Source organism: Electrona antarctica (assembly GCF_951216825.1).
Source record: "Electrona antarctica genome assembly, chromosome: 14".
NCBI lineage: Eukaryota > Metazoa > Chordata > Actinopteri > Myctophiformes > Myctophidae > Electrona > Electrona antarctica.
Window position 1 is genome coordinate 23,616,759 of NC_136795.1, and position 121,896 is coordinate 23,738,654.

The 121,896-nt window shown below is 43.7% G+C and overlaps 6 protein-coding genes, 1 long non-coding RNA gene and 1 pseudogene across 9 annotated transcripts; 7 read left to right on the forward strand and 1 right to left on the reverse strand.

Annotated features, from left to right (window-relative positions):
* Positions 1 to 19,233: 19,233 nt before the first annotated feature.
* LOC306936061 (mitofusin-2-like) lies at positions 19,234 to 21,477 on the forward strand (the record flags this gene model as incomplete). Its single annotated transcript, XM_079519487.1, has 1 exon — positions 19,234 to 21,477. One exon carries the CDS (start codon positions 19,234 to 19,236, stop codon positions 21,475 to 21,477), a length of 2,244 nt encoding a protein of 747 aa, XP_079375613.1.
* Positions 21,478 to 26,924: 5,447 nt separating this feature from the next.
* LOC306937092 (E3 ubiquitin-protein ligase arih1-like) lies at positions 26,925 to 28,502 on the forward strand (the record flags this gene model as incomplete). Its single annotated transcript, XM_079520762.1, has 1 exon — positions 26,925 to 28,502. The coding sequence occupies one exon, from the start codon at positions 26,925 to 26,927 to the stop codon at positions 28,500 to 28,502; it is 1,578 nt and encodes a 525-aa protein (XP_079376888.1).
* An 8,513-nt stretch (positions 28,503 to 37,015) lies between these two features.
* Positions 37,016 to 40,351, forward strand: LOC306937094 (RNA polymerase-associated protein CTR9 homolog; the record flags this gene model as incomplete). The annotated part of the gene is made up of 1 exon (XM_079520763.1): positions 37,016 to 40,351. The coding sequence occupies one exon, from the start codon at positions 37,016 to 37,018 to the stop codon at positions 40,349 to 40,351; it is 3,336 nt and encodes a 1,111-aa protein (XP_079376889.1).
* Positions 40,352 to 47,509: 7,158 nt separating this feature from the next.
* sh2b1 (SH2B adaptor protein 1) lies at positions 47,510 to 72,505 on the forward strand. Of its 2 annotated transcripts, XM_079520972.1 has the most exons (10): positions 47,510 to 47,728; positions 48,951 to 51,132; positions 55,240 to 55,341; positions 58,877 to 58,968; positions 59,347 to 59,429; positions 60,289 to 60,444; positions 61,320 to 61,531; positions 65,242 to 65,416; positions 67,636 to 67,726; positions 70,013 to 70,180. In XM_079520972.1, the coding sequence occupies exons 2-10, from the start codon at positions 49,387 to 49,389 to the stop codon at positions 70,032 to 70,034; spliced, it is 2,679 nt and encodes an 892-aa protein (XP_079377098.1). In that variant the 5' UTR covers positions 47,510 to 47,728; positions 48,951 to 49,386; the 3' UTR covers positions 70,035 to 70,180. The 2 variants fall into 2 exon arrangements, with proteins under 2 accessions (XP_079377098.1, XP_079377099.1); XM_079520973.1 differs by lacking the exon at positions 67,636 to 67,726 and having other exon boundaries at positions 70,013 to 72,505.
* Positions 72,506 to 81,056: 8,551 nt separating this feature from the next.
* LOC306937095 (cysteine-rich venom protein-like) lies at positions 81,057 to 87,865 on the reverse strand (the record flags this gene model as incomplete). The annotated part of the gene is made up of 8 exons (XM_079520764.1): positions 81,057 to 81,479; positions 81,689 to 81,771; positions 81,902 to 81,996; positions 83,011 to 83,153; positions 84,212 to 84,302; positions 84,856 to 84,935; positions 86,234 to 86,299; positions 87,742 to 87,865. The coding sequence occupies 8 exons, from the start codon at positions 87,863 to 87,865 to the stop codon at positions 81,364 to 81,366; spliced, it is 798 nt and encodes a 265-aa protein (XP_079376890.1). The 3' UTR covers positions 81,057 to 81,363.
* A 357-nt stretch (positions 87,866 to 88,222) lies between these two features.
* LOC306937096 (zinc-binding protein A33-like) lies at positions 88,223 to 90,188 on the forward strand (annotated as a pseudogene). The gene is made up of 2 exons: positions 88,223 to 88,231; positions 89,696 to 90,188. The product of its transcript is annotated as a zinc-binding protein A33-like (transcript).
* A 4,489-nt stretch (positions 90,189 to 94,677) lies between these two features.
* On the forward strand, positions 94,678 to 97,521 carry LOC306936816. Its single transcript, XR_013791542.1, has 3 exons — positions 94,678 to 95,082; positions 96,318 to 96,437; positions 97,431 to 97,521. It is a non-coding gene; the product is annotated as an uncharacterized lncRNA (long non-coding RNA).
* Positions 97,522 to 97,597: 76 nt separating this feature from the next.
* Positions 97,598 to 121,210, forward strand: LOC306936179 (coiled-coil domain-containing protein 171-like). The gene is made up of 24 exons (XM_079519668.1): positions 97,598 to 97,854; positions 98,792 to 98,942; positions 100,847 to 101,016; positions 101,105 to 101,251; positions 101,763 to 101,855; positions 104,241 to 104,380; positions 105,879 to 106,017; positions 106,110 to 106,212; positions 107,248 to 107,348; positions 107,739 to 107,828; positions 108,304 to 108,645; positions 110,046 to 110,213; positions 110,879 to 111,067; positions 112,016 to 112,328; positions 112,756 to 113,037; positions 113,578 to 113,706; positions 114,485 to 114,666; positions 115,379 to 115,537; positions 117,040 to 117,219; positions 117,502 to 117,626; positions 119,093 to 119,147; positions 119,484 to 119,615; positions 119,846 to 119,998; positions 120,346 to 121,210. The coding sequence occupies exons 1-24, from the start codon at positions 97,612 to 97,614 to the stop codon at positions 120,469 to 120,471; spliced, it is 3,912 nt and encodes a 1,303-aa protein (XP_079375794.1). The 5' UTR covers positions 97,598 to 97,611; the 3' UTR covers positions 120,472 to 121,210.
* The last annotated feature ends 686 nt before the right edge of the window (positions 121,211 to 121,896 follow it).

Genomic DNA, 121,896 nt, shown 5'->3' on the forward strand with positions numbered 1-121,896 from the left:
TTTTTGTAATAGAAATATAGTAATAGGTGGTAAATCTAAAACTATGTCATTCTCAATTACAGTAATTTTAAAAGTGCATTGAATATCCATCAATAAAACTCCCTGTTTGATGTTTTAGTCAAGTCGTGTCCCAGCGGATGGGTGAAGGTTGCAGACAGCTGTTATTACACATCCACTAAAAAGAAAACTTGGGAGGAAAGTAGACAACAATGTCTGAAGACAGGAGCTGATCTGGTGATCATTAACAGCAAAAAAGAACAGGTTAGTGCATGTGTGTGTGTGTGTGTGTGTGTGTGTGTGGGCGTGCGTGCGTCATGGTGCGTGCGTGCGTGCGTGCGTGCGTGCGTGCGTGTGTGTGTGTGTGCATGCGTGCGTGTTTGCATGTGTGCGTGCGTGTGTGTGCATGTGTGCGTGTGAGGGGGGGGGGGGGCTGTCTATCCTTCTTTATCTTCCACATAGATGCATGCATGGAATGTAATTTTGTGATAATATTAAAAATGTAATTTCGGTTCAATTATTGACAATTAATTAATTCATCAGGAATTAATCAGAGGATTGAATGGTTGGAATGGAGCATCACACACATGGGTTGGTCTTAAAAGGACAGCGGGAGAATGGACGTGGGTGGATGGAACACCACTGACAGTGACAACACAGTGAGACATTTTTGATTTTTCTATTTTCTATTGCAGGGCTTCTCAAAGTGGGGAAGGGTGCTGTGACGCAAGTCCAGGGGTAGCCTGGTTAATAAACCAGACCGAATCAGCCGTTGGCAAAACAAATTTTGCCTGCCAGCGGATTAGGGTCTGGCGAGGCTCAGTAGCACGCCTCTTTCCTACAACCGAGAACAGGTCGGGCCAATCGGGACACGGTATGCAATATGGGCGGGCTTTGGTACAGTGACGTTCAATGCTTGAGACCTTTGACTGACAGTAGCTCTGACCAATTGCGTCGAAGAGAAAATGTTTGAACCCGCCCCCCGGGAAATGAAATCCAAGTGGAGCCAGCCCAGACTAATATACCGCGACAGTGTTGTGTGATATTAGTCTGGCTTATTAGCCAGGCTAGTCCAGGGGTGCCTCAGAATCATGCTTTGATAATATTTGGAATTGATCAATGACACGTCAGTTTAACCACTTCTTAGACCCATACCGTACTTAACCTGTGTAAACTCAGCCGTTTCGAATGCCATCAATGCATTGATAAAATGTTCTCAGTGTCCGTCTAGTAGACGGCGTCTACTGACCTTACCAGCTGCATTCTCAACTGACTTACGTGGCCGGTTAAGACTGAGGTTAGGGTTAGGGTTAGAGGTAGGGTTAGATTTAGTGTTAGAACAACGTGCGTCAGGGGCACGGTGGCACAGTTGGTAGTGCTGTCGCCTCACAGCTACCTCCCCCTGGCCAGCCGGGGCGCCTGATGGAGGGGAATAACGTGTTCCTTCCACGCGCTAGGTCCAACCAGGGAAACTCCCCCCTGTCAGGTGTAAAGGAGCAACTTGTCTTGGACACTCAGGCATGAAGGAAGCATGAGTTCAAGTCCGTTGCTCTCCCCATGTCCCCCATATATGGGGACTAGGTTGGCGGAGGGTGTGTAGAGCCGTGGTGCAGTGGTGGAAAAAGCACACAAGTTTTACTTAAGTAAAAGTATACTGCCATATAGAAATACTCTGTGACTTAAGTATCAGGAAGTCCGGAAGTAAAAATGTACTTGAGTAAAAAAGTACAAAAGTATTGGTGTAAAAATGTACTTAAAGTACCAAAAGTAAAAGCATTCATTATGCAGAATGTCCCATTTCACACGTTTTCAAATGTATACAAATCATTTGAAAATAGCAGATCTACAAGCTCGCACCGCAAGTCATTGTGAGCTTGTAGATCAGTGTTATATGTTTTGTAATAATAATCCAAATCTACAAAGTAACTAGTAGTACCTAATGTTTTAATAATAATATTTGCCTCTGAGAAGCAGTGAAGTAAAAGTAAAAAAAAAAAGGAAATACTCCAGTAAAACAAAAGTACCTACACTTTTTACTTAAGTATAGGCTATACAGTTAAGTAAATGTAGCCTGGCCTACTTAGTTACTTACGAGTGCATGTGGTAAAAATGTATTATGGTGTTCATTGTGCAGGTACTGGGGCAGCTGGGGCGACAGGAGGTGGCCTCGTGACCATGAAGACTGGAACTGCGCATACGTCTGGCACAACGATGGAGGATGGTATAACAATGCATTGTGTTCAAATCATTACCAATACAACTGGATTTGTGAGAAGTGAGGTTGATGAACCCTATACTTTGTTGACCGGGTCTTGGACCCCTCTGTTTCTCCATTTATGTACTCTACGTACCAAACATTTTTGGGGATTATAGTTTTTATTTTTTTATTATTATTATTATTATTATTATGGTTCAACATACCAGGGTAAATGCTGTTAATATTCTTCTTCAAGTCAAACAGTAGTAATTAGTCGGGGCACGGTGGCACAGTTGGTAGTGCTGTCGCCTCACAGCTAGAAGGTCCTGGGTTCGATTCCTGTTAGGGACGCTGTGGGTGCTGGCTGGCGTGTCTCCTCCTCCGCGTCATCAATGCCCATACCCGAGGCGGGGTTGGCGAAAGGGCCTTTCTGTGTGGAGTTTGCATGTTCTCCCCGTGTCCCCTAGGGTAGGTACCCTCACAAAAAACATGCAGTAATCCTGGTCTCTAAACTGCCTCCCCCTGGCCAGCCGGGGCGCCTGATGGAGGGGAAAGGAACTGGTCGGAATAACGTGTTCCTTCCACGCGCTACGTCCAACCAGGGAAACTCCCCCCTGTCAGGTGTAAAGGAGCAACTTGGACACTCAGGCATGAAGGAAGCATGAGTTCAAGTCCGTTGCTCTCCCCATGTCCCCCATATATGGGGACTAGGTTGGCGGAGGGTGTGTAGAGCCCAGGATCACATTAGATAATTGACACAGGGGTGAAAATGGGTTACAAAATCGTGGGATGAAAATTAATAGAGAAATTAGTAATTAGTAATGGAAATGGGAAAGCTTTTGTGTTGGGCCTGAAGTATAAACTGTTGTTTACCATAATTACCTGAATTCATTAATATGGAATGGGGCAGGGAGATTTATTTCCTAAAGTATCCAGATCCCTCTGTTAAAAACAACACATAATACATAAGTTTGTGACCACATCTACCCATGTTGTTATTGTGATGCCAGTCAACATCATGGTCCTTATCATTGTGTCACCACTTTTATCTATTTTGTGATAATTGTTTTCTAGATAATAGACTGACTGTCTTTCTAACCAAGGCAGATTATTTATTCCTCTGCTATTATTTAATGTGTTTACTTGACTGTGAATGTTTGTGGCACGCCACTAGCCCTTTTGGCCTGCATTGATGTGTTCTATGATTTGCACTGTGCAAATCATAGAACAATCAAGATTTGCTCACAATGGACCATTATCAGCACTGTGACCATACTGTATTTATACTGTTATTTATACGGCATATCATCATAATGTGTTCTTACTCAAGATTTGAAATACAGGACCTACTGTATTACTTGTAACTACTTCTACACAGTGTTAATTCTTTCAGAATATTTTGATTTAGTCTTAGTCTTATATTAGTCTTTTGAATAACACAACATTTAGTCTTTGTCATATTTAGTCTTCTGAAAAACCTTAGTCTTTTAGTCTTAGTATTAATGCAATGTTTTTGCCAGATAAGATTTAGTCTTAGTCTTTTGAATCATTTAGTCTTAGTCCTATATAGTCTTCTGAAAAACCTTAGTCTTATAGTCAACTCAGTTAACACTGCTTCTACATTGTGCCATTGCTGTTTTCACTTCAGTAGCGAATCTGACTATATACTTACTGTTCTACACCACTGCTATCTATCTATAAATGCACCAAGTCTCTGTACGTGTGTGTGTGTGTGTGTGTGTGTGTGTGTGTGTGTGTGTGTGTGTGTGTGTGTGTGTGTGTGTGTGTGTGTGTGTGTGTGTGTGTGTGTGTGTGTACGTCTGTAATCCACCTAACTCGAGAACCGTTCGCCCCACAGTGAATGTGCAACAGGGGTCAAATCTAGTCGAAAATAGCAGGTCTACAAGTGTGCCTGCTGCTATTTTCAAAATCACAATAACATATAAATAGAAATATATGTTAAAATCAGACCTGTCTGAAGTGAGTGGTTCTGTTGGGGTGTCGGACTATTGGTTGTCGGACTATTTATGTAGTCTGTACTGTACTGTACTGTACTGTACTGTACTGTACTGTACTGTACTGTACTGTACTGTACTGTACTGCCTCTCATCATGCACCTGTGCATGTGCTACACTGTAGTCTGCACTGTGCTCACAACACTAAAACTCAGCTTCCCATCATGCACCTGTGCACAGTGTGAAGCTCAACACCGCCACTTTGTCACCTGTTGGTACCCTAAACAGACAGACAACCATAGGGACCCTAAACAGACACTTGGAGTGGCTGCACCCATAGATATTAAGAAATAGATGCCTCATTTGCCGCTGCAGTTCATTGGAGCGACGTGTATCCCAATGAAGGCGGAAGTGCAGTGCTGAAGGCTTTTTTTTTTTTTTTAACAAATCTTTATAACAGTCATGACCGTATACATTACAATACAAAACAAGACAAACAAACACAAACAACAAAGTTATTAACAATACAACATCAGAGCCAGGGGGATTAGATTACTAACAGAAAACATTAAAGAGTGAACACAAAGCAACAGTTCTCCGCAGCTTTATCATTTAGAAGTGCTGAAGGCATTTGCTGAAGGCGACTGCGTCGCTCCCCAAGTGACGTCACTCATGTGACTCCTCCATGTCTCTCGCTGTCACTCAAGTGACTACTGGCCAATCACAGCGCGTCTTTTCCGGGACTTATGTTACGCACGCGGAAGCTTGACAAGCTTCCGCTTTGCTTCCGCTATTCTTCGCAAGGAATGTCGGGAAAATAGTGCCTTCAATTTTGACACACGCCTCAGAGCCGGAAGGGGCGTCTATGTATATATGTCTATGGCTGCACCACTCAAAAAGACAATCAACTAAAACAAATCTGTGTCGATGAAAACAAAATGTATCAATGAATCAACATTTCAAATCATCAGGTTTTCCATAATTATGCACAGAGCCTATCTATAATTTCTATGCATATAAGGCATTCTGAACTAATTGGACAAACAAGGGACACTAGAGGGAGCCAGAGCTCCATGAATAAATAACACATTTACGACATTTGCGGCTATTGTAGTTTGGGAATGGCATTCTTTTAACTAGGGGTGTAGGCCTACATTTTATAAGATGATAGGTTTGTGTGAAGAAACTGCTTTAGTAAAATATTGGCATTTCAAATAGGAAGCTACATTTTATTCATTGTTTAAATATTCTCACCACAATGTGTGATGCAGCTGGGTGTTCTGTAGCCTAAAGTTCAGAATCAATAAATACTAAAATGGGGTAATGCTTATAAGGGGGTGGGTCATGAATTCCCAAATGTCATTGTTGCATCGTTCCCATTGGACAACTAGGTAAATACAGTTACATTTATGTAACAGTTACATAAATGTAACATTTATGTAACAGTTACATACATGTAACTGTGTTACTCTATGTAACAGTATGTACCAGCAGGGTTGGGATTCCCAAACCTGCTGGTACGGCAGGTTCCTATAACGGCAGTGGGTGCCCCCGCCCCGCCTCCCTGCCCCCCCCCCCCCCCCCCCCCCCCCCCCCGGCCGCAGCGGGGGGAAAAAACATTTTTTTTGGTACTTTATAATTTACAGTTTGCTAATAAATACAGTGGTGCGCGCTTTCAGTTCACAACAATTAACGAACACATTAAATTGTTTCAGCATCTTGTTTCAACATTTCAGCATGATCAACAGTAAATAATTAAATTGTTTCAGCCATAAGCGGCGGGTGGATTTTACCTTTAGCTAGGTGGGACGACGACGACGCAGATTTATTTATTTATTTCCCCCAGATGGTCTACCAATCTCGTAGGCCTACACCATTGCTCACGAAAGCAAGATCCTTGACCCAATTACAGCCACTGCATCTTACCTTTTAATTAAAGTAAAAGTAGTCTGAGGAAAAGGAACAGTTCTGTTCCCCGGACATTGTTTTGGGATATTTTGGCTGAGATGGCTCTGTTTGTCAAGTCTCAAGTCATGGCTCTTTACAGACGGGCCGACGGTACACAGACAGCAGCCTCTCCGCTGACTGTGTTAGTGTTAGTGTTGCTGCAGGAGACGGAGTGTGAATGAACCGTGCGGTCACTGGACAAAGCCACCGTATTAGCATTTGAATACCTGTTCTGTGAACACCGTAAAGGTGTGTGCCTACGTGACAAAATGACCAGGGGGAGGGGATCTTCAGCCTTAATCTCAGTGGGTACTTTTTGGCTTATTATTTTTTCAGTGGGTGCCCAAGCCCTCAGGCACTCCCAAAGTTGACGCCGCTGGTTGGGAAGGTTACTTTTAAAAAGTAATCCCCTACAGTTACAAGTTACTTGCTAAAAATTGTAGTCAGTAACGTAATCCGTTACTTACGTTACTGACTTACTTACGTTTCTTTTGGATTACTTTTAAGCAAAACTCAATTTAATTAGATAAAACACGTTTTACCATTGATAACCAGACAAGAATGTTGAGCTTATGAAATTAAGAAAAGGACAACAGAAATATGGTTAAATCAGTGGTTCTCAACCTTTTTACAACAAGCAGAACCTCCTCAGAAAATATTTGGCTCTCAAGTTCCAACCTTATTATGATTCATGTTAAAATACAGTCCTATTCGGCTAGGCAATTAAGGCACGTGTTCACACAAAAGGCTAATTCATTCCAAATCATAATTTGTATATATACAAATATAAAGAATATAGGCCCTAGCCAAAGTCATGCTGTAGGGCACTGCAGACTACACACTTTAACACTAAGTTGTCACAGACACAGACAGACAGGCAGGCAGGCAGGCAGGCAGGCAGGCAGACGGACGGACGGACGGCCGGACGGACGTGGTGCGCGCACACACAGACGCACACGCACGCACGCACACACACACACACACACACACACACACACACACACACAGCTTTCTAGTGCAACGTTACGGAGCTGATGAGTTTCAGACTGTTTCACTTTGCAAGGCATCTCGATCTATTGGTCACAGCTGAAACTAGAAAAAGTGCCCTTCCGGGCACAGGTCTCCACCAGGAGGATAGGAGTGTGTGTGATGTTTGGCAAAATGTTTAGGAGAATGTTTTTCTTTTCTTCATTTTGTTGAGGAAATGCAGAGCCAGATCACTCATAGCATCTCTGAGGATAGAATTCTGGATGAGCAGCATTTTGTACAAAACGGGCCACTCCTGAAAACTTTGGAAGGCAATTTTAGCCAATCAGTGTACAATCTGAGAAATCCAACAGACTCGTCTTGATCACATGACTACAGAGATCATGTGTAGCGATTTGAGGCATTTTGTTCCAAAAATGTGTTGTGCAAAAATCAACCTGTTGGTGGCGCTATAACAGGCCAATGTGAAAAGGGTGGGATATATTCCTCAGCCTAGTAAGAAAATGTGTGAAAGATTTCACGTAAATTGCATGCTGCGTTCATGATTTGAGGCTATTGTTCAAAACGGGGCAATCTTGCAAACTGTGAAAGCCAATTATAGCCAATTAGGATGGAATATGAAATATCAGACAGATCCGACTTGAGCACATGACCATAGAGATATTGTGTAACGATTTGTGAGATTTTTGGACAGAATCTGGAGGAGTAATATCAAAAAATGTGTTTTACAAAAGTCGGCCTCCTGGTGGCGCTATAAAAGGCAGATGCGGAAAATGCAGGTAAAAGGTTTGTCCTTGGCCTCTAGGGAGTGTGCATGCAACGTTTCACGCAGATCGGTACAGTTTTAGGTATAAATGTGAAAAGCTGCCTCATGGTGGCGCTATAACAGGCCGTTCTGGAAAATGTGGGGCAGAGGTTCATCGTTGGCATCCAGGGAGTGTGTGTGCAAAGTTTGGCATCGACCGGGTTAACGGTGCCGGAGATTAGCTGTACACAGACGGACGGAAGGAAGGACGGACACACACACACACGGACGGACGGACACACACACGGACGGAGTGCAAAACATACTCTCTCCCCATGCCTTCGGCCTGGTGGAGACAATTAATCGCAGATTTAATTACAACTGATTCAACTGAAACTCTTTGGATTTGTATCCCGTTTGAACATATACCACCACCACACTGTGAAGCTGTTGAGGAGGGCTGATTACACCCCGCTGCATGTTATTATGTCCATAGAGTTATGGTTTTTAGCGAGCCTACTACTACAGTGTTAAAGTGTCATTTGAACGGTGTCTTTTATATCATTTTTCCACTCCCCGTCAAAATCTAACCCAGAGAGCTCCAGTCAGTCCACCCCGACGCGGCGCCTCCTCTCACTGTCCCAGTGTCCCCCCTCTGTCCCCGGGTACAGTAGCCTACAGATCATTGTCCGCTGGTTACAGATCACAGCACTAATGAAATATAATACACCGTATGTCGGGACTGGGGAGTCTGACGGCGGGGGAAACCACTGCCTGTGACCGATGTGGCTCGTGTTGGAGCCGAGCCGCGCGAGCCTGTGTTCACTGCGCAGTGAGCAGCAGCAGCAACACACACACAGCGCATCGTGTGCCATGCATGCGTATGCGTACTAGTATTAAGACTTGATTATTTTATTGTTTGGTGTTTTAACTTATTTGTAGCCCTAAAATTGATGAGGGGAAGGGGAGATTGTAATCAAGCCTGTAACCCCCGTTACTATACGGCCGTTACTGTAATCCAGATTACACATTTTAAAATGCACCCTAAAACGTTACAAATACAGTTACCGTTTTTTTGTACTCTGATTGTAACGGTGTTACATGTAATCCGTTACTTCCCAACCCTGTGTTACATAACTGTAACTGTATTACTCTATGTAACAGTATGTAACATACATGTAACTGTGTAACCTAGTTGTCCAATGGGAACGATGCAACAATGACAGGAACTTGTAGAAGGGAGTTCCAACCGCGCATCTAGCCTATAGCAGGCCAGTCTGGTGCATCTCAGAAGCAGGACAGATAACATGCGAAGAAGAAGGCACTGGAGCAACTCAGACGATTTAGGCCCTTGGTTTATTATAACAGGGTGCAAATAAAAGTGACAACGTTTCGATGTGTAAATTACATCTTCGTCAGGTCATGATGACATGAACTTGTTCCTGTTCGCAGATGACTCAGCACTGCTGGACATGCAAATCCCTTGACTCCTTCAAAACCGCTTTCAAAGGGCACCTACGGGCGGCAATTCGAAAACTGGCCTCCGTAAAATCTGAATCCCCCCCACCCACTCGCCTTTTACCCTCAGCCTATGTTTTTTTCCCTTTTTGCCTCTATGATTTCCTGTTTTTGGCTATATAGAAGTGTATATTTGTACATCTCAAATGTTTCGATGAATTGGAAACGGTGGGCCCTATTGTAAACAAGTGTAATGCTTTATGGTCGTCCACTCACAGTTAACAGTTTTTGTATTGAGTTGTGCTTGAAATGTACTGTAATTCTGCAATGGAAATGTAATGTTTGTGTAGGAACGGAAATAGCCGATTTGCTCAGACACGTGACGGAAATTCTCCATTCATTGTCAATGGCATTTAATGTTTGTGTATGACGAAAATCTACACTAATAGCTGAATATAGGAGGGGCCCCTCAAAAAAAGTAGCCTAATGGAAGAATCAACACCCCCCCTCGCCCTTTAGAACATTCTAATCTGTGAGGGGGCCATGAATTTTTCCATTACTTTTTTTGTTTTGTTTTATTTGAAACTGTATATCCCTTACTGACTGATTGTTCCAGAATCCATCGTTCTGCATAGCTTGATTGAATGCTTGATTCTGATTGGTCAGTCGCTGAATTCAGCACCGTGTTATTTCTTGATAATGAAAACAGGTCAAAGCCTCAGAGCACCTGGCTGCTTGCTGCTACTTGGATTTGATGCTGTATCCAACATGAGTGTTGGGCAATATTACTTAGGAGACTAAAGGAGAGTAATATGTTACTTATTACTCCTTAAAGAAAAAGTAATAATATTACATTACTTATTACTTGGAATCAAGACTAATATATTACATATTATATTACTGTTACGGACTGTTCTGAAGTCTAGGGGTTTACTGTCCGTAACATGCATGAAAGAACAACACGGCTCATAAAAGAGTATCGGTTTTAATACTCAAGGTCAAATAATTTACAAAGTGGCTTTAGTGCATAAGGACAATGGCACAGTGGCTCTGTGAGCCCAGAATGAATATGGAATGACTTACATTACAAAAGGTTCAGGCATCTGTCTAACAAAAGAAAAAGGGTGATGCCAGAAAACACCAACCTGACCTAACATACAGACAAAATAGAACTACAACTGAAACCTATAACACAGAGAACAAAACACTCCTTCCGGGAGTGAACTTCCCGAAGTCCTGGCAGAGAATGTCTTTTATGGCAGACGCACTGAGGCCTCCAGTGTGTCCCATGACCGGCTTGTAAGTGTTCTGATTATTATTATGGGTTTGTTTTTTAACATACCCATAGCCGATCTACAAGCTCACAACGCGTTGCACTGCGAGTATGGGCTGCTGAGAGTGAGCCGCGCATGCTAGAAATATCCTAATAAATTAATAAAAAGGTGTCGGGCTTCGGCCGCGGCGGCAGTTTCTTGTCTATAGGCTAACTTGACCAATGCCTCGTCTAGAATGCATGCATATAGGCATAGGCTACAAGCGCAAGCATGCGTGATACTTTTATATATCATTTTTTTATGTGCTGACCAATATTGGGGACACACCCTACATATTTTATTTGAGGAAGAGAGTGGAGTGGTAGGCCCTTGGATTGACCAGTGGATGCAATGTACCCCACTTTGAGGTGTCACGTCTTAGGCCTAGATTTAGGGTAGGATTGAACCAGTCGCACTGTAGCCATACAAAGGCCTATAGGGTTCCCAGATTATAAAATGTTGTTCCTCCATCTTGGGAGAGTATGTAGGCCGTTCACTGGACCTCCTAGCCACTAAGATGACCACAGGCCCACCACTTAAAGACCACATGTTAGGGTGCCCAAATCTGAAGTTAGGTGGTCAAATGAACTGGAACTGAAGCAATTCAGTAAAGGATAACGCTTCCTCATGGGGTCATTTTAGGGCCTAGGACCTCCAGTAAAGGGTAAAATACTCTTCTTGGTTGTGGGAACAACATATCCAACGATGAGGACCCCAGGCCCAAAGATGTCCCCCTTGCAACTGTTTCAACTTTGGGTCAGCCTACATGTAAAAGTGCCCAAAGTTGAAGGGCAGAGCTTCAACTTCAGCTACCCAGTACCCAAGGTTGAAGCCCTTCAACTTTGGGCAGATCTACAAGCTCGTAGTTGGAGCTTGTAGATCTGCTATTTTTCAGTGGGGTACATTTAATCACTGGTCCTGGGTCAATCCAAGGGCCTACCACTCCACTCTCTGGATATGTTGTTCCCCAACTCGTGGAGAGTATTTAGGCCTTTTACTGGATGTCCCAGCCCCTAAAATGACCCCAGGAGGAAGTGTTGACCTTTACTGAATTGCTTCAGTTTGAGTTCATTTGAGCACCTAAATTCAGATTTGGGCACGGTAGCATGTGGTTTTTAAGTGGTGGGCCCACACATTTATGACGTGAGATCTACTTTCAAAATGACCAGCTCAACAAGATCTACCCACTGAAAAAATAAGTGTACCATTGCTGAAAATAGTTTAAATATATAATGTACCTGGGGGGGCTTTGGAATAGGGAGAAAATATGACAGGCAGTTTGCTGTCATATTTCCTCCCCGTATTTAACTTAAACGCCCAATGCATTCTCAATGGCAATAGCACAAACTTTGGCATGCTACTAGTCCTACATACTTACACCTAGAAACCCCATTCAAACCTATTTAGGTTCATCTTACGGTGGACATGTTTGCCTGAAAAGAAATCTTTGAAATGTTTCATAGTTTTAGAAATATAGTGCTTTCAAATTTGAGAAATTTATAATGGGGCTCAATGGCAGCTCTATGGCACGTCAAAAAATTACTTTCACCTAGAAACTCTATTCACACATTTTATAATTCAGCTTACTGTGGAGACGCATGCTGGAACTTTTTACTTTGAAATGATTTGTAGTTTCTGAGTTATTTAACTTAAACGCCCAATGCATTCTCAATGGCAATAGCACAAACTTTGGCATGCTACTAGTCCTACATACTTACACCTATAGAAACCCCATTCAAACCTATTTAGGTTCATCTTACGGTGGACATGTTTGCCTGAAATGGAATCTTTGAAATGTTTCATAGTTTTAGAAATATAGTGCTTTCAAATTTGATAAATTTATAATGGGGCTCAATGGCACGTAAACAATCACTTTCACCTAGAAACTCCATTCACACATTTTATAATTCAGCTTACTGTGGAGACACATGCTGGAACTTTTTACTTTGAAATGATTTGTAGTTTCTGAGTTATTTAACTTAAACGCCCAATGCATTCTCAATGGCAATAGCACAAACTTTGGCATGCTACTAGTCCTACAATGTAGGACTTTCCCTGGACCTTCTAGCCGCTAGAAGGTCCAGGGAAAGGCCTACATACTCTCCAAGAGTTGGGAAAGAACATATCAAGAGAGTGGAGTGGTAGGCCCTTGGATTGACCACTGGATGCAATGTACCCCACTTTGAGGTGTCACGTCTTAGGCCTAGATTTAGGGTAGGATTGAACCAGTCGTAACTGTAGCCATACAAAGGCCTAGGGTTCCCAGATTGTAAAATGTTGTTCCTCCATCTTGGGAGAGTATGTAGGCCTTTCACTGGACCTCCTAGCCACTAAGATGACCACAGGCCCACCACTTAAAGACCACATGTTAGGGTGCCCAAATCTGAAGTTAGGTGGTCAAATTACCTGAAACTGAAGCAATTCAGTAAAGGTCAAGGCTTCCTCATGGGGTCATTTTAGGGCCTAGGACCTCCAGTAAAGGGTAAAATACTCTTCTCGGTTGTGGGAACAACATATCCAATGATGAGGACCCCAGGCCCAAAGATGTCCCCCTGGCAACTGTTTCAACTTTGGGTCAGCCTACATGTAAAAGTGCCCAAAGTTGAAAGAAGGTTGTCAAATGAACTGAAACTGAAGCAATGGTGTAATTATGCCCAAATCTGAAGTTAGGTGGTGAAATGAACTGAAACTGAAGCAATTCAGTAAAGGTCAACGCTTCCTCATGGGGTCATTTTAGGGCCTAGGACCTCCAGTAAAGGGTAAAATACTCTTCTTGGTTGTGGGAACAACATATCCAACGATGAGGACCCCATGCCCAAAGATGTCCCCCTTGCAACTGTTTCAACTTTGGGTCAGCCTACATGTAAAAGTGCCCAAAGTTGAAGGGCAGAGCTTCAACTTCAGCTACCCAGTACCCAAGGTTGAAGCCCTTCAACTTTGGGCAGATCTACAAGCTCGTAGTGCGGCACCGAGTGCCACGCTACGAGCTTGTAGATCTGCTATTTTTCAGTGGGGTACATTTAATCACTGGTCCTGGGTCAATCCAAGGGCCTACCACTCCACTCTCTTGATATGTTGTTCCCCAACTCTTGGAGAGTATTTAGGCCTTTTACTGGAGGTCCCAGCCCCTAAAATTACCCCAGGAGGAAGTGTTGACCTTTACTGAATTGCTTCAGTTTGAGTTCATTTGAGCACCTAAATTCAGATTTGGGCACCGTAGCATGTGGTTTTTAAGTGGTGGGCCTCGGGTCATCCTAGGGGCTAGAACAGGGGTGCCCACACATTTATGACGTGAGATCTACTTTCAAAATGACCAGCTCAACAAGATCTACCCACTGAAAAAATAAGTGTACCATTGCTGAAAATAGTTTAAATATATAATGTACCTGGGGGGGCTTTGGAATAGGGAGAAAATATGACAGGCAGTTTGCTGTCATATTTCCTCCCCGTATTTAACTTAAACGCCCAATGTATTCTCAATGGCAATAGCACAAACTTTGGCATGCTACTAGTCCTACATACTTACACCTAGAAACCCCATTCAAACCTATTTAGGTTCATCTTATGGTGGACATGTTTGCCTGAAAAGAAATCTTTGAAATGTTTCATAGTTTTAGAAATATAGTGCTTTCAAATTTGAGAAATGTATAATGGGGCTCAATGGCAGCTCTATGGCACGTCAAAAAATTACTTTCACCTAGAAACTCTATTCACACATTTTATAATTCAGCTTACTGTGGAGACACATGCTGGAACTTTTTACTTTGAAATGATTTGTAGTTTCTGAGTTATTTAACTTAAACGCCCAATGCATTCTCAATGGCAATAGCACAAACTTTGGCATGCTACTAGTCCTACATACTTACACCTATAGAAACCCCATTCAAACCTATTTAGGTTCATCTTACGGTGGACATGTTTGCCTGAAATGGAATCTTTGAAATGTTTCATAGTTTTAGAAATATAGTGCTTTCAAATTTGATAAATTTATAATGGGGCTCAATGGCACGTAAACAATCACTTTCACCTAGAAACTCCATTCACACATTTTATAATTCAGCTTACTGTGAAGACAAATGCTGGAACCTTTTACTTTGAAATGATTTGTAGTTTCTGAGTTATTTAACTTAAACGCCCAATGCATTCTCAATGGCAATAGCACAAACTTTGGCATGCTACTAGTCCTACATACTTACACCTAGAAACCCCATTCAAACCTATTTAGGTTCATCTTACGGTGGACATGTTTGCCTGAAAAGAAATCTTTGAAATGTTTCATAGTTTTAGAAATATAGTGCTTTCAAATTTGAGAAATGTATAATGGGGCTCAATGGCAGCTCTATGGCATGTCAAAAAATTACTTTCACCTAGAAACTCTATTCACACATTTTATAATTCAGCTTACTGTGGAGACACATGCTGGAACTTTTTACTTTGAAATGATTTGTAGTTTCTGAGTTATTTAACTTAAACGCCCAATGCATTCTCAATGGCAATAGCACAAACTTTGGCATGCTACTAGTCCTACATACTTACACCTATAGAAACCCCATTCAAACCTATTTAGGTTCATCTTACGGTGGACATGTTTGCCTGAAATGGAATCTTTGAAATGTTTCATAGTTTTAGAAATATAGTGCTTTCAAATTTGATAAATTTATAATGGGGCTCAATGGCACGTAAACAATCACTTTCACCTAGAAACTCCATTCACACATTTTATAATTCAGCTTACTGTGAAGACAAATGCTGGAACTTTTTACTTTGAAATGATTTGTAGTTTCTGAGTTATTTAACTTAAACGCCCAATGCATTCTCAATGGCAATAGCACAAACTTTGGCATGCTACTAGTCCTACATACTTACACCTAGAAACCCCATTCAAACCTATTTAGGTTCATCTTACGGTGGACATGTTTGCCTGAAAAGAAATCTTTGAAATGTTTCATAGTTTTAGAAATATAGTGCTTTCAAATTTGAGAAATGTATAATGGGGCTCAATGGCAGCTCTATGGCATGTCAAAAAATTACTTTCACCTAGAAACTCTATTCACACATTTTATAATTCAGCTTACTGTGGAGACACATGCTGGAACTTTTTACTTTGAAATGATTTGTAGTTTCTGAGTTATTTAACTTAAACGCCCAATGCATTCTCAATGGCACAAACTTTGGCATGCTACTAGTCCTACAATGTAGGACTTTCCCTGGACCTTGTCCAGGGAAAGGCCTACATACTCTCCAAGAGCTGGGAAAGAACACGCACTGTAGCCATACAAACTGGCGACTATTAATTGCGAGCACAAGAGCTGACGCGGAACTGAGCGGAGTGGGAATCCTCGTAAATGCCCGTACGCTCACGCTCCGCTAAACCCCGTTGTGAATGAGGTCCCATATCTCAGCTAACTGAATCCAGTTGTTTTGAATAATAATGTTAAGAGTCACCAATCAGCCAAAAAGGCTATAAAATAAAGCAGCAATCTCTCTAGACCTTTTAAATGAAATGTTTTCAACCCAACAGCCAACAAACCAAAAACAATAAAGTCATATGTAATATGTGCTATTTTTTACAAAGTAAATAGGTATAATATTACTGTTTTGGCAGAGTAATACTTTACTTTACTCGTTACTGGGAAAAGTAATAATATTACAGTAATATATTACTAGTAATTTGCCCAACACTGAACATGATGATGTGAAACACACAATGTCATTTACAACTAAACATTGCTCTCGTCGAGTGTTTTTGAAAACATTTGAAGCGAGAAATAGACAGTACAGTTATTGCAGTAACCGAAACTAACTCACTTCCTTGTTTTCTATAAACAAGTAAACACAGTGATTCTCTGGCAAATAGATGGACATTGTATTTTAACACATTACACAATACACACATTTATCGATAGACCAAGTGTAGCTATATGGAATGGAAAAGTAATCAACCCCATCTTTTCTTTTTTTTTCTTAAAATTGCTAAATACAATGCACAAGTACGTGTGCATTGATTAAACTTGTATTGATTAAATTGATTATTTCCATTGCAAAACGATTTGATACCGATTATTTCCATTGCAAAACGATAACGATACGATACGATATTTGCTGTTTACATCGCACTGGTCACATATCTGACCGATATGCGCATATTTGGAGATCACTTTATATGTCAGTGCTTGTGCTTTTTATGCCCATATTGAGAACCCTGCTGCATGTCCATGTGTGACCGGTGTCAAACGGGTTTCTTTTTTTTATTTTATTTTTGCATTAATACCCTGTATTATATATCCGTTCAGTGAATAAATACTTACCGCTGTCGCTTGGATGTATGATCCGGGATGTGTGCAGTTTCCGCTGGACTTTGGGTGACGACGTCACCGTCATCAACTGACGCCTTTCAGGTGTGTGACTGTGAGAGGCGGAGCTTTCCTCTTTGTGACAGGTGACAGAGAGAGAGTACCACCAAAGATGGTTTATGTATGAAGATGGGCCAACTTCATTGGAGCCACTAGAGGCGAAATGGTACACAAAGCCTACAAATGGTCTCCTAAATATAGTAGGCGTGGTTGGCTTCTCCCCGACCTCCACCCTCCCCCCCTGACAACAACACTGTTTCCACACTCAGTCTAGTAGGTGGCGGTAATGCACCATTTAGGTTTGCCGACCGCCATGAAACCCAATAGAAGAAGAAGACAACACTGTAATTTAACACAAGTCATTTAACAAAGTACATTGAAAACAACTGACAAGGTGTACTTTTGAAATAGTCGTTTTAGTTTCTCGAAGTCCTCCAACCATATAAATTCATGATTTGGATCTATCTCATTAAAAAGTATCTCCCTAATAGAGCTGTAGAATGGACAATAACAATTTCCTTTAGATCACACAGACTACATAATCTATCCTCCTCAACCGTGCCTACATATCTGCCTGTTTCAATATGCAGACCAAGTATGCCAGCTCTAATTTGGGCACATAAGGATAATTTCTAATCGTTTTAAATATGTCCATTCATTTCACATTATAATATTCACATATTATCATCTTAAATATGGGGTCAGAGCCCCCTATGTGTTGTCCGTGAAATTGCAGATGGACAGAGAGAGGCTTCCGGACTCATCTCAAATCTCGCGAGAGTTTGTTGCTGGGATAAAGAAATGTCATTAACAAAGTAGATTTTCTCCACCTCACGCAGATTCAGGAAATAAGCAAAGTTAGCCTCTCTTGCTAATTCTCCTCTTGGGTACCACACCACTGTTCGAGCCAGGAAGAACTGTTGACTAAGAGAGAACGAGAGAACCTGTATCCTGTGACGAGAAGCTGTTGCTTCGACGGGCCAGGAGTCGGAGATGCAGAGGGTGTCCTCAGAGCGCTGATACCTTCCAACCTCGACGGGCAGTTAATAAATATAGTTTTTATGGCATTTTAGTGGCCGCTGTACAAGGGAAATAAAACTTTGTTATACCTTTTGATCCATGGTTCAGCGTCAGTCTCTCTCCTGAATTTAAAAGGTTATTGCTAATGGAAGAGCTGTCATGAGTATACCATAAAGCGGAAGTGGAGCCTCCTCGCCACTTCCGTTTCGTCTTTACAGTCGCGCACATTTATCCTAATATAAATAGAAAACATCTAAGCATATAGGTTGTTGCTTAGCAGAAAAGGAAATAAAAAAATAAGCTCTAAAGATATTTTAAAATATATTTTCGTGAACGGAAATGGCAGCTTCCGTTACTCAGCTCATGGGGGCTATAGGTCCAGAGTCAGACTCTATAGCATTCGGAGATTGTGGAATAGTTGTCTGGCTACGCAAGACTAATAACTTAGGAAATGAACATCCGTTTCCGTATCCGCTCTATACCGGATTTTCAACCTGCAAAGTGAACTGGTAGTCTGGTATTCCCTGCACATCGACGCAATTTATGCGAGCCAAAGGGAGAGAAACACTTCTCGTCTCTCCAGTCTGTGCGTATGTGGATTAATAACAAATTAACAATGGATCGCATCGCTGACTGACATAACCACACCGTTACAATTCAGAAGCACATCATTAAGAAAACTCAACTAATAACACGTGTGTTAATCTGCCTGATTCTGACGTTAGTATATAATGTTTTGATTGTTTTCCTCTTGGACATGCGTTTGTGGGCACAGTGGCAGGTTATTTTAATATAGTATTTTGATAGCTCCAGTGCTCCCACTTTCACCCCTGCTTATAAGGTGGTAATAACACAAACATTTTGTTAACAAGGTAATTGATTAAGTACTGTGTAACTGATTCGGCCCTGTCACACATGCATGCCCACTTTTTGTGCCCATATATGGAGCCGACTGATTTGTTTGCACCTAATGCCATGAAGACACATTGAGGTTGGCACATTCCATATTTGGGCGTAGCTGCATTGGGAACTCCTGTTGCCTTTTATGGTTATTGCTGAGTGATGGGGAGATGAGCTTGATGACACTACCAGCCGGCCAGTCCTCCCATTGGCCAATTCTAATATAGGATAACTGTCTGACAACACTTACATCATTAGGCAAAAAAATATGTAACAGTGACGTTATATTAGCTTTGAGAACTGTATTGTGAGGAAACAAGTTTCAAGCAGACTCAATAATTCAGTCCTCTATCCATGTGCCATGTCTCTGGATTTACTACGACCCATCTCCAACGTGATTCACAGCGCAAATGAAAAGAGTCTGATGAGTGATGTGAATGCATCACCGCTCAAGCATTTTGCCGCAGCCAAGAAGCAGATCAATTTAATCTTCCAGGAGCTGGCTGCCTTCACAAAGGAGAGCTCTTCCTTTTTAGACACACTTATGAACGATGAGTTAGACCCAGTTGCGACAGAAGCGCAGGTTCGGGAGGCACGTGGCTACCTGTTCAAGGTGACTGGGATCGGAGAGGTTCTGGCCCGCGGACACATGAAGGTGGCCTTCTTTGGAAGGACAAGTAATGGGAAGAGTTCTGTGATCAACGCCATGCTACGTGACAAGGTGCTGCCGACAGGCATTGGCCACACCACCAACTGTTTCCTGCAGGTGGAGGGTACAGATGGAAACAAGGCCTTCCTGCTCACTGAGGGCTCAGAAGAGAGGAAGAACATCAAGACGGTGAACCATTTGGCCCACGCTCTCCACCAGGATGAGGACCTGGATGCGGGCAGCCTGGTGTGTGTCATGTGGCCCAAAGACAAGTGTGCCCTGCTTAGGGACCACCTGGTCCTTGTGGATAGCCCCGGCATTGATGTCGACACTGAGCTGGACACTTGGATTGACAAGTTCTGCCTGGATGCAGACGTGTTTGTTCTGGTGGCCAACTCTGAGTCGACACTAATGCAGGTGGAGAAGTCGTTTTTTCACAAAGTCAACAAGCGTCTCTCCAGCCCCAACATCTTCATCCTGAACAATCGCTGGGACGCCTCAGCCTCTGAGCCTGAATACATGGAGGATGTCCGCAGACAGCACATGGATCGCTGCAGCAGCTTCTTGGTGGATGAGCTGGGTGTGGTGGACAGAGCTCAGGCCAGTGACCGTATCTTCTTTGTCTCCGCCAAGGAGGTCCTACAGGCCAGGGTGCAGAAAGCCCAGGGAATGCCAGAAGAAGCCAGTGCCTTTTCAAAAGGATTCCAGGCCAGAATGTTTGAGTTTGAGAACTTCGAGAGGCGCTTTGAGGAGTGCATATCGCAATCTGCGGTGAAGACCAAATTTGAGCAGCACACGATGAGGGCCAAGCAGATCTCAGAAGCCCTGCGCCACATGATGGACGATGTACACAATGCTTCTCAGAAGCAAAGGGTCCACTGCCTAGAGACCTGCGAGGACTGTCGGGATCGCTTAAAGTTTATAGAAAAACAGCTTGACCTGCTGACCATGAACTATAAGATCAAGATCAAGAACATCACTGAAAAGGTGGAGGGTCAGGTGTCCAACAGCATGGCTGAGGAGATAAAGAGGCTATACATGCTTGTAGACGACTTCCATATGGAATTCCACCCCTCGCAGGTGGTGCTCAAGTTCTACAAGAATGAGCTTCACAGGCACATTGAGGAAGGCCTGGGCAGGAACATGTCAGGGAGGTGCTCCACAACCATCAGTGATGAACTGCAGACCACACAGACGGAGTTGATGGAGAGTTTGAAGCCTCTGCTTCCAGCTCAGGTCAGAGAGCAGATGGACACGCTGGTTCCTCGGAAATGCTTCAGCCTGAATTACGACCTGGCCTGTAACAAGCTGTGCAGCGACTTCCAGGAAGACATTGGCTTCCGTTTCACCCTGGGATGGACCATGCTGGTCAACCGCTTCCTGGGACCCAGGGACGCCCGGCGGGCGCTCATGGGCTGCAATGACCAGGTTCTTCAACCCATGGCCCTAACACGGGTGAGCGCCAGCTCCCCTCAGAGCTCGCTAACCATGGTAACTGGCATTGCTTCGCTCAATTCCCATACCTCTATGGGCATCATTGCCGCTGGAGGCATTGTCTGGAAGGCGATGGGCTGGCGACTAATCGCCCTGTCAGTGGGTATGTATGGCCTGGTGTACATCTATGAGAGGCTAATGTGGACCACGAAAGCCAAGGAGAGGGCTTTCAAGAGGCAGTTTGTGGAGTACGCCAGCGAGAAGCTGCAGCTCGTGGTCAGCTACACCGTCTCCAACTGCAGCCACCAGGTCCAACAGGAGCTTTCGGGCACCTTGGCCCAGCTGTGTCAACAGGTCGACGTGACTCTGCAGAACCTGAAAGACGAGATCAAAGGTGCCGACCGGAAGGTTGAGCTGCTGGACGCGCTGCAGTTAAAAGCCACGCTGCTGAGTAACAAGGCGAGTTGGCTGGAGTGTAAACTCAACTTGTTCACACAGACGTATCTCCAGCAGGGCCGCTAAAAACACTGCTTCACAACGTCAGGTACAAGGCGGTCCAAGCGGGCCCTTGTGGATCTGTAACTCTGAGGATTTTACAGTGTGGTAAAGAAAGAAAAACAGGTGCGCTTTCCTCTGGAAACTGCAGTTGGTTAAGGCAGTGCTCAGATTTAAATATAACATAACTCATAAACCAACAAAGTGGAAAGAGCGGCACTCCAAAATAAAAGATGCAAGACTGGCTCAGAAGCAATGTCTCATTTTATTGAAATGCTGACGCGTTTCTGAAGAATGTTGCCGAAACGCGCCAGCGTTCTCAATAAAATATTTAGTGCCACTTTTTTAATATATAGTGGCACTTTTTCCACTTTGTTGGTTTATGAGTTCGATTTTACAGTGTGGATTGGGGTCCCGGTATTGACGATATTCAGACCGCTTCCATCTTGCCAGCAAGGTGCCAGCAAGGTGCTAACTAGGTGCAACTTCCCATAGACAGCCCATTCATCCAAACAGAAAAGTCCTAACTAATTGTATTAAACTATGCCAAACTCACCAACATTGCAGCTGTGCAGAAAGCTTGAATTATCCTCTTCGATCTGTACATTTTTTGTTTCATAAAAATCTACCAAAGACATGTTATGAGCTACTTCCTGTGCAGGTTATTATTTCCAAAGTGTCAGAGTTTGGGAGTGCTCGTTGGATATCACTCAACAGCCCTGCGTACCACCTGTTTTGAATTTGCACATAATGCAGGAGGCAGCAGGAGGTTGCTTTACTAAAAACGAGTGCTTCCAAACTCCAATACTTAGAAAAAAACGAAGGAAGGAAGTAGCTCATAACAAGTCTACAGTGGATTTTTATGAAACAAACACTTTGCAGATAGAAAGAGGATAATTCAAGCTTTTTACACAGCTGCAATGTTGGTGAGTTTGACGTTGTTTAATACAATCAGATAGCTACTTTTCTGTTTGGATGAATGGGCTGTCTATGGGAAGTTGAACCTAGTTAGCACCTTGCTGGCAAGATGGCAGCGGTCTGAATATCGTCAGTAGTTGAGCTCAGTGATTCTCAACCGCTTTTATTTCAACGATCCCTCATTTGGATAAGCATGAGGCTGACCCGCATTTGCAATACCATCTGGGACATCAATCTACTCTGAGACTGTACAGAACAGATGGTAGGCCTACCGTTTAGTTCCATTTGTACACTGTCAGAGTTACAGGCCACTTTTAGACGGAAACGGTCTCCAGAGAAAACGGCAAAATCCTGTTGCGTTCTCATTTTTTATTCAGCTTTTACATGAGGACGCTGCACTGTAATGTGCATGCCAGGTCGCTAGGTGGCGGCGACAGACTGGCAGATAGACCAGTCACCCATGTACAAGAACCACCGTTCTGTTCGACTTCCTATCACAAGGCTTTTAAAAAAAATCATGGTTACAGCATTCACCATCGGCAGAGCCATCTAATAGAAGAGTTGCGATATTGAGGGGGCAGAAAACAGCACGGTCACGTGGTTCATGTACTCGCTCGAGCCCATAGACTCCAATGCATTCCGTAAACTTCTGGTTGTCCCCATTCAATACTTCCGGTTGCCCCCATTCAATAGAAGTCTATGTAGAAGAGCCGCCATTGGACTGGCCCCATGAAGTGAACTGAGTTTGCGTAACTCTGTCTTACTCTGACCATCGGTAGTCACTACATTTGTATAAGATGAGCAGGGCGAGAGAGCACAAGTTGCTTATTCTAGGAACTCCAAATATCACCTACGGCTCTGCATCAATGTAATAAACATATGCTTGTGAGCCCATGTGAGCCATGTTTTACAGTTTTGTAGAGTGTAACCGACTGTTAAAGCCACGTTCACCGTTTTGTCTGTTTACATGGAGACGGGAGGAAACAGCGTTTTCAAAGATTTCTACTCTGGAAGGTGTTTTCACTTTATGGGTTTTCATCCCCCGAAAACACAGTTCTCGTCTAAAAGTCCCCAGCAAATGATACTTTATTTTGCCGTTTTCTATGAACACTGTTTTCATGTAAAAGGGGCCACAGGGTGCAAAAGGGTGCATTCGGAACCAACGTTGAGAAAGACCACATACTGTAGAGTCGGCAGAAACGGTCTTGAGAAATAATCTGTCTGAAAATAAATGTGCAATATGCAATAATTTCATGCAACACTGCACCAACATTTGTGTGTATACATGTACCCACGTCTGTACTCCACGTAACTAAAGAACCGTTCCCCACCGATTTCGAATTCGACACACGCGTTCCACACCACCACAGGGAGTGCAGTATCGGCCTTGAGTCGGTCGGACTCACACTTGGTCACACCTGATCACCCCTAGATCTCAATATTTGGAGCTGGCCTGTTCTGACGTCGCAATGCCGCTCTGACATCTGCATAGACTCCATATTTGGGCATGCCTGCATGACAAAGAACTCCATATATGGGCATAAAAGGGACACAGACATAACTAGAAGTGCACTCTGTCGAGTGCCTACTTGCTTGTTGCACACAAGTAGGCCATAAATGGCCTACTAGTGCGCAAGCAGAGCGTGCAAGTGCTGTAGACCGCTATAAACTTTCAAATCTTAGTCTCACATATTGAATTATTAGATTTACCTATTTGCTACGTACCTTGCTTCTGAAGGGAAAAAAAGTAGTATTTTTAAGTATGGTAAAATCATCGTTACGTCACCGTCAACTATACCCTGGCATTGTTACATTATATTCATCACGTCATATGCTCATATGTCCATATATGTGTACATGTCTATATGTATGTATATGTAGTTTTCTGAGTGGTTGGTGGTATAATGTGATCGGCTGGGTGGTTTGATGCGTATGTACTTGACACTGAAACGTATCATCATTACGTCACCATCGTCAACCAATTATACCCTGGCATTGGTAAATAATCTTCATCACGATTCACGGAAAACATACCTGCACGGTCAGCTTCCGTATGTCCGTATGACATCATATCACGTGCATTCTAAGGGACATTGGTACATATCTTCATTACGTCATGGGACATATGCTTCGTAGCATGACAAAAACACACCTGCACGGTCAGCTTGGGGCCAGCATATGACGTCATAACATGTGCTGGCCCCAAACACGCGCATCGTAGCACCTGACTGAAAACATGACTTGCACGCTAATAACTGGGTGGGGCCTGCATTACCAACTTGCATCGTTCCAAGTAGACCAGTGCCCAACAGGCACCTCTCTATATGAATTAATTCTAGCCTACAAATTTCTGATTTCAGACACACTGACAGTATAGACTTTATTGACTAGCAATGGAAACACGGGGCAGATACAGAAGTAAAACGTATACTGATATAGCAATGCTAATAGTAATGACAGTAATGATACAGATTGCAAAGGGGGAAAAAAGGTCAGCTCTCTCTCTCTGTAATTAGCAGGCGACAGTGCAACACTATCTTTCTCTCTCTGTTTCTGGCACAACAGCGCCACTTTTGCCCCTACTGGTACTCTAAACATTGGGACATAGTCCCATATGGGTCTCATAGTCCCATATGGGACATTGCTGTTCCTTGGAGTGGTTGCACCACTCAAAAACTAAACAAAGACCTTGTCTGGCCCTATGATTGGACTATAAGTTTATATATTATTATTATTATTATTATTATTATTATTATTAAACTTATAGTCCAATCATAGGGCCAGACAAGGTCTTTGTTTAGTTTTTGAGTGGTGCAACCACTCCAAGGAACAGCAATGTCCCATATGGGACTATGGGACTTTATTATTATTTTTTATTTTTTGTATTAATAATAATAATTAGATGGGAAAGCTACCACCAGTAGTGCAGTGCATTTGACTGCTGTTTTCACATTTTGCCTCCTCATTCAAATTTAATGGAAATGCTGGATTCTAATAAGGTGCCAGGGAAAATATGGAGGTGTATGGTCCTTCCCGGTTCTTTCTCTTTTTTTATTGCTAGCACATGTTTATATTTGCAATAAAGCTGCACTTACAGCTAAACTACTTTTGACTTGACTACCAAAGATATCTGTAAAATTACAGCCGTGTGAAGTGAGGGGCGCTCTTATCGTCATACATCATCTCATTCCAGCCAATTAGAATTTGCGTCCTCACCTTCGTCTTCAATGTTTGTATTTACACAAACACTCAAAACTGGCCATTCATTGTCAATGGTATTTAATGTTTGTGTTGGGATAATTACGTACAACTAGCCATTCATTATCAATGGCATTTAATGTTTGTGTTGGGATAATTACGTACAACTGGCCATTCATTATCAATGGCATTTAATGTTTGTGTTGGGATAATTACGTACAACTGGCCATTCATTATCAATGGCATTTAATGTTTGTGTTGGGATAATTACATACAACTGGCCATTCATTATCAATGGCATTTAATGTTTGTGTTGGGATAATTACGTACAACTGGCCATTCATTATCAATGGCATTTAATGTTTGTGTTAGGACAAAGTTTGTGTCCTAACACAAACTCAAAGCTGGACATAGGAGGGGCTAGCGCCCCTCAAAATTGCAGGCAATCAAAGTTTAGCTTTTTGCAAATTCAAGCAGGTAATGCATTGCATGCAAAGTGCAAACACATCAGCCAGGGCAGGGCACGGTGGCACAGTCGGTAGTGCTGTCGCCTCACAGCTAAAAGGTCCTGGGTTCGATTCCCGCTCGGGATGCTGTGGGTGCTGGGGGTGTGTTCTCTCCTCCGCGTCATCAGTGCCCATACCTGAGGCGGGGTTGGCATTTCTGTGTGGAGTTTGCATGTTCTCCCCGTGTCCCCTAGGGTAGGTACCCTCACAAAAAAACATGCAGTAATCCTGGTCTCTATAAACTGCCTCCCAACTGGAACTGGTTGGAATAACGTGTTCCTTCCACGCGCTACGTCCAACCAGGGACCCTGGTCAGGTTCCTGTCAAGGAGCGACTTGGACACTCATGCATGAAGGAAGCATGAGTTCAAGTCTGTTGCTCCGTTGCTCTCCCCAGGTTGGCGGAGGGTGTGTAGAGCCAAGGATCACATTAGATAATTGACACAGGGGTGAAAAATGGGTTACAAAATCGTGGGATAAAATATTAGAAAAAAAAACACATCAGTCATGCATAGAAGGCAATTGATATGTTTACACACAAACGCATACATACAAAGGTTAAATGCACAAACCGATAGATAGATCCACTCAGTGGAGCTTGTATCTCTGCCAGAGAATCTATGACGTCATGAATGAGGAACACCATATATGGGCGTCACAATTACATAATCATCACACTGACGTCCCCAGAATTCTGTCCAATCACTGCCCAGGCACCATCTTGCGAGAGTTCTAGGGTATAAATGCCCGGGTGAGCACTGCTTAAAGGGAGAGCTCCTTTTGAAACGCAACAGCATTTAAGAGGTACTTGAAGTAAGAGAGGAAGTCCAGAGAGTGGATCAGTACCCTGAGGATGGAAAGACCGGAGGAGTTGCAAGTAGAAAAGAGAAGCAAGTACGAAAAGGAGGTTTTGTCAGACCACTTCCTCTACACCGAAGACTCTGATGAAGGAGACATGACCTCAGAGCTTGATGTGGATCCTGTGCTGGACGGAAGGCAATGGTGCGAAGACGAGAGTGGCGATATGGACGGAGGTGGCTGCGGACCGGGACACGAGGAGGAGGACTACCGCCATGAAGTGTTGACCACTGAGCAGCTTGTCCAGCACATGGTCGAGTGTATCCAGGAGGTCAACGAGGTCATCCAGAACCCTGTGACAATCACGCGCATTTTTCTCAGTCACTTCAACTGGGATAAAGAGAAGCTGATGGAAAGGTACTTTGATGGAAACCTGGACAAGCTGTTCTCCGAGTGTCATGTGGTCGATCCCAGTAAGAACTTGCAGACCCGTCCTCCGATCAACATAACATCAAATGCACAGGATGTCCCATGTCAGATCTGCTACCTGGACTACCCCAAAACTTACTTCACAGGCCTGGAGTGTGGACACAACTTCTGTATGGAGTGCTGGGGATATTACTTGACCGACAAAATCATGAAAGAAGGAAAGGGACAGACCATTTCTTGCCCTGCTCATCGTTGTGACATATTGGTCGATGACAACACGGTCATGCGTCTCATAACAGAGTCAAAGGTGAAGTTGAAGTACCAGCATTTAATCACAAATAGTTTTGTAGAGTGTAACCGACTGTTAAAGTGGTGTCCTGCCCCTGGCTGCCATCATGTCATCAAAGTCCAGTATCCAAATGACAAGTCTGTAAGGTGCAAGTGTGGCCGTGAGTTCTGCTTCAGCTGTGGGGAAGACTGTCACGAGCCTTTGAAGTGTGCTAAGCTGAAGAAATGGGTCAAGAAGTGTAATGATGACAGCGAAACTGCAAACTGGTTTGAAGCAAATACCAAGGACTGTCCAAAATGCCACGTCACTATAGAGAAGAACGGCGGCTGCAATCACATGATTTGTTGGAAGCACAGCTGCAAAGCTGAGTTCTGTTGGATCTGCCTGGGTCCACGGACACACTATGGTGCCCATGTCTGCAATACGTATGCTGAAGAAGAAGAGAAAAGACGAGCAGATCAATCCAGGTTAGCCTTGCAGAGGTACCTGTTCTATTTCAACCGCTACATGAACCACATGCAGGGCCTGCGCTTTGAGCACAAACTCTATGATCAGGTCAAACAGAAGATGGAGGAGGTGAGCCAGAACATGTCCTGGGTCGAGGTGAAGTTCCTGAAGACGGCCGTAGATTATCTGGGAAAGTGCCGCTCCACACTCATGTACACCTACGCCTTTGCCTTCTACCTCAGGAATAACAACCAGTCCATTATATTCGAGAACAACCAGGCGGATCTGGAAAACGCCACAGACGTGCTGTCTGGCTACCTGGAGCGGAAAATCTCTGAGGATTCCCTGCAGGACATCAGGCAGAAAGTACAGGATAAGTTCAGATACTGTGAGGGCAGGCGAAGAGCACTGCTACAGCATGTACACGAAGGCTATGAGAATGACCTCTGGGAGTACATAGAGGATTGAGGACATTCCCCCCATGCAACAGATTCTTTAGTAGCTGATGAACGAAAATACATCGCATGGATGCACCTGGGATGTATTCTCAGTGATGTATCCCGAGGTCATCAGGTTTTGGGTCTCACGAACATCATACCCCTCACTCGGGTGACCCAGCCGTGGTGATCAAGTCCCGACTTAACGTCCCAGTAGCTACCCTCGATCAGAACCACTAGGACACTCCGGAACTACTCTGCGGGGACTGGGAGGCACAATTCTGGCATGTGGAGGGACTAGGCTCTGTGGGTTGACTCCTGTCCGGGCCCCTCCTACGTCTCACCAGGTCCACTCCTGCTCTCACCAGGAGAACAGCCAGGACCTGTGCGTTGCACCAGACACTTAATTCAGGAGTGGTGGAATCTTGAGCCGCAATGGTTCTGCAGGCTCTACCTGGGCAATGGTGGTACTGCAGGCTCCACTTGCGGCTCGAATGGCCCGTCCTATATCCCTCACCGAAGGTTTTTTGGGCTTCCTCCTCATGGAGGATGCAGGCTGGGGCGCCAACCCATACTGCTCCCGGGGTGCCGTCTACATTCCGGCTGTCACTCGTCTCTCCGGTGGTCACCAGACAGTCATACCTGGTTGTCTATTCCTATGAGTCACTATAAATAGAATACCTCAGAACTCAGTAATTGTATAGGACAGCACAGACCTCTGTGACCTCTCACCCTTCAAACCTCTCTTCTGCATTTATTTTCTCTGTGATTTCTTTCATCAAATATTATGTAAATTGCCCCACCACAGTTATGTCTGTGTCCCTTTTATGTCCATATATGGAATTCTTTATCAGGCATGCCCAAATACGGAGTCTATGCAGATGTCAGAACAGGCCAGCTCCATATATGGAGATCTAGGGGTGATCAGGTGTGATCAATAGGCTGTCCAGAGCCTCTAGAGTGCCCATTGGGCACTGACCTACTTGGAACGATGCAAGTTGGAAATGCATGCCCCACCCAGTTATTATGTCAGTGTCCCTTTTATGCTCATATGGAGTTCTTTGTCAGGCATGCCCAAATATGGAATCTATGCAGATGTCAGAATGATGTCAGAACAGGACAGCTCCAGAGGCCTTTTGTGGCAGTTCTGGACAACCGTGGGTCCGACCGACTCGACACCGGGCACTCCTTGCGGGGTTGTGGAATGTGTGTGTCGGATTTTAAGTCAGTGGGCAAGGCAAGGAGGTTAATCACAGAATATTTTCAACATTGTGTGATTTAATTACTTTGGAGATTTGATAATCTCATAAAGACGTTGGTGACTTCGACAGAGCAGGACCTTAGTAAGGAGAGTGCTGTATAGCAGCCACGAGATTGAGGCTGCTATACAGCAAGCAGCATACCTTCCCATGTAAAGATGAAACAACAAAGTGCCTTAAAGGACTACTCTGTGAGTGCTGGTATTCTCCTTCTTCTAAAAGTGTTTCCTGGCCGTGCACCCGGTAAAATGTTCCAAGAGACTGAGATAGCTGGAGTTGTACGTGCTTCTTCCTTTCGATACTTTTGAGATCTCCAGTATTCAAGATGATGTGTTCAACCAGTGGTCTAAATGAAGGAAGAGTTGGTAACTAAATGGAACCTAAACTCTTGGTAACCAAATGGACCCTTACCTTTACCTGAGAGTGTAAAATGAAACCAAATGGACCCTTACAGGTCTATTTGGTTTAATTTATGCTCTCAAGAGCTCAACTATTGTTAAGCCATCTGCATTACTTAATTTGTAGACAGAGAATGTAGAATAATTGTTATTTTGATCAACGTTTTCCTGTTGTCTCTTCTATGGTACCACATCAATACAGCATGGAATTGTGGCCAAAATCCATTAGATCCATTCGTTTTGGATCTAAATTTTGAATCTCATAAAATCTCAGCAAACCGGTCACATCTGATCCCTGTGATGAGTTCCTGCATGATTCCTGGACTTCATAGATCTAATGAATCAGATAATCAGGTTGCGCAGTCAACATCACCAGCTCCCTCAACCTCAACACGGATGCATGCATGCACGCACGCACGCACGCACTCATATGCGCGCACACACACACACACACACACACACACACACACACACTCTCATCCAATCATCGCTATGGGGTACACACAGACACACAATGCTGGGAGGGATAGCCTCAAGATGTACATAACGGTTTGCAAGATTAGCTCCGGACAGCCACAGTTTAAACGGTTCTGTTGCCATGGTTTAAAATAATAATAATATTAAATTATAAAACATTAATTTCCAATTCATAACATTATTGTGACAGTTAAACCACATTCAACCTGGTGTGCCTTATCTTGGGCATGTTCCTGTCGTCAAAACGTTTAAAACCTTTTCAATAATAGCAGAAATCACTGATCTACAGGCAAAAATAAAAACATATAATAATGGCTAATAATAATAATAACTATAACTGCACTCTGTCGAGTGCCTACTTGCTTGTTGCACACAAGTATACTAGTACTACTAAGTACTGTAGACCGCTACAAACTTTCAAATCTCAGCCTCTCTGTGAAAGAACGTTTGCAATATTGAATTATTAGGTTTAGCTATTTGCTACGTACCTTGCTTTTGGAGGAAAAAAAGTAGTATTTTGAAGTATGGTAATGATTACTTATGCCTGTTATGGCAGTGGTGTCAGATTACATACATGTATACATAGGGGCATTAATTACCTTTAGTCCACCTGACACTGAAACCTGGAGCTGCAATGAAAAAATAACAATGTTGCCATGTCACTGTTGAGGTATCTGTCAACATTGCATCTGCTCCCCCCCCCCCCCCCCCCTCTGTGCATTCAATTCTTATTTTAAACTTGGTGTCAGTAAAAAGGAACATCACAGGTGCAGAATGGTGACTGGGCATGCCTGCATATGTTTGTTTTTAGTTTTTCCCAAAAATCATGTTTTAGCAAATTCAACATACAAACAGGGTGGAACAAGGCAGAAAGAGCCTGCTGGTTAGTCAGTCAGGGACCAATCAGATGGCTGTCTGAAAACCTGAAAAAAAGAAAGAAAAGTCACCAGACCTTTAATGTTTATTTTGATGCCAATTTTTTACTAAAGTACATTTTCAATTCCGACCTTTCACTTAGTAGTTCTTAATAGCTCTATATTGCAGTATTGATTGATTGATTGATTGCTTACCTTTTAAGTAAAACAATTGAGTAGTTTTTTCCATCAACCCGATCTCACAGAAATACGTAGATACTGTGTACGGAATTGCAATTCCATACATACAGTAAATGACTAGAAAACCCAAAACTGTACATATGACACTGAAATCCTTCCCATAGACAATAACGGAGGGGCGCCGTGTCTACCGAACTTGAGCCACGGGAGACCCAAGAGGCCCGTTGGGGTCGCGAGTTGCCGTGTCGAGCCTTATGAAGTTCGGTAGAGCCGACTCAGCCCTGTCCAAGTTGTAAGTTGTAACCCAAAATGGACAGAATAATGTCAAACCCGAACTCACCTAGCCTGAACGAGTCACGGTGAAATAGCACTTCCACTAGTGAAAGCCACGCCTCCGTCGCAGTCAAAACAGTAGTAGTGTCATATACATACTTTTGGGTTTTCCAGTTGTGTATGTACGGAATTGCAATTCCGTACATATACATGTATTTCTGTGAGATAAGGCCGGGTTACCATAGCAACCTTGACATCGTCAAAGTATTCTGTCCAGTCAGTGCTTAGCTGTGACGCAACTCGCCACAGCTCAGGGATATAAACATCAACAGCAGTGCAAAGTCTAAGTAGTTGCAGTTGCTCTCACAGATGAAGCGCTCAACAAATTTATGATCATCTTCGATAAGCCGCAGGCCTGGCTGTTATTTTAATTTCGTATCGAGCCCGCCCGGTTAAAGGCCTTTTACTTTTCAAACCTACTCTCAGTGCCCGGGCCTCGGTTCTTTATGAACTTTTCCTTTTTCAAAATCATGTCGGAACTTTTGATTTCACAACAGGCCCACATGACAAACATGCAGTTTTTGGGCGTTGGCGTTGCACTGGCATCGGTCGTGATCGGTTACTCTCACATGACGAAAAGAGACCAACGAGCCTTGGAGGAAATGCACCAGACTTTCATGAAGAAGAGCGAATGGGAGGAGACCAAAGACAAGCTGTTTGAGAGGTTCCTCTCGCAGGACGAGAAGATCAGAGACATGGAGGAGGAGAGGAAGACGTTGGAGCTCCAGATCCTGACGATGGGAAAGAGGTTGAAAGAGTTGGAGACGGAGGAGAAAGGCAGCCACCAGAGGAGGGAGGAGAGGGACAGACAGATGCGCTCCTCATCGGATGTGCGTGAACTCGCACCAAACACGGTCAACAGAAACCTCTCTCTGCCAAGTATTTTCATGTCGGAGGACTTCTCTAGCCCCTGGACGGTTTAGGCATTCTCCTTCACATTAGCAAATTTATAGTTTATGTGAAATACGTTTGTGATTTCAAGGACACCCACTTTGATATGTACAGTATTTGGCTACAGACCCCTATTTGTGTCAATTATGTCATATGGCAGCCAAGTTTATGGACTTTTTCCTTTGTTTAGAGCACTTTAATCAAACGTAAAGTGGCAGCCAAGTCTAAGCCAAGCCAAGTCTATGGTTGGTTTATAGAGTACAATTTTTGTTTAAAAGGAGTGAGGCGCCTCTCACTTCACCCAAGTGCGATTCTTTTCATCTCTGACCCCAATCTAGTATTTTGTACACTCGGTTTAGACCACTGGCTGTCACTGGGATATATAGTCTGAGCATGAATGAAGAGTCTGGGTTGAAGTTTGCCACTTTAACAGTTAACAGTAACAAGGGAAAGCTCAATTATCTGACTTCAACAGAGTAGGAGTGTGTCTGGATTAACCTGATGGCATTCTGTCCTACTGAGTCCGTGACACACAGACACACCTGTACATCTTTCAGTCTACATCCATGTGGCCCGTCTACCCTGGCTTCTGTTGCTGGTTGCTATAGACTCCTCAGTGTCTCTGTTCAATTTATAATTTACCCTTTACAATTTAGGCATTTAGCAGATACTCAGAGTGACTTAGAGTGCAGAATTGCAATATGTAGAGTAAGCATGACCTCTAGTCAACATAAATTGTCACAACATAAGGTGCAGAGAGAACAAGTTAGTGGCATCTTGTATAAGATACCAGGTAAACAATGAACCTACATCGGTCTAAACAACATTCTAAATCACATTCTTAAAATTTATGGCAGAGAACATCTGATCACAGAAACAAAACAAAATAGCAAGTAACTAATATATCAGCATAGTAAACTAAATTCAAGAAGAGAGAGTGAAGTGGAGTGTTGTCCATGGTGTTTTAGGGAAGGGACGATCAGCATTCTTGTGTTAGCTAATCTGAGTTAGCCATGGCACGGGGGTGCCCATACTTTTGGTTACCTTAGGCCAACATCAGTGTTTTGTACTGTGTAAAAGGGCAGCATCCAGAAGCCAATGAAGAGAGTGGAAAAGGGAGGAGACATGGAAATGTCGGGTGGTTGAAGACCAGGAGGAGGCAGAGAAGGAGGGAGTTACAGTTAGTAGTCAAGGTTTTAAGATGACTGATGCCTAGATAAGGAGCTGGACAGACTCCTCTTGGGTGTGAGGGAGGGTCTAACTCTTCAGATGTTGTCAAGTGTACAAGAACATTGAACTTGTAGATCGTCTATTCTCGTCAAAGCGGTTTGGTGTGCTCTGTGCTGTGCAGGTCCTTGGCCTGAAAAGAGCCCTGTTTTAAAGAAAAAATGCCATGACATATATATTTTTTCCATTCATTATTTTAATATTAATGTTATATTATCATTACTATACAATACATACAATATCAAAAGCCCACCCATCTTATTAATGATCATCAGTCAATCGATTGCGTTCTGGCTCGGATCAATGGAACTAACATAATATACACTATAAAGTGTCCCCAGTTATTGGTATCACAAATAACTGTTTTTTATTGTTATATTATTATTTTATGTTATATTATCATTAAGATCTTGAGGGCCCACTTGCCAACCATTGGTCCCTGGCCCACAGGTTGAGAATCACTGGTCTAAGAATGTCTGTCCGTGTGTCTGCATAATCTCGTAAAATGGACAGATACCAAAAACCTACTGTTTCTGCTTCTGAATGAAGACTCTGTTCACCCAACCATCCACTCCATGGACGGCAGTGACATCAAAGAAACTGAGGATTTCAAATATCTTGGATCATACGTAGTCAGTAGCAGAAAGGACTTCCTGACAAGGAAAGGACAGGCCTGGAGTGCTTGTAATAAGCTACAGCGTATGACAGTCAGACATCTCAAGAGCTACCAAGATCAACCTGTTCAAAGCCTGTGTGGAAAGTATCCTTCTTTATGGTGCCGAAACATGGACAATGAATAAGGAGTTTCGGGATCGTCTTGACGGAACATACAAAAGACTCCTCATGCGTGTCCAGAACCTCTCATGGAAGGACCATCCCACTAAAGCTCAGATTTATGGAGGCACCCCCCCCCCCCATCTCAGTTGTTGTGGCAGACAGAAGACTCCGCTTTGCTGGACACTGCCACAGAGCAAAAGACCAGGTCATTTCGGATATTCTTCTGTGGAGACTACCCTGCCCATCAAGAGGAACAAGACCTCTCACATTTCCAGATGTTCTGAGTAGGGACACAGGACTGACTGTGAATGAACTTGGTGTGGCAATGACCAACAGAGACCAGTGGAAGCAGCTTGTGTCGCAGATCTCGAGGGCACTCGAAGGATGATGATGGCCAAACACCAGAACACCAAATGGCGTGTGCACACATGTCAGTAATCCCTAAATAGTTTTATTTTTCTCTATTGCAAATATACAGTATATAGCCTATATAATATTTTTGGTGGATATTTGTTCACATTTTGTGCATGCAACGCTACAGTTGTGAGCTTGCGTTTCTTTTTGTTTTTATTTTGTCGGTGGCTGGCCTTTGGTGGTGTGGATCGCTCAATTAGGAGCTCTGAAACAAGCAAGCCTTTTTAGATCTTACTGGTTTCTCGCTTGTACTGTAACATATAGCCTAGTATATAAAATATATAATATAGAAAAACTAAAAGTGAGAAAGGAAAATAAATAATATATAACAATAAAAACAATTGTGCTTCATATAAAAAAACAGCAATAAAACATAAAAGTTAGTCCACCAGACAAATAGCGACAAATAGTGACAAATAGCACACATGACAGTAGGCCAGTAGGACAAAAAACTACCTCTGAACATGTTTTCCCACTGTTTCTTTTTCATACAGTTAATATGTTTATAATGTAATTCAATGGGCCGAGACTTTGCCCAAATCGAAAGTCATAGGTCTAGATGACTGATGTCATAGACAACCACATGAATTCTGAGATACACGGGCCTCAACATTATTAGACTGAGCCACAACATTTCCATAGTTGAAGAGCACATTTTAAGCTTATGGCTTTGAGTGTAAAAAACCTAGTGTTATTCTTGAATGAATGTCATTAATTCAAGCCCCACCCCCACCATAAAAAAGAGTTAGAGCTTCTGGCTGCTACCCCCATATTGTGAAATGGCTTTAAAAGCAATTATAGCGATACATAAGTTCACAATGTGTCACTATGCAACGCGTTGTGAGCTTGTAGATCGGCTATTTTCAAACCTTTGCTCGAACATGGAGCTGACCGACGTCATGGATGACCGATGACATAGAATGCCCACATAACGTCCGAGATTCACATGGAAGCCACATTGTTAATTAGATCCATTGTGACTATTTTTTTACATTTATATACTTTATACGGCTTGCAGTCCTCACACCGCCGTCATGACTGATCATAGTGTTGAGGGCCTTGTCAGAGTCCTGTTGTACCCTTCTGTCTGTGTCCATTTTGTGTCCATATATGGATATCTCTGTATCTGTTTGTGTACCTGTGTCCCTTCTACTGTATGTCCATAGATGGGATATGGAGATCCCTGGTTTGTTTATGTTCTGCAGTCATAGTGACGGGCCCTAGTAAAACTATACCTAACCCTAACCCTAACCTTAACCTCAGTAAACTTAACTTGCCCGGGGCGTGGTTATAAGCACAACCCGTGTAGGAATTAGTATGTCGCGTCTGAGACGGAGCCTATAGGAAAGAAAGACAATTGTCTGTTTGCCTGGACAGATATGCCCGAATATGGAAACAAGTTCCAAACTCTCCCAAGTTGGTATGTCAATGTCAAAGCTGTGAACTGTACTAGCGTCATAGACTGGCCTACAAGTACCTGAAGGCTGTGCTCTCCCACGCAATAACAACTGCCCGCTGCCAACACTACCCCACCTAGTGGATTCACCTCCTGATCCACCGATCTTCAGAATATGGAGCCCACATTGACGTCATCACGGTGATGTGATCAATATCTACATATTGATGACATTTCCACCGATAACCTCAGTGTGTGCTCCATATTTGGTGTTGGAAAGTGTTCAAAACAAGCAAGTGGATTTTCCGTCACTAAGGATGTCTCGTGGTTCTATAGACATCCCTTTAAGGGACACAGATGAGGTAATTGAGCTAGAGTTGGATCAGTTGCCAGAAGGAGACGAGCTTATCAATATTCTGAAGCAGGAACGTACACAGATGCATATATGGATCGATTTGGCACTGGAGTACTACAGGCAGGGGCAGACGGAAGACTTCGTGAAGCTGCTCGAGGCAGCCCGCATCGATGGCAACCTGGATTACAGAGATCATGAAAAAGACCAGATGACCTGCCTCGACACACTGGCAGCGTACTATGTGCAGCAGGCCCGGCAAGAGAAGAACCAAGACGCCAAGAAGAAGGTCATCACACAGGCCACACAGTTGTACACCGCGGCAGACAAGATCATCATGTATGATCAGGACCACTTGTTGGGAAGAGCCTGCTTGTGCCTTCTAGAAGCAGACAAAATGGACCAGGCTGATGCCCAGTTCCACTTTGTCCTGAACCAGTCCACCAACAACATTCCCGCTTTGCTTGGTAAGGCTTGCATCTCCTTCAATAAAAAAGACTATAGAGGAGCACTGGCTTACTACAGAAAGGCTCTGCAAGCAAACCCTGGTTGCCCCGCTGAAGTGAGACTTGGCATGGGACACTGTTTTGTCAAGCTCAATAAACTGGAGAAGGCCCTTGTGGCTTTTGGTCGAGCCCTGGAACTCAACTCCCAGTGTGTTGGGGCCCTCGTCGGCCTGGCAGTACTACAGCTCAACAGTAAGGAAGCAGATTCAATTAAGAATGGGGTGCAGCTCCTCTCACAAGCCTATACCATTGACCCCAGCAACCCAATGGTTCTCAACCATCTGGCAAACCATTTCTTCTTTAAAAAGGACTATAGTAAAGTGCAACACTTGGCGCTCCACGCTTTCCACAAGACGGAGGTGGAGGCCATACAAGCGGAGAGTTGCTACCAGTTGGCTCGCTCCTTTCATGTGCAAGAAGACTATGACCAAGCTTTCCAGTACTATTACCAGGCGACACGGTTTGCTTCCCACAACTTTGTGTTGCCGTTCTTCGGCCTGGGACAGATATATGTGCATCGACAAGACAATGAGAAGGCGGCACAGTGCTTTGAAAAGGTATTAAAGGTCTACAAGGACAACTATGAAACTATGAAAATCCTGGGGTCTCTCTATTCAGCATCCGAAGATCAAGACAAGCGGGACATTGGCTGTGGCTATCTGAAGAGGGTAACAGAGCAGTGCCCAGATGATGTGGAAGCCTGGATTGAGTTGGCTCAACTCCTTGAGCAGAACGACATCCAAGATGCTCTGTCCGCTTACAGCGAAGCTATTCGCACCCTTCAGAAGGTGCACGCTGATGTTCCTCCTGAGATACTCAACAACTTGGGGGCTCTCCACTTCAGAAAAGGCAACCTTGGAGATGCCAAGAAATACTTTCTTGCATCTCTGGATCAGGCCAAAGCTCAGAGAGAGCATGATGAGCAGTACTACAATGACATCTCTGTGACCACCTCCTATAATCTGTCTCGCCTCTATGAGGCTATGTTTGAATTCCATGAAGCTGAAGAACTTTACAAAAACATCCTGAGAGAACATCCCAGCTATATTGACTGCTACTTGCGTCTTGGAGCCATGGCTCGTGACAAAGGACATTTTGATGAAGCTTCTGACCAGTTCAAAGAAGCCCTGCAGATCAATCACGATCATGAAGTTGCTTGGTCCCTATTAGGGAATCTTCACATGGCCAAGCAGGAGTGGGGGCCAGGTCAAAAAAGGTTTGAACATATCTTGAAGCAGCCATCAACTCAGAATGACACCTACTCCATGCTGGCTCTTGGTAATCTGTGGCTACAGACCTTGCACAAGCCCACTAGAGATCGTGAGAAGGAAAAGAGGCACCAGGACCGAGCCCTGGCGATATATGAAAAGGTCCTGCAAAAAGATGGCAAGAACCTTTATGCTGCCAATGGGATAGGTGCTGTCTTGGCCCATAAGGGTTACTTCAGAGATGCACATGATGTGTTTGTCGAAGTGAGGGAGGCCACAGCCGACATCAGTGATGTATGGCTAAATCTGGCTCACATCTACATGGAACAGAAACAGTACATCATTGCTGTTCGATTGTATGAGAACTGCCTGAAGCAATTCTACAAGCATCAGAACTCGGAGCTGCTGCTGTACCTCGCAAGGGCATTTTTCAAATGTGGAAGACTGCAAGAGTGTAAACAGATGTTACTGAAGGCATGCCATGTGGCGCCCAATGACACGGTATTGATGTTCAATGTGGCCTTGGTGCTCCAGAAGTTGGCCACTCTGGTTCTGAAAGATGAGAAAAGCAACCTGAAGGCTGTGCTTAGTGCAGTCAAACATCTGAAGCTGGCCCACAGGTATTTCAGCTATCTCAGTAAGCCTGAAGACAAGGTGAAAGTTGACCTTGCACTTGCTGCCTCTGACGCCAGCAAGTGCTCTGACCTTCTGAGCCAGGCACAGTACATTGTAGCCCGTGCACAGAAGCAGGATCAGGAGGAAAAATATCTCAGAGCCAAACAGGAGAAGGAGCGGGACCTGTTACGCCAGCAGTTACTGAAAATACAGGAGGAAAAGCGAAACAAGGAGGCTGAGGAGCAGAAGAGGCTTCTGGAGCAGAGAGCCATGTATGTGGAGAAGACCAAGAACTTGCTCACAGAAAAACTAAATTACATTTTTGCAGACATGGAAGCCAAAGAAAAGAAGAAAGGAGGCAGAGGTCGTCGGAAGAAAGGAAGGGACGTCGATGATTTTATCGTTGATGACTCTGATGAAGACTTGCCCGTGAAAAAGATGAGAAAAGTTGGTAGCAGTAGTGAGCAGAAAGAAGGTCAGGAGTCACGCAAGAAGCGGAGGAAACCCATTAAGGGAGGAAACCATGGCGGTGAGGATGGAGGACCACTCCCCAAGAAACAACGAAAAATTAAAGAGCGCAATACTTTGGAAAAGTCCCGATCTGAACACGTGCCACGTTCCCTTAAAGGGAAGATCAAGTCTAAGGCCATCATCTCATCTTCTGACTCTTCTTCAGATGAGGATTGCCTGAAAATAGCTGAAGACAGAAACCAAACAAACACTGGTCTGGGCTCTGACGATGAAGGTGGCCACAAGAAGCACATTTCTTCCCACAGCGGTTCTGGCAGCGAGGACGGCAGCTGGCACTCGGATGAGAACTTCTCTGGGAGCAACCTTCCAGTGAAGAAGAGGCAGCAGTCTGAGTCTGAACAGTCGGACAATGAGGGCAAAAAGAGTCGGGAGGGAGGCTCGTCTGCAGCAGCATCAGACCATGGTTCTGAGCCTGGATCAGAAGACGAGGGCGCTGCTTAGAACAGTAATTATCAACCTTTTTTAATTGCAAGGACCCCCAGTTCAGGTAGTAAGCCACAGACTCTAATTTGATGTGTTATTTATCTCGGGGGCCCCAATATAAAATGTATTGGGTTTAGGGTTTATGGGCTTAGAAGCCCAGGGATTTCTAAGAATGGGGCATTCATGATCCAACCTATTATCCGATGATAATAGTGATTAGGATTTCAAATCTGACAAAAGCTATTTCTGTCATGGAAAGTATTAATGTGTTGTAATATCCTTATCTGATTTTAATTGTGGATTAAAAATAGAAATGCATTTGTTTACTATCTTAAAAATAGGAACTGAGGTGGCTCAGGCGATAGTAGAGCGGCATATCAGCCTCTTGCGAAACGTACGTTTCCTGATTCACTTTGACACTGACACGGTCATGGCACGGTCAGTGTCAAAGTGTCCTTGAGCAGGACAGTATAGTTCACCCAAACAAATGCTGCTTATGTTCTATCTTATTTTTCTGAGACAATAATTTAATGACCAGAGTCTCCGGTAGTCTCTACTGACCCGCCACCCAGTCATTGAATTATTGTCTCAGGAATGCGACAAAAACGAAAACATCTCCATGAATTCAAAATCACCCTAAAATGTGTTTCAACGTGATATATTCCTGTATATATTCCTGTAAGCCAAATCCACCCTGAATCAGATCTGTGCCACATCCAGATTGGAATCTGGTCTTGTGTTTAGACCTATTTAAACAAATCAGATTCCAATCTCAATCTGGATTTGTTTAAATACTGTAGGTCTAAACACAAACAAGTCACATGGAATCTGGATTTGGCTGCCAGTCTGAACACACAGATGTTTGACAGATCCGATCTGGTCACAATGCAGTGAACGGTTGGGCCAGAAGATTAGATTTGACTGGATGTGACTGCAGTGTAAACCATGCAAGGCAGGTTAGTGCCTTGCATGGTTTCCTCCACCGTCGGAGTGTGAGTTTGTGCATGAATGGGTGAAGGTAATGAACAATATAAAGTACTTTTGGATAAAGGTGCTATATGCAACATTTACCATTTTTGATGGGCACTATAGCCCCTCCAATGTCTGGCTTTCGGAATTGCGTCATATTGATGATATTCACACGGCTGCCATCTTGCCAGCAAGGTGATACCTAGGTGCCACTTCCCATAGAGAGCCCATTCATCCAAACAGAAAAGTCCTCTCTAATTATATTAAACACCGTCAAAATCACCAACATTGCAGCTGCAGGGAAAGCTTGAATTATCCTCTTTCAATCTGTAAAGTTTTTGTTTAATAAAAATCCACCGTAGACATTTTATGAGCTACTTCCTGCCTGTCAAGAAATTCCTTGCAGATGATTATTTTCTAAGTATCAGAGTATGGAAGCGCTCGTTATCAGTAAAGCAACCTCCTGCTTCCTCCTGCATTATGTGCACAATCAAAACAGGTGCCGTGGTACGCATGGGCCGTTGAGTGATAGTCAACGAGCACTTCCAAACTCCAGCACTTAGAAAAAAAATCACACCCGTGTGAACTGAGTGGTGCAGTGACGTGCAGTGACGTCAGCAAGGCAAATGGCTTCTTGGTTAGAGTGGGTGACAATGTTATCACACGTAAAGATGAAATTACCTACCTAGGTTCCATCCTGGAGGCTAATCTTTCCGGTGATAAAATGGCCACCAACGTAATCAAAAAGGTCAACCATAGAACAAGATTCCTTCACAGGATCTCCTCACTGGTCGACAAAAAAACCTTGAAGACCTTAACAGGAGCCCTTGTACAGGGTGGAGCCCTTGTACAGGGTTTCTTTGACTATGCATGCACCTCCTGGTACCACAGCACCTCAAAGGCCCTTAAAACCAGGCTCCAGACTTCCCAAAACAAACTGGTCAGGCTCCTACTTGACCTCGCCCCCCGAACCCACCTCACCCCTGCCCACTTCGACAGGCTGGAATGGCTTAGGGTCGACGACAGAGTACAGCATCTTGCAATGGGTCTGGTCCACAAGATTCGATACACCACCAAGATACCCATGTACCTGTCTAGATACTTCCTTAATGTTAACGAAGTCCACTCCCACAACACCAGAGGGAGTACAACGAACCATGTACAACCCAGATTCGGCACAAACAAGGGACTAAATTATTTTCGCTCCTATGCCACCAAAATGTGGAACGCCAGTCATTAAGACATGCGAATCCCTTGACTCCTTCAAAACCACTCTCAAAGGGCACCTACGGACGGCTGCAATTCGAAACTGGCCCCTGTAAAATCGTAATCCCTCAAACACGGACGCAAGGACAACACAAGAGACGGTCGCGGCCACACAGCCAACTCAAGGTATGGCCACTGAGCCGACTTGGGGACCCAACGCAAGGACAACACAAGAGACGGTCACGGCCACACAGCCAACTCAAGGTACGGCCACGGAGCCGACTTGGGGACCCAACGCAGCTCCTCCAAGAAAACAAACAAATGAACGGAGCTGAACGTGAATCCCCCCCCAACCGCCCACCCCCTTTTTTCCCTCACTGTATGTTTCTTTTCCCTTTTTACCTGCTTTATGATGAATTCCTGTTCTGTCCTTTGTCTATATAGAAGTGTCTATTTGTACGTCTCTAAATGTTTTTGATGAATTGAACATTGTGGACCCTATTGGAAACAAGTGTAATGCTTAATTGGGTCGTCCACTCACAGTTAACAGCCTTTGTATTGAGTTTGTGCTTGAAATGTACTGTAATTCTGCAAACTGTTAATACATTTTTCAATCAATCAATCAAAAACACACTAAACATAGCAACCATGCTCGTTTCTTTGGTACGAACACGGGTACACGGGTACAAAGCCAGTTGTTGGAGTGGTTTGCACCACTCAAAAATCATCTGCAAGGAATTTCTTGCCTGGAAGTAGCTCATAAAATGTCTACGGTGGATTTTTATGAAACAAACACTTTACAGATTGAAAGAGGATAATTCCAGCTTTCCCTACAGCTGCAATGTTGGTGATTTTGATGTTGTTTAATATAATTAGAGAGGACTTTTCTGTTTGGATGAATGGGCTGTCTATGGGAAGTGTCACCTAGGTATCACCTTGCTGGCAAGATGGCTGTGGTCTGAATAAAGAGAATAGCTGTCAAGTCCATAGACTTTTTTATGTTTGCTTAGAGCACTTTAAACAAACATAACCAGGCGCCCTTCACTTCAAACGAGTGTGATTTTTAAATTAAATTGAATTTTTTGTTTTTTTGCCCAGTTCTGTTGTGTATGTGTTCACTAGTTTGTCACTAGTTTCGTTCCGTTCTAACTTAAATCCCCACACAGAAGGAAAGGAGAGGAGGCTTTTGTACAACAAGAACAAAAAACTAAACAAAAAACATAAAAAGTTGAAATAGACTGAGTCAGCAGAGACATGTGTGATACAACTAAAATCTCCCAACGTGTCACATCGTGACGTGATGTGAGCTTTTAGACATGCTATTTTCTAATAACCAAAATATATGTGGTGAATGTGTTTGAAGTATTAATAGAAAAAAATGGTAGTGTAGTACAATATTTGTTTAATGAAAATGATGCCTTTTCAGATGTCACAGCTAATACACCAGATATTGTTGTTGTTGATGAGGACAGTAGAGAAGTGACCAGTTTGAAAGTGGCATATACATTTAATTTGACCACAGTCTGGAAGAGGCATTCCTTACCAAGGTGCTTAAGTACCAATGTCTTAAGGATGCTATTAGCTTGGCTACAAATACAAACTACTTGTGTTCGTATTCTAAATACGAACACAAGTAATGTGTCCAGAAATCAGTCGTGAGGGCCTGCAGATTGCATTGACAAAATTCTGTTCGGTGTCTGCAATAATCGGCAGGCCATGTATGGAGAAGGCGATGCTTCGTGTACCCGTGACCTGTATCCTGAAGCACTTGTTGTAGAATTTTCCAAGTTTACACATCTACTATTGTTTGTGTTCAAGAATTTCTTGTTAAATGTGAATCCAAATAAAGATGTTAAGTGTGTGTGTGTGTGTGTGTGTGTGTGTGTGTGTGTGTGTGTGTGTGTGTGTGTGTGTGTGTGTGTGTGTGTGTGTGTGTGTGTGTGTGTGTGTGTGCATGTTTTATGTTCTTTGCTATTGTTTTAAGTGCTTGCTTGTTTTAATGGTATATTATGTTTTTGTTTTTCTGTTAAAGCACATTGAGCTGCATTTATGTATGAAAGGTGGTATATAAATATTATTATTATTATTACCGGTATTATTATTATTGTTATTATTATTATTATTATTATTACACTTTGTGTGAACTCAACAAGGTCACAGACTGACTGTGTCATTGCTACATCTAGTGGTGGTTCAATGTCCTGCACCATTTCAAAACAAATTCCATGTAGAGGAGCAGTGGACATGTACAGTACAGGAGACAGTTACACCACCAAGTTCAAACGTAGCCATATGGCTTAAATGGCTTATGCAGTACTGTATATACAATGCATAAGGCATTTAAGCTACTGTATAACTAGGCTAAGTTTGAACTTAGTGTGAGGTGCAACTGGCTCCTAACATAAATGAATAATAACGCAATAACATAGTCTTAAATTCTATATACTAGGTCCCCTCCTTTTTTCCCTTCATGTCACCAAATCTCTTCGGCGAATTTTCCCCCCCAGAATATGGACGCTAGCTAGGGTTCATGTGGTTAATAAAAGACTTTCAAATTCCCCTGTGGCATAATGATTTGTGTTCAGTCATGCAGTGCATGCACTCATGCAGCTGCAGCAGTTATCGGTTTATCGGTTTCTCATGATTTTAATCACCCTTTAACCACTAAAAAAATTAAATTGCAATATTCAAAAACTGGCTTTGAAGAAAAAGTAAAAATAAAAAAAGTGAAATAAAGTAATTCAACCAATAACAGGAACATTGTCTAGGTTTATGTACGATATAAATCATATCACCAACATTTGTTGTATATGTTAAGCCAGACTATACTTAACTAACTACTTTGTTAATTTCTTTGGAGTTTAATTTAACTTAAAGCATGGTTTCCGTTTTACTGCTCAGTGCTCAGATCCGATCTAGAGCCCGCCTACTGTCTGTGTCCAGTCATCTACATCTTGGACTCAAGTCTCCTGTGGACAGGACAACAAACAAGTCTGGCTACGCGAGACTATGCGACACACAAACCGTTTTCGTATCCACTCTAGACCGGATCGGACACCTGCGACGTGAATTGACCTAAAAAACACTAGAACAGTCAACAACACCAGGCATCCTATAGCAGACACAGAAGTCAAATGCCTACTGTTTGCAGATGACCTGGTGTTACTGTCCCCTACTAAAGACGGTTTACAGCAGCACCTTGACCTCTTACACAAATTCTCACAGACATGGGCCCTGACAGTAAACCTAGCCAAGACAAAATTATGATATTCCAAAAAAGGCATAATCACCTGAACCAACAATTCTTTCTAAATACGACGGCACTAGAACACACAAAAAACTATTACTTATACCTGTTACCTCGGCCTAAACATCAGTAGCACAGGAAACTTCAACAAAGCTGCGAACGACCTGAGAGAAAAGGCAAGAAGTGCTTTCTATGCCACCAAAGGAACGTTAAGCTAGACATCCCAATACAAATCTGGTCTCCCTCTATAGTTGTGAAATCTGGGGTCCCCGGGCCCTTACCAACCAAGAACCCGAAAAATGGGATAAACACCAAACTCTGCACACAGAACTCTGCAAATCCATCCTCTGCACCCAACGAAACAACAGACAATAATGCTTGCAGAGCATAATTAGAGAGAGATACCCACTCATCATTAAAATAAAGAAAAAAGCACCTAAAAGAAAGCAACCTAGACACGCTCTATAATATAGCCCTCAATCATAGAGAAAACCTACAGAGATACCCACTCATCATTAAAATAAAGAAAAAAGCACTTACGTTTCATGACCACCTAAAAGAAAGCAACCTAGACACGCTCTATAATATAGCCCTCAATCATAGAGAAAACCTACAGGGATGCCCCCTGTCGGCTGGTCCAGGGACTATATAGCCTACACAAACGCAAGCACAACCACAAGAACGAAAACCCATTGGATTTAACAAGAATAAGAAAACAAAAAGAAAGCTACCTGTCATACTGGAAAGAGACTACCAAAAACCAAAGCTAAATGGAATGCTATCTATCACTAAAAAGAGAATTGGCTGAATACCTGAACACGGTAAACGACCCACAACTTATTTATAGGAAAGCATTGACTATAGGCACAGACTCATTGAACACAGCTTTGCAATAGAGAAAGGCCACCATATAGACAGACCCCGCTCACAAGGGAAGACAGACTATGCACACACTGCACACAAAATGTGGTGGAAACAGATAACAGAGCTACACTTTCTAACCACCTGCCCACTATACCTAGACATCAGAGACACATACAGATTACACACAAACTATGACCAATGACAAAAAAAACTCCCATACCTATTGGGAGAAATACAACAATGTGCAAACACAGCAGCAATATTTGTGAACTGTTGTGACTGACAAAAGAAGGTTAGCCATTGGAATACAACCACCCTAAGGACTACTATCTGTACCAAGTAGACCGCTGGACCCTGCACATGTACACAGAGTTGCTATCTTTAAACATATCTTAAAGCTGAGTTCTTCTGTATACAATTTAAACAGTCCTGAGAAAAAATGCTGCCATTCCCCCATTTGTCCCAGAGTGACTGCAAAATAATTGCTGCTATTTGTTTCAAAAAAAGCTTAATACCCTGTTATAACATACAACGATGCAATGTGACATAGCTCTGTTTACAAAATGCTGTACCCCCTCCAACTGTATACTTAACTTAATCCATTTTCAACTGTTTTTATTGTAGCCTATTGTGACACTTGCTTTGGCAATGTAAACGTTTGTTTTCTCATGCCAATATTTATTTTTTTACTGTAGGTAGGAATTCAAAGGAGCTATATATATATATATATATATATATATATATATATATATATAATATTAACTATTTTATTTGTATGTATTTTATTTGGGGGGGCGGGGGGGGGGGGGGGGGGGGGGGGGCACCGCCGTACGACGACGTATGTTGCAAACGCACGTCCCCTCCGCTCCATCTATTCATCGCGAGAGAAATACGCGCACGCATCGCGAGAAGAGACTGTGGTGGTCCAGGCAAGAAGGCAGGCACACAGCAATATTCATATTTAGCAGCAACAACAACAACAAGAAGAAGAAGCATCATAAAACAACATGATAAGGTTACTTACGTTACAACCGAGAGCATGTTGAGCCGCGGTGGTCCACGGACACGGAGAGACAGCGCAACACAACGCGGGAGCGTAGAAAACACAGGTAACAGAAACCCACGTAACATCATTAAAACATTGTGGTTTGTCAACTGAAGCAACATTGCTGCTGCTGCTGCTCCTGCTTGCTTTTGGCTAGCTTGGGGTTTATTAATAGCTAGCTTTGGCTGCGACTAACGGTTAGCCTAGCCTCCAGTGATTCAATGTGCTTCATGTTACAGACAGACCGTAAACCAGAAGCACGCCATCTGCCACATAAACCAAGCTAATGCTAACGTTATTATCAAGCAGTGGTGTAAAGTAACTAAGTAGATTTACTCAAGTACTGTACTTAAGTACAATTTTGGGTCTTTTTTTTTTTAATTGAATATTTCCAAATTTCAATACTTTTACTACTACTCTACTACATCTCAGAGGCAAATATTGTATTGCCACTACATTTATTTGAAAACTTTAGTTAACTCGTTATTTTGAAGATTTTGATTATTATTACAACATACATTGACCGCTTCAGCCCTGCAGTAGCCTATATACATTTCGGCCATTTGAAAGGAGCAGAAAAGCTGTATGGATCTGTTATTTTCAAAATATTTTTGTATACTTTTTTTTACGAATACCTTTGTACTTTTACTCGAGTAAACTCCGGGCTTTTAATTGTAACAGAGTACTACATTGCAGTATTGATACTTATACTTAAGTAAAACAATCTTGAGTAGTTTTTCCACCACTGCCTCCTGGCTGCTGCTGCGCGTTTTTTTTAAAGAGCTCAGCGAGCAACAGGACTCACTGGGCTGGCTAGCTAGCTAGCTTGCTTTGCTAGCCCAGTTATAGCTGATTAATTTACACTGCTTAATGCATACAATGTGCTCCGTCGTACGACGGTGTCGCTCGCCGACAAGCGCTGATCTAAAAGCTAATTATACATCAGGCTGCTCAACGCATCTATGAAACGGTCTGATATGTCACACCGCTGCCCTGCTTTGGTTTCTATTGATGTGTGTAATAACGGTAGCTAATACAAGACTTACTAACGTTAGCACCGTTTTTTAGTAGTTGTAAGAATAGAAACAGCCATGACAAAGTAACTGTTTTATGTTATTATTTTGTAGCTTTGTATTTATTTATATGACACATATTATTTGGTTGAACAGGTGACGGGGCTGTGTGTGTAATAATCCCATTATAGTGTGAAAGTGCTGTTGTGTACTCTGGAAATGTGATGTAACGTGTGCACATGTGCACAATTTGTCCTGTGTTTACTTTCGCAGGCTGTGGTGGTTGTGTCCTTTCGGCTTTACAATAGACAGTGAAGAAGAAGAAGGGGTAAACTTTGGGAAACTGACTCATCTACACCCTCTAACCCCACCCCCCTCCTCCCCAACCCCTTTACTTTCCACTCAAAACCAGTTATTATTATTAGTTCTTTTTAAATAAATAATGTCAAACCAATTTCATTTAAGTATGTAGTGAAGTGCACAGCCTTTTAGATGTTATTGCTTAGCATCATATTGGTCGGGTGCATTCTTTTTAGATGGAGCTGAGCGCGAGGCATAAGGTCACACCCGTTTGTAAATTATTAGACCAATGTGCCGTGTTTACCACAAGTCAATTAGACCAGCTGTGCAATCACTTCAGGTTTCTGTCGTCATTTTGAAGTGATTTGATTTGTCTTGAGCCAGTCAGGGCCCCTGGCCTCTCAGGAGAATGAACGGCTCTCTTTTAACCCCACCAAGCCCCCGGGCGGCAAACTCCTCCCCTTTGCCTCCCTCACCATCCCCCTCCCCGTCGCCCCCTTCTCCCTCCTTACTGCCCCTGTCCCCCAGGCCTCCCCCGCTGCCCCTTCTGGTGAGCCCCCCACCTCAGGCTCACCCGTCCTCTCTGTCCGACACACCCACGCCTTCCCCCTCCCCGTGCCTGAGCTGGACCGAGTTCTGTGAGCTGCATGCCCGTGTGGCGGCGGGTGACTTTGCGCGGCACTTCCGGGCATTCCTCCTGGAGAACCCGCACTACTCCCCGGATTCGGCAGCCGCCTTCTGCCGCCGCTTCACCGACCGCTTCGTTCGCCATTTCCAGAGCGAGCTAGAGGGCATGCCACCGTCAAGCTGTGCCACCGGGCGGGAGGAGGCCGGGAGCTGGGCTCCCCAGTCGGATGCTACCTCCCTGGAAGAAGAGGCTGTCTCTCCCTTAACCACCTCCACAGGAGTGGACCCCCAGTGTGTGCCGACCAACCTGACACGAGTCACAGGCAAACCCACACCCACCCGGCTGGTGTTGGAGAACCGCAGCAGCGAGAGGTTTCAGGACTCCTACGCCCACACGCAAATTCTGCCGCCCTCCTCCTCCTCCTCGTGCTCATCCTCGGTGGGAGGCAACAACGGACGGCGCGAGGAGAGAGCGGCCTTGGTGGCAGCTGGGAACGGAGAGGCGCCAGTGGAGGAAGAGGAGGAGGAGGAGGACAGCTGGCTCGGGGTGGCGCCTGTGGGGGAAGACACTGAGGTGGAGGAGAGGGAAGGAGAGCCCACCGAGGTTTGCCTGGACAATGCAGACCCCTCACACGCTCCCCACATCCCGCTGACCTCCGTCACTCCTCCGCCAACCCTGGGCTCCAAAGGCAACAACAACGTGTCCAACTCCTCCAAAAACAAACTGAAGAAGCGCTTCTCGCTGAGGAACGTGGGCCGCAGCGTGCGGGGCAGCGTCCGCGGCATCCTGCACTGGCGGAGCTCCTCCAGCGACTCTGCGCAGGGCCAGAGCCAGCTGCCCTCCAGCTACAGCTACACCATGGGGGTACAGGACGCCGCCTCCGGCAAGAGGAACTCTGGTACACAGCCTGCCATGCCCGCCTCCTCCATGCCCGTCTCGCTGTCCCTGCCACTCTCCCTGCCCCACTCGTCCTCTTCCTCCCTTCCCCCCTCGTCGTCGAGCAGCGCCACCTCCCTCTCGCTCTCGGAGGCGGCCCGCGACCGTCGGCGGAGCAACGGCGAGGGTGGCGAGAAGGAGAAGTGGAGCCAGCGGCTGGAGAAGCTCCGGCTGTCGCGCTCGCCACCCCCCGCCCTCTCCTCCTCGTCGGCATTGGGTCCCCACGTCTCCTCCACACTGCCCCCCAGCAGCGCGGCCGCCGCCGCCGCCGCCATGGCCCCCTCCAGGAAGCCGAGCCGCTTGGTAAGGGAGGGCGGGGTGAGCATCAGCTCGTCCAGCGATGAGTTTGCGGGGAGCCACGGCTTCACCGGGTTCTCCTTCGGCCTGCTGCACCACGGCACGGACAACAACAACATTTCAACGGCCTCCGGCGTGGCGCAGACGGGACCTGTGCAGCCCCTGGCCAGTGGAGGCAACGTCCCCTGGAGAGGGGGTCGCTGGCACAAATGTCGCCTGGTCCTGAGGGAGAGGGACAAGGAAGGGGGTGACCGGGGAGAGGAGTACTACTTGGAGTTCTTCATCCCGCCCAAGGTAAAGTCATTCATCGACAACCTCTCAGTGCAAAAAGAAACAAAGCGTACACAAATACAAAATGTTAATAACCACACAACTCCTGGTGAAATTACTGATCAGCAAGGTCACTATGTGTCACTTAGCGATGCATTGTGACTTGTGAGCTTGCAGATCTGATATTTGAACACATTAATGTCAGGGTTAGTGTCCAGATTAAATATGTTGTTTGGTTTTGGCTGGTAACTAGCTGCTCAATGTGAATTGATGCAGCATGACTGGTTTGTATTTTAGCTGAATGATACATTTGTCGCATGGCAACATGGGCAAGACGATTCAAGAACACCGTATTCCTGTGACCGGTCTGGTGACTGTCAATCGCTAATACATTTCTATACAATATGTCAATATTTGTATCCAAACAGTGACGATGGCACAGACAAAATAGAAACTAAATGTCAATTTGGATTAAGCTAAATGTGTCACCAATCCAACCTTTAGAGCCCTTGGTTACAATACTACATTTGAGTATGTCATGTAGACCTTTGAATGAAATTCAAGTACACTAGAGGCACGAAATATTCAGTACATTTTTCAAGTCAAACTCATCAAGAGTGACTTATCGAGTGCAAGGTCTGAGTAACACTTTTTTTGAAGGACTTGCTCAGAAAACAAGGTAGGTAGGTAGCTAGGATAACAAGTAGACGTCAAGCCTGTTATCTATCTAAATAACACACTTGGTATTTGTCTGCCAGTAAGAAAAGAAAAACACATACAGTAGGCCTACATACCATCTGAATAACATTACTAGCTGTTATTTACATCATCTTTAAACTACTAGCTCTTGCATAATGTTTATTTAGTGTTATTATGTCTATATACCAATTTGAATGGTCTTTATTATTGCACAAAGTTTTTTTTTCCCGTTTATCCTAGCCTGGGTTCCAGCCTGATTTGCTGCGTTTCGCGGATCTGAAAATGTCACTATTTCCTCTCCATTTAAAGTGACACTATGCAACAGTTTTTATGAATACAATGTAATGTTGTCCAATCTGTATGGTAGAGTATGTTAGTACAATATAACTTTTACAATTGAGGTGGTTGTACTTGGTCTCCCCGCTCTTCTATTGAGACATTTAGGTTGTGTCCAAGCTCACCTAGACACAGGATTTGACACAAATGTTGACGTGACGATCAAGATTCAATTCATCCCCTGAGCAAGAAGGCAGGCTCTATTAGCTCAATGTTAAATGTTTGCAAATTGGGGGCAGAAGAGGAAAGTTAGTTAAAGTGCAGTTTTAATGTGATTGCATGACAATGGCAATCACAGTTCTCAAATGCTGCCCGAACCCGACCCATTTAGGGCCGGGCCTTAATTTTCAGGCCAGTTGAGAATGAGAACTCTAGTGCGTTGGTGTGATTGCATGGCAGTTGCTGTCTTGTTATCTTTGTGGTTTACTGTATTGGCAATCAATCAATAACATGTACTGTCCAGTATTAGAGGCTGGCTCTTATATGTATGTTTCAGATTTTGGAGAACAAAAGGGTTGATTGAGGCTGATGTCAACCAATTCTCTATCAGTTCTCTCTCTCTCTCTCTCTCTCTCTCAAAGCACTGACTCATTTTATAGTGTTTGAAATGTTGATTTCTATGCATTAAAATACACAATACAAAAATGGTACGCATTTCAACACCATTTGCCTCTATCCAGCACGGTTCCGATTAGGATTGGGCAATTTATCAATGATATTTCTTTCTATCATAGGGCGCATTTGGAAATAGCGCACAGAGCGCAATGTGCAATCCAAACTAATAGGCGAGTGCGCTCCGGTGCGGTATTTCCGAACGCACCCATAATACGAGACTAGATATCATTTGGGATATTGTAAAATCATGACAGAATTGTTATTGTTTCTTTTTGCACAGTGCTGACATGCATGCACCACTAGTGAATGTTGAACTTGAACCATACTACTACTTGCTCCAGAGTCGCAGAGAGACACATTAATGTTAACTACATAACATTAATCTGTTACATTCTCCAAAACATATGTATCGAATGTTGCCGTTTACTTCAAAACAAGCAGAGCATTAAGGGGGGACAGGGTAAATGAAACCCCAGTTAAACCACATGAAACATTTGCAAATGCGTCCACTTGCAAATGTGTGCACTTTGTGGTGTACACATTTCCAGAAAACGTCCCAAATGCTCACCCCCGAACCTATGAAGAAGACCTTAGCAACCACATAATAAACCCTAGACATGCACATTAGAAGCTTTGGCAGTTTTTTTTTTCGTTTTTTTTTAGAGAGAGAGAGAGACAGTGTAGTAAGAGGGAGCTACACAAAGACACACAGCCGGCCGGGTGTGGAACGTATATGCAGTGTGCACCCTAACCATTCGGCTAAGTGTGTGTGTGTGTGTGTGTGTGTGTGTGTGTGTGTGTGTGTGTGTGTGTGTGTGTGTGTGTGTGTGTGTGTGTGTGTGTGTGTGTGTGTGTGTGTGTGTGTGTGTGTGTGTGTGTGTGTGTGTGTGTGTGTGTGTGTGTGTGTGTGTGTGTGTGTGTGTGTGTGTGTGTGTGTGTGTGTGTGTGTGTGTGTGTGTGTGTGTGTGTGTGTGTGTGTGTGTGTGTGACAGTCAGTCAGTCAGTCATTTGGGGAAGGAGAGTATACATACATACACAAGAAACAAAGGGCAGAGAGAGGAGAGACATGCAAGACCGATTTCCGATTCAAACCCAGGTCCTCACGCTCTCTAGGAGCATAATGGTCCGTGCATTCACTTTGGTGATTCCATTTTTTTTTAAACTTTGATAGTCTAATGAGGGTTTAATTACAACTTGAAACCCATTGAGGGAGGCATTTTACACACACACTTGCGCATGCACACACAGACAGTAGACACACAGTCACACAGACACACACACACACACACACAGTCACACAGACAAACACATAGAGGCCGGATGGAGTTACAAATTCCAATCAAACTATACGAAAATGTACCACATGAACCCTAGTGTCCCTATTCTGGGCATGTCATCACAAAAGCTGGATGGCAACCAACTTCCTTCAACTAAACAAAAATAAAACTGAAGTAATCATCTTTGGCCCCACAACCTTTACCACCCGTCTATCCCACTCACTTGGACAGCTCAGTAAAGAACCTGGGAGTCTTCTTTGATACAGCACAACATTTCAATAAACAAATTAGCAACATCATAAAAGGCAGTTTCTACCAGCTCAGAACCATAGCCAAATTAAATCCTATTTTAACTCGCACAGACCTAGTCACAGTAACCCATGCATTCATCATGTCCCGATTAGACTATTGCAATTTTTTATATTTGGGGCTGCCTCAGTCCACCATCTCACGCCTACAGAGGGTTCAAAATGCCGCCGCTAGACTTATTACTGGAACTAAAAAAGGAGAACACATCACCCCTGCACTGGCACAACTGCACTGGTTACCCGTTAAATATCGTATTAAATTTAAAACCCTGCTCTTTGTGTTCAAATCCCTAAATGGTCTTGCCCCCTCCTATATTTCCGACCTCATAACTGTACCCCCCTGTCACTAGGACACTTAGATCCTCCTCTCTCAAACTCCTTGCAGTCCCCCTTCAAACCTGAAAACTAAAGGTGATCGGGCCTTCTCTGTAGCCGCACCTACTGTACACTAGAATTACACTGAAAACCTACCTTTGTAGTCGGTTTTTGTGGATTATTTTTGCTTTACTTGTTTATTATTGCGTTATATGCTTATATTTCTGCACTGTAGATAGACTTCTGTCAATCTGTTTTTGGAAAGCACATTGGGTCAACTGCTGTTGTTTTTAAATGTGCTATATAAATAAAATTGATTTGACTTGACTTGACTTGACAATAGGCAACCGTTCTGTGAAAATAGCCATATCTACAAGCTCAATATGTGTTGTGATCCTGTAGACCGGCTAGTATGTTTTTTTTTTTTCTGTAAAAAGGATTCAGGGTAAAAAGGCGGGGACCAAGTACAGACTCCAGGGGGAACCTGGTCAACAACATGCATAGTTTCTAAATGATTTAACATGAGTGGACAGTGGATTGATGACTTTGTCATCAAAATTCTTTTCTTTGTTCCATGTCAGTCGTCCAAGCCCAGGCTGACAGTCCCGTGCTGCTCCATCGTTGATGTGCGGAGCACCACAGCGCTGGAGGTACCCGACAAGGAGAACACCTTCCTCTTACAGGTAGTGTAACAGTCAGTATGCAGTTCCAGTTGGTGCCACAAGGTGGTGCACTGCTCCTTTTTGTTTTGCTGTTTGTACAAGATCGTCACTTCCACTATATGTCCGTATTGTGTTGGCCCCTTAGAGTATATATTAATAGAGAAGTCACCGGATTTCTCCTACAATCCACTTGCATTAAGTTGCTCAAAAGCGCATGAGGCGATTTCACTCCTCCTACCGGGTATGAACAGAGTGCATTCTGGGATGGATTGGGCCAAATTGTGAACGCGCTGGCCGTTGACTATCATTGCGTGCGTTCACGTATGAAACATTCAGCGTTCACGTGTCATTGGCCCATAACGTGACCGTGCGCAATGCATAGTGCTGGCTAGAGCTGCAATACCACTTTCAGCCACTATGTCCATTTCGCCTCAGGGTTTCCTCTCGGTGACGTCTCTATTATATTTATACTCTAAGGTTGGCCCGCAGAGTGACTGTATGCTCCGTTCACTTTTTGTTTTATTATGTTAGTACTGTCTGCCGTGAGACCTGGCTTGATATGGTCAATGCTCCATTAGTTGGCTGCTAAATGAACCAGCTTATTGACATTATCTTTGTCTGTGTGAAATACCTGGACATCTGCTATATCCAGTCCACTACTCCATGCTCATCACAGTAGGCTTGTCAGTAGTATTACGTAGTAGTCTAGTCTAATCAATTATTTGAGATAATCGCAATTATGTTGTCATAATCGTTTCCATGTAAGAAAGATGTTCATGCATTAAAAAGCAGAAATGGCAAATGGAGGTTGGGTTGGCCGTAGGGCTGGAGGATGCATCAATATTACACGTACAGTAGGGCAGGGGTTCTCAACGTTTTTGGCCGGGGACCCCCGGAAATGCTTTGGCAATGTCTCGGGACCCCCGCCCCGCCCCCTCCCGACCCCCAATATAAATTGACTGCTACAATAACCTTAAACGATTTAGGGCGGGAACGACTTTTGGTGTTTTAAGCATTGTTATAATTTAGCTATTGAAAAATAGCAGATCTACAAGCTCATAGCGCGCCACCGAGTGGCGCGCTACGAGCTTGTAGGTCTGCTATTTTTGAAAAATCGTGAAATAAAAAATAAAATCTTTTTTTTTTTTTTTTTTTTTTTTTTTTATAATTTGGGGACCCCCTAAAATAATTTGGCGACCCCCCGAGGGGTCGCGACCCACGGGTTGAGAACCCCTGTAGTAGGGGATGATGTTTAAAATAACAATTCAAAGATGTGTTTCAGCCAGACTGTCTATCATGTGTCTCTGTTATAGTGAGGTTTGGCGGCCTTGTCCCCACAGTCCACACCACACAATTTGTATTGGTCGAAATGTGCACGCTGCATGCCATGCACCTGTTCCTGGAATACAGCTTGTCAGAAGTTGTATTAAGAGAGGAGGAAATTAGATGTTCAAATGGAATAGTAGGTTCACAGCAACAGCTTCCTTAGCTGACATTGCTCCTGACACAATTCATTTGAGGATTGTTCACGGTATGGCAAAACCCTTACTGCATATTATTTATAGCCTACTTCAGTATAGTCATCGGTAATCATAGTGAGTCCCTCGTTATTTCATATTTATAGCCTATTTAGTTACATTTCAAACGATATAGCGTCTAGCGAGACCCTCGTTACTTAATATTTATGTCAGGCTAGAGATGTCCCGATATTATTTTTTTTTCAGACTTTAGTACTCGCCGAGTACTTTTTATAACTAGTAACTACTTTTTTTTACTCCTTTTACCTTAAATTTCATTTCATTGTCATGCCTTGTAATTGTAATGATACTGTTACCGGTCCACAATAATAATGAAACTGTTTTGAGAAAATATCTAATTCCAAAATGTTCTCTTTATTTTGCTTATTAGCAATTCAACGTTTTCTTCTATTGAGACACATTCTAGTATTGTCTACCTTTCATCAATTTCAAGATTCTTTTTTTTACCTTGTATAGCTGACTTTCTTTCATAATGCTTGAGGCAAAAACATAATGTATTTATCTGATGGTGTTGCCTGCCGAATATAAAGATTTTGATTTGCTGCAGTGTTGTAAACATAGGGTCAGACTTGCTCTCTTTGCATTTGTTCAGCCTAGTGTCAACCGAATGTTTTGATACTCATACTTATGAGTACTTGAGGGTCCGGTGGTATCGGGCCCAAGTACGATACCAGTATCGGTATCAGTACATCTCTATTTCAGGCTGGTTGAAACCAACAGTATATTGAGACCCTCATGTAGTGTGTGCGCCTCGTTGTAGCTTCATGAAGGGGAGACATTTTCTTTCCTCTAATTCGTTTTGACTTTTGAGTGGTAATTTGAGTGATTCAGGCTATATCACAACACTACATATCATGACAGTTTGTCGCACGAGTCAATAGCCAGATGGCTCACTCAAATCCACAGTCAGGATGGGGTGATAATTGATTCTTTCAAAATCTTCATAGTAAAAAAAGTCACTGAGCCCCTCATCACACTAATTTAATGAGCACATATTCAGTTGTGTATATATTTATGAAATGGATATCGGCCACTGGCATCTGTGAATGTCATTTTACTTGCAGATACACAGATGGTGGTCAACAAGGCGAGTGCATCCTACAGTATTTGTACCCCAATACTGCTACTTTGTTTCAAGTTCAGCCCATTCAAAAAATGCTGTACTATCCCTTTAACACAGAGTTGGGGAAAACATCCTTTTGTTTTAGAGCCCCAACCACATGGAATGACGTACAGCTTAAATTAAAGATGTGTGTCTGCAACTGTTTTTAAAGATTTATTACATCACACAATGAGGAAATGTTGCTGTTCTGTATTCTGTTAATCTGTTTTGTTTTTGGTTATTGCTTTGAAAATGTGTATTATGTTGTAAATCGACGACACTGCAAATGAGGGTAACCTCAATGTCTTTCGAGAATAAATAAAGGTTTGAACGAATGAATGAATGAACCAGTGGGTCGAGGGACCCTCATGGTTCTTTGAGGGGGTTCCAAATGGCCCCTTACCGGTGTGTAACTCTGAGAGTGGAATTGAACCAAATGTAATGGTCCATTTGGTTCCATTTGTACACTCAGGGTTATGAGAGTCCTTGAAATTAAAGTTTGAGAACCAGTGTGCTACACTAAATGGAACAGTCTTCATTTGCATTATTGGTAACACCTGTGGAGGAAGTAAGGAAGAGGCCCATTTTCTTTCCAATATGTCTGCTTTGCATAGAGCCTATTGCTACAGAAGTGTCAATCGCTCCCTGTCTGAAAACTAAGATCAAGGTAGCAAGCAGCCTTACCAAAGCTTGAATGAAAAGCTTTACCGTTTTCAGCTCTAATTAAGTTGGTTTGGCATCGAAAAAGGTGATTTTCGGTGCAAATTGCATATATTAGGTTCAAGACTTCCAGTTGCTGGACTTCAGTATAAGTAGAACTAACTTTGTAACATGATACATGTGTTTTGATAAATAACAAATGATATAATAATGAAACACTGTACAACGTTCTATTACCCTTTTGTCTTTGTCTCAGTTGGAGGGTTCGGTGCAGTATGTGATTGAGACACGGGATGCTGTTCAAATGAGAGCCTGGCTGAGCGACATCCGCAACGGAATCTGCCTGAGGTATTACACCACTTTATATCTGGAGTACTGACGTATTAACAGTACGTTTTATAGAGACACCAGAGAACTGATAAGTACATTCTGCACAGTGTTTCATTGCTTTATTATCATCTCAGTTCACACATCATGCTTTCCACATGCGAAGACAACTGTGTCAATGTTTGTATTCGCACAATAAAGGGAAATAAAACACTGTCAATAACTGAGTGAGCATATAGCTCAAAGCCCCGATGCAAAACTATTTTGAAAGAAACCAACGTTTCGACAAAGTCTCCTTCAGGGTTTGGATATTAAGCAACAGATGTAGAGTGTAGTACCAGGACAGATCTGCAGCATTCATATTTGATGTTTCATCATCTCCTCTATGTTCTCCCACAGTGAACAGGAGGACATCGAGGGTGTGTGCGGTGGGCCGTTGGATATTAGTGGGACACCGGAGTTTGTTGACCGTCTTTCACAAGGTGTGTGTGTGTGTGTGTGTGTGTGTGTGTGTGTGTGTGTGTGTGTGTGTGTGTGTGTGTGTGTGTGTGTGTGTGTGTGTGTGTGTGTGTGTGTGTGTGTGTGTGTGTGTGTGTGTGTGTGTGTGTGTGTGTGTGTGTGTGTGTGTGTGTGTGTGTGTGTGTGTGTGTGTGTGTGTGTGTGTGTGTGTGTGTGTCAAGTTTTGCAGCTATAACCATTTCACACCTTTATTGTTCCCGGTGACACAAACTCGGCCAACGTCACCAAAGGTACATGAATGGACAATGTACACTACTGTGCTGACTGACGCCTTAGCCATAGACTCTCAGATGGACGCTGGGTGGATGGTCAGTGATGTCAATCGACAGAACAGCATCTCATTGTTGAACCGGTAGACACTGTTATAATATTGATCTCACAAAACTACATGACTGACATGGTTAATTGTGATCTCACAAAACTACATGACTGATCAGCACATCAACACGTCTCCAGACGTCTTTAGAAGACTCCCCATAGGGAGCCCATGACATGTTTTTTAGTGATAAAACCACATCGCTAAAATATTTTATTTTTTTTGCTTGGCCATTTCTTCTTCAGCGCTCCTAGACATTTTTCGGGCATGCGCACTGCCGTTCACTTCCTTGTTTATGGCCTGACTGAACTCTAAATCTACGGCGATCTCCATGGTTTTGATAAAACGTCAATGTTCTGGCCTCGGCTAAAACCTTGCCCAAATATAATCATAGATGGCTGGCCACATGAATTATTATTAATCCTTGACTATTCTCCCTACTCCAACTTCCATCCAATCCTCATTAGACGTGTATATAGTATATTATGTCTTGCCTTGTGTTTCAGTGTGTTATGGAGGAATTGGAGGCTCCTCCCCTCTAATGGAGCCCCTCCCGCCAGAGTTGCCACCTCGAGCCCCTCTCGATGAACCGGATGGGAGAGTTCTGGGAGGAGGTGGGGCTAGTCTGGGTACACCTTTTGCTGAGACACCAGATGCCACAGGTAGAACACTGTACTAATTATATCTTACACACAATTGGCCATTTATATTTGTAAAACTGCTCTTTTTCTGACCGCTGTAGTCTACTTCAAAACGTTGTCGTCATTACCCATTTCATGAGTCATGCTTGTGAATTGACATCCATGGAAAACGGAGGCTTTGGAAGGCTCACATTATGTGGAAGATTTGAGGATATGTCTGTATTCTGTACCATTAATCTCTGAATAGGGGATTATAACACATTGGCTGTGTTTAGGGGTGGACAATCTTTGTCACTGAGTTAGTAGTGAATCGTATGGGCCGGATGGAGACTGCCAGCAGGGAGTGTTGAACGGTAGGAGTAGGACGGAGGTGCTACGTCCTCCCAGTGGGGGGTCCTCACTGGCGAGTAAGCCAGTTGGATACAACAGCAGTGGCAACACAGACATGTGGGGAGGATTAATAATAAGGATTAATAATAAAGACTACATTGGAATAAAAAATCCCATTCATTCTTATTTCCTTTATGTCATGCTCTGCCACTGTGAACAGGAAGACATCGAGGGTGTGTGCATCTATTTTATAATGGCTGAGAGGGTCGGAGGTACTCTGCTTCGCATCGTGCCTCACTACGCCTCTCAGCCATTATAAGATAAAGGTAACCGTAGACCACTTGTGGCCTGTTGCTTTAATAAGGTATTAATATATGTATAATAAGTGGGCTTATCAAAGGGCATCTTGTATTGCAAAAGCTTCATTTAAATACATAAATACAATACATTACAATCAGAGGCCTTCAACATACAGTAGAGTACAGTTGGACTTGGATATCATCTTTAGCTCTCAGCACTAAAATTACACTCTGGTTTAACTGCCCGTCATGTTGCTTCCTCCCCAGGTTCCTTCTTGTTCTCGGAGGTGAGCACAGGGGAGGCAGTGGAGCACCCGCTCAGTGAGTGCCAATGGTTCCATGGCACGCTGTCGCGACTCAAGGCTGCCCAGCTGGTGCTGGCGGGCGGCACGGCCAGCCACGGCGTCTTCCTGGTTCGCCAGAGCGAGACCAGGCGCGGAGAGTACGTCCTCACTTTCAACTTCCAGGGCAAAGCCAAGGTGAGACTGTTGCATGAACTGCAAGGACGTGATCTTTTGTTTGTCCTTTGTATGCCTGCATGCGTGCATATGACACATGTGAACTTGAAGATCGGCTATTTATATTTATATATCCAACCACAAAACGGCAACCAATGGTGCGAAGAGGGGCAGAACCACGGGCGGGACTTGACAAAGGGGACATTGTAGCAGCAAGAACAAAGCTCAAAATCAAAAAAGAATAACACCAATACTAAGAAAAATAGCAAGGTACTGTGTCATAGCACACTTTGAGATGGGTGAACGTGCTGTGTGCATGAATCCTACTTGTAAATATGATCCATACGTGTATGCATTTCTATACAGGTTCACTAATATTATCTTTGTACTAGGGTTGTCCCAATCACTTTTTTTGCTCCCGATCCTATTCCGATCATTTGATTTTTAGTGTCTGCCGATACCGATTTTTCCCTATCCGATATTTATATACATTTATGCCATATCACAATAGTACAATCACAGACAATATCCAGTCCATTATCATGATATGGATACGGTATATAATATCGATGCCCTGCCCATGCACTGAAAGGCCTAAAGCCATTACAAAAATGACTACTACTGTATATAATGTTTGAGTCGTGCAACCACTCCTATAGGGAGCTTTTGTGTCTCTGGCTGTGTCCCTGGGTCTGACCCTGGGTCCCTGGCTGGCTGTGTCCCTGGGTCTGGCCCTGGGTCCCTGGCTGGCTGTGTCCCTGGGTCTGGCCCTGGGTCCCTGGCTGGCTGTGTCCCTGGGTCTGGCCCTGGGTCCCTGGCTGGCTGCGTCCCTGGGTCTGGCCCTGGGTGGTCCCTGGCTGGCTGTGTCCCTGGGTCTGGCCCTGGGTGGTCCCTGGCTGGCTGTGTCCCTGGGTCTGGCCCTGGGTCCCTGGCTGGCTGTGTCCCTGGGTCTGGCCCTGGGTCCCTGGCTGGCTGTGTCCCTGGGTCTGGCCCTGGGTCCCTGGCTGGCTGTGTCCCTGGGTCTGGCCCTGGGTCCCTGGCTGGCTGTGTCCCTGGGTCTGGCCCTGGGTCCCTGGCTGGCTGTGTCCCTGGGTCTGGCCCTGGGTCCCTGGCTGGCTGTGTCCCTGGGTCTGGCCCTGGGTCCCTGGCTGGCTGTGTCCCTGGGTCTGGCCCTGGGTCCCTGGCTGGCTGTGTCCCTGGGTCTGGCCCTGGGTCCCTGGCTGGCTGTGTCCCTGGGTCTGGCCCTGGGTCCCTGGCTGGCTGTGTCCCTGGGTCCCTGGCTGGCTGTGTCCCTGGGTCTGGCCCTGGGTCCCTGGCTGGCTGTGTCCCTGGGTCTGGCCCTGGGTCCCTGGCTGGCTGTGTCCCTGGGTCTGGCCCTGGGTCCCTGGCTGGCTGTGTCCCTGGGTCTGGCCCTGGGTCCCTGGGTCTGTCCCTGGGTCCCTGGCTGGCTGTGTCCCTGGGTCTGTCCCTGTGTCCCTGGGTCTGTCCCTGGGTCTGGCCCTGGGTCCCTGGGTCTGTCCCTGGGTCCCTGGCTGGCTGTGTCCCTGGGTCTGTCCCTGTGTCCCTGGGTCTGTCCCTGGGTCCCTGGCTGGCTGTGTCCGAGCACGAAAATAGCGTTTGGTTGGTTTTCATCACCAAGTGTGCAGCCTAACACACACACATTAACTGTATATGGGCCATTCTACCGAATTGGTTCAAATTGCAGTCCCACAATGAAAAACACATATTAAAAAACAATGTCATAGTATGGTCTAATTAATCACAATACATTAATTGAGATCATATAAAATTAAATATGTAAAAAAACATCCTTTATATGTCACTTCCTATTGAAAGAAAAAAAAAAACCTTCAATTCATGAAAAAAGTACTTAAATGATTTTTGTCACTTTCCTAAAAAACATTTTAATACACCCATTTGATTTATTGTATAGGGAAGTTGAAATAATGAAATTGATTTTGTAGATTTATTTTAAATTAAAAAAACTATATAAAAAAATGCTGTCCCATGTTTTCATGTCACTACCGAAACAGAAAGGGTTTAAGTCCATAGATGGAGCCTGGTTTAAGCCCCACCCCACCCCACACACCCAGACTTCATGTTCATCATGGCCAAATGACGAGTAGCTAGTTTACTTCAGTCTGAAATTAATGTATTCCAAAGTCTGAAAATCAGTGTGTGGTTTTAAGGAGTGTCACTACCGAAACACATAATTTCTCATAAATTATTTAAAAAAAAAAGTTTTTTCTGTTAAATGTGATGTTTCTATCCATGTACATCAGTTCAAAGCAGTTTTTCTTAGCCATTTCTTGCCTAGCATTGTAGAGTTAAGCTAAAAACTAGATACAATTGTCACTACCGAAACAATTTGTCACTAATTAGTGATAAAATGATGTTTATGCTTTTTAATGTACTTAATTCTAGTAATTCTAGTAGTTTAGTAGTAGCTTGAACAAATGTAAAGCATCTTATGGCACCGCATTGTAAAGACAATGCTGCAGTCACTACCGAAACACTGGTTGTTTTGTCTAAAATCAAAGATAGTGAGTTATCAACCAATATTTTAAGATCATGATTAGGTGTAAATTCTTAAAAATGGTCTGTAAAAATGGTCCTCACAAAAATCATGCAGTGATCCTGGTCTCTAAACTGCCTCACCCTGGCCAGCCGGGGTGAGGCTGGCCAGTGGTCATAATAGGCACACATGGTTTAAATGATTAATAACAATGTGTCTACTAGGGGGCACGGTGGCACAGTCGGTAGTGCTGTCGCCTCACAGCTAGAAGGTTGGACGCGCTACGTCCAACCAGGGAAACTCTCCCTGTCTGGTGTAAAGGAGCAACTTGGACACTCATGGCATGAAGGAAGCATGAGTTAAAGTCGGTTGCTCTCTCCATGTCCCCCATATATGGGGTTGGCGGAGGGGTGACACAGGGGTTGAAAAATGACACAGGGGTGAAAAATGGGTTACAAAATCGTGGGATTAAAAAAAAAATGTCTGTACAGGGGGGAATTGATAAAAATAAAAATAAGTATCTTTATTCGAAGGTTTGTTTCGGTAGTGACAAATTTAGATAGATATTCCATTAAATTATTAAAATACAATATGATAATTGAGTGTGCCTTTACTAAATTTGTGTCCCTTAGATCTGGTGCAACATGAATATGGTATGGTAAATGTTTTTCCAAAATAGCATACAAATTTCACACAATTTCCAACCAATTCGGTAGAATGGCCCATATATGAGGATTTCGGGTGTGACGGTACAGGTACAGTACAGTACAGTGACCCCCACATGGTAACTTGTTTTGTCAATGCTATGCATGTTGTGCAACTTGTTGTGAAGCTTGTAGATCGGCTATATTCTGCCGCTCTGTTATATTTAAGATGGAAGGGTATTTGAAGTGGTCAAACTAGCAATATAATACATATTCAGAACTTCCGAAACATGAATTGTCTCGGATATTTCATAAAAGCAAATGTCAAAGCCTCAATCTGTGATTTCTTCAACTGGTCGGCTGTATGTAGAAGAGCAGCCACATTTTAGTTTAGAATGAAAATACCGAAACATCATCATTGTACATACTGTACTGTGTTACTCTTTGTCAGGGAAACTGAGCAAGTTGTCAACAAATCACAGAGTGGGACAAAGTGGTTCAGCCGTGAGATTTAATTTTCTCTATTCTATAGCTATGTCATTAAACCCTCCTCCCTCCCTCCCGGCCGACAGCACTTGCGTCTGTCCCTGAACGAGGACGGCCAGTGTCGTGTGCAGCACCTCTGGTTCCAGTCCATCTTCGACATGCTAGAGCACTTCCGCGTGCATCCCATTCCCCTGGAGTCTGGCGGAGCCTCTGACGTCACGCTCATCAGCTTTGTGGGCGCCACCGCCGTCCGGCAGCCAGGTAAACCCCACCCACATGCCTTCTGATGGCGGGGAGGAGGGCCAGGTAAACCCCACCCACATGCCTTCTGATGGCAGGGAGGAGGGCCAGGTAAACCCCACCCGCAGGCCTTCTGATGGCGGGGAGGAGGGCCAGGTAAACCCCACCCGCATGCCTTCTGATGGCAGGGAGGAGGGCCAGGTAAACCCCACCCACATGCCTTCTGATGGCAGGGAGGAGGGCCAGGTAAACCCCACCCACATGCCTTCTGATGGTGGGGAGGAGGGCCAGGTAAACCCCACCCACATGCCTTCTGATGGCAGGGAGGAGGGCCAGGTAAACCCCACCCACATGCCTTCTGATGGCAGGGAGGAGGGCCAGGTAAACCCCACCCACATGCCTTCTGATGGTGGGGAGGAGGGCCAGGTAAACCCCACCCACATGCCTTCTGATGGCAGGGAGGAGGGCCAGGTAAACCCCACCCACATGCCTTCTGATGGCAGGGAGGAGGGCCAGGTAAACCCCACCCGCATGCCTTCTGATGGCGGGGAGGAGGGCCAGGTAAACCCCACCCACATGCCTTCTGATGGCAGGGAGGAGGGCCAGGTAAACCCCACCCACATGCCTTCTGATGGCAGGGAGGAGGGCCAGGACACAGAGGCCTTATGAACATTCATTAATTGGTTCAGATCCCTAACATTTGATTTGGAACTGGAACCAAAAAAATACTACTTCTTGCCCTGGCAAACGTTGATCAGAATAACAATTCTTCATTCTATTCAGGTTGGAAGATGCAGATGTGATATAAAGCATCACTCAAAAATAAAGAACAGAACCAGTGATATAAAGCATCATAAAAAATAAAGAACAGAACCAGTTCTAGAACCAAAGTTATTTTGGTGGCAAATGGGCCAGAGATGGGTGGACAAAATAGTAGAGGATAGACGAATAATATAGATCGGTGGTAATTAAGGCATCATCAAGGTATCATCATGCGAGCTATACATATCGTGAGAGACAGCATTTATTGAGCTTTTTTATTTTTACTTTTTTTAATTGAGCAATCCCATTGGCAGTGGAGATCGAATTATAAATCAAGGTGTTTTTTTTATTCTTATTTTAGCCCAGGTTTGTATGCGATTATGTGAAACTGCGTTAATATAAAACTTCTAATTTATTTTAGTAATGGTAATTTATTATAATGCTATTCTTTATTATGCAAACGTAAGCTTTTCAGATGGGGGGAAACAGTCCAAAGTATTCAGGCCATTCACCACAAATAAGCATGCATGTGTTACAGTATGCGTTTGTTCTGGATGGTCTGCCTTGCATTTGGAGTGCTGCTGGATCACTGAATAAAAGTTCAAGTGAAAACCCTGCCCAGTGGAGTGAACACAGGATGCATCTCTCCCATTGGCTAGCGCCTATCACTGCCAGGTGATAGTTCACCAATGCTGAACCCGACACATTCTTCACACTAGTGCATCATATTTGTAAACTTGTCGCGTGGGGACCTTCTTTCTGGTTGTTCCCCTTATAATGGGAGTAAATGGAACTTGGTGCCACTTGGTACCCTAGGCCAATTCAATGACGCAATTAAGAACATGAACAGGAAATGGTATGTCGCCTTCTGGAATCCCAGACTAATACATAGGTCATTTTATCAATGTACATGTTGAGAACTGAGCGTTCTAACGTTCATTTAACAACGGCTACTTATATACTTACTATGTGAGTTTTCAAGAAATCTTTCATTCAACATGGAAACAGCATAGCCTTATCAACTAACAAAGAGTGTAACAACTGACCCTTGTGTAACCTTTCTCCTCCGTTTTGTAACCTTTCTCCTCCGTTTTTATACGTTTTGGTCCTGTCCTGTGGTGGGGTGATTTACAACTCATTACACTGCTGCAAAAGTAGCTTGAGGTTGAAATTAAAAATTGCTGAAAATAATATAACTAGAAGAGAAATCAGCATTGATTGATTGCCACCTGATATAGCCCGTTGTATGACGGGGTAGGGCATTAATTGGCCTCAAGAACGTTAATTGAGTGATCCATGTATTTTGTATTTCTTATATATCAATCTATCAACATAAAAGCTTCTACTGGACCCACCGTTCTCCCCACTGCTGGCCACCCATCATCACTGCACCCATGCTCTGACCAGCTTGTCTCTGTTGTTGTTTTATGTTGTTGTTGTCGTCTTGTCACATCCCTCGGGATCATCCCTTTTTGCAGGCCGCGACAGGGCAGGCAGCAGGCCCACAGTCTGTGATGTCATCACCACGCGCCATCCCGACTCCCCATCAACCCCCATCTCTGACTGTGTGTAAGTGAGACCTGACCCGTGTGTGTGTGTGTGTGTGTGTGTGTGTGTGTGTGTGTGTGTGTGTGTGTGTGTGTGTGTGTGTGTGTGTGTGTGTGTGTGTGTGTGTGTGTGTGTGTGTGTGTGTGTGTGTGTGTGTGTGTGTGTGTGTGTGTGTGTGTGTGTGTGTGTGTGTGTGTGTGTGTGTGTGTGTGTGTGTGTGTGTGTGTGTGTGTGTGTGTGTGTTCTTTTTCTTCAGATGATCAGCGTGTGATGCAGACGTTGTTGCCTGGATCAACAACGGGTCTGCTCCAGGTCTGCTCATGAAGAGCGCAAGCGTAAAAAAAAAAAGAAAGCTCAACACAATCCAGGTCTAGTCAGTCGCGGGCTTGTGCACTAAACAAGCACCCACGTGACAATTTCACAGGACCACATCCACATAAATACGCTTGCCCCTCAACTTCTCTGCGCATACAAAAGAAAACGCAGGCCTCTCATTGACAATTAATTACTAGGCACGTTAATCGCTGCCCATCTGAAAGGACCTTTACTCTGAATATAGCCAGTATGCAACCTCACAACCCACCACATTTGTGAGGTTGCAGATCGGCTATATTGGCGTGCGTCAACATTTTACAACGGAGCATACATTAAGCATTATTACATTGCGAAGGATTCCTTGGTCAAAAACAACCGCTATACCTGAATTGGCATAGAGCACATACTATAATGGATATTGGCTTTGAAGTATTTGCAAGATTGATGAATTGACTGCATATTTAATAACCAGGATCGTTGGGGGTGCAGTGTGTGTGAAAACAAAACAAGTAGATGATGACAACTATGATGTCATGGATTTAAAGATCCTTCAGAATCCAAATTGTTTTTTTATTGTCACGTATCGGTAAAAAAAAAGGTAACCATCCAAATCATGGTAGTTCAGCAAAGGAAAAGTAGTTCTCATAGGGTAACAAATCATACAACGTAGGTAATCCAATTCAGTAAAAACAGTCCTTAAACAATTTCCAAAGACGGATGCAAGTGGAGAAACTTTGTTGCTGCCTTATGTGCCATCCAGCGTAATGGGGATAAGTAAGTTAAACAATTCACCCGAAAATATGACAAAACTGTCGTTTTGTGTCATCCACACATGGTCGATTTTTCACAGTGAATAAAAGCATCAACTTGTATGAATATTTGAATCTACTACATATGATTGCTTATTTGTCTCACTCCTTTCGTTTACTTCTAAAGTCCACACACACTGGGAAATGCTCCCCTAGTGATCGATCTACCACCACGTGAAGCTTCGACCACCTGATCTTAAGTAACATAGGGAAGGAAGTAACATATGTATTTTCATTGTGTTGTTCATTTCTTCTGTCCAGCACCTAGTGCTTTAAGACATGCACCTCCACTTAATAATTAGAAGTAAATCACACAGATTAAAGGATTGTATTCAGACACACAATTACTGTAATCATTCATTAACGGTGGTGTAAACAGATTCACGTAACCACCCGGCCCAACAACTTGCATGTGTAAGACGAGCATTGTCTGTAGCTAAGCAGAAGAAACATTCTTCAGATGTGCGATTATGCTAGGCTCCAGTCACATTAAATCTAATTTGTTTGTGATGCCAGAAGAACAGCGAAAGCTATGCTACTCGGCACACTTCCAAGCAACTCTGACATTTGTGACAAATGGGAAAAGATAACCCGCGCAAGGCTCCCAAAAAAACCAAACGTAACGGCTGACGGCTCTTTCACATCAACGCCACCCGTAGCGGCCGGCGCCAGGCCGAGCTCTCGTCTCCGAACTCGAAGTGTCTGGCGGAGAAACGGCCTCATAATGGGAAAGTGTATGCGCAGACTGCGCACCACACAGCAGCTACCAGATCAGAGTCCTTTGGCAGTGTGACTTGTTTGTTTGATTGTGGGTGTGTGTGTGTGTGTGTGTGTGTGTGTGTGTGTGTGTGTGTGTGTGTGCACGTGTGTGGGACTGTTCTCCATGACTGTGCCATATGGACCCATGACGACCGACATGCACTGCACTCACTCTCATGTTCTCTCTCCTCCAATCCCTTCACCTCCCAACCCCTCCCTCCCCCATACCTCTCCTTTATTTACACTTTGTTTTGCTAATACTCCATCTCTCTCTCTCTCCTCATTTTCTTTCTCCTCTCTTTTACACGTTCTCTGTCTCATTCTCTTTGTCTTGATTCTTTCACTCTTTCTTTCTTATTCTCTCAATCTTATCTCTTTCTCGCATTCTCTTGCACTCTCTCTCTCTCCCCGCCCCCCGTCGCAGACTTGACCAGCAGACCCCGTAGCCCCCCCCAGCCGCCTCCTCCGCCCTTGCCCCCCGGCCGGCCGCCGCCCCCAACCCCGCCGCAGGAGCGGCCCGCCAACGACACGGAGCCGGCCGGAGGAGGAGGAACGACTGCCGCCACCGCAGGAGTGGGAGGAGGCAGCGGCAGTGTCGTCGGAGGCGCAGGGGGAGGTGGTGGAGCAACAGGAGGAGGAGGTGGCGGAGCAGCGGGGGCAGAGGACTGGGAGGAGCAGCGGGAGAGGGATACGCCGCTCCGCCAGCTAGAGGCAGTGGCGGCCACGGACGGCGAGGACAGGGAAGGCGGCCGGGCGCGCGCCATCGATAACCAGTACTCCTTCTTTTAGTTTTGAGCCAAGAGGAGGGGGGACAAGAAGAGCTTGTGTTGCGTGCGCGAACGTACCTACGTACAGTATGTGCGCGCAAAAGGGAGATCGGTTGGAGGCGTCGTATATCATAGCCATTCATAACCAGTATTTTATTTTGTTAGCAGGACGGGAGGTTGAGCTACAGTGGCGGGGATACAAGTGGTGGGGCGTAGGAAGCGGAGGAGACTGGAAGTACTAACACTATTAAACTTAAATAAAAACACACAAAGTGTCACGTGAGAATTTCCGGCGAGCGAGCTAGAAAGATAGACAGAGACTGACTGACAGAGGGACAGAAGGGGAGGGTACTAAAAGCTAGCGGACAGAACGGTGAAGACAACTTTAGAACACTAAAATAACGGTACACTAATTTTATTGTTTTATTTCTTTGTATGATGAGCGCTTTTTGTTTTACCGGTACGCCTCACAAATAGGACATGGTGTGCACAGATGACAGTTGACAGATGACAGACGCTTAATATATACTCGGTTGCGTGCCGGCGTCGTGTACCCCCCCCCCCCCCCACCTGCCGATCTGCAAACTCACAACGTGCCGCACAAGAGACACGTCGTCAGCTTGGAGAGCGGATGTTTGGACGCGCAGCTAGGTACGAATCAGGCCTCTGTTGCGAGCTTACAAAAGAAAACTCTGACAAGCCAGCAGCAGTTCCAGTACCTCACAGTGGTCCACACACACACACACACACACAACACACGAGCTAGCTAGAAAGCTGACCATAGCAGTGGCAAAATAGACTAGAAGCAGGCAGGAGAACATTTTTACCTCAGTCACTGTCAACAGCATCACTCTTTCCTCCCAATCTTTCTCTCTCTGTCTCCGCTCATTTCTTGCTATACTTTGACGGGTGAGAAAAGAGGAAGAAGAAAAAAACTAAGCAAACGTCGAACTGGGAGAGATTTAGTTTTACAAATTCTCTTTGAAAAAGAAATTATTATTGAAGATGGTATCAATAACAGTAATGACGATGGAAATAATAATAATAACTATAATAAGTATAATGATGCTGGTCGGAATAATAGTATTAATTTTATTTTTGTTTTTAAAGATCCATTTTATTTTTATGCTTGTACTCCGATAATGTGTAAACACCGTGCCCATCCATCCATCCTGTTTCAGTTGACATTTCTTTGTGCCTTTTCATTTTTGTTTTGTTATTTTAAAGAATACAACAAAAGGAAAAAAAATGAAAATCGCTACTATGCCTCATTCTCTAGTCTATTCCCCGCCTTCTCTCTCTCCCTCTGTCTCGCAGTCCTCTCATAAACCTCTTCCCCCATTCATTAAAAAAAAAAGATGAAAAACACAAAGTCTGAAAAAAAAACTGCAACGAAAAAAAGAAAAGAAATCCCTACTTTTTTCTACTTGTGCCTTTCTGTGTGTTGTCTACTCTGCTCATTGGTCTTCATGTCACTCTTGTCTTTTTTGCCATTCAGTTCAGTGCTTTCCTGTTCATTTAAGGCTGAGTTGTACGGTGAAAATTGCTGATCTACAAGCTCCAAACATGTCAAAATGGGTATTGAGGTGTACCCTCCTAACGGGGGTTAGACCCCCAGGGGTCTGTACTTGGCCCCCTCCTTTTCTTTTCTCTCCCCACCACGCCAAATCTCATTGCTGAAAATAGCTGATCCACAAACTCACAACACGTCTGGGGCTTGTAGATGATTGGCATACGATGGTGTATAATTTCTTTAGCTTTGTCGAACGACCGCGTCTGCCACCAAAAACGACTGAATTATTTTTCCCCATCGGCTGACGCAAGCCGCTCGACTTCACATGCTGTCACCCGCACCCTTCTCTTCCATTTTAATAACTTTTTGCTTTTTTGTGTTCTCTTTGTGCCATCATGTGTCATGTATTTGCCTGTATATGCACCTTTCCCATCATCATCATCATCATCAACATCATCCCTAATCATGATCTGTGTCCTCTCAGTTTTAAAACTTTGTGCCTTTCTCTCTCTCTTTTCTCTCTTTGCTGGGACCGTGTGTTGAGGGTGGGCCGTGTTGTGCCCCACCCTGTGTGGTTAGTTTCAGGTACTACATTGAATTTAATGATAATGATATAATATAAATATAGTGAAACACTGTGGCCTCCTGTGTGCTTTTTTATTTAACCCCAGCCCTCATCAATTACCCATTTTAGTTTTGAGAAGGTATCAAGATTTCACATGGTTCACTGTTTGACTAAATCAGCCCTATACATGGATCATATACAAATAAACTCTAGATCACTGATCCCCTCCTTTTTTTCCCCCTCAACACAAAATAATTGGCCTTAAATTGCCGTTGCTACAAGCTCACAAAGTGTTGTGAGGTTCTGCGTTGTGAGCTTGCCTTTTTCACTGAATGCTGGTTGTGATGTTTCGATCACTGTGCTTTGATAGACAACATTTATATCCATCAGATCTTTGACAAATGGTTGACGTTCTTACAGATTAGCAGTTTTTTGCAGTACAGTTCTGTCATGGAATGTCGCAAGACTGCTGTCAAAATTAACATTGAAGGGCTGCCCTTATGGATTTCCCAAACAGTGGGTCGTTACCCATTTGTGGGTTGTGTGTGTAGATCTGTTATTTTTGCTAATTTGGGTCCCGGGCAAACGTCTAATCGATTTTGCAAATCACTGCCCTAATGCATTGACAGTGCAATATGCCCTTATTCAAAGAGGGCATATTAAATCTCCCAGTTTGAATCATTTCATGTAGATGACACCAGGCGTATGAGTAGATGGATCTCTGATCATCTGGCTGCGTGAGACTATTGAATTCATGGAGCATACAAGTCAATATATACATTTTCATATCAACCTCGTACATAATTTTGAGTACACTACTACCTACTACTACCCACTGGAATGAGCTGCAGAATGTTCAAAACCTTGTTCACACACATGCATTCAGGTTTCAATGAAGAACTAAACAACATGATAATATAGCCTTAAGGAACATAGGCAATGTGTCCAAGTGTAATGCTTTATTGGGTCGTCCACTCACAGTTAACAGTCTTTGTATTGAGTTGTGCTTGAATTGTACTGTAATTCTGCAAACTGTTAATAAATATTTAAATCAATCAATCCATACACGGACAAATGTGTCCATGGGCATGGCAAAGACTTTGTCTTGTCCCTGACAAATGTAGGCTACTACTCACCTAGCTCTGGTCCATAGCCTTCTACTGCTTCTACGATTCTGCCATGCAGGCATGTGTCAGTGGAGTGGGATGTTCTGAAGCCAGATTTGAATATATACATTAATGTTTTAGTGGCAATTATATGTGTAGCCTATATTCACACTTATGTATTCCACAGAATCACATTATATCCCACCATTAACATTAAAGCTATGATATTGATGAATCCTCCTATCACTAGTCTACAGAGTTTGCACAATTTGTGAATCCCATTCACTACCACCCAGGAATATATCCACCAAAGTGGTTATGTGAGCTAAATGCCTTGCTTAAGGGCACCTCAACTGCGGGATGAATGGAATATTCACCACATTGAAATGCAGTTGCGTTGTGCTTGTCTTGCAGCAGCTGAAAGAGTAGAACATGGTGACATTTTATTAATCGATTGTTTTCTCAGCACAAGCTATTGTGACTAGCAGGCTATGAAGTAGTGAAATGTGACCTACAGTGTAAACACATTTTTATATAGGCTCTGTAGTGTGGCCTAGGTGGAATTTGACAAGCACATTTTCCTAGGACAAAACACGTTTTTGTAAACAAGAATTGCTTTCTTTGTCTTACAAACTCTTGCTTAGCCCCAGGCCAGAACCATATGACACCGTCTGACCCGCCCAACCATAACCCTAACTCTAAACTGCTTCTTTACCCATAACCAGAACCCTTATTTACCCCTCAGCATATTTATCAAGACTAGACCGGTGCCCGGTTGTAGAGCACCGAGTCGGTAATGATGGAAGTTGGAGATCCATGCCCACCCGGCTATGCAATACCCGTTGTACCTGTGTCAGAGTACCCACCCATCTTTCTGTGTCCCTTTCATGCCCATATATGGAGATTTCTGTATCTGGTCCTTTGTCCCTATGAGTTCTGTGTCGGGCACGCCCAAAGATGATATAGGGGTGATCAGGTCCAGAGCCCGGGCAGAGGCCTTTTGTGGTGGTTCTGGACAACCGTGGGTCCGACGTGTGTTGAATGGGGCCAGTGGGACGTGTATGTACACACACACAGAGACTTAGTGCATTTTTGAGTGGTGTAAACCACTCCAACAACTGGCTTTGTTAGTTTACGTGTCCACGTGTTTGTTCGTACCAAAAAAATGAGCATGGTTGCTATGGTCACTCAGTTCACACGGGTGTGATTTCATTACGTCAGACATTACGTCAGACCACAGCTGATCAGGCTATATAATACCTTACACCACTCAGTTCACACGGGTGTGATTTTTAGATAGACGTGGGAGTTGAAGGCAGCTGACTGAAGTCCTAGCTGAGCTGCCTTTTATTTTATTTCTTTTTTTTGTCTTTTTTAACCTTCAAATGTCAAGACCTCTATGGAGCCTTATGATTGAAGAGAAACTCTTGTACATTATGCAACTGGCTTTAAACATTTAGTTAAAGTTATAAAGACTGGTGAGAGGCAGGGAACTAGGCTAGTCTCAAACAGGAAAAGTGGTATATATATCAAAGCAGAATATAGGCTACATACAATTATACGGTCACAGTCAATAGTATACAGAAATAAGACTAATAAAGGGCCACCCCCTATCTTTACGTGTAGCCTACTGGCTACTAGGTGGTTACAAATTACAACAAGTTGCTGACTGACAGGTCATGTTGTTCTTTTAACCCTCCCACAGACTCGCTATAAGCACTGGACCAGGGCTAGGTGTCATCTAGGGGCCCAAACATGCACACATCAAAATTACCAATTGATCTTGGACATGAGTCCAAGCACATCCATGATGATGGTATCTTCCACTGTCTACTCATACGCAACTGCTAAATAATATGCATGTAGGCTGAAGATTTTTTGCAGATGTTACTCTGACACCAGATGGTGTCGTTGTCTCAATTTAGCAGTAATACAGTTATGTTTTGCTTTAATTGATTGATTGTAAATTGTATTAACATACTGCAGAATGGGTACAGTCCAAGGAAGGTACAGGTCAATACAAAAACTGCTAAGAGGATAAAACCAGAAAATGCACTAAGACTTGTTTGCTGGCTGTTACAGGGTCCTCGTAAGTGCGTGATAGCCGGGGAGCCAGCACCAAAGGTTTGAGAGGACCTGTGATGGTCATGACATACTTTTTATTTGTATTTTTGAGGGGCCTATATACAGGTTTAATGTTTGTTTTTAGTTCAATGTTTGTTTTAAAAACGCCATTGTCAATGAAGAGAAATCAATGTTTGTTTTGTCCCTAACACAAACATTAAATTCCATTAACAACAAGCAGAGTGCGCAAGTACTGTTGACCGCTACGAACTTTCAATTTCTTAGCCTCTCTGGAAAACATTGAAATTAATAAGTTGTATATATGTATATGTAATTTGTAAGTTGATGAGTAGTATGCTGTGGTTACTTGGGTTGTTTTATGCGTATGCCGTGGCTGCATGATTCTGAGAGTGACGTAATGAAGATATGTACCAATGCCCTGGCATAACTGGCTTTCGATGGTGACGTAATAAAGATATGTTTCAGTGTCGGGTGGATTAAAGGTAATGCCTCTATGTATACATGTATGTAATCTGAAACCTACCTTTATTACGTCACCATCGAGAGCCAGTTATACCCTGGCATTGGTACATATCTTCATTACGTCACTCTCAAATCATGCAGCCATGGCATACGCATCGGAGCACCGGACAAACAACTTTACTTGCGCGCTCTGCTTGCGCAAGTAATAAAGAGAATTTAATGTTTGTTTTGACACCATTTGTTTTACATCATCATTACATCACCTAATCATAGCAACATGAGTTAGACTTTAATATATTAGGGATGATAATTATTAGGAATGATGAGAGCGCCCCTCACTTCACTTCACACGGGTGTGATTTTTTCTATTAATTTGGTCATTAAGGTCTACAGAATGAGAGGTCTGCTCTGCCGGAAATATTGCGAAAAAAATGTGTATACCCCACCATAGACAACCAATATAAGGCAAAATGTCATCATACTTTAAGTAGCATGTGACATATCAAACTAGGTGGTTTCATGATTCTGAATCCATTCCAAGCATTAGTTTTGCACAAAAAACACTCCTTGGCCTAAATTCGGCCATATCCACTTGACCTCATCACATTTGTGATGACGGCTATCGCCGTTTTTAGGCCAAGGAGTCTTTTCCGTGCAGAACTAATGCTTGGAATGATTCAGAATCATGAAAAACCCCTAGTTTGACATGTCACATGCTACTTAAAATATGATGACATTTTGCCTTATATTGGTCGTCTCTGGTGGGGTATACAAAAATGGCCATAACTGTTTTTCGCGATGTTTTCGGCAGAGCAGACCTCTCATTCTGTGGACCTTAATGACCAAGTGAATAGAAAAAACACAAATAAAAAGTATGTAATGTTACATACAGGTTAATCCTTAACCGTTGAGCTTTTGGGCCTGTGGCTCCCTGGCTGTGAAGAAAACAGCACTGTATCATAAATCAAAGATATGTTTTTGTTGATTTATCTCTTGTTATTCCACCGATCACACCTCTGCTCTCCGGCTCTTAGAAGTCTCCATCTAACCTTGGGGTGGTGGGTGAGGATCCGTCGAGTCGCAGGCGCGGAGAACATATGGCAACACAGCGATGTATTACACATACATTCTGAAGTTTATTACACACACAGAGAAATAGTAAGAACAGTGGATCTATGACGTCACTGGTAGATTATGGAAACCACGATAAGAACAGAATGAGCAGGAACATACATGCATATCATATTGCACATATACAGTCAGTCCCTCTGATACTACTCTGATACAGTAGTGGACAAGACAATCGTCATGGTTATCAATATGCTTATGCAGATAAATGTTTTGTCACTGAGTCAGGCAGCTGAAGCCATGAATCATAACACTAATAAGCATCTACAATAATTGATTTGGTTATTGATATGGAGATTAATTTGCAGTGGAATTATCCACTGACCTTTGTAATGTTCAGCCATGCTGTTGGTCTCTACAACATGTGTTGGTTGGAACATCAGGGCTTCTCACAGGTTGGTTCTATGCAGTTTTTAACTTTAGTCCAAACAACCCATCACCAGACTAAGACTTTCCACATGGAAACAATGTTAAAAAATAAGCAAAAACAAGTACTTACGCCCTAATAAATGTATATATATAATTTAAATAAGTTTATCCAAGACACTTTACATTTGCATTACATTCACCCACACATTCATACACCGAAGGCAGAGGAAACCATGATGCAAGGCACCAACTTGCTCATCGAGAGCAATAGGGATTCCGTGTCCTTCGACACATAGTCCAGATTTAGGTGAAGAGGTCACCTCATCACCGGAAACGAGACAGTGATTTAAAGGCCCAACTCAACACACGCACGCACACACACACACACACACACTGGGCTGTAGTGGTTAATGTATGTTTTGTAGTAAAGTAAATAAATAAAGTAAAGTAAATCATTGTATTTGCCTCTGAGGAGTGGTGGAGTAGAAGTAAAAGTATTAACAATATTCAGGTAAAGTAAAACAATACCTCTAAAATACCTCTAAAAAGTACAGTACTTGAGTACATGATGTCTGGTAAGAGATCTATCCTGCTTTCAGAGCACCATTCAGATGAATGAATGAAAGAATGATCGAGCTAATAATGGAATGGATTAGAATAGAATATTTTGTTGTCATCGTTTAAGAGTAAACAGTGCAACCATAAAAAAATGCCAAAATGGTTACAATCTAAGGAAAAAGAAAAGAAAAGCTGAAGCTTGTTTCAATTGTAGTAAAACCATTTAGCCCAGGACCCAAAAGAGACATTTGATGTCTCCCTGGGACTCAAGCAAGTGAAAATAGCCAATCTACAAACTCACAATACGTCACAATGAGTCGCGTTGTGAATTTATAGATCTTTTTTTTTCTTTTTGAAAATGTATGAAATTATTTTGAAAATGTTTTTATTATTATTATTATTTATGTAGGAAACGGGTCCCGACACACTGTTTGGGAAACAACTATTGTATTCTAATGAACAATGAACACAAGATTAGAGTGGTCTCACGTTTTGGGTGTCTCAGATCTCTGAGTCGGGTGTTCTGGTGAAGTTTCTTCCTCAGACAGTCACTGTCTTGAAGTGTCTTCCTGATGTCACATCCTCCAAAGATGAAGAAAAATCCTACTTTGCCTCCTCTAATCATTCACTTCTCTGCTCCTCCTTCTACAAAGCGTTGCTATTTTGTTATTCCATTTCCATGGAAATTTGAATTATTTGATCCTCATTATGCAAACTTTGCCCTTGAAAAAAGCTTTGGCAATAACCATGTGCGATCATTTGTTTATCACACACCCATGTCTTTGAACAGGTTTGTGCCTTGCATAGTTTCTTCTTCCACTGTCAGGGTCATGAATGAGTGAATTTAATGCACATTGTAAAGAGTGTTGGATAAAGGCAATACAAATGCACCATTTAAGTTGATACTTAAAGTAAGTGGTCAAAATAACCTTTCCATTGCCTGTTATTGGGTTTTTGTTTTCTTTTTATTTATTTAGTATTTATTTATTTTTGTATCATTCTTATGCTATTTCTGTCAAGATATGCTCTTAGTTTCCTGTTATAATTCTACTTTTTCTTAACCAATTAAGGCCTGACGTCGAAATTTAAAAAAAAAAGTTTTCTAAATCATGACAATTTTCGGAAAGATTTGAGGCACATTTTAACGATCTTTCAAAAATAGCAGACCTACAAGTTCATAGCGCGCCACTCGGTGGCGCGCTATGAGCTTGTAGATCTGCTATTTTTCAATAGCTAAATTATAACAATGTTTAAAACACCAAAAGGGGTTCCCGCCCCAAAATGGGTTAATGGTTAATGTGGTTAAACGCTAACGTGACATGGATGCGTTCCAGGTCTCAATGGATTAATGGGTGGGAGGGGATGGTGGACATCACAAACGTAACATCCCGACCTGTGAGGCACACCACGCTGCTCCTATCTGCACCAAACTTGTGCACTGGTCAGGGGTCTGGCATGAGAATAGCCAGGGGCCCTGTCGAGGGCCCCTGCTGGCTATAGGTGCCACAGGCACCTGTTACTCCTATCTGAACACACATTTGCCACAAACGCGGTTCAGGGGTCTGCCATGACAATACTCACATTAGGGTCCGTGTCAGGAACCTAAATGCCACTCATGTGAGGCGTTACGGCAGTCTTTAACACATATGGGAAGTTACAACAGTGTTACAGCAGTGTTGCAGCAGCCTTTAACCCTTTGTGATATCTGGGAATCGATAATTCTCGACTCCATGACTCTGATCAGTGCAATACAGAACTGGATTTGAAGGCTGCGTGAAAATCTAGTAGACAACATGATAAAAGGAGGTTTGAGGCCAAGCCATTTTACCAGTCTGTAAACAGTGCCTTCTCCAGGCAGCATTTCCGTGGAAACAAACAAGAAACATTAAACATAATAATAAAAAATAACTTCGCAGAAAATAGCAGATGTACACGCTCGCCGTGTGGCACGAAGTGACGCCATGTGAGCTTGTACATCTGCTATTTTAGAATAGCCAACGTATAAATAGATTAAGTGGATAAAATGATTGTATTAACTACTTTTGCATGGGATATAGAATCACATGCAGGGTCCCAGCTGGACCCCACTTGGAGAACCAATTTTGCAAGGCACTTTGAATTGCATTGTTGAAATGTGTTGTACAAATAAACTGACACTCAAATAATTAATGTGGCGCTCCGTGACACAAATCACCATCATTCAACAATGTTTTGCATGTCCAATGCAAAATTCTGCCACCAACATCAACATGTTTGAAGCAACACTCATCGGAGCTGTTGTTGTTGTTGTTCTTGTCACCACCATAGCATGCCTCACTTTGATCGGGTATTGTGAGGTTAGGGCACGCACGCACGCACGCACGCACGCACACACACACACACACACACACACACAGTGTTGAATGGAAACTGTTCTTCTCTACACACACAGTTGTTTCCATGTCTGCTGTTTGACCCTGATGTCACAATGTATGTGCACACGACACATGCGTGTGTCTGTGAGAGTGATGGGCTGCAGGTGTGTCTGGCTGATTGAATGTGTGGTTGAGTAACTTTGCAGGGAGCTGATTGGTTCCAGCCTTGGAGAGGGAATTAAGTTTAAACGACCTGCTTTACACAGCTCCTGTGGAATCTCCTCTCTCCAGTTCCAGCAAGACTGCCAGCCAACCTGTACTAGAAATGTTTAATAAAATCTTCTTTTAATTATCGATAACAAGACATACATGACTTTTGTTCTGAACAAAGTTTTGTATTGCCCTGTGGCCCTGATGCCACAGGGCAGATGATTGTTTTATTTAACCTGTCTTTATATTAATATTTGCATATTAGACTGGCTTCTTCAGCTGTTTTATTTTCTAAAAGGAAAGATATTTCCATTGTATAAACAGTACATAGAGTATATGCCAGTGGTTCAAAAACACTTTCATGTCAAGGATCCCCAAATAAATATAGTATGTATTTGGTAGCAGATTCTTCGAAAATAGCCGAACTACAAGCTCAAAACACTTCGAAGCTTGTCGTTCTGCTCTTTTCAAATAGCTGAAGTATAAAATAGGATCAAAGTGATCAAGCCATGCTATATCAGAATTGGAACCCTCTCAAGGACCCCTTGAGAGGTACCACTGGTTTTGAGAACCAGTGGTATATATGCGTAGAGTATGACAGTATGGATAGCCAGAGAGGGATTACATCATGTTTCTTGTGAGTCGGTTTGACAGGCGTTTAGATGATCTGACCAGTGGTGCAGGTGCAGGAGGCCTGGCAGTTGTTTGTGGTGCAGCCCCAAGTCCCCAGATCAGCACAGTTGCTCCACTTATCTATATAGGGACATGGGTTGGCTGAGAGAGAGAGAGAGAGAGAGAGGACAGACAGACAGACAGACAGAGATTAGGGTAAGTGTTGGTGTTTAGGGTTATGGTAAGGTTGGGGATAGAGTACGGGGTCGGGTAACGGTTAGGGTAAGGTTGGGAGAACATGTACGCTCTCTTGTGATGCAGACTAATTGTTTAACCACTTAAACCTATACTACAGTGTTTCAGTCACTTACTGCACAGCTTGTCCTCACAGTCATTGGGACAGTCACCACAAGATGGCCCAGACTTGTAGGGGCGTTCTAACCCGTAGTTACCACTGCAATGAGGGACACAACATCAAATATTAAACATAATCTGCTGAGACAGTAAACCCTTTCCTCCGCAAACCATTGCAGTGATGCCCATACCATAAAAGGTTGAGTTGGTGTTGGAACAATAGTACTTACGCTGGACAGTACTGACAAACATAGAAGTATTTGTAGTTGGCATCGGGGCAGTGAGCCATGGCACATCCTATCTGGTTGGAGCGGTACCAAACAACCTGTGCAACACACACAACACCACCATCATCATCATCATCATCATCATCATCATCATCATCATCATCAACTCACTGTAGTAGGAAACCTCCTTTGGGGCCCCTCACACTTAACCCGCTCTCTGTCTCGCTTCATCTCTCTCCCACAAACAAGCGTTTCAACGACGCAATACAAAAGCAAGATGGAGACAGATATTCACTCAGTAGTCAAAGAGGCCAAGTTGTACTAACAAAAAGGCATAAAAAGTCCCGTCCCGTAAAAATGTAGGCCTACCACTAGCTAGGAGGAGACTGATACATCAGGAGACTGATAAGATCTCCACAAAAACTGAGGCTTAATTTCCGAAGCTGTGGATCTAGAGTGTAGATCTATCACAGATGAAGTGAGCGCCGCACGCAATGTGCAAATTGTAGTCTAATGGGGTTCCCAGACCGTTTAGTCTGTGTCCCAAAAGAGTAATTAGATGTTTGTCCGGGACCCAAACTTGTGAAAATAGCAGGTCTACAAGTTCACAACGTGTCGCTTCGCACTACTTTGTGAGTTTGTAGATCGGCTATTTTCACTACTTCTTCTAATTTATGGAATTTCTTAGATTTTCTTTGATTTCTTCATGAAATTACAGAAAGAAAATCATTGATTTTTGTTTTTAATTCACGAAAGGTTTTGCTTTTTTGGAGATGGTTTTTGAAATAATAATAATTAAAAAACAAAATATAGGAAACAAAAAATAAGGGACCCCGAAAACTTCGTCCATGACAAAGGGTCCCGGACCCAGTGTTTGTTTGGGAACCAGTGGTCTCTAATGTTTAACTAATTCATCTATATATTTGTGCCGTTGTGCTGTTTTGCAGAGGGCCCCCCAACACCCTATATCACATCCCTATATTATGGAATCTAAGAAATTCCATAAATTAGAAGAAGTAGTGAAAATAGCCGATCTACAAACTCACAAAGTAGTGCGAAGCGACACGTTGTGAACTTGTAGACCTGCTATTTCTGGCTGGGTGTAAGTGTACCTGTGTGAAGTGTCCCACCACTCCTCCATTGACAGAGCCCTCCCCGTACTTCCAGTCCTTCACCTCATCATACCAGGCCCCTATAGCGCTGTCCCATGAGCTCTCTGCACTGGACATGTACAGGTTCTCACCACAACCACTGGCTGCAGAGAGAGAGAGAGAGAGAGAGAGAGAGAGAGAGAGAGAGAGAGAGAGAGAGAGGAGAGAGAGAGAGAGAGAGAGAGAGAGAGACAGACAGACAGACAGACAGACAGACAGACAGACAGACAGACAGACAGACAGACAGACAGACAGACAGACAGACAGACATTTTTATTTTTTCTGATATTTCTGTATTCTTGCTCCCTGCCCCTCCCCGCATCCATTTGAATTAATTTTCAATAAAGTGCCAAATCAATCAATCAATCAATCAATCAATCAAAAATCAAATGATGTGGATGTCGGAGATCCCTGATGTCATCGGCCAGCAACTCTACATTTGACCTCAAAGTTCAAACCTCAAACCCTTAGATCTCCATATATAGAACTGACCTGTTCTGACATTCCATATGTTAATCCTTCCCCATCCATCCTTCCTCTTCGATGTCTCCCTTTTGACTGATACCTGTGCATTTAAACTAGACAGGCCTGCCCCAAAGTATTAGTGCAGCCGTGCCCGGCAGCCGGCAAAAACCCGTGAGAGAGTTCTCAACAGGCCCGAAGATTAAGGTCCGGCCGCTGGCCCCGCTGCCACCCTTAGATCTCCATATATGGAGCTGACCTGTTCTGACAGTCCATATACAGTATGTTGATCTGACCTCATAAAATCCTGCACGCTCAAGATACGCTCCATATATGGCCAGTACAGAATTCATTCCATATGTTGATCTGACCCCCCATGCCAAGGTGCCAGCGCTCGCCCAGCAGTCTGCTGTCACCCATGTGGATATGTTGATCTGACCCCCCATTCCAAAACGCCAGCACTCGCCCAGCAGTCTGCTGTCACCCAGGCGGATGCGTGCACGGGCGAAAGAGCGAGGTCGCTTCTCGCCCTCAGCGTCTCACTGGTATTAATAACCTGTATTATGTATATGAGCTGTTTGAACTTGTAAGATGTGCGCCACTGTGGACATCTTACAAGTTTACTTGTATGCACTCATATTTGCTTGTATATCCCCCTCTCTGTCTGTCCATTCTAATAGTGATTATTATTATTACTTACTACTGATGGTCCTTTCCACTCCAGGGCTGTGTTCCAGGATACACTTGTTGGCCCATCTCTGAGCGTTGGCAGCAGCTTCCTCATTCCACATCTGTGAGAACGAGAGGACACAGGGCATTACACACGCACAGATGCACGAGTGCGAACACACGCACGTGTACATACATACACGCGCGCACTCACACACACACACACACACACACACACACACACAAGTGGTCAGCTTTCTTGTGTATAGTAAACATTTGTGAAACATCAAATAAAAAATGTAATTAATAAATAATAAGATAAAGGTATATTTTCCATTTTATCTGTTCTGTGCAGCTGTTGCTTATTGGTTGGGGGCAGGGAGCAAGTAATACAAATTTCACCGCACACACACACTGTGTGGCCCCCCACACACAATCATTCTACAGGTGTGGCCCCCGGCCTAATCTTACTCCTGATGTAGACCCTGATTCATATTGGCCACATGACGTCTCATGTTGTCAATGTTTGTTTAACTGCTGTAAACACACATTAAAAGCATTGAAGGGGCTAGTGACTTTAAAAGTGGGGGAAAAAAGGGGGTATAGAAAGTGTGACAGAAGATGATGTACAATGTAAACTTTTCCATGATGTAAACCACATCAGTAGTGTCTTACCAGCTTCAGCATGTTGCTGGCGGTAGGCTGCACACCTCTTCTCAGCTGGTTGTGTATGTTCACAATGTTCTGCTGGTCAGCTTCAGTCAGCAGTGACAAGGGTGCAGTTGGGGGTGGTTGGGTGGGTTTGATTGATTGATTGATTGAACAGTTTGCAGAGTGGGCACAATTTGATGAAAGGACAGATCAATACAAAGTATGCTAAGAGGATAAACACCAGAAAAAGCACTAAGACTTAATTGTTTACATCAGGGTCATCTATTTCCAATTAATCATAGTATTGAAAGACAAATATACAAATATACAGTAGCCTGCTGTGCAAAACAAAAAGAAGAAAGAAAAACTCCACAACAAATATGTACAGTAGCGCAGGCCTGTTTCGAGTTGCAGTTGCGGTTTTGAGGGTAGGGATTCACATTCCTTTCCGGATGTTGGTAGGGCGTTCCACATTTTTGTGGTATAGGAGTGAAATTAATTTAACCCCTTGTCTGAGCCGATTTGTGGTCTGGAGGGTGGAGGGGATACTGTTTTAAGGTGCTTCTACTTTACATTACTATGTCCATTTTTTTTGAGTGGTGCAACCACTCCTATAGACAGCTATGTGTGTCTCTGGCTGGCTGGCTGTCTGGCTGACTGTCTGTCTGTCTGGCTGTGTCCGTCAATACCTGGCTGGCTGTGTCTGAGCACGAAAATTACGTTTGTTTGCACAATCAAGTGTCACTGTTGCGCAGCCACACACACACACACACACACACACACACACACACACACACACACACACACACACACACACACACACACACACACACACACACACACACACACAGTATATATGATGATTTGGGGTGTTACAGTGACAGTACAGTACAGTACAGTACAGTACAGTACAGTACAGTACAGTACAGTACAGTACAGTACAGTACAGTACAGTACAGTAGTGGGCCCACATGGGGACCCCGACACGGTAACCCCCAGGGACGCCCACACAGAGTTGCACCACTGACTTTTTCAATATAGTTTATACTTCAATACTATGTGTTACTACAAATGTTGTACTTCGTACTTCTAATTCCCTTCTTTTCATGGTATGCCCTTTGTCCCTTAAGGTATTATGTGGATGCTTCCACATACAGTAACACCACAAAACGTCATGCGTGCTAGGTGATCGAAACTAGTATTTGTCTTTAGAATAGGGAACATCGACATCTAGCTGAACTCTTAGTCGGTTTCTCTGCTAACAGTACAGTGAGTAGATGAGGGTTTGTTATTCGTCCTCAATGAATAACAATGAAAATTATGTAAAAGTAATAATAAGCATATTTGAGTAAACTTTGAAAGTGTGTTACTGTTTTTTAATATATATTTATATTACACTAACTTGCATCATGTTGGTTTGTTTCATCAGCCCCTCCTCCCACCTCCTTACGGCCACCATTCTCACATTCTGTAAAATACAACATTATGTTATTGTTAAATATAAAAATAAATAAATAAAAGATTTCATCTTACAATGCAATGTGAGACATTGTGAGCAGTGTTAAAACTAAAACAATACCGTCAGAAATAAAACTAAAACTATAAGACTGATTGATCATAACGTGGATGTTCTCGTCTAATTTCTGACAGCATGCATCCCAGTTACAATATTAATGCTTCTAAAGAGAGATCAGACATACGCTAGCGATGTCTCTTATAGCACCTTTATTCTGATTCAGCGGCAACAGAAGCTGTTAATATCGATCAAATAATTGGTCCTCCTCACTAATGATCATTATAAGATGACAACATTTCTGTCACTGTGTGTCTCAGAGGAGTGCTGCGGACACTGTGTGTCTCAGAGGAGTGCTGCGGACACTGTGTGTCTCAGAGGAGTGCTGCGGACACTGTGTGTCTCAGAGGAGTGCTGCGGACACTGTGTGTCTCAGAGGAGTGCTGTGGACACTGTGTGTCTCAGAGGAGTGCTGTGGACACTTCAGAAACCTGCTTAGCAGTTGGTAGACAAGTTTGGTCATTTCAAACATGAAGAACAATAGCTTCCATACAGCAACAGTATGAACTTTCCAGGAATAGAAAGGCTATACAGCTAGACGGGAACGCCTTTTGGGGTAGTTGTTGCTATGTACAGTATAATATAGCAACATACTTGTCATTTTTGAATAAATATAAGGTTTTCAGAAAACTTAGATTTAGAAGGCGTTTTTAGAATCGGCCTCAGTCCTAAATGGTCGATAATGTCACTGGTAGCTGGGTTTATGAACTGTCCACAGTCCAGACACACTAAACAGAAATGGTGTCATCTCAGAATGGGCATTATAGTGAGGACCAATTATCTGAAAATAGGTTGAAAATGGGTGAAGTGGTTCTTAAAATCGAAAAGATTCAGTCAAAATACAATGTAATGTAACACATAATCACACATTGAAAACTCAGATAATTTTGGTTTTTGTCGCATTGCTGAGCCACTAATCCAATATAGAGGGTATGCACATGCATACAGTGAATGGCAAATCGAGTGGCAAATCGAGTGGAAAAGTTAATTTAACGTTGTTAATGTTGTTTAATGCAATCAATAGGCTACTTTTCCAGAAAGTAGTTTTTTTTGCCATTCAATAGGCGTTCCCGCATAACTTCCGGGTATGATGATGATGTCACACGCATACCCTATATTGGTGTCTCCTGCGGTAGGAGACCAAGGCAAAACTATATAAGATAATGATATAAACTCCCACAGTGCAATCACTGATGAGCCTAATGATCCAGGTTCAAATAGAACGTTTTAAATGTGTTTTTGCTCTTGATTGATCTAAAAAAACACATTTGTTTGGGGTGCACTATTCCTTTAAGCTGTTAATTATCATGTTGTAAAATCAGGTCAATCATCCTTACCCGTGTCTTTGTTTGCCGTTCCTTGGTTGTCGTAATGGAGCTGGAACTGAATGGATGATTCGACAGTGTGATTTTCCACACACACACAGAAGAGAACAAACAGCAAAGCACCACAAGTCTTCATCCTGAAACTCAATGACTACTGATATAGCATACAGCCGTCTTATATACAATATACCTTGTCCAAAAAGGAACAAGCCCCTTTTCAATGCGCTGTAACCTTAGAGAGAGGAGGTAGAATACGCACATCGTCAGGTGGCTGCTGGGCTAAAGAGACTTCAGTTTACATCACATCACATGTAACCTTACCCAATCCTTGTTGAAGTGTTTTTAACAATGCTTTTTGACAGTGGCTCAGGAGGTAAAAAAGTAAGTAAGCCTTGCCGAGCCATGAGGCCCATAGGGCAGGAGCCTGTCTCCTGTTTTGGTAGCGTACTCCTATTTCTGTAGGAGGCAGCCTATACAAGTACACCCCCTGGACATGACGCTAGTATGTCACAGGGACCTACCCCAATTTTCAGGTGCGTAACCCTAACCCTATACTGCACGGAAGTCACGAGTGAACCAGCCACGTATGTCGGACTAACGGGATGTCGGACTAACACTTGCCCCCTCCATGAGTCTTTGGTATAACCCGGCCAGGGAACGAACCCTGACCTTCCAGTCTCAGGGCGGACACTGACAGTCTGACACTCTAACCAGCTTTGTTCACTTATGGGAATATTATGAACCTTTTCCTATGACATTTCCTCAAGCTCATACAACTGTAACTAAAACATTAAAAAATATATATTGGTGAATGATCACTAGCAGCTCACAGTGTTTTGTTTGTACAGTAGGCCATTTTAAGTTCTATATGTCAATATTTAAGTTGTATGTTATGTTTCATTTGTTGATCGATTTTGTTTCTTGTTTCAATTTGTTCCTTCTTTGGGCTTCCTGACTACTTAATTCCTTTCCTTTTCTATTTTCTTTTATTATGTTTTGTGTGCTTATCTACCAGTAACCAGAACTACTGACTCGTTTTTGAGCCACATTAATGTTGCGGTATTAAATGTAGTTGTGTTCAACGTAGATTCAGGAGTGGACACCACCCACTGCTCAACCCAAATCACTCCCATCCCTATCTCCTCGTCAAGTTCACCCGTGTCTCCACGGCAGCGCAGCCAATCACGTAACATTCCCCACGGCATAAATACACACCTCATATCATTACTTACCCGTTTGATACCGCCTCGCGCTGTCAAAATTCCCCCCCCTCCTCCCCAACTAACCCCCTCCATCCTCAGCATTGCCCCGCTAACACTTCTCTCTCTCTCCTTCTCCCAGGAGCCCCCGGGGGGGGCAGCGTCCGAGCAGAGGTGACCGACCGCTCCCGGGTGAGCAGGTCGGTCGTCAAGCTCTCGAGACTACGTCCCCATCCTCAGTCTCGCCCTCCCCGGGCTCCTCATCATTACACCCACATCTCATTTGTGCAAATAAATACTACTAATCTTGAACAGTGGTGTGGTTTCTTACTAGTGAAACGTACAGTATACACACACCCTCCTTCTGAATGAAACCACACCCAAAGCTTTGTTCACTATGGGGATATTATGAACCTGAGATGCATTTCCTCAAGCTGAAACTACTCAAGTCAAGTCTATTTATAAAGCACATTTAAAAACAGCCGACGGCCGACCAAAGTGCTGTATGGCATGTGAAATAAAATATATAAACACACGCAAAACATCATCAAGGTTAAACACACACAAATACAACAAATACAGAGCATACAGTAAAAAGGCATTAAGTAAATAAAAACAGGACAGTGGCATGAGATAAGGAGCCCATTACAGTGTCTGTTCAGCCATTTCTCCAAGCCAAGGAGGTTCATTTAAAAGGCCTGGGGCTGGGAGAACAAGGAACTCAAGGAAGTGGTTTGTCCTCTAATGACATTTTGAAATAAAACTAGGTGGCTAGCTCCACAAAGCAGCAGCTTCCTGACAACCCAGAGAGGAACACTATGTTTGCCAGAGTTCTGGGTTCAGAGGGTTTCAGTTCAGGAAAACACAGCTGGGAGGTGGAGGTTGGAGACCATCCTGCCTGGAATATAGGTTTGGCAAAAGAGTCTGTTGACAGGAAGGCAGAGATAAAGGCCACACCAGAATATGGAATATGGTGTTTATGTCAGAGAAGTGGGACTGGGAAGTATGATAATGGGTGTGGAATACCTCCCATTGAAGAAGAATCCTCAGAGGATCAGAGTCCAGCTGGACTATGACAGAGGGGATGTGTCCTTCTACGACCCTGAAGACATGACTCACATGTTACATCTACATAGATCTCATAAAGACAATTTCACTGAGAAACTCTATCCTTATTTCTCACTTGGAAAGGCTGGTGATGCTAAAAACATTGATATCAAAGTCTGCCAAGCAGAGATGTCTCTTTCTATGAAGATATAGTGTGTGTGTGTGTGTGTGTGTGTGTGTGTGTGTGTGTGTGTGTGTGTGTGTGTGCGTGCGTGTGTGCGCGCGCACATGTGTGTGTGTGCATGTGTGTGCGGCGTGCATGAGTGCATGTGTAGTGCGTGCCTCCGGAAACATCCATTTACACAACACTTTAATATCTCACAAGTATGATCGTACCCTACAAACCCTCCCGCTCACTCAGATCAGCCAACGCAGGGAAGCTGGAGGTACCTTCACTAAAAACGCCGGGACAACGCTCCACACGTCCCAAACTCTTCTCCCTTCTGGCTCCAAAACTATGGAATGCACTTCCCATTGCAGTCAGAACTGCAGCCTCACTCCCAATCTTCCGCCGTAGTCTGAAAACCCACCTCTTCAGACTCCACCATGGCCCGTAGCACTTGCCCTAGCCTAGCCCCTTAGATAGCACATTATGTAGACTTAGATAGTATTTTAAACAGACTTATAGCTTGTTATGTAGACAGCTCTAGAATTGCACTTTATGTAGTCATAGCACTTTATAGTACACATGTATAATATATTATATAGTATAGTATAGTTTACATAGATACTCCACTGTTACGTTCTTAGTTTACGCATGATTCATGATAACTACTTTTTATACATGTGATGTATGCCATGCTTTTTGTTATTGCTTAATGTAAGTCGCTCTGGATTAAGAGCGTCTGCTAAATGCCTAAATTGTAAATTGTAAATTGTATAGTGTCCCTATTCTGGGGATGAACATTCAGCAGAAATAGCTTGCTTGTAGATCAGCTATTTGGCGTGTAGATGGACTAATGGAGGGGATGACATACAGTACACACTCCTGGGAGACTCCAGTCAACTAAGAATACAGCCAGGAATTATGTAAAAACATTCCCCTTAGTTTATTGATGTGTCATTCAGTGTTTCAGTACAGCAGTATAGATAGGATCAGCAACACTCTTTAGTGCAGGAGATATGACACACTCAGATTTTCAGGAGAGCAGTAGCAGCTCATTACTGTTGTATAAAGTAAGATGACCTTTATCAAAGTCATTATTCATCATCACTGACTGTCTCTATGATCAAATCATCATCATATCCACTCTGCTCATTGTTTACCGCCACTAACACCATGCACTGGATCCTCACACTGACTGGACTGACTGATTGACTGACATAAACTGTTGGTTTGTTGTGGTATAAAATTAACTCGATTGGCGTTTGGATTTTCCATCGATGATGTCACTGGTGGACGAGACACAGACTGAGTAGAAAATAATTGTGCTATTTTATCATGATCATTAGTGAGAACCAATTATAATAAAGTCAAAGTCGTACGATTTGTCACACACGTTACCGCAATGACATTTGTTCTCCGCATTTGACCCATCTCTTGGAGCGGTGAGCCGCAGCCAAGGAGCGGTGAGCAGCAGCTGTGCCACGCTCGGGAATCATTTGATTAGTTGATTTGACACCCCAATCCAACCCTTTGAGGCTGAGTGCCAAGCAGGGAGGGTCCCATTTTTACAGTCTTTGGTATGACCTGGCCGGGGATCGAACCCCGACCTCCCAATTTCACGGCGGACACTCTAACCACAAGGCCACTGTCGATAGAATAGAGGTTGAAAAGTGGTGAAGTGGTCTTTTAATTAAAGATGAACTCATGTACCAAGCAGATAGTGCGGGGGCATATCTTTCTTCTTATCAGAAACCTGAGAAAAACAAACAAAAACATTCTATTGACTTTAGGACCGTGGTAATTGTTTTGTGAAGGTATTTGAATGTGAATGTTTTTTGTTTCGTAAATACAGGATATAGGATTATTTTGGTTCAGATAGTTTCAGATTGTATTGGATGTTGTCATTCAGTCCAAATCCATAAAGAGTTTTGAGGCAATTGTTAGATAAATTCTGACATGTTGTTTACACGTCATGTCAAGTTGGCCACTCCATCATATTCTGTTGGTCAACACTTTGGCCCAGACCGTGTTCCATATAGGTCATATTTTGTCATCTTGCCCTTTTATCATCATTTTACTCTTAGCCTACTGCCTGAATCGGGAATCATTTGATTAGTTGATTTGACACCCCAATCCAACCCTTTGATGCCAAACAGGGAGGGTCCCATTTTTACAGTCTTTGGTATGACCCTGCCGGGTTGTTCTCCTTATCCTATTTATGTCATGTCACCATCCACGTGCCTAATCATCTCAGCCCTATATTATCCTTTATATTATTTTATCATACTTATATTATGGGTTTCCTGACGCCAAGTTCAGATTTACTGTCTCTATTAGACTTTCCCCAGTAAAGTTAACTCGCATACTGAGAGGCCTATTTTGATTTGAGACTACATGTATTTGACCTTGATGCCCAGTGAGAAAGTAGATAGCCGGCCATTTCTCTGTTAAGAGTTCACAGTGCAGGGAAAGTTATCAACAGGTTGCCTGGCAACGCCAGCGTCCACGCTCTCCCGGCTTGAGGCGGCATCAATGATACCAGTCTCATCATCCATGTGCTGGTCCAATGAGTGCTCGACAACCAGCACCACCGTGGGATATTGCGGATATGAACTATCTCAAGCCAATGAACGTTTATCAACAACTGACGTCAGATGCACTATTAATGCCAGTAACATACTGTGAAGAGTTAGGTTCAGTTCGGATCCATATTGGAACAATTGAATACTCTAAATTATATTGATGTATTGTACTATTATTATTATTATTATTATCTGAACCATGTAGCACATTCTCTATGTAAATTGACTTTATTACCTACTAAAAATTACAGTTAAAACCTGAAACTCCTCTCAGAACTTTATTTCATCTGCCTCCAAATTCTTTTTTAAGGTCTTTCTATTTTTATTTATTCTGTCATTCAAGATTTAAAGGGCTAATCACTCATTTTTAAGGTAAATACAGCACGGTATTTGGTCTCCCTGCTGGGTTATTGAAGGTATATATTTACAGTCCTTTCTAATTAGCATTACAAAATAGATTCTAGATATCTATTAATTGATCCTTGGGTCGCCGGATTTTTATTTCCATTAGCAATATGAATATAAGTAGCTGTTTATGTTTTGTTTAGTCAACATTTACTGCTGGATAACTACTGATACAGATACACTTTGATCTGTCTAATGGTTTATATACATTTAATATCAATAGCTTACTGATACACTTTGATCTGTCTAATGGTTTAGCCTACTGATACACTTTGATTTGTCTTGTGTTTTGCCTATAAGCGTCACAGTCCCTGTCATGGCCCGGAAGATTGACACTCATTAGCCTGCAGACCCCCATTAGAAAATATATGTCAATGACACCCATAAGAGAATATTTTTCCAACCATTTTCATTTCAAGTATCCCCGGTTTGACCTGAATTACTAATTAGGCTACGTCGATTTCTATCTCTGGGACCCCAATGTATATTGTAAAATCAAAGTTAAGTTATTTCTGAGTTACAGACCCATAAGGGTCCATTTGGTTCATGATTTAGCTGGGGACCCCTGACTATAGGACCCCCTGGAACTACAAGGACCTCTAGGGGTCCCCGGACCCCACTTTGGGAACCATTTCCATAGACGTTTCAGAAAGTATTTATGTAAAGACCTTTAAGCCTTTGGGGCAAGCATATTTCAACATTTCATCATCACAACAAATAGACACACCGTCTCCACACCTTAGCGCAAAACGGTCTTAAGCTGCGCCCTTCTTAAGCTCTGCGTCCACCAGCTGTCTAAAAACTCAGAATTTAAGCTGCGCGCAGCCGAGAACGTGCGCGGCTCTTTCGATAGTGTGGCAGCACATAACGTCACAGTGATCCGATTTGGTCTAAAGCGGATACGGAAACAGATACAGTAGGCGCTAGGCTAGGATCGCGTTACCATCTTAGAGTATGTACAAGGTTACCAGACTGTTGCCTCCGCGATTTCCAAATCCAAACGCATAGCATTCGGAGATTGTGGAATAGTTGTCTGGCTACGCGCTTAGAGTATAGCGCTAGGCGGGCTCTAGACCATAGAGTAGGAAAGGCTCTAGACCGGAACTCACCACAGGTGACGTGAGGTTACCACAGAGTAATCTAGTATTAGTGGCGACACTAGCGTTGACTCCCATTGTAACAATGGAATGCGGAAGTGCTCATTCTATCTTAATGGAATAGTTCCAATGTTTGGAACTATAGCCCCCGCTTTGCGGCGAGATCAAAGCGTGTCGCCACTCTCTTACTATTCCACTCGGACAGGCCCGGCGTCACTGAGGACGCTAAAGATGGCGTCACATTCAAACGGCTCATGAGGAGATGTTTTTCTGTAAGTGTTTTAAGGTGCTTTTCCAACAATATTCCTTAGACTATTGTTGCGTTAAAATCTCCTCTCACAATATGTAGAGTTGGACAAGCTGCGGTTTTGAACTAACTAATGAGAAACGTTGGGATTTTTAATTATCTCTGCTCCTCTGCATCTTTGTTTTGGTTTATTTCATAGATGGCTGTTTTGGTGAGCTTGGTGACCTATCGAATTCTGTGACTCGGGCGCGTTATTTTGTACGTTGATTATTTAGATGAATTCTAATTTCTGTTACAAAAGTTGTGAATGAATTGTTGATGACTTCCTATCAACAACTTACATTAAATTGTATATAGCCCCCATTAATACATACAAACCTAATACATTTTATAAATATATACAAGAATATAATGCATTTAGTTTGACCAAACACCTCAAACAATCACCAGCCTGCACAGGGTTCGGTAATTCGATAGGTCACTAACGTGGGTGTAATACCTGGCAACAAGTGTACAAGAGCCCAGCAACCAGCAGCTTCCCCTGATACCAACCACCTTCTGTTTGATCAACAATCACTGAACTGCTGCTGCAGCGGCAACCATGTTATAGGTGAGGATAACACAAATAGATGAAATGAAATAAACGGTTGAGATGTCAGGAGCTACTGACAGCATAAAGCAGCTGTAACATGAAAATAACAAGTTGGTGTTACTAATAACTGACTCACTTGACTGAGATTTAATACTAAAGACAGTACTCTAATAGGTAAGTAAACTGTAGTGCAAATGAATCTGGTAACAACATTTGTCTATAATGTATAAAATTGCATTTATAATGCATTGTCATTTATAAGGCTTTATCAATGTTTATAATAATTATACACAACAACTTATAACAAGGTTTATGGAGTATTATAAGTGTGCTGGTCATAATACATTATAACATTATAACTACCAGGCAACACTTTTCTTAAAAGTTTGTTTATAATGTATTTTAATTGCATTTGTAATGCCCTATATGCACATATGGTTTTATAACACTCGTTATAAATGTCTATCATGATCCAATTCAAGCCAACTTTATTTATAGAGCAGATTTCAAAACCAAAAGTGACCAAAGTGGTGGAGGTGGCTCAGGGGTAGAGTGGCCGGCAGAGCAGCGGAGTGGGAACAGCGAGGTTCCCAGTTCGATCCTGGGCTCCCCCAGAGTTAGTGTCAAAGTGTCCTTGAGCAAGACTCTGAACCCCTACTGTAATTGCTCCTGATGTGCAGGTTGGTGCCTTGCATGGTTGCTCCCGCCATCGGTGTATGAATGTGTGTGTGAATGTAATTAATGCGCAATCTATGTAAAGCGCTTTGGATAAAAGCACTATATAAATTCTAGCCTGGGCAGCATTCCTTTTCGGGTTTATGATCCAGTCAGGAGTGGATGATATCGTTACGTCATGTTGTAGTCATTGTTTTGTAGTCATCAGGCCAGAACCCTCAATCTGGAACTTCTTTTCCTCAAACCGATTTTTCCAAATAAAAGCCGCAGGCTACGAGAGAATGAAAAATTGGTTTGAGTGAAAGGAAGTTCCAGATTGAGGGTTCTGGCCTGATGACTACAAAACAATACCTACAACATGTTGTAATGATATAATCCGCTCCCGACCGTACCACACAGCAATTTAGTAATACAGACCAGGCTTTCCTCCAAGGTGGAAAGCCTGGTGAAGCGAGGTTATATAAATGCACCATTTACCTGCACAGTAGGTATACTGTAAAAACAATACAATACAACACAATGTTTTTTTTGGATCCTAGCATGTCCGGATTTACTAGAATTACATTTCATTCCATCAGTGAGAGTACAGATTTTCTGACCAATGGAATAATGTCAGAGGCATCGAGGAGGAGACGGTTTGAGCGAGCTAGGGCTCATGATGCTGGACACAACGGCTCTACTGACAAACACACAGCAAGGTGAGGAGAAGGAATGGGCATAATATCATCAGTTAACAACATGAACTATAAACACTTCATTATATTATGATATGTTATTACATGGATAATCATCACCTAGTGGACATTCATTTGTTAAACCCATAGCCTTGTATAATCACAAAATAATTAGAAAATACCATTTAATTAACCACTACAGCCTTATATACTTTGTTGTATATGACAAATACAATTGTGTAAATAGCCGAAAGGCGTAGATTGTCCATTTAGCTATTGTTTTGCTGTTTTTGAAGAGTTTTTCTAGGGATGCACCGAAAGGGAAATTATTGGCCGAATACCGAATATAGGAAACAGTTGGCCGAATACCGAATATCCGAATATGATTAATATTATCTTTTTTCCTACCATTGCTGTCATGGCAGTACCTTAAAGCTACAGTACCTGATTTATGGCAAAATAAATGGTTATGGCAAAACTTAACTTAAATAATAATCGCTAACATTTATTCAGCTCTTTTGAATGCATTCATTTCATACACTATTCGGTGATATATTTTCTGCCTATTCGGGCCGAAACCGAATAGGCCGAAAATGCATTTTTAGCCATTTTCTGCCGAATATTTTCTGCGGCCGAATATTCGGTGCATCACTAAGACAGACACGCCTAATGACACGCCCCCACAATAGGGACACCAGGTTGAAAGTGATTAAGGAAGGACCTATAATATTATTCTGTATAATAAGCCTTATAATCAGTAACATAAAATAATTTCCTCAACATCATTTCTGCAGTTGCATAGCTCAGCTGCTCTCACCTCTCACAAGCTTGCAGATCGGCTATTTTCAGCATTCAAACAAGTGTAAAATCAGCCATTATGACTCCATCACAGCATGCCAAAGTCGACAAAAACTAGACTAAAACTAAAACCTTTCAGATTACTAAAATATGGGGGGGACTAAATCTAAAACTAAATCTAAATCGGCGTCAAAGTTCACGTTTGCCTTGTTTCCTCAGGCCGAAAGACACCACCGCCGCCCCGAAAGCCAGAGGACAGCAGGAGAGAGGGAGGGGGAGGGCTGGGAGGAGAGGAGAGGAGGAGGAGGAGAAGAGGAGAGCTAGAGTGGCTCCAGCGGATGTGCAGGAGAAGAGGAAGGACAGAGGAGAGGACAGCGAGAGGAGAGGAGGAGGAGGCGGCATGAAGGCGGAGGCGAGAGATAGAAGCAGCGGAGGAGCAGCAGCTGCGGGGGAGAAGGGGGAGAGGAGGAGACATTTGGAGGAGGAGAGAGAGGGAAGAGGAGGAGGAGGAGGGATGCAGGAGGAGCGGGACACGGAGAGGACTATAATAGGAGGTGTAGAGGGTCACGAGGATGGTCTGAGATGGAGAGTTCACCAGCTGGAGAAAGACAAACTAGAGCTGATCTCCCTACATAACCACGAGGTACAAATGTTGTTCTTCTTCTCCTTCTTCTTCTTCTTCTTCTTCTTCTTCTTCAGTGGTGGAAAAAGCACTTACTTAAAAAGTGTCAATACTGTAAAAGTCCAGAATTCAAAATATACTTGAGTAAAAGTACAAAAAAAAAGTACAAAGTACCAAAAGTAAAAGTACTCATTATGCAGCATGTCTCATTTCAAGTTTTAAAATGTCCAAAGAATTAAATAAAATAATAATAATCTGAAAATAAATACTCAACGTACAAATAACTCAAAATTGTACTTAAGTACAGTACTTATGTACTTACTTACTTTCCCACCTGTGCACCACCTACACTAAGTTCAAAATTAGCCTATAGTTAGCTTACATGGTTTGACTTAAAAGCATTTTAAGCTATAACTAGGCTAAGTTTGAACTGGACCAGGGTTAGCTCTTTTTTCCATTTACACCAAATCTCTTGCCCACAAATAGCAGATCTACAAACTCACAAGGCGTCTTCTTATATTTATTGTTATCTCCATCAAGCTATGTTATGTTTTTGCCCCTAGTCTGTCCAACCTATCCCTGAAATCTCCATCATAATCCTGATAATATTTTCATAGTGTCTACTGTCTCCCAGTATGTCTAAAGTATTGATTGATTGATTGAAGTATTTATTAACAGTTTGCAGAATTACAGTACATTTGTACTGGACGACCAATAAAGCACTACGCTTGTTTACAACCATGTTCAATTCATCATAACATTTAGAGACATTCAAATATACACTTCTACATAGCCAAAAAACAGGAAATCATCACCATGAACTTTAAACTGAAACAGTGCACTGTAGCAAGAACATTGAAAATATTGTTTTGTGTGTGTGTGTGTGTGTGTGTGTGTGTGTGTGTGTGCGTGTGCGTGTGCGTGTGCGTGCGTACACTTGTGCACGTGCATGTCTCAGATGTCCAGTCTCCAGTCCCAGCTTGCTAAACTGAGGTGTGAGGTGGAGAGAGGAGAAGCTGTGAGACAAACCCTGGAATATCAACTGACTGTAGAGAAGAGAGAAGCTGCTAAACTGTCTGATCTGACCCAACACACGGACGCACTCACTGGTAATTCTACCACCACTACTACTACAAAAACTAAATTCTCCACCACGGAGTAAGTCAGTAAGTAAATTGGCCTAAGTCTAAGGTTTAATCCTATTTCATTCAATTTAATCATATTATGTTACATAACTGACATAAAGTGTTATTTATATATTAATAGACATAAATTGTTATGAGTTGTTGGTGACATGATCAACAAATATATAGTTTTGCTTTGAATCAGTTTAGCCCTACTTTACACTACAAGTGCCACACGAAAGCATCACAAGTAGCAAATCTGCAAGCTCGAAACGCAGCACATTTGTTTGAGCTTGCAAAGTTCTTATTGTTCTTATGAAACCTTTGAATCCTGAAGAGTAACAGACATAATGAGGTGTCCACACAACAGAGACAATATTTTTTTTTTTGTACAGATTTATGTCAGTGTCACCAGGATTAGGATACATATATTCCTTTTCACACTCACCGGGCCAACTTTCTAATCCTGCTTTATCACCTCACTTCTACAAACTGTTGCCAACTCCCCAAGTAGACCTGATCCTACATCCTTGTCATCTATCTATGCCTACTGTACATCCAGAAAGTAATATTGTTATTTGTTCCATAATACTACAAGCAATGTGTTTATTGTGCTGTACACAGTTCTACCAGGAGTCGAATTAGGATTTTGTTTCGGTCTTGGGAAAATGTAAATGTATTCCCAAATTATTGCAACAATTAAAACTCCCTCTCAAGTTAATTTAAAATAGACTTGCTGAATAAAACACTGGCTGGTAATTCAGCAGCCTTAAAGCAGTGGACACTTTCGTCACTGCCTATACCCTTTGTTTATACCCTAAACGTCTTTGTATTTTTTACTATTTTCAAAAACTAGCTGATCTACATCGACACGTTGTGAGCTTGCACATTGGCTATTTGAACTATTTAAAAATGTTTTTCAAAGTAGTAAAACATGGCAAAGAAGTTAAGGGATAAGGGGCAAGGCGGCGCACACAAGATAGGGCCCTTAGGGATCCATTTTCGTCGCCGCCGTTACCTGCGCACCCAAGTCAGCTGCTGCCCGAAAATTACGGGTATAGGAGCTTGCTCTGTCCCTTAATGGTATTTTGGTCCAGCGTCACCCGCTATCTATTATGCCGACAGCCCGACACCGGTATTTGCGCCTAGAGGTGTGGTCATGGGCATGTTGGCACACTTTCCCTTAAATTGCTATTTTGGTCACACACATTTGGGAAGGCGCATAGTGGAGTTTAAAAGCACTCGTAAAGCCGTAATGCCAAATTAGTTTGGTATAGCTGGAGATGTCTGCAGGCTGCGTCATCTCCATAAAGGCAATGGCATGTGGCACGGTGATTGGTTTAATTATTGTAACGCCCAAACCTCACCTATGCATAATGTAACGGGTAACGGAGGTGTTTTAGGGATTTAGAAAGGTAACCAAAATACCAACTTTAGTGGGGGAACACCCCTTCCCCACTGCTAAATCCCCAAATAGTGTATTTAGAATGCTCGAACGAAACTGGAGCCCTTATTCTTCTGCTTTAGAATAGTTAATAGAGGATAGTAAACACTTTTCTGCTTCCATGCAACACTTCCTTCCCAAATCTTTATATGTTCTAAGATTTGTTTAAACATCAGATGAAGTTGTTTTTAGCATCTCAGAAAACTGTGGACACGCAAACCAAAGTCATCACCGTAAGTGATGTCAAGACATGCTCCATATATGGCCAGTACATAATTCATTCCATATGTTGATCTGACCCCCCATGCCAAAGCGCCAGCGCTCGCTGCCACCCAGGCGGATGCGTGCACGCAACCTAGGGCGAGGTCGCTTCTCACCCTGTGTGTGTGTGTGTGTGTCTGTGTCTGTGTGTGTGTGTGTGTGTGTGCGTGCACTGTATGAGCAGTGCGCTGTGCAGAGCTGCAGCAGACAGTGTGTGACCTTCAGACGGCTCTAGATGTCACCAGACAGTCCAGACAGCAGGACCAGCATGCACTGCAACAGGAAGTAGAGGAGAGAGACAGGCTCCTTTTCAGCGTCAACACTGAGAACGACAAACTACACACTCTTCTGCAGGTAACACACACACACACACACGCGCCTCTCTGCGTTTTTGTGCACATGCTTACTCTCATCTCATTTCTTCTCTCTCCTTCATTCTCAGGAGCAGGAAGAGGTGATGGGCGGACTGAAGAGGAGGTTGGAGGAGGTGGAGAGGGAGAGAGAGAGAGACGCAGAGGTCCTCAGACGACAAATCAACGAACTGAAATACCTGATGGAGAGAGAACAGAAGAGCAGGAAGGAACTTGAGGTAGAGATAGTATTATTTGACAGTTTAAACAAACATCAAATGTGCATTGTTGAAGCAGCTAAGCATACTGTAGGTATTAATTGATTGCCTGAGTCCCGTGGTGGGAGTTCTGGACTGATTTTGGTGAATTCCCGGTGATTTCGTGGGGGGCACTGCGGGCCACTCATTAAAAATAAATGAATCCACAAACCTAGCGTCATTTGTATTGTTGACCTGTTTCTACCATAGTAGCGCAGCCTTTGTTCAACTTCGACCCCTCTGTCACGTGGAACTTTGTTTGTGTGCTGCTGCTGGCATAGTGATACGGGACACAACAAATGTGACAGAGGGGTGAATAACAGGATGTTGACCCGTTTGGTCCGCCCTCAGCCCTCTTCCTGTGGGGCGCCTATGTTTTCATGCCCACTATCAACAATGTATACACATTCTGAATGGTCCTGCTGACGAATTCAGCAGCTCAGAATGTGTTCTTGACACATGATAGTGACTGTGATGTGAATGTCGTTTGTAGTTGTCAGGTCAGAAGGTGAAGAGTTTACAATCCAACGTGGAAGCAGAGAGATCTGCTCACCTGGAGACCAAGTTCAACTCTGAGATCATACAGGTAATGCACACGTGTGCGCACACACAGCACAAAACAAAACGCTTCAGTGAGGTGAGAGGTGACAGTGAATTAATTGAGTCAAATGATAATCACCAGTAGGTGGCAGTAGAACACCATTGTAGTACTGTAGTAATTTACTGATTTAAGAAGACCATTTATTTTAGACCATGCGTTCCCAAACTTTTCAGCCTGCGAGTCCGCGACCCCAAAATAATGCTGCCATTGAGTCACGACCCCAACCTAACCCCGGAGGTAAAATAATGCTGCCATTGACTCACGACCCCAACCTAACCCCGGAGGTAAAATAATGCTGCCATTGACTCACGACCCCAACCTAACCCCGGAGGTAAAATAATGCTGCCATTGAGTCACGACCCCAACCTAACCCCGGAGGTAAAATAATGCTGCCATTGAGTCACGACCCCAACCTAACCCCGGAGGTAAAATAATGCTGCCATTGAGTCACGACCCCAACCTAACCCCGGAGGTAAAATAATGCTGCCATTGACTCACGACCCCAACCTAACCCCGGAGGTAAAATAATGCTGCCATTGACTCACGACCCCAACCTAACCCCGGAGGTAAAATAATGCTGCCATTAACTCACGACCCCAACCTAACCCCGGAGGTAAAATAATGCTGCCATTGAGTCACGACCCCAACCTAACCCCGGAGGTAAAATAATGCTGCCATTGACTCACGACCCCAACCTAACCCCGGAGGTAAAATAATGCTGCCATTGACTCACGACCCCAACCTAACCCCGGAGGTAAAATAATGCTGCCATTAACTCACGACCCCAACCTAACCCCGGAGGTAAAATAATGCTGCCATTGACTCACGACCCCAACCTAACCCCGGAGGTAAAATAATGCTGCCATTGAGTCACGACCCCAACCTAACCCCGGAGGTAAAATAATGCTGCCATTGACTCACGACCCCAACCTAACCCCGGAGGTAAAATAATGCTGCCATTGAGTCACGACCCCAACCTAACCCCGGAGGTAAAATAATGCTGCCATTGAGTCACGACCCCAACCTAACCCCGGAGGTAAAATAATGCTGCCATTGAGTCACGACCCCAACCTAACCCCGGAGGTAAAATAATGCTGCCATTGACTCACGACCCCAACCTAACCCCGGAGGTAAAATAATGCTGCCATTAACTCACGACCCCAACCTAACCCCGGAGGTAAAATAATGCTGCCATTGACTCACGACCCCAACCTAACCCCGGAGGTAAAATAATGCTGCCATTGAGTCACGACCCCAACCTAACCCCGGAGGTAAAATAATGCTGCCATTGACTCACGACCCCAACCTAACCCCGGAGGTAAAATAATGCTGCCATTGACTCACGACCCCAACCTAACCCCGGAGGTAAAATAATGCTGCCATTGAGTCACGACCCCAACCTAACCCCGGAGGTAAAATAATGCTGCCATTGACTCACGACCCCAACCTAACCCCGGAGGTAAAATAATGCTGCCATTGAGTCACGACCCCAACCTAACCCCGGAGGTAAAATAATGCTGCCATTGAGTCACGACCCCAACCTAACCCCGGAGGTAAAATAATGCTGCCATTGAGTCACGACCCCAACCTAACCCCGGAGGTAAAATAATGCTGCCATTGACTCACGACCCCAACCTAACCCCGGAGGTAAAATAATGCTGCCATTAACTCACGACCCCAACCTAACCCCGGAGGTAAAATAATGCTGCCATTGAGTCACGACCCCAACCTAACCCGGGGGTAAAATAATGCTGCCATTGACTCACGACCCCAACCTAACCCCGGAGGTAAAATAATGCTGCCATTGACTCACGACCCCAACCTAACCCCGGAGGTAAAATAATGCTGCCATTGACTCACGACCCCAACCTAACCCCGGAGGTAAAATAATGCTGCCATTGACTCTCGACCCCAACCTAACCCCGGAGGTAAAATAATGCTGCCATTGAGTCACGACCCCAACCTAACCCCGGAGGTAAAATAATGCTGCCATTGACTCACGACCCCAACCTAACCCCGGAGGTAATTTTATGCACATATAAGCGTGCATTTGGTGCACATTTGTCCGCACATGGGTTTAGTAAAAATTATGGGAAAAAGTATTTGTATTGTAATAATGTTTACATTGTATTTCACGCATTCTGTTGAATGAGTAAAAAAAAGCGACTCCACCGTCTGTGTGTCGCAACCCCTGACTCAGGAGTGTGTGTGTGTGTGTGTGTGTGTGTGTGTGTGTGTGTGTGTGTGTGTGTGTGTGTGTGTGTGTGTGTGTGTGTGTGTGTGTGTGTGTGTGTGTGTGTGTGTGTGTGTGTGTGTGTGTGTGTGTGTGTGTGTGTGTGTGTGTGTGTGTGTGTGTGTGCGTGCACGTAGTTGCGTATCAGAGACCTAGAAGCAGCAGTGTCAGTAGAGCGGTGTGGCCACCAGGAGGCACTGTCCAGCCTGGAGATGTTGAGAAGTCAGTTCATAGAGCTGGAGAGAGCTGCCAGTCTGGACAGAGAGGAACGCCACAAGTAAGACCAGTTCCTTCCATCCAAAGCACAGATGGGAACTGTACTTTACATCAAAACCTGTGGATTAAAGTTAAAATAGCCGACCTCAAGTCCAGCTCACAACATCACATTGCAATACGGTGTGGCAAAAAAAACTAAAAACTAAAGAACTTAAAAATCTAACTTTTTCAAATTGTTTTCATGTCAAGGTCACCCAAAGTGATATTTATTTGGAATGCAGACCCCCATCTGAAAATGGTTTTGTGCCAGGGACCCCCAAAAGGTATTCAAACATTTCCATACATTTTCAAGATTTTTGAAAATGTTATGTTTGAAAATAAACATAGCAGATACCGGTAGAAAAGTGGTTAAAAGGATTGTGATGCTATATTAAAGGGTAAGACCACTTTTTGAGAGGTTTGGGTTGTTTTCTTACCTTATTATGGGCAAACTAGTCCATTCCATGAGTTATTTCGCTCCGTTGTGTTGTTTATTAGCAATTGAAGAAATAAAAAAGTCGCTCATTGACTTCCATTGTAACAGGGAAACAGCTCTCAAAGTCACTCTTTTAGCACATAAACCAATGCAACAAAAGCTGATTCTGACAGTTTATGTTTATGACATCAGGAAAACTCATGCGGTTTTATTTTCGTCTTTTAAGATTGAGTGTCTCCCTCAAACACGTCCATTGTGTATGTTTTTAGTGACAAGCGGACGACATAAAATCCATTTGTTTACATCCCCGTCGTGGCTCAACAGCAGGAGTGGTGTACAGTTTTGGTCCAATCAGATCGCTTTTTACTCAACGCGAACAGCAGTGATTCGGTCGGCGTAGGCATACCTACCGGATCTTCTTTCTACACAAATTAGTCAAAACAAGACAAAATTGACATTTTTTATAAAAAATAAAACTGCATGAGTTTTCCTGATGTCATAAACTGTCAGAATCAGCTTTTGTTGTGTTGGTTTCACTAAAAGAGTGACTTTGAGAGCTGTTTCTCCGTTACAATGGAAGTCAATAAGCGACTTTTTTATTTCTTAAATTGCTAATAAACAACACAACGGAGCGAAATAACTCATGGAATGGACTAGTTTGCCCATAATAAGGTAAGAAAACAACCCAAACCTCTCAAAAAGTGGTCTTACCCTTTAACACATTTTGCTGGGGAGACTCGGAACCCCTCCAAGGAAACCTTGGGGTCCCAGAGCCCCACGTTGAGAACCACTGTCCTAGACCACAGATTAGCAAAAAAGTGTTCTAATCAAGCTGAAAAGATTTATTTACGGTAATCATTCAAAGGTTTAGTCAAAAGTTTCGAAAATGTTGGATGTTGGTTGAAAACGGAAGGACTTGTGTGTGTGTGTGTGTGTGTGTGTGTGTGTGTGTGTGTGTGTGTGTGTGTGTGTGTGTGTGTGTGTGTGTGTGTGTGTGTGTGTGTGTGTGTGTGTGTGTGTGTGTGTGTGTGTGTGTGTGTGTGTGTGTGTGTGTGTGTGTGTGTGTGTGTGTGTGTGTGTGCAGATTGCAGAAGGAGTACGATCAGTGTAAATGTGAGCTCAGCATTGCCGTGGAGACGGAGCGGAAGAGGAGCTCTGAGCTGATGGACAGACTGGAGGAAGAGGAGAGACAACACACACACTGTCTGACACTGTTACAACAGGTACACACACACACACACACACACACGCACCCCCGCACAACATGAGCAGGTTGGCTCATTAATATGCAAGAGCTGTTTGTGTGTGTATTTAGGCAGGAAAGACACATTCCAGTATAGAAGTGACGTATGTGAACTGCATAAACCAGATCCAACACGCACTACAGCAACACAACATCGCAACAACACACAGCACAGGTAAGTGGTTTTGTTTCGTTTTCCCTTGACCACAAATGTGCAGAATGTGATTTAGATGGTATGTTGTTTAGAGTCTAAACAACATTCTAGACAGATGCTACAGTATGTTCATACAGTAATTTAGTTTACAGTATCCTGTCCTATATTAGAATTGCCTAGTAGTTTCAAAATGTACCAAATGTTATTTAGATGGCATGTTGTTTAGACAGACACTATAGGTTCATTGTTTAACTGCTATCGTATGCAAAATGTTATTTAGTTGTTTAGACCAGTGGTTCTCAACCTTTAGATTTAGCATGTTGTTTAGACCAGTGGTTCTCAACCTTTTCAGGCCATGCCCCTCACAAATAACCATATTGAAATTGGGGACCCCCACCCTGATACGCACTTGGAATTGTAAGGGTTGAGGCATTCTTTGTTTGACTCGGTTCCATAGCTAAAATATTGTGAAAATAGCTGATCTGATGAGGATTCTGTCACAATACCAAGGATTCGCCAGTGATGTCAAGGAAGCTAACCCCCTGTTTATAAATAGCTTTGAGTTGCATAAGTTACTATAACAGTGACATCACGGTCGAATCCTTGTCATCTTTATCGCAGCCTTAGTTTCAACGTGCGTTCATGATCAGATGCATCACGACTCACAACAAGCTGTCCTATTTTGTCGCGTTCGCGTCATTGCCCTAATGAAACACTAAACAGGATTACTAGCAGTGGTGTCATGCTCGTAGAACGCAGTACCACGTCGTGGTACCAGTACTCTTTTGACGGCATGTGCGTGCACGCTAGAACGCGTCCCCCTAGATTCAAGAGAAGACGCACCTAATCAACCTCGCGTCACCAGACTTTCCAAGACGCACCAATTACCCAGTGGTCTAGGTTTACTGGTGCCCCCCCCCCCCCCCCCCCCTACAGGTTGAGAACCACTGCTTTAGACAGTTGCTAGTGGTGATGTTTACGTAGTTTCTTGGAAGCACTACAGAACATTACTCAGGTTGGCAGGTTGCGTGATGTGAGGAACTTGTTTGTGTCCAGAGGTTGCAGATACACAGGACACATACACTGATGCTGTTCTACTGCTGCTGAAGAATACTCTCAACTACTACCAACACACACTGGACAACACCAACACACAGGTACGCATGCAAGCACACACACAAACTACCACTACCAACACACACTGGACAACACCATCACACAGGTACAAACTAGTAACTACCACTACCAACACACACTGGACAACACCAACACACAGGTACAAACTACCACTACCAACACACACTGGACAACACCAACACACAGGTACAAACTACTACTACCACCACCAACACTGGAAAACACCATCACACAGGTGCTGCGTACTAGATCAGGAAGACATTACTTAATATATTACGATACTGTGTGTGTGTGTGTGTGTGTGTGTGTGCGCGTGTGTGTGTGTGTGTGTGCGCGTGCGTGCGTGCGTGCGTGCGTGTGCGTGTGTGTGTGTGTGTGTGTGTGCGCGCGCGCGCAATTGTGTGTGTCAGCTCCAGGAGTTGCTGTGTGCTTCAGAGAGACTGGAGCAGGACAACCAGACTCAAAGACACATCAACTCACAGCAACTCGAACGCATTGAGGTACCCCCCCCCACACACACACAAACACACACACAGACATCCACTCATCACATACATCCACTCATCCACGTCACCAGATGTTTCACAGTTAAGTTACCAATTCATGCTTTTTTGGTATAACTTAACCTCTAAAATACATTAAAAATACTTTAAAAAGTAGAAAAAATATATAACAATAATAATAATAATAAATTATAATAAAAAAGTTTCTGACTGTATGACAGCAAACTGAGCAAAGAGCAAAAATAGCAGATGATCTACAAGCTCCCAACGAGTTGGAGCTCTTCTAAATCTATTTTTCTTCTTTTTTTATATATATAAGAAAACCTAAGTTTATTAATGTGATTAAAGACAAATGGAATTAGGGAGGGAAAAATGTAACATAAGACCAAGCATCAAGTAACTGCTGAAGTGACTTTTCAAGACCTCGTGACTCCTCCCACTCGTTGGGACTCACCTGTCATCTGTCCTCCAGGAGTCTGACCTGCTATTGGCCAACATGAGGGAGGAAGTGATGCGCCTACGCCAGGAGAGCTCTGATTCGTCCGCGCAGACACACAGGCTCCGGGTGGAAGTTGAGAGCGTCCAACTCAGCCTGGAGACAGAGCGGAGGGCGAGGGAGGAGGAGAGCGGGAGAGAGAGGGAGGAGAGGGAGAGAGAGAGGGGACAGGGGGAGAGAGAGAGGGAACAGAGGGAGAGAGAGATGGAGAGAGAGAGGGAGGAGATGGAGAGAGAGAGGGAGGAGATGGAGAGAGAGAGGGAGCAGTGCAAGGCGGAGCTCCAACAGGTCACCGAAGTCTTCCAGAAAGAATCCAAGGTACCCACATGCCACATCCACTCACTGGTTTATCTGTATTCCTTTGCTTTCTATTCCTTTCAAACTAGCCTCGGTACCCAGGCTTTTATTTTTGTTTGCATTCGGCTCAAAAATGAAAAGCCTGGGGAAACGCATAGGAAATTCTGGCATACAGGAAGCCCTTCCTTGTATTTCGCTAACCAATAACAGTGCAGCGGAGCGTCGCTCCAAATTTGGTGACGACGTCAGTGTTGTCAGCTGTTTTCTACCAGAGGGGAGGAGGGGGCGGCGGCAGGCCCTCAGATCAGTGAACCAATAGGATCTACCACTTTTTTCGTGCCGGCACCTGCCCCTCTAGACCAGAAATCACACACTGGGCCAGGCTACTTTCAAACAGATGTTCACTCGCTTCATCCTCATTGACCTAATCAGAACTCAGTCAGCTCCTACTGTAGCTCCTTGAAAGTCCTGGTTCAACGGCTCTAATGTGTACTCTAGTGTTGATTTTGACAGCACATTTTTATCTAGTTTTAGTCAGTCTTTTTTAAATAAGATTCCATTTTCTTATTTTTTGTCTTATTTTAGTCATCTGAAATGTTTTAGTTTTTAGTCTAATTTTAGTTGACTAAATCTACAGTTGATTTGCCTGATTTCTACTTAACTGTGTGCGGAAAATAGCAGATCTACAAACTCACAACGAGTCACAGATATTTTCGGAGAGTGACATATGCACACAACCAAACATGAAATTACTTGGCTGGGTTTCCCGAACGCATTTAGTGTAAGACTTGTAGTGCTGCACATGCTCAGATGCCCTCTAGGCACAGAAGCCTGTGAACATAGACATTCCGTGCATAGATGTGCCACGCAATGGTAGGCCTCAGGCCTGAGGCTTCTGTGTGAGGCCTAGAAGGCATCTGAGCATGTGCGGCACTAAATGTCTTACACTAAATGCGTTCGGGAAACCCAGCCCTTGTCTTTTAGTGCTACTAGATCAGAACCAGTAGTTTTCATCTCAAGGAGCCCCACATTAATATGACCCCCATCCGAACATATTTTGTGCCAGGGACCCCATTACATGATTTATGTATTGAAAATAAATATTTCCAAAATGTTCAAATGGTGTAAAAAATATTAAAAAATATTTTTTGGGGAAAATAGCAGATGAGCTTGTATATCGGCAATTGTCAGATAGCCGTGTGTGTATGTGTGTGCTCATGTGGCCTTGTCCCTTCTTGTATTGTTTTTCTCTTGCGAAATCTGGCAACACTGTGTGTGTGTGTGTGTGTGTGTGTGTGTGTGTGTGTGTGTGTGTGTGTGTGTGTGTGTGTGTGTGTGTGTGTGTGTGTGTGTGTGTGTGTGTGTGTGTGTGTGTGAGCGTGTGTGTGTGTGAGCGTGTGTGCGTGCACGGCTGCGTGCAGGAGCGTGTGTCGTTCCTCTACTCTCTGTACCAGCGTCTGGTGGCAGGCTGTGTGCTGTTGGACGCCTCCCAGTGCATGCTGGGTAACTTCTCGTGCTCCGAGCTGTGTGACGTCATCGTGGAACAGGTCAACACCCTGACCTCTGACCTCAACAGAGCCAATGACACGGTGAGTTTACATTGTAAAACCACCAGTGTTCTTTTCAACCTTGGACCCACTGTCAGCCTTCTGATTAGTCGCTGACTAGTCTCTGATTAGTCGCTGACTAGTCTCTGATTAGTCGCTGACTAGTCTTGAGACAGACTGTTGACTCGCATCAATATTCCTCAAATTGAAAGGAAAAGAGGGCGATGTTTTTCTATTATGTTTTGACGATGGGTTCTCAAATTGGTCGCTGACTGACTAAGCAGGAGGCTCTTTCTGCCTCGTTCTACCCTGGTTCCGCCTTATGATTGTTTATGTGGAATTTGCTAAAGCATTTAAAAACATAATTTATGCCCACTCCCAGTCACGACTATACTGCACCTGAGATGTTCCATTTTAGTGAGACCAAGTTTAAAATAAGAATTGATCATATCCACACAGGTTGAGGCTATTGATAGTTCCAAACTGTCTGTCTGTCTGTCTGTCTGTCTGTCTGTCTGTCTGTCTGTCTGTCTGTCTGTCTGTCTGTCTGTCTGTCTGTCTGTCTGTCTGTCTGTCTGTCTGTCTGTCTGTCTGTCTGTCTGTCTGTCTGTCTGTCTGTCTGTCTGTCTGTCTGTCTGTCTGTCTGTCTGTCTGTCTGTCTGTGTGTGTGTGTCTCTCTCTCTCTCTCTCTCTCTCTCTCTCTGTAGATCGTCCAGCTGCAGAGTGTGTGTGACAGTAAGAGTGTGTGCGTGCGTGAGCTGCAGAGGAGTCAGCAGTGTGTGTTGTCTCGCCTGGAGGATAGCGTGCGACACAGGGAGCAGGCCTGGGACACACACCGGAAGGAGATGGACCAGCAGCACACGCACACCCTCACACAACTACACAATAAAGCTCAGGTACACACACACACACACACACACACACACACACACACACACACACACACACACACACACACACACACACACACACACACACACACACACACACACACACACACACACACACACACACACACACACACACACACAGGGTGGAGGGAAGCGATCCAGGAATCCTGGATCGCTGCCCTCCACCCTTTCACACTGCTAGTACCACACAGAAGAACCACCACAATACCTTTTTCACACATGTTTTCTAGTTTTTCTGGATGCCGTGATTCCCCCCCCCCCCCCCCCCCTAAAACAAGATCATCAGGTATTTACTATTATATTATTTCAAAAAATATTTTTTCAAAAAAGTGTACAGAAAGTGTTAAAATTATGTTTTTTTGTGGCCACACGTTGGCACCACCCACCTGAACTGAAGCCTCGCCCACAGCTGTTGTATGATAAAACGGGCTGATTTTAGTGTCACTAAAGTGGTGTATTTCGACTTGACTCAAAGGTTTTCAGCTTTCAGGAAGAGACCAAAAAATACACGGGGAAGACATACGTATTTGCATATTATATCCACACCCGGGGGTCTATTAGAGTAATGTTAACTCCATAGACGCATACACAACAGAAAAAGTACTAAACACTGTCTTTATGAAACACAATGTTATTCTCCATAGAGAAAGACCTCCGCGAACCAGGGGATGAACGAGTGATGTCAGGACTTCTGTGCTCTACTATACTCAGCGGTTCCCCAAACCTTTTAGCCCGTAACCCAAAATAATAATTAGACATCTGCCTGGGACCCAAACTAGTGATAATAGCTCACAATGCGACGCGAAGATTTTTCTTTTATTTCTTCCTGAAATTTCTGAAAAAAAATCATTGAATTTTCTCTATCTCTCGCTCTCTCTCTCATTCTCTCTCTCTCTCTATTTCTCTCTCTCTCTCTCTCTCTCTCTCTCTCAGCTGTATCACTCTCAGGTGGAGTCTCTCCGCCTGCGTGTCTCCTCTATGGAGTGCGAGGGTTCCGCCGCGACCAGCGACCTCACGCGCCTGCGGGGTCTCCTCACCCGGAGCCGAGGGGCGCGCGCCACACTCCTCTCCGCCTGTGCGCTCCTGGCCGGCGCGCTCGTGCACACCTACCGACGTGCGTGCGCCCTCTCGGCACAGAGGAGACTGTTCCACCGCCTCCTGGAGGAGAGGGAGGGAGTGGAGACGGAGGTCAGGAGACTGGTGGAGGCCCTGGGTGGAGGAGAGGAGGAGACGGGAGGAGACACTGGTATGGCTGCAACTGTCCATTATGTTTCTAATTAGCCATTTATGCTACTTTTGCTTTTTGGATTCATTGAATAACGCAGTGGTTCTCAACCTTTTCAGGCCGACAAGAGTTGAGGCATTGCATTTAGTTTGACTCACAGATCGTCTATTTTAAAATGTTTTGCCTATTTCTTATATTATTTGACAATTTTTTTTAATAGTATAGTTTGTTGATTACTTTTGATGCAGTAATGGCCTTTTTACCCATGTATTAAAAAGGTCTTAAAAGTCCTTAAATTGTCACTTCACTGTCATCTGGGGGTCCAGACCCTCACGTTTTTTTTGTATAATAATAATAAAAACGTCCTCACTGATGCTTCTATATATGTACAATTGAGAGAATTCCACGCCCACATTCCTCTTGTCTACACAATTCAATTCTGCCCCAGGAGGAGCAGGAGGAGAGCAGAGGACGGGCAGAGGAGTGAGGCGGTGGAGGAAGGGCGTGTGCGCCGTCCTGGCTGCTAACAGGCTGCTAGCGTTAGCCAGGAGCTCCAGCGTGGCGCTCCGTGTGGAGAGGAGAGGAGGAGGAGGAGGAGAGGATGGAGGGATGAGGAGAGGAGAGGATGAGGGAGGGAGGAGAGGACGGGAGGAGGACGGTGGGAGGCAGGCGGTGTGTGTGTGTGTCTGTGGGCACACAGCAGCCAAGAGGGAACCCACACCCACAACAGGTAGGAATCAGTGGTGGAAAGTAAAGTACTGTACATTTACTTCTAATGAAGTACTGTCACCTCATAAACACGTGAAAAACTATTTAAAACAAAATCACGGCACTCCATCTTTTAGTACTGTACTTAAGTAAAATGGTGAGGTATATTTTACTTGACTTGAGTATTTCCGATCGGCGATTTTCAATACTTTTTCAGTACTTTCACTCCACCTACATTTATTTGAAACCTTTAGTTACGTTTACTTTGTAGATTTTGATTATTATTACAGAACATACATTAACCACGTCCACTTCAGTCCTATATTCAGACATTTGAAAATAGCCGATCTACACAATGCGTTGCAATGAGCTTGTACTATTGTACTATTTTCAAAAAGTGTGTGTGTGTGTGTGTGTGTGTGTGTGTGTGTGTGTGTGTGTGTGTGTGTGTGTGTGTGTGTGTGTGTGTGTGTGTGTGTGTGTGTGTGTGTGTGTGTGTGTGTGTGTGTGTGTGTGTGTGTGTGTGTGTGTGTGTGTGTGTGTGTGTGTGTGTGTGTTCCAGATAAGGATGACGATGAGGATAAGGAGGAAGGTGGTGGGGCAGGGTTTGTGCGTTGGCTGCAGTCTAAACATTTCTCCTCTCTCATCCTCACCTCCATGACACAACTGCAGGAGGTGCAAACGCACACTGGTAACCACGCACACACACACTAGGCGTCACTGTCATTTAATACCTGTTTTTCTTTTACTCAAAAGGTTTCTAAAAACAGCAAAAATATCTATAAGCTAGGATGCTTGACCGTGTAGTCAGAGACTACAGCTACACGAGCCGCCATTGTCTCTGGCCGGCGTCATTCAAAGTCTTCTGCAGTCTCCTCAAGATCTTCAGAATATTCAGCCATTATTTATCATAATAATCCCCCTAGGAATAACCAATCAACAACGTTCTATTTAAACTCAGGAGCGCAGCGAAACACTGTCTCCCAGCCTGGCAGTTGTCAACATACCAACGTGGGGTGAAATCCCTCTACTCCACTCCTCGCGAAATTTTGTTTGGGACAACCACGGCATGGATGCGTGTGTAATGACAACTATTAACGTTGACTGCCATGGGATCTCCGTCATCTGGTGTTTTCAGTGATTACGCTAAAGGGCTCTCTTTGCCAACCTATGATCGATGCTATGACTTCCAGAGAATATTACATACGGAAATGGGTGTTGGAAAAACAAGGTTTAAAATATGCTTCTATCTCTGATTTATTTTCCCATATTGTGTTTTTGGTGAAAACAAGCCATATTGAACTGCTCATAACTACATCTTCTTATTTATAACCTTAACCTCATAAAATGAATAAAATAACCGATGGGGCAAGTGGTCCGCGAACAAAATGGGGGGGATTGTGTTTTGGGGGGAGTGTTCCGGTTACCCTCTCACCACACACAATTCCTCCTATCTCATCTTCTTTTAGACTCCACCCCTCCAGAAGTGGTCTCAGCTGCTCGGGAAGGTTTTTCCCACCTCTTGGAACATCTTCTCAGCCAATCAAATCTGGTCTCTGGTCCCGCCCCCTACAGAGGAAACCAGTGTCCACTGGTGGTTAGGCTTGGGCGGGGTCTGGCACGACTGACAGCTCCATCACCCAATAGGAAGGTGAGACTTTTTTTGAGAGACATATTTATTTTTAGTACATTTTATTTTATGTCGTCGTTCGGGTTTTGGTACCCAGAGTTCTGTTGGATGATGTCAGTATTGAGACATCAGTGGAATAAGCGGCACTCCAAAATAAAGGATGCAAGACTGGCTCAGCTAAGCAAGGGATGAATTAATGAATGGCTAGGTGGTCATTGTTGATAAATAAATCACTGACAGGGTGATTATCCCACTTATTACATGGCTACTTAATAAATAAATTAATAAATTGACCTCCAAAGTAACAACAAAACTAAGTTCTTCCTTGCTTACAGTAATTCAAGTATTCCAAGTGTTGCACTGGCAAATTTAAATTTTCTGTTATTTCATTGTCTATTTCTTGCTTCAAATGTTTTAAAAAACCTTCTTGAGATCAACGTTTAGTTGTAAATGACATTGTGTGTTTGTTTACATGTCATGCTGTCATATTGGATACGGCATAAAATTCACGCAGTGCAGCAGGTGCTCTGAGTCTTTGATTAGACAGCGGTCTGTTATAGAGCTCATCGGTCTTTATACAGAAATAACGATGATTGACCAATCAGAATCAAGCATACAACCAAGCCGTGTACACATTGTTATTTATTGGCAACACTTGACGTGTTTCAGACAATGGCATTTTCAACCTGAATATAATGTTGACACAACGTGTAAATGTGTTCTCCTCCACCAGACTCTGGTCTCCTCCCTGCAGCAACACTTCCTGCTTTTCAGCCAACGGCTGCACTCTGCCGAGGTAGAGAGGCGGTCCCTCAGGCTGGAGTTGGCCAATCTGAAACGAGCATCCAAAGGTAACCGTGGAAACCACCGCCATAAGGACCCCTGTGACGTGGTGAGGCCCACCGCACTGCCTGAAATTATAATATATACGTGTTTATGTTGAATGAGAGCTAATATGGTGTGATGTACTCAAGTACAATTCAGATTTTTTTTTTTCAGTGTCTACAATTTTCAATACATTTACCATCTCGGAGGCAAATATTGTACTATATGCAAAATATGATAAGGGTATCGCAACAGGCCCACCTTTGCAGGTACTCGCTCCTGCGCCATATGTGAGCCAGTGGCATCGCTCTCTCCTTCCCTCAAGGCACCGACGGGACTCTGCATGGCAGGGGCGTCCTCCTCCCTGAGCCAAGGCTAGGCTTGACCGCATACCTCAACTAGACAGGAGTTGAGGTATGCGGTCACCCCCTTCACTGGTGTTTCGTTGATTTAAGCCCATGACACCTCGGAGGGGCTCAACGGCAGATCCAGCGTCCTGGCTCTACCCCCGCTGAACACCACCCAACTCTATGTCTTTAGTCCTTCAGTAGGTCGGCTCTGCCACCGCACCTCTCTTTGAATCCAGATCCACCGTGATGCTTCCTCTGCCCGCTTAGTGATGTTGGCTACCAGTCGCTTCCTAGCCAGCCCTTCGATCCCCAGCAGTCCGAGGGCTCTCCATAGCGACCGTCCAGCAAAGCCCCTGCAGCTCACCTCCACCAGCAGATTCCAGGCCTTCCATCCGTTTTGCTGGCTCTCGAGGATGAGGGCTTGGTATTTCTTGAGCTTGCGCTCGTACACTTCCTCCATCCTCTCTTCCCAGGGTACCGTCAGCTCGATAAGCACCACCTGTTTGGTACCTTTAGACCAGAGGACAATATCTGGTCTCAGGCTAGTGTGGGCTATCTCCTCTGGGAATTTGAGCTGCTTCTTCAGGACGGCCCGCATCTCCCAGTCGCTTGCCGTGGCCAGGACCCCATTGCTCCTCCCTCCTGCTGCTGCGCTTTCTCCTGCCCTGACAAAATGGATAAAGCGGGGCCCATCAGAAAGCTTTCTTGCCCTTGGCTTGTCCTTGCCAGCTCGACACCCTCTGCCAACTGTGTTAGGATCTGATCGTGTCGCCACATGGTTGAACTCCATCCATGCCCAATTGGTGAGCTCAATCAAGTCCTCAAATCCATCTTCCTTCTGGCACTGACCTTGCTGTGATGGTGAGGTCGTCCATGAATGCTCTGATCGGTACTTATTATAGCCCACTACAATTATATGAAAAGTTACTAGTTACTTCGTAGATTTTGATTATTATTACATAACATACATTAACCACTTCAGCCCTATATGCATTATGGTTATTTCAAATATATATACACATTTTGAACATTGAGTACTTTTGCTACTTTAAGCATAGTTTGACGCCGAATACTTTTGTACTTTTACTCATGTATGTTTTGAATATGGGACTTGTACTTGTTGTATCTATGCAGTATTGATACTTTTACTTAAGTCAAACATGTGATTATTATTATTGCGTGCGTGCGTGCGTGCGTGCGTGCGTGCGTGCGTGTGTAGGTTCCAGTGGAGCGGTTTCAGAGTGTGTGCACGGAGCTCCGCCAGGCGCTGAACAGAGAGCAGGAGGCCCAGGCTCTGTTAAAGGAACAGTCCGCTCAACTACGCACGCTCACCGTACAGCTCAACACACACACTGCTGATACCACCCACACACAGCACACACTGAGCCAGGCTGCACAGGTACACACACTACACACACACACACACACACACACACACACACACACACACACACACACACACACACACACACACATAACATGGACAAATGAGTTCAATTCTTTGTGTAAAAGTGTCTACTTTTCAACATTGTAAACAAATTGGCCAATGTAAGCGTTCAATGATATAATCGTAACAAACTGTACTTAGATTACTGATAAAAGCGCTACTCATCAATGTTAATAACAAGCTCTGTCCGCCTGTCTCTCACGCGAGCAAACACACACACTCATGCATCGTCAGGAGGTTCGCCGCAAGGAGCAGTCGCTAAGGATTCTGGGTAAACGTTTGTCGGCGGCACAGCGAGAGAAGAGAGAGGTGGAGGACAGTCTGAGACAGCTGGAGGATTCACTGACGAATACACACAGGTAATAACGCACACACACACACACACATAGCCTGGGTCCCAGCCTGATTCGCTGCGTTATGAGGATTTGTTTTGTCACTCACTACTCTGTCTGGCCAGCAGGCATCAGACTCGTTTTTCATAACGTCAAACTGGTGTTTTTCCCCAACCCGCACCACAGACCAATCGGAAGCTTAAAGGTATATTCAGTGATTTCACTTAATTCAAATATCACTTATTTTTTCTTATTTTTTGGATAATCCTCCCTACTATAAAGTGTGCTGACCATATAAGGAGTTCCTCCCTGTCCCCAGTGATCCCCTGGGGTCAAAAAACCCTAGTTTCAGTTTTGGTGGCGGGTGGCAAAGCCTTCATCCAATCAGGATGAGAGGGGCCTTCCTCAAATCATGATCGAGTGGGGGCGGGCCTTGGTGCACATGCTGTTGGCTTGTTGCACTTCCCCCCACTGTAGTGCGTGCATGTGCACATTTTGTTACCGGGGCGGACTGGGTGGTTTTCCAAATCACCCAAATCACTGAATGCTCCTTTAAGCCACGGGTCAATTTCTACCTTTTACATGTCCCGCCTACCTTGGAGATGGGACCTTTTACATGTCCCGCCTACCTTGGAGATGGGACCTTTTACATGTCCCGTCTACCTTGGAGATGGGACCTTTTACATGTCCCTCCTACCTTGGAGATGGGACCTTTTACATGTCCCACCTACCTTGGAGATGGGACCTTTTACATGTCCCGCCCTACCTTGGAGATGGGACCTTTTACATGTCCCACCTACCTTGGAGATGGGACCTTTTACATGTCCCGCCTACCTTGGAGATGGGACCTTTTACATGTCCCACCTACCTTGGAGATGGGACCTTTTACATGTCCCGCCTACCTTGGAGATGGGACCTTTTACATGTCCCGCCTACCTTGGAGATGGGACCTTTTACATGTCCCACCTACCTTGGAGATGGGACCTTTTACATGTCCCACCTACCTTGGAGATGGGACCTTTTACATGTCCCGCCTACCTTGGAGATGGGACCTTTTACATGTCCCGCCTACCTTGGAGATGGGACCTTTTACATGTCCCGCCTACCTTGGAGATGGGACCTTTTACATGTCCCGCCTACCTTGGAGATGGGACCTTTTACATGTCCCACCTACCTTGGAGATGGGACCTTTTACATGTCCCGCCTACCTTGGAGATGGGACCTTTTACATGTCCCGCCTACCTTGGAGATGGGACCCTTTCCAGATTGAGTAGCGAGTGACAAACCAAATCCACGGAGCGCAGCGAATCAGGCTGGAACCCAACCTAGCACAGACCTTCCTCCTTATCCTCATCATCATCTGGAACACACACACACACACACACACACACACACTATACACACGGAACACTATGCACACACTAAAACATATCGATGTCATGGTATTTATCAAGTGATCCTTTATTTCCTTCCGTCTCATCCTGTCATCCTAGGAGTAAGAAGTCTCTGGTCAGTTTTATGACCACTGTAGAGAACACCTACAAAGAGGTAACATGCACACACACACACACACACACACACACACACACACACACACACACACACACACACACACACAGGACTAACAAGTAACATAACTTGTTAGTCCTAATGCAGTCATTGTAGTTATCATTGTATCGAGTATCAAGTAGTATTTCGCTACTAATTAGAAGACAGGCATTACGTATTATGTATAGCTTTTTTCTTTATTGCTTTATTACTTTTATGACTTGACCCTGTCTTATTGCTGCTATATTTATTATTATTACTACCACCTACTACTACATTACTACCGTATGTTAGTTTTTTCTAAAACTCTCTCTCCCATTCTGTCCCCTCTCTCAGGTCAGAGACAGTCTGGTCCAATCAAGGTGCTCTGTGACGGGTAAGCCCCTCCCCCTGCAGTTACCCAGAGTGCATGTGGAGCTGTCAGGAACAGAGAGGATGGTGGGAGGTGTGGAGGTCACTGCCTGTGAGGTAACCATGTCTTCATTCATTCATCCATTCATTTATACATTCATTCATTCATTCATTCATTCATTCATTCATTCATTTGTTGGTTTTACTACTACAGCAATTGGGATGTGCACAGTTCTCAGTTATTCATATTAACAGAAAAGTAACCTTGGCACCCATGCACTTTTTTTTGTCATTTTGTTAGTTTAACAGAAAAGTAACTTTCTCTGCTGGTCTCTGTCTCCCTCTAGAGGCTGGTCTCCACATTCGCAGATCTTTACCAGGCAGCCGGCTCTCGAATTGGCTGGCTGGAGCAGGAAGTCTCCGCCCAACGCAGTCACGTGACCACGCTGCGCAGCGAGCTGCATGACGCCTGTCTCCGTGACAACCTGGCCTACATCCCCGTAAGTTCTGATTGAACATGTCATGTCATGAAGTCATCAGAGACCACAGGGTTGAGCTGACAGTTAATCAAACTTATCCATCTTATTGATTATAAATATATAATCAATGTTGGGGGACAATCTACAAGCTATGAGTCCATCGGGGCTCCATTAGTGTATTTTCTGTTACTGTAGGGAGGGCTTTCGCTGAAAATAGCCAATCGACAAGATCACTGTGACACGTGGTGAGCTTGCCGATCTCCTATTTTCAGCACAAACTTTGCCCACAATATGGATGCTGGGGTTAGTCAGGCTAATCGATTTAGTAGATAAAAAAATCTCTCTCTCTGATGAAAAATCTCTCTCAGGTGGCTGAATTCTCCCCATTGGTAGATCCAAGCGCCTGTCATCCAAGCCCGCTCTCCGATTCGTCGAGGGAACTGCCGATCAGCCGCAGCTCCGCCCGGCTCTGTCCAAAGCCAGCCCCCCTCTAGCGTTCTGTCTGGGTACTGTGAAGTCACGGTCATGACAGTCCAGCTGATTTATGGAGATATGTTGTTCAATTGGGACCAAAGTCTTGGACAGACGCACGGACCGATGGACCGACTGACCTAGTCCTCCCTAGCGCTAAACAGACATAGGCCAAAGACGTCCGGGGACCACCAGTGGTCCTGGAGGGGGTTCCAGGTGGTATTACAAAACATACATTACCCACTTGAGCCTTATGGCCATTTGAAAATAGCCATAATGACCCAGCTATATCAGGGGTCCATTTGGTTTCATTTTACCCTCTCAAGATTTAAAATTAATGTTAAACATCTGCATTACTTTACAAGAAGTCTACACAATTAGAGAATGTAGAAGAATTGTTATATTGATCAACGTTTTCTCTCCAAATGGTACCACATCAATACAGCATGAAATTGTGGACCAAATCGTAACCAATGACAACAAAATATTCCAAGTCTTTGGTCTGTCTGAGAGGCTAAATCTTATCAAATGTTCTGTGGCTCAGATGCCGAATAAATAATGGACCTTGATATGAAAAGGGTTGATAACCACTGGATTAGGAGGGTGTGGTGGATGAAAAAAATATTTAAGAGAGAGAAACATGAAGATAGGCTGCTTGTTGAAATACAAACTCATTTATTATACTATACATTATACTACTACAGTATACTATTATATTGTTTATTGAATAAAGTTTTATGATCTCAACACGTGTGTGAGTCTCTAAGTCTCTCATTTTCATCTAAAATATAAGTGTTTTACTAATTGACCACAGGGACATTTTTTCTGCAAAAGTCATATGTGTATGTTTAATGTGCATGTTCTAGTAATACAGTATGTACACATTTTTATCTTCAAGTTGTCTTACAGTCAGTGATGAGTCCCAGGGACATTTTATGAGTCCCACTTCAACAACGTTAGGAGTCATATTTTGCCATTTTTACAAATTGCAGCATTTAACTCCCATTTCATTGTATATGATTATAATGTGGTTATATTCAAAAACAGAAGAAGAAATGATTATTATAACTAAAGCTAGCAAAATAAACTAGAATAAAAAACAGTAGTGCATCCCGTGGATGCAGAGGTCGTTGTTTTATTGCGTCCCTTAACTATAAACTGCGTTTTGGGATGCAAAATGCACCATATTTTAATCTCTGTACAATACATAGTATATAATGGGGAGCATAAAAGCAATATAAAATGAATAGGTAATTCGTAAAGCAATTCAATTCAAAGGCACTTCTTCAGTGTTTTTGGGTGAGCGTTCTAGTATCCGAAAACGTTTTTTACGTTTTACATTGCCCTCGTACAAGGTTTCTTCGACTGCATGCACCTCCTGGTACCACAGCACCTCTAAGGCCCTTAAAACTAGGCTCCAGACTTCCCAAAACAAACTGGTCAGGCTA

Excerpts from the sequence above, each read along its gene's own strand:
- sh2b1 (XM_079520973.1), top strand. The coding sequence starts at position 49,387 with ATGAACGGCTCTCTTTTAACCCCACCAAGCCCCCGGGCGGCAAACTCC. Across the intron at positions 51,133-55,239 it reads AGTTCTTCATCCCGCCCAAG|TCGTCCAAGCCCAGGCTGAC; the intron begins GTAAAGTCATTC and ends GTTCCATGTCAG. Across the intron at positions 55,342-58,876 it reads AGAACACCTTCCTCTTACAG|TTGGAGGGTTCGGTGCAGTA; the intron begins GTAGTGTAACAG and ends TCTTTGTCTCAG.
- LOC306936179 (XM_079519668.1), top strand. The coding sequence starts at position 97,612 with ATGAAGGCGGAGGCGAGAGATAGAAGCAGCGGAGGAGCAGCAGCTGCG. Across the intron at positions 112,329-112,755 it reads GGAGACGGGAGGAGACACTG|GAGGAGCAGGAGGAGAGCAG; the intron begins GTATGGCTGCAA and ends ATTCTGCCCCAG. Across the intron at positions 119,999-120,345 it reads ACAACCTGGCCTACATCCCC|GTGGCTGAATTCTCCCCATT; the intron begins GTAAGTTCTGAT and ends AATCTCTCTCAG.